We start from the raw sequence: 121,896 nt of genomic DNA, 5'->3' as shown, positions 1-121,896 counted from the left end.
CTGAAGAGAGAAGCTGCTGGAGAAAACTTACTACTTTCAATAGTTTAGGATTAATCTTCTAAGACAGTATCACACTAAACGTCTTATTTCTACAGGCACCTGGAGAGCCAAATCCAGCCCATCACTGATTTTTCCCCACTTTAAAAAAAGGCTGTTTGTGCCAAGCCCCATGAGATGGGGCAGCTTTGTCAGCACAGGCTGCAGGACTGACCGCTCCAGGAAGACACAGACATCTCTCCACCTCTTCAGATCCATCCAGTGGGCCATTTCACGTTCATGGGAGACCACCATACCTATCTCCTGGGGATCCCAATGGAATGGGCCACACGTTCCCATGTGAACTAAACCCCCTCCCTTCACCACCCGCTGCCCCAGAGGAGAGGGGAGCTCAGCCCGCAGGGAGCCCAGCCGGGCAGAGCCGCATCCTGACCGAGGAGGTGGTTTTGCACAGCAACCGTGGCCTCGAGTAAATAAATAAAACCCAACCTTTGCACTTATGACACTTCTGTCAGCAGGGCAGAGAGTTCATCAACTGCTCCTGATCAGGCTTATTTATAGCACACAGGACAAAGCCAGCAAAAAAAAAAAAAAAACCAAAAGACAAGACAGCGGTGTGTACTCTTGTTACACCAATGCAAAACAAACACCAAGCGCTGCCAGGTCGGAGGGGTCGGATTTACGCTCCCCATGAGCAGATGCAAAGGCACCGTGACCGCTCAGGGCAGGACGAGAGTAACCTCCAGGCTCAGCACTGGTGGCTCGATGGTACAAGACACGCAGATCCCTCAGTAATGCTCCATCCCCGAGCATTATTCACTTCTACACCCTCAAAAGGGTCTCATCCAGCTACAGACCCAACCTCACGGCAACGCTCAGCTTTCATGGGCACACACAATTTTCCATACGCGCTCACAACACCCACCTACAAACCAAGCCCACCCAGCGCCAAAAAACCCGACTCCAGCACTTGCGTGCTGGGAACCAGGTCTGCCCCGCAGCTCTCTGTGGGCTGGAGCTCGCTCTGCAGCTCTCTGACCGATGAAATATTCTGCTAAACTCATTAGCAGATCCACAGCCAATATGCATTTTTTCGTTAGTGCAGATGTGTGCAAACTACAAATTAGTAGATGTTTGTCGAAGGGAGTTCGCTTTTTTTTTTTACTCCGTTCATACTCTATGATATCTAATATTAAGGGTGTGCTAGAAAAGTCCACTGCTTTAAAAGGAAATAACTTCAAATCATGAGACCGTGAAAGAAAATGGTTTCTCCTCTCCCACAAAATTCAGATTTAAGAATGTTCTCACTTCTACATCAAAAAGAAACTAAAGCTTTTCAATGCATTATGCAGAAGCCAGGGAACATCCATACCACGAGTCAATAACCTGATGGAATAAGCTGGCGTGCAGGAGATCCAACATCAAATACTTGAAAACGGAGACGTTTGCCCCCGGTTCCCTGACATCCCCGGTGTGGGTACCCACCACCAAACCACTTGGCACACATGTACATATATACATTTGGTTTCAGATCAGTCACAGATAAAACTAAATTCCCACTTCCAGGAAGGACTGACTGGTTTTACTGGAAGATCACAATCTAGTTACGCTTCTCTCTTGCCAGTCCACTTGTGTTGTCCTTTGCAACGTGCTTTTTAAAGTGCTGCAGCTAACCCCTCTATCCATGCACTCACAGGCTTAGATGGGAGAGATTAATTTCCCAGCTTGCCTAAGGTAGAAAACCCCTTTCTGATCCCAGGTTTTGCCCAGGACTCCCATCCTAAACTGGAAAATTCACTCTGGGCAAGTACGGTCCAACGTGGGATATTCAGAACAGGGTTATTGCTCAAAACACTTGTAGACCTCCATAAATGGGTGTTTTGCAAGACATCCTCACCATCACTTCTGTATTCGAGAGCTCTCATGCTCCTCCTGAGACACCCAGCCACATGAAACCTTGGAGTTTATGAGTTCTTCCTCACCTGACAGGTCTTGAGGGGCTTCCTTGGCAGCTCAGCTCTTGGTCTAAACCCCACAGTTACTGTTTCTCTAAGAAACAGAGAAGAAACACTCCCAAATTCAAGGACAGTTCTTCTTTTTGCTTGTCAGGGCACCCCCCCTCCCAGCATTTAACCATTTCATCACCCCCAAAATCTTTTCCACAACCCAGATCCTGGCAGGTCTGAACAAAGCCTCAGCAACTGCAAGCACTTGGAGCACCCACCATCTCACCTACATCTGTCCCTTCCCCAAACGTTCAAGGAGCTCAAACCAGAGCTTGAACTGGGACCAAGCTCTGCTTCTCATCAAACTCTCTTGCTTTGGAGGGCAGCGTGGGACTTGCTGATTTTTCTTGAGAGGGATGGAATGATTAGGATTAATTTTAAATGTCAGCATCCGATTCAGGTTAGTGCTACTCACTATGTGGAAAGGACTAAGCTGACTATAAGAAATATTACTTTCAAGATGGCATTTAAAGGAATCCCAGGGTTAATGTGATTTTTGTCTCTTACTTTAAAAAAAAAACAAACAAACAAGAAACAGCCTTACTGTAAGACACCACCAAATCCAGCAAGAGGAGAGCAGGCAGTCTCAACAGACAATCTCTGGGGAAGAAGGCCAAATTGAAAAACATGATTTTAAAAGAACAAAAGGCTATCCATATCCTAAGCTCGATTCAATTCGGCTTCGACAAGGCACAGCAGTGAGACAGAGTTGAAGGGCCTTGTGAAATGCTGCAAGATGTAATTGCAGATGAACTAAACTCCAGGATAAATGGGGCAATATAATGATGAGAAACATTACATGTACTGAGAGCTGTTTTTAAGGAGAAATGAAAGAATCTCATGTAGAAGCACTTATGTTTCCTCCAGGCAATGGATGAAGTCTTCCCATATTCACCTTTGAATTAATTCTCCACATTTGGCCTCAGCTAGAAAAGGCAAGTGAAAAGGATTAAAAAAAAATCCCTGTCTTCATCCCCCAAAGCAAGGGCGAACACAACCTGAGTAGCCAGAGAAATATCGGTGCAATATAGAGGGAAGCACCTTCCTCCCGCTCTTCCTTGCTGCTTGAAATCCATCCTGAGCTCTGGCGTCTGTTTTCCGCATAGCCCAGGGGAGACGGTTAGCGAAGGGCCAGAGATGAGGAAAGGAGAGACGTGTTCATCGAGCCTGGGTACCAGGGTGAAAAAAGTTACTACAGGCAAGAGCACCGGGCTGCCAAAATCCCCAAACCACGATGTGGAAACCTTTCTTCTTAATTATTAATTTGCTACACCTTATCACTATTATTACACTAGAATAACTGTACCTACACAAGCGTTTTTAGAAGAAAAGAATTAGCATTCAAATCAAGCCCTAGACCCCTTCCAAGCAATTCTGCTGCGACAGAAGGAAATTTCGTGCGACACGGGAATTTTCACATGACACCCTTGGCCAAACCATTTCACCTCCAGATGCCCCATTCCCCTGGGGGCCACCAAAATGTGCCGTCACCCCGTTATCCCACCCGCAGCCGCTGCCTCTCCTCCACCGCCCTGGGGAGGCACGAGAGAAGGTTCCTCCGGTGCTTGCTCATGGGGCTTTTAACATTAAAAAAAAAAATAAATCCAGCAAAGGCTATATTCATCTCCCAGAGAATGCATGGGGCGGTTGGTGGGGTTTTTGTTGGTTTGGGGTTTTGTTGGTTTAGGGTTTTTTGGGGGGGGGGATTGGGGGGAGCATTGGGGGGGGGGGTGTTTGCCACTGGTGAGTGTTTAATCATTTAGCCCAATCAGAAGAGTAGAAAAATATTTGTTAGATGCCAGAAGCATTTCCTCAATACAAAGGGATGGCCTGTAGAGGTGCTCGCCTGCGTTACACCCATGGGTGCTGGGAGGATGGATCCCTCTGCGTCAAAACTGATCCCTCTAGAGCAGAGGGGAGCAGGGGTGACCTGCCTCCCCCCACGCTTAGGTATCAAATGTGCATGGGGATTGCTGTCAAGAGATGCTTCTATAACGTCATATTTTTCCAGATTCAGGTGCTTTCCCCCTCCAGTGCCACCTCTCTCTCCCCTCCCAGATTTCCCATGCAAAATATGTCCAAACTCAAACCCTTAACCCTGAGCGAATATAAAAATACTTAAGCTGCCGGAAGCAATACATCTTCCTTTCACGTGATGGCTTCAGCTTTTTTTCCACTCAACAATCTGGATGCCATGTTTATAAAACCAGAAGACTGTTTACACACTGTCCAAAAGTTGTTTAGCAAGAGGTTAAAGCTGCCAAATATTTTTCTGGAGTCATCTTGAAAACTACCCTTTGCTTTCCCTCCAGCAGGATTAAAAAGGCTTGGACAATTTTCTGCACTTTGGTCTGCAGGGAAAATTATTGCCTTGAGATGCTTTAGCAGTAAAAAACATCAATGAGCATTTTTATGGAGAATTATCCTTCCGTGCTGTTAGGGAAACAGCCAATTCAAATGTGGATTTGTGAGTCAAAACGCTGGGAGCGTGTTCTTGAATTTTTCCTGAAGATAGTTTCGTGCCGCAGAGTCGCATCCCCTCCGGGCTCCGGTACCCGATCTGTAAGGGGATGCGAACACCCAGCGGTGCTAGAGGGGTTAATCCATCACCAGCCAAGCGCCGTGCCGAGGTCGGTGGGTTAGCAGCGATGGAGGGGGCAAAGGGAATCACCGAGAATGGGGAAACCCCACCAGGACCAGCCCCGCGCTTGGGGAGTGCTTTGCCAGGATCGCACCCAGCCCTCCTGGAGGAGCCGGCCGCTCCGCACCATTTCTGCGGCGAGGGAGAAGCGAGCACAGCTCCCGGTCGGAGCCAAGAGCCACGAGTCAGTTTGACTCACGCTCCTGATGGTTTCCAAATGTTTCCCAGCACCCAGCCGTGACGTGAAGATGAATGTTTTGGAGGGGCTGACCCCATCCATCCCTGCCACAGCTCAGCTCCGAGTGCGTTTGGCCTTGGGAAGAGGGGTCATCAGTCATTACGGGAGTTTATCGAGTCCGTTTTGCACATGCCAGTGTCACTGGATTAAGCACTCTGGTTATTTGCCCTAATTTCTGCTCGGGATTAACGCCCGTTTGGTGGAGCTGGCCTGGGGCGATGGATGTGCTGCTGTGAGCACCAGGCTGAGGTGGCTTCTGGGGACAACGTGGGGCCACGAGGACACAAGCCGAGCTCGCTGGCCCATTTCACACTGCGGGCACTGCCTTTCCAGCCATTACTGCCCATTCCCGATTTGAATCGGTGGCTTCAAAAGGTGAAAGGTTTCACATATCACGAGCACCGACATCCCCAGCCGTGCGTGTCCCCGGGCTCCTCCATCCCGACCCTCCTGCTCCCTGCCTGCATCGTCTGCTGCTCCAGGACCCAGAGTTCAGCGCCCGAGATCAAGTTGCTGCTGTTTGGCAGCCTCAGCCCCGCCAAATCTCAGCGCCAGAAGCCGGGGAAGAGCAACGCCAGCCCGGTTACCTTTACAAACGTGCACAATAAACTGCCAGCCGAGCTCCTGGTGCCTTTGGTTTAAAGGAGGAACAAAATAACCTCTATCCACTCGAGCTATTTGGGCTGAGTAGGAGGAGCTGAACTCGGGGGTTGTTTATCAGAAACAAACTGGTGCAAATCCTATTTGTGCAAAGCTGCTTAAACCCTCTTGTTCGGAGTCTTTTCATTTTGCCTGGTGCAGGGGTTGGGCATGTTTGCTGATAAGGGTCAGGAAAAAGCAAGTTTACAGCCTGGGTTTGCCATCAGCCTCGGCACCCGAGGGTTGCATTTCAAGCAGGCTAGAAATTTGCAGCTCTCCAGGATTAAAATAATAAATAAATTGTAATTTCTAGGCTCTGTTACCTGCTGCTCAACAGAGCCTGAAAGGAAAATAAATGCAGATGGGAGAGGGAGGACAACAAATAAATCCTCATAATTTCATCTCCCTTTTGGATTGCGTACGTTCATTGACTGGATGTGTCCTCAGCGAGCTGTGCTGTCATCGCGGGCTTTATCTAGGATGAAGGAACTGGTTTCAGGGCATTCAAAAAGAGCAGAACATTTATGCTTAAACTCTCAGTTATGAGAGGCGAACCCCACCATGCGCAGCACAACAGCCTAGTCTTAGTTTAATTGCAAAATTTAAGTTTTACTTTCCTCATTTTAACTTTGTTAAAGCTGAAAAGAATTATATTCTATTTAGAGGAACGAGTGGTGTGTCATGTTTTTCCAAGCAGGAGTAAGACCCCCAGCATGGACTGCACCAAGATCTGGACCTTCCCAAAGTCCAAAGTGCTGCTATGATCCAGCTCGGGCAACTTCTCTATTCATAAAACTGAAAAGACCCTTCTTTTGAGAAGGAATAAGTAAAGTCTTTTGTGTTTGCAGTTCAAATCTCTCAAGCGTGGGGTAAAACTGACCTAAATCCAAGACTTCCTGGCCACAGAGAGGCTTAAACCACGGGTTTCTTTCCATCCTGGAGTAAAAAGTTGATATTTCAAAAATAATAATTATAAATCAAAGTTTTCATTCACTTGTGCAAGGAAAACTTTCTGATTTTGGAAACTCTAATTTTCTAATCGGTTTACTGTGACGAAGTGACCAGAAGCAAGGCAGCTGGCATCAACGTTACACCGTGTTTTTCTTTAATAATGCGTTTCCTCCTGCCTTCATCCTCTCTCTCGGGGAGGGTCCCTGGCGTGGCTGGGCTCCAGGGGTGAACCCAGGACGATGCCTCTTTCCAAGCTGACCTAACAAGGTACCTGCCTGGCAGTACAGGGGTACACCTTGCTGGGAAGCCTCGTCCGTGGGATAAAATAGACAATAAAAAAATAACTTGCATCATGCAATGCACCAGCAGCAAGATCCAATTTCATTTCATTGAAGTAATCAAATGTTTTGGGGTCATTTCAGCAAAACATGGTAATGCGAGTCAGGCTGACCTGATCTAGCATGATATACTCGCTCAGCGCTCCCCTGGCAGAAAACATGGTGATGTTTAACAGGGAATTTGCCGAGCAATCCCGAGTGCTCGCCGGGTCACGGCTCCCCATCCCCTCCCACCGCAGCGGGGGAGCAGAGCGGCCGAGGGCTTTGTGAAACCAAGCCTGATTTTAGATTATATCAAAAGGATTTATTCAGGCATTAAAGTCCCAACCTTCCCTCGGTCTGGTCCCTGAGCACATCCCCAGGTAAGCAGTCCTAATTCCCAGCCAAGTTGCCCAAGACCCCCCATCAGCACACCAGTGGGTACGGCTAACATTTTAACCTTGCTGGTGAACGCTCCCCTTCTTCCTCTGGTCACCCCCAAAGGGTCAGAAGAGTTGACGGAACTGAAGATTTTCCCTTTTCCAGCCTGGCAGAGAAGCCCAGACCTGGGTGCTCAGCTACCGGAGCTCGCTCAGCTCCGGCTCCTGGGCTCATCTGTATCCGACAGCCCCGCTCGCTGCGAGGCAATTAATTAACCAGCGCTATATGAGGGGCCGGTGCAGTCTTTTGCATAAAATACCTTTTTCCTGGGAAGAGGGGGAGGGGAGATGTAGCTTAAAACATGCCTTGGGATGCCTAAATAATCCAGCCCAGATGGAAAATGTGTTCATAAAAGGAAGATGTTAAGTACAAAACAACCGTGGGGGAATGCAGAAGGGCAGGAATGGAAGGGAAACAGCCGGGGCAGCACAAGTCACAGCCTTCACGCTGCAGGTGATACCCAGTCCTGTGAAATCCAAAATCTGCTCCTCTCTATTTTATTTATTTATTTTTTTTCAACAGCACAAACAGGATTATTTTTCTCGTCATGACAAGCGGAGGTACGACAAGAAAATAACAGCACAGACTGTTTGATGAAGGTAAATAGAAGGAAAGAAACTGCAGCTTTCTTAAGGAAAAAGAAAACTGGGGCTAGAGGAAGAGGATGCAGGTGGACAGCCCTCTCCCCTTCGCAGATGGGAGCATCAAAAGTTTAGGGCACTTTAGAAAGAAAAGACGAGCTGTGCAGATGAGCCACAAACCAAAATATAGACCTAAAATCTGGGGAAAATTTAGAAACAGTGTTGAGAAGTGTGGATCTACTTTCCCTTTACTGTAGGGCTCCTTTCGTGGCATTGCTCAGCATCTCAGCGATACCGCGTGCAAGAGGAAAGCAGACATGAAAGTACCGTAGGATTAGGAGAGCAACATTTTTAAATGCAATCACTGGACTTAATCTCAGAGCAATTAAAAGCAATAGCCACCATCACTTAGCAAAATTAACATTAAAAACTATCACAGAAATCAACCAGCGATGGATCAGACCTTCATCATGCCTCTGCAGAGACTCAACGCAGAGGTCATTCTCCAAACCCCTACCCAGTGCAGGAGCTCCGCAGCTCCTCTGCAGAGCCAACACGCTGCCATGCCCAGAGCAGCACTTTTAGTGCTCTCTATCATCAGGACAACAATAACTGTGATCACTTCAGAGCTCTTCAATGCCCCAGACCCTCTGCTATTATCAGCTGCCATCAGAGGGGCGAGAGCAGCTGGGATGCTGAGGAGCTCTTGCCCTGGGACAACCAGTTCAGACACTCAGTGATTTTTTTTTTTTTTTTTCCCCAGCATAACGAGCACAAATTAACCCCAAGCCACAAAAAGATTCAGCAAAGAATAGACAAAGCTCATCCAAGTGCCAGATGGTAGCGCTCCTGACCAAATTCAAAGGCCTCTTCCCTGCTTAGTCTTCTCAGCCCTAATCTAGATAAAAGCCCTCGCTTCTTGAGCAAAGAGCTTATTTTCTGCAGTAAGAAGATGAGGGTGTTAAATCTCAGGGAGTATTGCTATTTAGAGGAGGGGATGAGACATCCCGAGACCCAACTGCCTCAGATCTTGCACTAAATGCTCCCAATCTTGCCCTTCGTTGTGAGTGGGGGCAAATCAGTAGATGACCTGGGATAGCCTACACCCCCCTAGGAAAGAAGAGCCAAAGGTCTTCAAAATAACTTCACTTGGTTGTGACCATGGCTCAGACCCCTGAAATAATAATTTTGCCCATGTGTGTTCACATTTTCAGACATTTTAGGCCCAGGTTTGTAAGGCTATACAGATGCTAGAGTATAGCCAGATGCTAGAGCAAGCCCACCCGTAAGCAAATCCCCAGGGGAAAGCCAAGTACGCGTCTCTCTGGATCACTCTGAAGGCTATTTGCAGGGGATGGAGTCTGGATTTCCATATGACACCTTCAGAAGGAAACCTGTGCTTGGACACGTTACCCCAGCGGCACATCTGGCATTGGAAGGTCAACCCATGGACGGGCAACAGACACACCAAGTTTCCCCGTGCTGTCTTGTGGGAATACCCTGGCCATAAATAGGAGGAAAAACTCATAAAAGCACCGGGAGACCTCCACTCTTAGGCACCTTCTAGTCCTCGCTCTTGCTATCAAGACGGCTGTCAACACAACCAGCTGCATTTCTGCTGCTGAGGACGGGAGCGAAGCCGGCTGCCTGCCAGCTCCAGATAAGTGATGAGCAGATAGACGTGGCGGGGTGGATCCCGGGGGGTAGGAGGGAAAGTTATGGGCCTGAAAGTCTTAAAAGGCACAAGAAGAAAGAGAAATCAAATCAAAGTTAAATGCTGCAGCTCTCCCTCTCGCTACAACCTTCAGTGTTGAAATAATCCAGGAGTGCTTTGAATTCCTGCAGAGAGGGCTCTGAACATCTGATTTTGGATTCAAGCCGCAGCGCAGAGCAGCGAGAACCAGCAGCATTAACCCAGAGCGCGGCGGGAAGCACGGAGCCCTGCCTTTCTTCCTGGCTGTCCCAGGGAGGCTTACAGACCTTGCCACCCCCACGAAATCCTTCCAAAACACAACCTCTCATTTAACGAACATCCATACGGAGATGCGAGACTGCCACCTACGACTACAGCAGCCTCACACCGATGCTCTTCCCTGCTGGGAGCATTGATCCTGTCCCAATCCGGGCTCTTTCTATCTTCTTATCCATCGGGACAGAGAGGTTTTATCCCTGTTTTGCAGATGAGGACATGAAGCAAGAGGCAGACTGGAGCAGGAGCATGAGGCGGTCTCCAGAAACCTGGTGGTCTCCAGGCCAGGGTGTCTCTCAGATTCACTCAAGCTTGTATCTTTGCCAGAACAGGAGAGCTGATTATTTTTTTTTTTATGTAAAAACGTAAGCTGCAGAGGTACAGCTGTGCTTCTTATTCAAGCCTGCTTTCTCTTAACGCACCCCTAGCTCCGTAAAGCATTTCCCGACCAGAAACAGCAGTCTTCAATTCTTCATGAGCAGCGGTTAGTCTCGCCACAATTTTTATTGTGCATTATGAATTTTAATAGAAATGCACACAAGCCCCAATCCCTCAGCACCTAGGCATCGAGACGGGCAAGGTCTGTACAAGGTGAGAGGTGCCACTGTTTTTTTAACGCAGTCGCAGTAAATGGTTGTGGTGGGTGAGGGAGAGCCCAGCGGAGCTACTTCCATCCACAGAGAGTGTGGAGCTGCCTGTAACTTAGAAATCATCTTGCTCAGGTCCTACATCACAGCAGGGTATCCTGACTTGGGTGCCCCGTATCAGCATTTGTCAAAGCTATAACAGCCCCTCAAAACAGCCCAAAACCCCAAAAAGAAACCAGTGAGCCTGCCCACTCCCATCTGATACGCAGCACTTCCCACCCCATCTCTCCATCCATCCATGCACAGGAGATGACCCCACGCCCCAGCAGCCCTCCCCGCTGTTACCACCACCCCTGGATAAGCAAGGCAAAAAGCCCCAAACACAGACCCCAAACCAAGCCAGAGACATCAAAGAGATTTCTGGCTTAAATGATCTTTCTGGCTCTGCTGATGGGGGTTCTTCTCCCTTGTGGCTTTGGCAGTAAATAAATCAATCGCTTTGCTTTCTTTTTATGTCAGCCTCGAAAATACCTCTCCCCCCGCCCCGCCGTTTACAGCCGTCCGTGCTGGCATGACGCAGATCCCTGCCTCCCCAGATGGGATGGATTAGTGATTCACCCTCTGGTTTCAGCACCTCTGGAAGCCCAAGAAATTAAATTAAACTCCTCTAACACATCCTTGGCATCTTCTCCCGGAAGGTTAAAACAAACAAACAAACAAACCAACCCACCCAAACACTTGCATTTGCCAGAAGGAAAAGCAACCCCTACTAACACTCGGCATGGAGAAGCTTGGGTGATGAAATGGATGGACAGTCAGTTCAGTGGAGGGTTTCCCATTTCCAGGAATGGGCTCGCTCACAGGCATGCCGAAGGTTGCAGTCTTACTGGCAGCTTTCTGCAACAGCAGAAACGCCAGATGCTTGTGGCTGGAAGTGACTTATTTTGGGGAAACGAGCAGAACGACGCCCAGAGCACCCTCTCGCCGTGGAGAGGGCAGCGGGGAGGGATGTTTCCCAAAATCTCTTGGCAGCAAGGTACCGTCTGGTTTTGCAATCAATGGCATACTTATGGGCAAAGCCGTGTGTCACATGAAATAAGGCTGGGAGGAGGAGGCAGCAGCATTACTAAGAAGCCCCAGAAGAGACAGACCCCACCAGAGAGACCTCTCCAGCAGGCAGCTGATGGCTCTCCTGGGCTGTCCCGTACAGATACGGCAGCTCCTGGAGACATCGTGCTTCCAATGACATGAACATCTGCAAGCTGCTCTCAGGAAATTTAGCCAAAAATAGCAGACACGTTGTGCTATCCTCAAGAGTCACAAGCTTTTGGCCCTCCTGAGGTTACACCATGGGACTCACATGGAGAGCACCCGTAGCAGCTCCTACTCCATTTACCAGCCTCCTCCTCCACACCACAGCAGAGCTGTCTCAGTGCTAAAAGCTCCTACAGGCCACGCCTGTAGACAAAGAGAGATGCTCTTTGCTTTTGAAGATCCTCTGAGAGATGCTCTCGGTGGAAAACACGCTACCATCTTGCCCTAAGCATGGCAGCAAACAAGAGTCTGGAGGCACGAATGCACCCGACTCTCACCAGCACACAGGGGAAGCAGCAGCAGCTCTCAAGTTACTGAGGTTTCCAACACACACGCACCTACCGCTCCAAGTAGGTTATAAGCCACACATGGAAGGACTCAACACTACCAGAAATGTTGGCTTCAGCAAGCTTCTGCTGCCCATGATCTTAAACACCAACCCTGTTCATGTGCAGCAGCTCATGCCAGCAAACGAACCTTCGCCAGACCTGTTCCGATCCCCGTCAGCCCCCAAAGGCTGGGTAACGCTCCCCACGCCTGGGTAAGGACCACTCAGCTCTCATCTGATGGTTAAGATATTCATGCGGCAGCCAGATCAGCACAGCACCAGACAGCCTCAAGGGACTTAGGGCTTGCGAGAGTTTAGCAGAGATGCCAGCAGCAGATGGCAGGTAATGGGAGAAGCCCCTCGCCCTCGGCGGCAGGGCTGTGAGCACCCTCCCTGCACGGCGTGCTCCTTCTCCTGGGAAGCATCACCATGTCCTCTCCATCCCATCCAGGAATGGTAGCCTGGACTTCATTATTGGGCAGCTATGAACTTTAGCTCAAATTTAGCTCTATCTGCTGCTGTGATGCCACAAATGACTCAAGGGGAGATCTTGATGCTACAGTAGCTGGCACATTGACCCGAGGTTGCATTATTCAGCGAGTGCTCACACTTAGCCCTCCGGTTTTCAGATCTGCTCAGATCCCAGTTCTCAATGACGGGGAAGTGCTTCTCTAAGTATTTTGACTTTGTCGGGGTGACCGTTCCAGGGGGGCCATTATCTGCCCCAGAGTATTCAGCTACCCCAGCCAAGCAAAAGCAGGCAAGTGCCAGCAGCGCTGGGCTCCAACAAGCCCTGGACGCCGGGGGACTCCTTCCTCCAGCTAGTCAGCTCAAACACAGCAGCTTTCAAGCTGCTCCAATTGACACCAGGGTCCGTGCCGGCCTCCAGCTGCGCCCAGGCTTTGAGAAGATGACGGCCGCCTTGTGTGCCAGGGTACGGGCTTCCCCCCGCGCTACAGTCACTTGTTTGTTTTACGCATGTACAGTCATGCCTGGGCAACGGCTTGGTGGAGAGAGCTTTTCTGCTGAAAAACTGCTTTGTATCGGTCTACGTCCCTTCTGCACACAAAATGCTGGGGACACAGTAACCCCTGCAGAAGGGCTGCATTGACACCAGGCAGATCACTGTGCTTCGGTGATGGCAGAGCATCCTTGTGCTGGTCAAGAGATACTAATGCCTTGCTGCCAGAAGAGGTTTGAGCCATCTTCCTGGAAACACCACCTCTCTCCTCCTGATATTGCTGTTGATATTAATTCTGAATTAAGACAGACCCAGCGCTTGTTAGCCAGCACCAACGTCAGATCTGGGGGGCTGAGGTTTATGACTGTCACAACAGAGAAAGGCAAATCCTCCACAATACCTCCTCTAATCGATAGCAGGAACAGGCTTGTCTAATTGCTTTGACCTTTGCTCGGTAAGCCTTCCACTCGCCAGGCTGGGCTTCAATGGGGGAGATCCACAAGCCCAATTTATTCCTTACCAATTTCCTGCTGTTCCCTTTCCCTGCCTGGGAGCAAAACCCAGGAAAAATGAACTAATTCCCCAGACTTTCCCCAAGCAACTGCAGACGTGGAAGAACCTGTGGGATCAGAACCAAGCCGAGGTATCGGGCTGTCTCTGCTGCACCAAACGTGCAAAAAGGAGCTACTTCTCTCCAACACTCACCTGGAGCGAGCCCCAGTTTGTAGGATCAGCTTTGAGCCGGTCTAGAAGCCCTACAAAGCAGCCCTGGGAATGCTACAGGGCCCCTGTCGCAGGAAACATTTGTTTCTAATTAGAAGAGCGCATCCATGGCCTCGGATGCTACTCGGGGGATACTACATGCTTACTGCTGAGTGAGTGCTAAGGCTGGGTGCGTTGTTTATTGAAAATACAGATGGAGACAAAAGAGACAAGGCATTTTGTCAGGTAGGAGCTGTTTCGGCACAGTGTGGTCTCCTGCTGTGCTTCGTGGCAGCCGGGGGACGTGGTGGAGAGCAGGACTGCAGGAGGGGAGCAGCACAGGCACGCTCCTGGCTGGCACCCAGAGCCCCCCTAAACCCGGCAGGTCTCTGTACACTGGCTGGGAACACCTCTCCCACGGGGAGATCCCACAGCGCTCCCTTTCCCCATCGGCACCTCAGCTGGGTCCAGTGCAAGAGGAGATGCCAAGGGGCACAGCCTCAACTGGAAGCTATAGATAAAGTCAACCTCGCTGAAAAATCCCTGTCTTCACTCCTACACCTGAGCTCACCGCACAAAACCTGGGCGCTGACCAAGTCCAAAGGAGCATCTGAACTAAGAGACCACTTGGGAACATCAGGGGTGTCATGGTTTAACCCCAGCCAGCAACTAAGCACCAGGCAGCCGCTCGCTCACTCCTCCCCCCGCAGTGGGATGGGGAGGAGAATCGAAAACAAGTAAAACTCATGAGTTGAGATAAGAAGTTTAATAATTGAAATAAAAAATAAAATATAATAATAATTGTAATGAAAAGGAGTATAACAAAAAGAAGAGAAAAATAAAACCCAAGAAGAGAAAGTGATGCACAATGCAATTGCTCACCACCAGCTGACCAAAGCCCAAGCAGCGATCTGCCCCTCCCGGCCAACTCCCCCCAGTTTATATACTGGGCATGACATTCTATGGTATGGAATACCCCTTGGGCTAGTTCGGGTCAGCTGCCCTGGCCGTGCTCCCTCCCAGCTCCTTGCACACCTCCTTGCTGGCAGAGCATGGGAAGCTGAAAATCCTTAACTTAGGATAAGCGCTACTTAGTGACACCTAAAACATCAGAGTGTTATCAACATTGTTCTCATACTAAATCCAAAACACAGCACTGTACCAGCTATTAGGAAGAAAATTTACTCTATCCCAGCCAAAACCAGGACAAGGGGAAAGGGCTGGAAAATTGCTGCTGTTCAAACGATTTTTCGTCCCTTCCTAAGTGAATCCCCCCTATTTTAGGGGGTCCACAACATCTGACAAGGAAATATTTATCCGGGGAAGGACAGAAGCAGCCCACCTTTGTACTACTGCTCCTTTACGCTTGTTCAGGAGGCGCAGCCACAACACCCGACAGATGCAGACCCCGACTTCCCAGCAGTCCCAACAAGGGATGCTCCCACCTCCCTTTGGGGTCACAGACCCCCCAGGAGGGCTGTGGGGGCCCTGCGATGGAGCATTTCACCAAGGAAAGGGCCGTTGGAGCACCGGGCAGGGCCAGGAGCACCGGCTGCTGACCCGAGTCCCCGAAGGTCTCTGGCTGAGTCTGCTCCGAGTGGGTAGGGCAGCAGCAGGGACTGACAGACAGACACACAGCCTCTACAACAGGACTCAGGACACCTTACACCCTCTCACTGCTGCTGATTTGTTCCGTAGCTTTGCCAGAGTTGATTTTCCCCTTCCTACCCTTTCCCCGCAGGATCAGAGCCAGGAAGGGGTTCGCGTGACCCATACCCCACGCCCTCGCAGGACAAACACCCGCTCCCAGACCCGCACAGATGCCTGCTCTGCCCGGCTTCGGGGTAAGGCTGCTCCGCAAAGAGAGCGGACCCGTTCCCGGCCCAGCAAAGCCGGGCTCAAGGCTGAGCTCTTGCCACCATCTAGCGGTGCCCCACGGGGAGAGCCGAGCCACCCAAAACCAGCAGCTCCCCAACTCTGCCTGGGAGCCACCGACCCGGCGGAGCTGCAGCCTTGCTCTCGGCCTCCAGCTCCCCCTGCTAAAGCCCCCTCAGGGTGCAGCCCCCCTTCCCCAGCTGACGGGTTTCAGTCTCCGTGCTCCCAATTCCTTGCTTGCAGGAGTTTCAGACTGCTTTTCCTGACCCAGATCAGCTCCTGGTTTCTCCTTGTTTCTCAGCTCTCTCAGGTCACCTGCACTAGCTCCGATCTCACTGAGGATTGCCTTGGAAATTTTCATTTTCAAGCTGTTTGCTCCCTCCCTGAGCCATAATGAACGCAACCAGGTTTTCAGGAGGGTGAGGCTGAAAGGTTGGGGGCACGCTCAGCCACCCCCATTGCTCTGTGCCCTGTAGCAAGCCCTTAGCCCACTGACCACAGTCTCCTAAACCCCTTTGAGCTCACTCTGAAGCCCAGTTTTACCCCCCAACAGCAAAGGCACCGCTGGAGATGCCCCTGCAGCCCCCCACACCACAGCCCTCCCCGCAGGCAGGCAGGAACTCACCGGGGCCAGAGGAATCCAGTAGCTCCAGTACAGCCTGTTCACTTCCAAGCAGTTACTTCTACCGTGCTCAGCCATCACACCCAAAACGTCAATTTACTGCCTGAAATACCTCTCCAGGGATCCCTGGGGAGACAAGTCACCCCCCTGGGTGGGGAGCAGCAGGGAGTGCTGGGTGGCGACTGCCCCAGCTCGACCAGAGCCTCCCACCGCCCAGCTGAGGAGCAATCAGGGGTGATCAGCATCTCCTGTGGGGAACGGCCCACCACGGGCTCCATCTCACCGCCCGCTCCAGCTGTGCTGGGCCAGGGCTCCAAATGCCAGAGCAAAACCTGACCAGCTCTCCCTCGGTGGCATGTGTGGGATTGCTCGTCCTCATTACTCTGCAAAATGGTGAATCCATCCACCTGGGACCCTCCACAACGGAGCAGGCACTAACCCAGCCCCCGCTGCTCAGCAAACGCTGCTGCCAAAGGCAGGTGAGGGTAGGAGTCCAGGGGAAACAGAATTAAACTCCGGGGTGGAAATCCTGCCTGGGGTGTTGAGCCATGGTGAGTGGTGCTGGGAGGAGATGCACACAGCCACGGCCCCACCTACGGGCCACAAAATCATGTTTCTTAGCCATTTGTGCGTGCTAGAAGATGACAATTTTGTTCATACAGGGCTCTGGGGTGAAATGGGTACAAGGACGTAATGGGTTTACCCACATTTTTCAGTCACTCGCCTTACCTGAGTTGCTCCTGGGCTCTCACTCTTTCCCCACAGACAAAACAACTCCATGGCGTGATTTATACCGAGACCATAGAGAGGATGTTGCCGTCCTCCTCGCTGCAAAGCCCCCTCTTGCTAGAAGATAGAGGTCATTACCAGAAGGGATCTTTTCAAAGGATAAATAATAGTGTAGTGTACTGTGAAATGTTTTATTTGCAAACATTAATAAGGTCTATGAAAAAGCTGGTCTATGCATTGCCCTACTCTCTTTTTTGTAGCTACAGATTAAATCTTATGCTATTTATTTCATCAAGGTGCAAGAATCATGTTGCAGGGAGCTAACAATAGAGATAGCACAAGGAAATCTATGCGTAGGTCCCAACTGTTTAACATCCTGTAAAGAAACACCTTCAAAAGGTAAATAGGGAATATTGGTTCTGCTAGGAAGCCTTGCAGGTTAGGACATCCCTCCCCCTCCCTGTAGCAGCATGGTCAATCGGATGCATTTTCTAGCCAAGGATAAGTTACTCCTGTCAGTAAAGGTCATAGCACTTAGCAGAGCTGTAAAAGCCCTTTATAAAGGAGAAACTGAGACCTACAAACACAAAGCAAGCTGCCCAAGTCACCCGTCGAGGCACAGCAAGGAACCCAGATCTCGTGAGAGCTGGTGCAGTGCGCTGAGGGACAGGGACACTGCTTAGCATCAGTGCTGAAGGAAGATCCAAATCCAGCAAGCTCGCACCTTGCTTCTCAGCATTGCTGCTGTTTATTTAGCCGAGTGGTTTTCAGCCCGAGGTTAACAGACACCTCAAGGTCAGTCCCCAGGCTACACCTGAAAAGTTGGCAAAAGCAAACAGAAAGGATACCCAGTTAACCGGTGCCCCAAAGGAACCTTTGTGTGTGCAACTCCTCAGGGATCTTCCAGGGCAGTTGTGGGACTCGGAAATCAAAAGTTTGAAAGTCACCGAGTTAGCTGGTTAACAGCAGACAAACAAGTCACGAGAGTTTAACAGAAACGTGGGTTTCTACCGTTAGCTACAGATTTATTTTCTCACTCTGCCAGGCAATTCATCACTAGCAAAGTTTTGATTACTGCTGGAGGGAGCAGAAAAGGAGAATTTACAATCCAAATTTCAGCAGCTGCCAGCATACTCATTCATACGAACTTTTGAGAACAACATTTCATTGAAACTTTCTATTTTAAAAAGGCTAAAGCAATTTGCTTGCAGAAAGAAGGTGCTGCTGCGAGAAGACAGATGCTGTTCCTAGTTTTCAGCAATACTTTCACGTAATACCAAAATATTTGGCACAAAGCACCCAATTAAAGAAATGCCATCGCTGATGGCAGATGGTACTTCTCATCCCAATCTGTAGCAGCCTGCTAACATTAGATGTAATGATTGCAAACACAGCGCATGCATTTTTTCCAGATGAGCAAGCTTTACATAATTTTTCATTGCCCTTATTTTAGTTTGTTAACAAACATCATCGTTATGAGCAAACAGCCTGATTACAGTGTTATCAAATGAATCAATGAATCCTTTCTGCTCACCCCACCCTTCCAGCACCTGGAAATACCAGCAAAACAGCCTTCTCCCCTGCATTGTACCACCTGCTTCAAACACCTAGTTTGAAGCTGCTCATACTATCAAGAGCCAGGAGGGAGCCTTGTAACAACCTGACTTAAGGCTATGGCACTAAATTACAGCAAGACTTTCCCTACGTAAGAGACTTGGGAAATATTCCAGGCAGCAGGTTGCTCACCTTTACTTTAGAACAAAATGAATTCAATAACATTGATTTGCCAAGTACTTTCTCCCCAGTGGGAACTCACCGTAGATCCTCCTATAAGTTTACTCAAGTGTAACTCTATGCAGTAAGAGCTATAAAAACAGGATTTTCTTCAAGGAAGTTGCACTTCTATAAAACTCATTGAACAAAGCTGTGCACTTGCCAAATAGTGGCTGCTCGAGTTATGAAAGAGAGTTTGTTTAACAGAAAACAAGTGAATACGTGTCCGACTGCCTTTCTCTTCCTCTTTGCTGGCTGAGGGACAGAATTCAGTGGAGGCCAAAGACGACTGCTTTGCTAACTAAAGTAGTGACAGACTCACTCAAAGTTGAGACCACGCGAACACAGGGCACTAATGCTCATTCAGGGCAGGCATTTCAGAACTAGCCAGGTCTCCTAGAGCCATACCAACGGGATTTGCAAAAAAAAAAATTCTATTACAATCACTTTTTTCTACTATCTCAGTCCCTCTCCCCAGTAAAAATTATAAAAGTGTCACAGATTTGCTTTTAAACAATGCTCTCGTTCGCCACCGGATTTGAAGAGGCACCGTTTGGATGCTTTGAAGTGTTTTTCACAGAAGCAAGACAGGCTGGCCTTCTTGCACTTGTCAAATACACAGTGCCTAGCTTTTAACAAGCTTCCAAGAGCAAAATGAAGGATGTTGTTCCTACTCTCTCAAGCACCGAAAACATGCAGATGCAACTTGTTCCAGCTACACAGTCACTGGAGCTAGAATTGAACAAATTACATTATCTTGATTTCAACAGCCATCCGTACACGTCCTCCAGCCATCTCCAGCCACCTGCAAGCACTTTGAAACACTCAGCATCTGGTCTTGGTTCAGCTGAGTAAGTTACACAGCACTTGTAGCGAGGAGGCAGTGGAAGGCATGATCATCATCAAGGAACAGCAAGAGGGGAGATGGGTCTAGGTCACAAATTCTGCATTTCTCACGATGGGCACCAGCTACATTCCCTACACCATAATACATAAAGAAAAAAAGTCTACGTAAGGTGCTCACTGCACAATAGGTACACAAAGGGTCTGAAATTCCCATCTACTGCAGCCTTTCACTACTAATTTCCTCCGATGCTCCGTATAATATAGGTGATTTATGAAACCTCTACAGCACCTGGGCAGTAGAAATAAAGACACCAAAATAAACTTAATCGTTTTTATTCTGCAAAGCAATATGCACATCTTACAAACACAAAATTAATCTAGGAGAGAAATGTCATTTCCAAATCAGCTATTAACCATCATGCAACAAGACAAGTGAAATGTAAGAACAAAACAAAACAAAAAAGCCATCTTAACCCTACAATCACCTGCAGAGGGTTGAAAACCAAGGCTCAGATTTTCTATGTAATGCCAAAGAAAAATGCAAAAGAAAATGGCAGCTTTCTAAGAACAAGAAAACACGTACAAATAGAATCAAAACTGATTCAAGTCATAGTTAAAAAGAAAAAGAAAACAAAAAAGGAAAGATCAATATGATCTGAACTTTAATATTAAGTTTTTACTCTTCTGTTTGGCTGCATTTAACTTTTGTACATCGCGCCTAGGAGCAATCCAATATTCCTCAGTATTACAGCATTTCAACATGATGGACACCCTTACCTCTCCGCTGCAATACAGGGGTGCAAAGGGATAAACTAAAGGCCAAAAAACACAACTCTTTAACATTTCCCTTTTGCGTTTGTGGGTTGAATCTTAGTATTTCTGGGTACTTCAATACAGTGGGTGACAAATTGCAAAGCAGGCTCCTCTAATCACCAAATAGCAAAACCAGATTACAAAAAAAAAAAAATTGTTTTTCCCCAACAGATCAAATTCCAGTTAGAACATTTGGAGTTTAATTTTTAATTTGCTGAAACAGAAAGGACTTGGCTTTGCTTTTTTAAAGGAGTCACGTTATGCTGAGTGTTTTCTAGGTATTTCCGGAATTTGCACCACCACCCCAATCCATTTCCTATCCCTGCCTTTGGTCCCCAGATCCAGCCACCCTCGTAGGCAACTCTAGAAGTCAGTATTAATGCAGAAGGCTGGGTATGCGTGCATTAGGAACAGCTCGGACAGTTTTCATGAGAAGCCGTCTACCTGTTCTGACTTCACTGACTCATTTCAGTGAAGCAGTATTAGCCCATAGCAGCATCAGGAGAAGAACTGGAAGCTTCATTTTATCCCTAGACTTCAAACTAGGCCGTCTCTAAAGCTTTGCCTTAACATCCCCGGAGAAAAACGCATGTTAGTTAACACCACTTAAGTAACTGAAATCCTATAAAGGAAACACATTCTGAAGAAGTGTGTGACTATTTTGCTTCAAACGCTCTGAAGATTCGTGAACTTACTGAAGTCCCATACCTACAGACCAGCAGGGTACCATCCAATAGTGTCTATAGCGAATAAACTAAGAATCTTATGCCAGCATAATTGAGACTGTGAGATTTTGACTTGGGTTTCCTCTTTTGTGTAGTTTAGAGCGAAAGGAGGAAAAAAAAAAAAAAAGCTTATGTGTATGTATGCAGACCTACAGTTACACTACCTGACAAGAAAGCTGAAAGACAAGATGAAAGGTCAATTAAGGCAACCAGTGAGATTTTTAAAAGCAGTGGTGGAAATGTCTGCAGGAAAACCCTGACTCCTGAAAATTAAGGAGGCTACTCAGTAAGAAGCCAGAAAGAAACAGCAAAAGCCAGAATGGGAAAGGGAGAAATGCAGAGAATAAAACCTCTGATTTAAGAACGGACACAGAGAACAGTAGGTGTTTTACTGTGTGGTTTCTTTGACCTTAATCACCACAGCCCTAGTCCTCTCCTTGTCATCTTCCCCTGAGTGGACAGCCTTAAATGGAAATGGGACAAAGCTAATAAAAGTGTCATTTTCAGCTGCCCTTCAGAGATGGATGGAGAGTCCCAAAGTGAAGCTCTATACCAGACTACGGGATTTCTTTTCCTTTCAATTATTTGCACTTGCCCAAGGCTGTGCGGAGCCCCAACAGACTGTTAATACAATACATCTTTTTATTAAGTTTCACTTTCTAGAAAAAAAAGTTTAAAGAAAGCTGCTCTGCAGCAGAGACGCACAATCCTGGCTTGAGGGCTGCGGATGGGAGGCCAAGTGGAAAGCTTTCCAGATAGTCTCTGTGCTGACTGGTTCTCTGGCATTCAGCAAGCCAAATGGGGGGGGGGGAGGAGGAAAAATCAAAAAATCAAACTACTTATCACTTTTCAATAAGAAACATTTTAAAATGGGACTTCACTTCTTAATTTTTTTACTATGAATAAAAGCACAAGTTCGTCCTAAATACAGCACTATTAAAATGTGAATATGTATTTCTTTTTTCAAAAAAAATCTAAAATGTTGATATCTTTTCTTGCAAGCAAGGAGCAAATGGAAGAAAGTATTAGGCCACACAAATACACATTTAATTCATGTAGTAGATTGGTGGCTTTGGAAATGCAGTATTATATCAAAGGTGCATACTGTTTCAAACACACTGTACATATCATTGGGCAAAAAACAAAGATCTGTTGGTTTGTTTGAGACACTTGCAAAGGCATCTTAACCTGCCCAGATGCAGCTAGACAAAAATATCTTGCTCTGACTATATGTAGCCATATCACTAAACATATCTACACAAACATTCGGCTATGTCCACAGGTAAAGACTGAAAGTTTCCGGCCGCACTACAATGCGGAACAAGTGCATCATCTGACCTATTCTGAATATACTTTTATAAATATGTACAAATCAATTACAGGCACTTGAAATGTCTTTGGTTGGAATAAACCAACATTGCAAGATAATGTATTCACAGAGTGTTAAGACCCATTCTGGGTTCAGCAGGCAATGATTACGGTTCTCAGTCATTCTCAGTCAAAGGAGAGGATGGATTATGCTTCTGACAAAGCAACCTAAACAAAAGAAAAAGAAAACATTTAATTAAAGTCAAATTCTTAATCCCGTAACAGTGATATTACTTATCTCCATGCAGCTGGCATATCTGTCCTTGCCTTTTCAAAGAACCTTGAAGAGTCTAACTTGGAAAGGAAATCAAAGTAAGTCTGAAGGTGTTCTGTACTTAGCATTATCAATTAAAAAAAAACCCCAAACAAACCAAAACCAAAAAAACAAAACCAGCTTATACTACAAAATATCACTAAGATCAAAAGGTGCCAACATTAGCTTCCTACTTCACAACTGAATATATTCACATTTAATCCTTCAAGCAAAGTGCAGGTCTCCAATGCGGTATTGAATAATGACTGTTTCAATAGCTTTGTCGTTGTTTTAATTTAATTCTGATTAACAACCATTAGAATTATGTATCACGTTTTATTCAAAGTTTTCAGTCCGTTGCGATAAAAGATAAATAAAACTACTCAATGCCATCTATTCAATGCTTCATACAAAACAGTGCAAGTAACATCAGAATTATGGCAGAAGAGTTGCATTACAGCACTTACTGAAGTGCAATAATCCACTTCTGTAAGAGAGAAATCTAACTCTGAGGATCTACAAAGCACATATATGTATTTTGTAGCACCCGTCTGTACTGTCCACAATGAAACACCCATGTCTCTTTGAAAGGGAATTAAATCTACATCTCTGGAGATAAGAAAAACCAGTCTGTACTATGTAAAAAAGGAGGTTTTCTATTTTCTTATCGGAGTCAATATTTTGTTATTACACAGACTCACCTTTTCAGAGCAGAATTCTGTATTGCTTTGCCTCAGTTTGCTTGGTCTGCCTTTAATAACTGCATAGCAGAACATTGTAATCACCATCACAAAAAGAAAGTAACTGGTATGCATGAGATGCAGGTTTATTAGAGAGCGATCATCCTGCAGAGAAAATTAAAACCATTTACTGACAATGCACCAATAGTTGGCATTTTATATTAAAGCAATAATTATCACATCAGCACAGAAATTACTTCATGAATCAGCTTTCCCCCCCTTTACGCAGCTGGCATAGTAATGAAAGCGATTCCTAATTGTGGCACATAAAGAGCCAAAACGGTCCTCATGTTAAAAGTCCGTACTAGAGATCTCTTCCCATGTACTGGCAGTGTCTTTTGTCAAATGATTTCAAAATATAAATGTTAGTTATTAAAAGCTGCGAGGCACATGGAGATTACATGAAGACCATCAAGCCCACCAGGGGTAAAGCAATCCAACTCTGTCTCAGCCCTGGCACTACATAATAAGCCAGCACTGAATATGACTATTTTAGGACATGAACAGAACCACATTCAATTAAACCAGAGCTAAGCATTTATTCAACATATAAAAACACCACGGCACTTACATCTGGAACTATAACAGTTAGTTTGGGATTTAAAGCATGATACACTTTTCCGATTGCTCCTTTGTAACACCAGAAAGGGTTATAATCTTGTGCATATTTTGTATTAGAGTCTCTTGCTGTGGTAAAGATCTTGTACCAAAGCGTAGCATTGCTGTATGTTTCAGGAACACAATGTGGTGGCTGACTGCAGAAAAACACAAATAATTAGCACCCCAATTGCCATTCTCCATGTTCAGTAAGGCTAACTTTTAGAACTGAGTCAAGCCCAGTCTTCTCAACAGCAGCATAAAACACGGCTTTATTTTGGGCCTTCCAAAACAACAATAAAAACAAAGCTTAACCAAAAGGGTGTATAAAAACCGTATGATTCCTATACTAAGAGTAGAATTTAACTGCATGTTGTTCCAGTATGTCAATATCCCACAGCTTAATTAGAAAAACACTGTTTTCATAAGGCTTCACACAGTCATGTGAATCTATCTGGTGGTTCTCTAGGGTACACTGAATAGTGTCAGAGAGTCTAGAGAAGACAAAGGGAAACTATTTTGATGAAAGGTCTGTACCTGCTGGGGTACGGTAGCAAAGCAGCATTCGGCTTACGGTGATCTCTCAGCAGGGAAGAGGATAAGAACCTTAGTGTCAAGTCTTAGCTCTCACACAAGGTAGTGAAACTAAATTACAGGGTATCTTTCGTAAATATTCATGGATTCTTTTGTTCCTAGTGAAGTTTAAATCACAGGTAGCACGTTGAAAGGCAGGTAGGGGCTATAGCTCAAAACATCCACAGAAAAATCTAGTGTTGCTAAAAAGAGAGCTAGAGTCTCGAGACTCAAGACAGGGTTTTTACTGTGGGGGAAGGCAGGCAGGTACATAATTTCCACAGTCAACAATAACGTTCATCAGGAAGTAACAACCCCAGAGAATCAGCTGAGGAATTAAACACCCAGTAATCAGTCTATGAAGGAGTGTTTAAAATGCACTTACACTGTGACAGGAAATACATTGCTGGCTGCTGTCACAGTCATGCAGGTTGTGAACACAACCTGCTCGCAGTGGCCGTGAAGAACGCAGTCATCTGAATTCCAGGCAGCCGGCAGGGTGAATGTAATATTTATCTCCTCATGGGATTCTCTGCCTTTGAGAAAGAGAGAAGGAAAGCTGGTTTTCGTTCACAAAAGTATCTGAGCAACAATCACTAGGATAAGGACAACAACCAAAACGACTAAGGCAGCAACCATCACCCTGAATCTGTACCTTTGAAGTCATCCAGGATCTTTACTATCAACAGAGAGCAAAAAGAAAGTTAAAAAACAAAACAAACTACAAAAACCCCAGCTGCTGGTCTTTCTAATCTCTCCTGCCGCCAGAAGTGGGGTCATTAGGCTCCTTTCAGAAATGAAAAACTCACTATTTGTAAGTGCATTCATGCGTGTTCAGAGAACTTTATTAGAAAGTAAAATCACAGTTCTTTAGCCTTTCTCCTCCCAAAGACTTTGTTCCACAGTTGATTTTTCTGACGCTTACTTTTCAAATTGGAGATATTCGTGTCGACAAAAAGGTGCCAGCAGATATTGAACTGCAGATTAAGTAGTGTACGTTAACTCCATGTGGATATATTCATGCTGAAAATAAATCCAGGCTACTGGAAATGGAACTTGCATTTGATAGCTCTTAAAAGAGTAACTAACAACAACACAAAATACAGTAATACAGATTTACAGCTATGGCAAATGTCTCTTCACAGGTCTCTGAGGTTCAAGACACCTTCAGGCATTATTATAAAATGCAAACCTGGCTAAAAGCTAAAATTCAACGAGGTTCTATTATCCATTTCTACTAATTTTCTACAGTCTCCTGTCAAAACTTACTGGCAGGGCAGCCTCATAGCAGATCAGTCTCTTCAAACTACAGAAATTGTAACCATCTTATTTATTGCTGTTTGCAATATTAAAGCTTAGTCATGTATGCATTTTAGATAAACTCTATTTTTTTTTAGACAACGTGCTACTTGATCTCTAATGTATACACATTAATGCCTTTAAAATGTGAGTTGCGGACTTGAAGATGTATCAAGACAGAATTGAAGATAGTCACTGTAGAAGCTTTTGCTGCTTGGAATTTCGTTGGCTTAAAAATTACTTTCCATTGTCATTAGGTTAATCATTTAAAACTGCAAAGCCTGATCTTGCCAAACCTGCAGGTTCTTTTCCATCCTGAATGCAGGGAAAAGTTTTTCTAGCAAACAAGTGAAGGGCTCTATATAGGAATATACTCACAAGAAGTCTGGAAACACATATATGTTCTAAGCAAAAGATTTATCTCACCAATAATAAGCTGAACAATTTTTATTTGATTATATAGTTATCATTCAAATTTATAAAGGTCAAGCCTGGTATACCTGAGAGTCCAATTTGGTGTCCAAAAATTGTGGAACTTAGATGTGTGACATTGCGAGAATATCCGCCAAATGGTCTGAGTGGGTCCAGCGTCAACGTGATTGTCACAGAGATGTTTATTGGACCAGAGTCCTCCAGAGTCTGTGGAGACTGTGTAGAAGATCTCGCCTGCCCACTAGTCACGGTACTTTCTGGAGTTGTGGTATCATTGATGAGATGCTTTAAGGTTTCATTCTCAGATATACAGAAGTCCAAATCATTAAACCTCAGGAGGAAAGTATTCCAGTCCTTAAAACAAATGTCAAGATTTCAACCAGATTAGCAAGTCAACTGTTGGCTGCCACTTCTCTAGAGCAGTGCAGACCTTGATACGCACCATCCCGCCCGCAGTTCCAAGCCATTTAACAAAAATTACACGGCTCACAAAGCAAGCACAAATACCACCATGGCTATCTCAACAACGGAGCAAGTTGTTTACCAAAGTTAGATGTGTTCAATCCCAGCCACCGCCTGACCGCTGCTCAGCGCAGCGGCAGAATATCCTCCTTTAAACTACAAAAGGAATATACTAACTTGGTCTGTTCTCACCGCACTCCTGGTATGGGCGGTTTCCAGCAAGGTTTCCCTCATTACAGAACAGTACTACTAGATAAGAAGTTTCACAAACAAGCTAGCTGACACAACAGAGTAAGAAAAAGAAAGGCTTCTAGCCATAGCACGGACGATCCATGTCAGATGATTTGGCCTCATCCTCAAAATAAAACAAGACTATTCAAACATTCATACCAATAGCCTCTTTCCTTATGAAATTAGAGGCAAGTATAATGAAGACAATCTCCCATAAGACTCTGCGCACTCCCATGAGAGGGTTCTTGGGGGGAAAAAACCCAACTCATTAGCTTTGGGCACGTTTTTCAAATTAGTATGCCCGCTGTTTAGCTCAGGAACTTTTTGTACCTACCTCTGTCATTTCTGGTGACTTGATCTCCTTGATTTTGAAGAAATAACCCAGTGTCAGAAAAGCTATTGCCATAGCGCTTACACTGATCATAAAGACCACCAGCGGAGGTCGACTGCTGATGTAAACCTTCAGGTTCTCCAACAGGTTTATGTTGAACATTATTCTGATTGTTCACCTGAAAACAAAGAATATTACAACAGAGTGACTGGGCTGTGTGTGTTACAGGGTAGGGGTTGGTAGATCATATAAGACAAGTTTGACAACAAAAAATGAGATATACTAAAATGAGATTCAATTATATGACTCTCTACTGTTCATTGAACACAGAGTCAGTATGCCTTAAATAAAGTACAGATCAAAACATGCTCGACATCACCTTCTCAGCGCCTGAAACTGCCAGCTGGGAACAGATTTTAAGAAATGAGGACAACTTCTAGCTCAGCCATATATCGCTGATAAGCAATAAAACCAGTTCTTTTCTTTCCCCACACATCTAGGCAGGATATACACTGCTACACTTTAATTCCAGTAAGACTTGAATTCATCAAATAACACTGTGGATGGAGTTGTAATGCAGCCCACAGATCAAACTTTGTACATCCTTGCATATACTTTCAAAACTGAGGCTGAAGCCTTAAAGATCCCCCTTTACCCCATCCCTAGCCCCAGATGTCTCTACCTTCAAAATGGAATCTGAGAAGCAGCCTACGTCATTTTAGGCTTCTGCATCAAGAATCCTGTGGTCAGAAACACCTAACAACTGCATTAGGGTGGAGGCTGGAAGACTCCTTTCTTTATTTGATTCTTGCGGGACCTAGAGAACTTTTGCTAGAGTCTGTAAACAAAGAGAGGACCTTACACATGCTGTGGAAATGTACTGCATCATTAATTTTTGTTCAAAATATAATATTTTGTCTGATTCTCCTTCTGAATTTTCTTTCCATTTGCAGAGCAGAAAGACCCAAACCAAGTTTACTGTATCAGCTTCCCCATCTCCACGCACAACGGAAAGCACACAGTCCAGTGTTAAAGGGCAGCCTTGTGGTGTCTAACTTCAGAAGCTCCGCAAGGAAGGAACTTCAAGCACAGCTCTTATCTTTGTCTTACCTAAAATGCTAGCTGAAAAGGCTTTTAACCCCAACTAAACTAGAAAGGCAGTAACTGTTCCTAGCAATGTGTTACTTATCCCCAAAATTCATAGGAAAAGGCAAACTTCAGGACTAGCATCTAAAGAATTCAGCACTGCAATGGTTAATATTTGAACATTCATACAGATCTGCTAACATTTAATTAAGTCACGGACTCTGCTCCCTGCAGGTCTGGGTGATTCTCATTGACTCTTATTGGAAGCACACCTCATTTACAATCCAGATGTAGCACGGCTGAAGAGTGGTAAGTCTGAGGATGAGAGGGACAGGTTTTGAGAAAGAGGGCAACGGAGAGAGCAATCTTTGATCTGATCTATTGATTTAAAAGAAAGCAAGAGAAGGGAAAAGGACAAGCTTTCAGACAAAGTCTTTTTCAGATCCCACAACGTGCAATGATCACAACGTTCTTGTGCATACTCAAGATTTTACTGGCAGAAATGCTTCAGTTACTCTTAACAGAAGGAATATTGACAAAACCTGCAAAACTGCCCCAGAGAGGGGAAAATCCAACTCACTGAGAAAAGACCGGAGGTCCTGTGGCAATAACACAACACTGAGTTGTGCATGCTGACTTTCCCCATCTCCTCCCCACACACCTACTTGCTCTCCTCAGTGAAATCTGCTGAAACAGTGCTCGCTCCAGAGCACAACATCACGTCCTGGGTTTACTATTTTGCACCATCAACCAATTTTCATCCACTCTGCAAAGACCAGGAAAGCCAGCAGGTTTTTATTAGCAAGAATGACTGGGTACTGCAAACATCTCTTCACAAAAATACAGAGTATGTCTGAGAGTGAAAAGCACAGTGCAGAGAAAGGATGGGGAGGAGAGGAAAGAAAAGGTGATGATGAATGTGCACCTTACCAGAACTTCTATCCTTGTCCAAGACCAGCTGTGCTATGGCCAAACAGGCCAGTGAAGGTGTCAGAAGGCGGCAAGAGTGAGAGGGAAAGGGAGAGCTGGTGTTGGTAAGGATCATGCTGGGTACGATCCACGCTTCTGTACATTCTGCCTCCTATCTTGTCACTGGCAGCAAATTTCTGAAATGAGCCCTAGTTAAAAATCCCAAACGCTTCATCTAGAAACATTGGAGACACATGTTGAGATGGAAAAAGATCAAAAGATAAACCAAAAGCAGAGTTGTATTCAGTGTTCCCTTCTGAATTTCCTTTTGAAAATAACAACACAGATGCAGGCTTTATTACAGCATTTAATCAAAGCTGAATGTCACCCACAGCATATACAGTACTGTGATTCCTTTTTAAAGGGGCTTCCAACAGCTCCATTAGCATGCTTGTTTACCACAGGGTCTAAAATCAGCCATAAAACTGGATGCACTGAAAAGCATACATATAAAAATATTTGGGCTAATATTTTTATGTAAGAGATCACCAGCTTTTAAGTGCCGGTTGCTTAATATGCTCTCATAACTCAACGGCTTTGAAAGCAATTAGAAAATGCTATAAGCTGCAATTTCCGAAGTGCAATATGCCTTTTGAGCATTTGTGAGAGAAAAGGGAACAACTGTGGATTTCAATACTAGAGCTGACATGAAAATAGCAATTGGACACGGTTAGTGCAAACCAGAAGAAGAATGCTTCCACATTGCTGCCTCAATAACTACCAGTTTTTTATGAAAAAAAGTGCTTAAATAACACTAATTATCAAAGAACTTGTGAAACAGATCAGTGCATGTAAATCAAAATGTATATTCCCACTAGATTTTAGGGGTTCGGTTAATGGTCCACACACTTAAAACTCCTCCTCTCTGTTAGGACCTCTTAGAAACACAACACAAATGCTATTCTTCTACTAGCTCTAGTTATAACTAACAACTTCCTCTGTGTAAATGAATAACCTAAAGAATATCATTTAAACTTTTATTTCTTTTTCACACAGTTAAAAAAAGAAACTGAATGCTATTACCTCCTGGCAGGTCAGGAAAGCAAGATCAGATTTCACTTTTTAGCTAAATAAATAATTTAGAAAGCGGCTCTAATAACTGCTGCCTGCCTCTCTCCACTCCGGCTAAGCCTTTTAATACTTGTGCAATAAAAATCTCCACAGTCAGCCTAACAAGTAGCTCAAGCGCAACGGGAAGAATGAGAACTGCCAGCCTGGAACATTGGCCACCAACTCCAAAGTAATTGCTCGGTATTGAGGTGTATTACATCAAGACCAAATGCCACGTTCAGGCAGAGTTACAGCTGACGGTACTCCTCAGGAAACACTCGACAAGCACTGGAGAGATATTGTGCTCTTAAATCAGGCCCTACGAACCCCGGAAATTCTGTTATACAGTTAAAAAGATAAAAAATGGTAAAGGATGGAAATACACAACAGTTAACGTGTCAGTCCCAGGCAAACATAGAATTGGGTAGCCGTCTAAAAAGCGAAGAAACAGTCACTTGTTCTACAGTTTGGGGAGTCTTCCTCCAGTATAGCTCAAGACTATATACAGCAACCTCAAAGAAGTAACATTTTAAATTCCTCCTTATTTGTATATGAAAGAGTATAGAAAAGATAATGTCTGAAATAGACCTATGAGTTTTTGAAGAATAAATTACAAATAAGGAAAATCTTGAAGTCTATTGCAAAGACCAAAAAGTCAACGAAATAAGTCATAGCAGAAGTATTAAATTCCCATTTCGGGGCTTAATATCAAAGGAACTGAATTCGTAATAACAATTTAAAAAAACACCTACTGTACTAAAGCAACTATTAAAAGTAAAATTGCAGTTGCCAAAAAAACCCCAAACATAAATTTTAAAGAGATCAAAGTAAACGTCTGACGATTTTTACACGTATCTTGCCATAATGCCAACTACCATCTTTCCACTGGAAAGCTTAAAATCATGTCATTTCCTTACAAATATCTCCCCTTCTTGTTGTGCATGTAAGATAGCCAGTCTAGAGGAGAAAAACATTTGGAGGGGTTCAAATAATAAAAAAACACCACTGAAATATCTTAAGGAAGAAAACTGTGGGTGGAAGAGAAGGGCAGCAGGCCAGCGCTAATCCATCCCAACAGCACTCCGTTAAGACCTCACATGTTTTCTAAGCCTGAACATCTTATTGCACATAATAGCGTTTAATCTTAACTGTGCAGTTCAGTTTATTTATAAATCAATTATGTTTTCAAAGATGCCCCATTACTAGTGCTACAATGGCGGTTAGGAAATGGGTCACATCAGGGTTAACTACTTTGAATGAAAATAATGTTGCCTGCCAGAAAAACTGATAAACGCAAATCAACCAAACTGTGATTTTCCTAGCAAACCATCCATAAATAACATGCAAACAAAGAAACGGTGTCGATCGCAAACTAAAGTGCCTCTCGTTTAAGAACAGTAAACAGTAGCAGGTACCAAAAATACCTTTAATTTGGTTTTCTTCTCTTCAAACCGAGCTTGATGTCTAACACCTAAAACACTAAAACAGTAAAGCAAAATAGATCACACTTGTGTTAACTGTGAAGTTGCCTATTAAAGTTCAAAATATTCAAAATGCTCTGTTAAAGCTTTATAAAGACTAATTAATAAGAATATCTAACCTAATATCACCAGCCTATCGAACAGAACTAGCAAAAGTAACCTCAGCTGATCTTACAACTGAAAATAAAGCCTCTGCTGGTTCTCAGAGCAGCAGCAATTATTATCCCCCTCTCCTTTTCTTAAGGGAAAGAAAACAGGATAAAAATTAAAATTAAACAGAAGCTTCTAAACTCACCAGAAGGCTGCCCTTTTATGCCCTGAAATGAACTATTAATTTCTACTACATAAACTATCAAGAGCTTTTACAGTCAGTTTCTTTCAGAAATTGGGGAAGGCTAATCAAGATTTTTTTTTTTTTCTTAAGTCTTCGTTAGAATTTCACAACATAATATTCTTATCATAAAACAAGCAGTTGGGAGGAAAAGAGGGGTTTCCTACCAATTTTACAGGAAGACTTACTTTACCATACTGATATCTGGGGGAAAAAAGAGGTGCCAGTATCTGCAGCTGTTTCAGTTCATCTTTTTAGGAAGCATAGCAAGACCCTGCGGGATGAAATTGTACAGCCTAAAACCTCTGTCAGCAGCAGAAGGGCAGGCAGGGCTGACTCCTAGAGGAATGAAGGGAGGGGAATCCTCCAGAGCAGAGCACTTTTTCTGTCCAGCTGATCCTCTTCCCCTTCTCCTGTCCTTCAGCGTTAAAAAATTAAAACAAAGTCAACAGATTCATAGTAAATGCCATCAGTCTTCACAAAGTAGAGGAAGAGAAGTAATCAAGACTTGTGGAGGAAGAAAGTTGATGAAAACATCACCTAGGATCCTTCAATCCACTGCAACCAAATATAACCAAAAGATCAGCAGCCAGATGTGCAAAAACACATCATCTGCCCCAAGACTGCTCCAGGAGAAAGCACCCAAGCGGGAGATAACAGGGAATCGGCTCAAACCAGTCAGCGGCTCATCACAGCTTTCTGAGCTATTTTATCCTATAAATATGCTTACTGATAAAAAAACATTTTCCTAGAGCCTGGAAGCAGAAAGCGTGGCAGGAAAATGGCCTGGCCCTTTGCACATGCAGAGAGCACAGACAGAAGACACTGTCCAGCACAGAACGAGAGCAAGAACATCAGCTGTTGAAAAGGAGATTCTTTCCTCGCCTTATTCTGATAAGGGAGTCAGTCAGGAAGCAGATTATTAACGAAAGCCTGAGCGCCCGGGGACTTGCAAGAACAGACCGAAGCAAAATGCTTCATACTTGCATGAAATGTTTCTTTTCACCTTTCAAAACACTTTTCAAAGCATAATTAAGCATTTCAACATCCCCAGGAGCTACATAAACAGTAAACATTTCCGTTCTACCCATAAAACAAAGCCAAGCAAGGGAAGTAACTTGGTCAGAGTTATAGTAAATTTTAAGGATCAAATTGATGCTGAATTTCAAACACCCAAGTACCTGACTATAACTCTTGTTAAAGACAGAAAACTTATAATAAAAAATAGATGAGTTAAAAAATAAAAAGGAAAATATGTGGATCAAACGTTACTCAACCTGTGTATGCAACGTTTCCAGATACTTAACGGCCCTTCGCAACAAATGCGTGTTGTAGTTCAAAATGTCTGTGGTGGATTTAACACAAGCACTTGAACAGTGTGTCAGCTGATGCTCCTGGGACAGCAAAGTTGATTTTAATTTACCACTTAAAGAAAAATTTATGCAGAAACAGACAAATGCAAACAAGTTCCAAATACTTTTTTTAAATGCTAAGAGTTTTAAAAAAAATGAAGAACCAGAAAAGGGTAGAAAAGTTATAAGCCAGGAAATATAAATGACACGAGGAAAGCCTTTTTTCACTGGTTCAATGAACCCCAATTCTGACTTTTGTTAAAAGCGAAAAACACAATTTAAAATATATCCAGCTGTAAAATAAAAGTAAACCTAACCTCTTGTTGAAAATAGACATTTTGCTGCCAAACTGTAAAAAGGCAGCTCTGTTGGCCAAGTGAGCCTGTGCCATGGGAAAGAGTACAATTTCATATGCAAGAGTTCTGGCTTGGGCATTTTTAAAACCTTCCAACTTTTACAAGTCAAAGTCATGACTTACAACATGACTTATCATAATCTAAATCACACGGACTACAATAAAGCATACAACATTAGACTCAAGGACTTTGAAGTTGTATTAAAAAATGCTATTCTGGTTACTGCTGCTTAGCATGAGAACCTGGGAGAGGAAGGCAAAAATAAAATGATTCAGTTTTATAGGATCTGTCAAAGTTCCACGAGAAATCAAATTCTGCGTATACCGTACTGACAACGGCCAAACAAATGCAGTTCACAGAAAGGCTTTACTCAAGAAGTATGAGAAGTCTCAGTAACAGTTTAATAATCAGAAACTGGTTTAGTGACCAATTTAAGAAGGTTAATCGTTGACTTCATTCAGGCTTACCCATTAAGGAATGCGGTACAGAATTCAGCAGTGTAAGTACAGAAAAATGCCAGGAAAAAAGCTCTTCAGACCGTTTGTAACGAGAACTGTTGCTTGTAATGACAACTGTAAGGAGACAGAGACGCAGACAGATACACAGCTTGAATCACAAGCAGAAAATGACTGACAAGTTGAGGAAGCAGCAGCTTTGGTGGGAATGGCAAAATTAAGAGTTCTGGATCTAGAAAGAAGGTAACACTGGTTGTGTAAGTGAAGCAGGAAACCAGCCAGTGGCCACTAGTGAAGGAGAAAATACAAATAGCAAAACCAACTGAAATAAGGGACTTTGGCAACATCTGAAATATCAAGGGTAGGGCAGTAATATTACCATGTCTGTACACGTCACGTCCACTGGTCAAAAGAAATAGCACTTTAATTTCTTAGCCCAAACTCACGTAGGTAAGTACAGTCTCCATTCTACAGATAGATAATTAACAAAACCCAACATGCCAGGACACACGCAAGTTTTCTTCCAAAACAAAACCCAGGAGTTCTGAGTCCTGGGAACCAGCTTTATTCACAGGTCAGAACAGTCTTCTCTTAAAAAAAAAAAAAAAAAAAAAAAAAAAAAAAAAAAAAGAAACTCCCAACACAGACATGCTTTTGGCAAGGGGAGATTTGGGAAAAGCAACAAAATTCTGACACCAACAAGTTTCATTAATACTTAGTTTAGGGCTTATTTGACAAAACAGCTTCATTTCTATAAAAAATGTTATGCTATTTAATAAAAAAAATAAGGATGATGACAGCTAACAGACCTGCAGGCACTCTGTCAGGGAGTGTTTAAGGAGGGAGCTGCACTCCTGTGGTACGCCATCCGTCCAGGGGTGATGGACGTGCCAGTCTCCTGTCTCTAGCCGGATGCATCCGGCTCACACAAAGGACACCGAGGTCTGTTTGTTCGTGCCCTCAGATGCTCCCCTCCGCTGACAGAGCACAGTGTGTATTTTGTATTATCAGGCGGCATTTCAAGTTCTTGTCTTTCAAGTGGGAAAGAAGAATCACATTCCACCGGCCCTGAGCCACTCCTCAAATCAGAGAGGTAACAAAGCTACCAAGGTCTTAATCCTCTTTGATGGGACTAAATCTAGGGTCAAAGAACATTCAGTCTCACGGGCACAATTCAATATTATCTCTGCTCGGTCTGCCTACAAAAGTTATCCCCTGTCCTGCGGACACCTGCTGACCAGAAATTGGATTGCAGCCATCGGTTTACTCCCAGAGACCAGAGGAAAAGCAGGTAGATGGAAGTGGCAGTAGCTCACTAGATGAACCTAGAACCGTTTCGTATGTCCAACCTAGAAGCCAAAGGATTAGTATGTATTTTCCTATGACCGTTTATAAAAACGCAATCATCATTTACCCCAAAAGACAGGCCCAGCCACGACAGGCTTTCATTCCATGACATACTTCCAATTGCAAAACTTCTCAGAAGTTCGATGAGGATGTGGAGAGTAATCCTTAATGAATTCTTATCTAGACTCAAGGTTTGTCTAACAGGGCAAATTTACTCGTATAATTATACCGCTAGAGCTAATCATGCAAATAAATTTCCCCAGAGAAGACAAGCCCTTAAAAAGCAAACAAAGGGAAAGGGGGGGGGGGGGGGGAAAAAGCTGTGCTGTAATCTGTTCTTTCCATTGTCAGGCAGAAACGTTTCCCAGGGTGTCCATAACTGTGATTATGATACACGGTTCAAATTTAACGTTCGGTATCTAGCAGCCATGTTCTAGGCATGATGCACCAGAAATTTTATTATTAAAAACATCATGACATCTTTAGACAAGTTAAATCAAAAAAGTGAAAGAGCATAAAATATAGATATGCAGTGAACAGCAAAAAAACAATGAAGGAATCACTATTCCAAAACTATTTTGAAAAGGAAATATTTTTAGTGCTACTGGAATTACTCTTTCTTACTATTTTTTCCCGGTATGATGCCACACATACAAAGTTCAAGCTAACAACCTTTTAAAAAAATTTTTTTTAAAGTAAATAATAAGGTAAAACTCACGCTAAAATATGTCAGCCAAGCTCAATCACACCCGTTTATCACACTGCCATGCAGCTCTGAACACAAACTACCTGGAAACAAAGCTCTGCGGAGGTCGGCGGCAGAGGAGCGATGCGCCCAGCTCACCCGCTCCACCCCCGGCGACGGGGCCGAGGTTCCGGCAGCCGCTCCCGTCAGCGGCTCGCACGGCGTCTTCCACCGTTATACAACCGCCACCGGAGCAACCCAACGCCCCGCTCCTGCCCACCGACCCGCCAGCGGGATCTCCACGTCGAGGCCCGGAGGTGCCCCCGCCGCACACCGCCAGGACACCCCCCCCGCACCCCCGCCCCGGGGCGGAGGAGAACGAACGCCACCGCGCCCGGGCCCGCCAAGCTGACGAGGGCCGGTGATCCTCCGCGCCCGGCACGGGAGGCCCGCGGGCCCCGTCAGCCAGAGCCACCCCCGTCCCCATCTTACCGGCGCCCGAAGTGGGGAAGAGGCCCCCGGGCCGGGCGGGTCGAGGCCCGGAGGCAGCGGCGGGGCTCAGAGACGGCGGGGCTGCCGTGCGGGCGGGCTCTGCACCATCCTCTTGCCCTGACGGGGGCTACGGGGAGGGGGCCGGAGGGGGTGGGGGGGGAGGCCGCTGCCGGTGCCGCTGCCCGGACACCCGCCTCCTCCGCCGCCGCCGCCTCCCGCTGCTTCCGGGGACGCAGCTATGACCTCTCACCCCCGCCGGCCGCGCGGACGGTGGCGCGGATGGGACAAGATTGCTGCGGCGGCGGCGGCAATGCGCGGGGCGGAGCCGGGCGGCGGGCGGGGCCCCACCGCGCCCGGAGCCCCACCGGCGGCAGAGCGGGCCGCGGCGGCCGGTCGCGCCGGGAACGGGCTCGTAGGCGGCAGCTGAGGGTTTGGGAAGCGCTCACGGCTCATCTCGTACCGCCGCCCCGCCTCCCCCCCCGCTGCCTGCTCAGGCCGGAGCGCAGCGCTGGAGCGGGGGTCGGTGCGGCCCCAGCGGAGCCCCAGCACCCGCGTTCCAGCCACAAGAGAGAATATACACCAGAGAATTTGTAAACATTGATGATAACTGGGTAGAAGAATCAATTTAATTTCATAATTCAGTTACCAAAGACGTACAGTTTAATTCACCAGTACTTCCTGTAAAATATCTTCTTTACTACAGCAAAATAAATAGGGAGTACTCATGCAAAGAACTAGTTTACAACCTAAGTTCCGATTCCTAGTAATGAGCTGCGCAGTCTTCATTTTCAGTAATACTGAACAAGTAGTGGGCTGTTGAAAAAAACAGTAATTTGTGATACTGTGAGTGTCACCAAAGCACAGCAGCCTGTATTCCGATTCACTTTAAGGCAGTATTTCAATTAAACTCTCTGGTTCACAAGTGATTTGTTCATAGATACTATTTCATAACTTTTTGCATCGCTGAGGTCTCTCGCTGTATCTTATCCCAAACTTGTCTGTGGGACCAGAGCATGTCTGTAGTGGACCAGAGCATCTGGCACTGCTGGCTAGAGGGTTCACCAGCTCATGCTGAGCCCAGAACTGACCCAGCATCCTCCCAGCTCAGCGCCCTGGGCACGATGGCTTGCCCAGTCTGAATTTTTGAACACTGGAAAGATACTCTGCAGTTATTACTAGGGCAACTGAACTACCTTACTTTTAAGCAAGACAAAACTATTTACCTGCTTTACCTACAGACAGGTGATTTGCCTAATAACATATTGACAAGGTCTTAAAGCAGTCTAGTTACTCAAACACTAGAATGCAAGTTCCTGTGAGAGCTGCTCCCAGCGTTGTTACTACCCAGGCTATACTATGGCTAGGAGCAAACCGCTCCTGCTTGCTAACTTTTAGATGGGCTATGGAAATCCATCTTACCTGCCTTACAGGGGATTCGGAGGATTTGTTTGCCGAAAACACTCCCACTTTAGTGGCTTGATAACAAGATGGCATATGAATAACAGATACTTTAGTACAAAAGCACCAGCAAGTCTATCTTAAGTACCTAATCACTACACTGATCTTTCTGCAAAGAAAAGGACATTGTTACCTAGACTTGCACTTGAATGGCTAAGAATTGTGTCTCCCAAAACACAGAGAATGCAGAAGCAGTCACAATTATATTCACATTAATCATTAACAGCATAACAAAACCCAGCGACGAGATCTGTAGGAACTCACTAACAAGGCCATAAGGTACACACCTTTATTTAAACATGGCAATTTACACAATAGCTAAAAGTTTGCTTCCCCCCTCCCCCCCAGGAAAACCTGTGTACCTGGATATCAGAATTAGCACCTAGTGTCTACAAAGAAAATAAAGACTTTACAGTATTATTTACTGCAAGCACTGGTCAGATCCTAAGCAATTTGGGCTCAGTGACACATGGATACATTAAATAATCCAATTTCTTGTGATCAGCCGATTAGCTCCTTGCTTCACCTCAGGAGTTTTGGGTAACTGGTTATCTCTGAAACACTAGGAATGCATAGTTCATAAGGCTAAATACATTTGACAAAAAGGGACAAATCACAGTTGTGGTCTGGAATTATTGCAGTGCAAATTTAAGATAGCAGTGTTTTTAAAGCAGTGGAACATAATGAAGAGGTAGGTACTTTCCTCCTTGATGGTAAGAATTTAACATTGCTTAAAAGTAGTTCAAGCTCAGTAGCTTTATGTTAGATATCTCAGGTACACAAACAAGTCATGGCAGACTGGATTAACTGGAAGATATTTAAATGATATATAAAATGTTTCACTGGCATAAAAAAGTTACATTGCAAGAGGTTACTTTTTGCAGAGCGAGCCATTATTCTTTACTTGAAATACACCGATCTAAACTTTTGGCGACATAAAGCCATATTTCCCTTGATGTTCAATGCTTTAGCAAGGTAAGTCCCTTTGCTAAAGGGGGTCACTAAAGATCAGAAGACAGATCCTTTCGTGAGAATAAAGTGCACTTTTCTGCTCAGAGCAATGGCTCATGCTGCTTCTAAAAAGCAGCCTCTAATTATATGAACTTATTTACCTACCAGGATTGTCAAAGAAGCAACGAAGACCTAGCCCACCGATGGAAATTACTAGGCAATGCCAGAAAAGAAAGTCACTTTCAGTGCAACTCTTGCACTATCTCCTCCCCTCCCCCCTTTTGCTCCACATTATGCAATTTTTAATACAAATATTTCTTCCTATTTCTGAAGCCTGGCTCAACATTCTCTTCAAAAGTAGTAATATCAGCACTTACGTGCACCACTGAAGGCTATCAGGTGTACTGACAAAGCAGAGAGAACGTTTACATGAAGAAATGTCATACTTTAAATAGCACTTTTTTTTTTACAGAGATTTCAAGATGAGTGTCAAGTTTTCAAATCATTACAACATCCTCCTCTCTGACTGTAATTCATCAGTTATACCATCTAGCTTACTGAAACATGAACAGTGTACTTGCCTTTATACTGCAATGTGATTTAACTGAAAGGTGCTAAAATGAACACTTTTATACCATTTTCACTCATACACAAGATGTCATGCACAGTTGAGACATTAGATTTTAAATCTATTTACAATTTTACATATTTTACAATATATATTTCATCTTTACAGTTACAGAATAAATTCAGACTAACATTGGTACCTTTCGAGTTTCTGCTAGAACTCGAATTCAAGTTAAACTAATTATTAAAAACAAGTAAGTGCATGCCTAGAAGGAAGTTTTCAGGAAAGATGTCAATGGACTAGTGTTGCTTAAAAATTACACCAGTTTGTGTAGAAAATTTAAATTCAGTTCAAAAACCCACAAAAGCCTAATAGAAATCTACTTGACTAAAATAAATACAATTCATTACACTTAACAAAAAAAACGTACCTTTAAAAATGTACTGATTTAAGCTCATCTGATTTTTAGCCTTAAATTTACTTCCCTTCCCAAGTAGCAGATAGTACTAGGTGAGGATAATGATGCTTTTCAAAGTTAACACTGATAATTATCCTGCATAAACCTGAGGCTGCAGTGGTGGGGGCAGCTTGTCATTCTCCACATTTTCAGAGTCAATAGCTGCTAAGGCTTGGTTTTTTGGTTTTATTTCTAATGGGTATTTCTCAACAATATCTTGGACCTCCTTTGTAATTCCATCAGTCCAATCTATCAGGTCTTTCTCAAGCTTCTTGGCTTCATTGACAATTCTTTCCTGTCTCTCGTTCAACTGAGATAGGAGGTCTAAGTTTTTATACATTTGCTTAACACCCAGGCACACATCAGGTGAAAAACTGTCAGATTCTTGCTTCTTCGGGGATGTCTGACCAGTCATAAAACGATCAAAATCTTCTTGGCTTAGATTTAAAGACTGAGCATCCAGTTTTTCAATGAAGGCCACAGCACAGCACTACAAACAAAACAGAGTGAGTATCACTGCAAGCTACAGACTGGAATGTACGCGTTCTATTTTTTATCCTGCTGTTACACCAGTAACTGATTATTTTATTTAATGCCTCAGATTGCTCCTAAAGAGCTTTTCCAGAAGCTAACTATATCAGACAGTTCATATGCCTTTTTCCTCTCCCCAAAGTTTAAAGAAGTCAAAAACTCAGATACAGGAAAATACAGGAAGACACCACACTTCAGCTGAACAGTACTGACTCACTGGGTAATGCACATTGCAAACCGCAGGGTCACTGCATTTTGGAGGTGAGAGAACAGAAAGAACACGACAACTAGACAAGAGCACTATATTAATATTTAATAATCTGATCAGCAGAGATCTGCTATGCTCTCTATTCATTTTCTGAAGGAAGGAATGTCAAATGCCCATCTTACCTTGTGGATGCTCTCTTCCTACTGAAAGGAATTTTTAACATTCCAAGGATTTCATTCAACTACATATTTTCCCTCGAGAACTGCTTTATGATGAAATGCAAAGAAGCCAAGTTCATAATCATAATTCCATCTAATATAAACAAGCACACCAATAAATGCCTCCTGCAGAAGCTTTAAAAAGCCTGTTTACCTCCACACATTAATGGCCTAGTTCTGCAGTCCCTTCAAGAGATAAGCTCTCACGGGCTTAAATGGGGAACTTTGCATCCGTAACATCTGCACAGTCCAAACTCAGGATTTTAGGAATAGAAAGTACTTATCTCCTTACAGAATGAAAATATACCCAAGTCTTAGCATCAGACTGTTCAAATAAAGGGTTTAATATTATAAAGAAAGCAAAGCACTGTCTGGTTTGGAAAGCAGAGAAGGAAGAGAGAAGAGATACAAAGCCAAAGTGCTTGTTGTACTCTAAGTAACCTCAACCGCTATTTGAAGATTAGTTTTAATTTTCCTTCTATGTTATGCTGTGTTTGCCTTTACTGGAAATTCCTACATCCAAATAAAAGACAATCTTCTTGTATAAAACGTCAACACTATTCCTGCACTTACCAGATTGGTAAAATAGTAGCCGTCTTCTCCTGTCATTAACCTGCTTGGATTACAGAAGCGTGTTATATACTGGATGTTAGACTGCAGACGGGGTGGGTTTCCCTTCAAAACAATGTATATAAGTGTTGGAAGAAAGTCATCAGCAGAAGCTGGTTCATTTTTTGTGATTTTAATAGCATTAAATATATGCTTGCTGCACTTGGTGATGCACGCTAATTTATCACGAGGGACACGCTTTGAATCCATTTCGATAATATCTGTAAGATAAAGTTCTCAAATCATTAAAACCATATAAATCAGACACCTCAATGAGTAGGACACTTGCTGGACAATACTAATATAGCATCATTTTTATCTGTGGTACTTGCTGTTCCATAACAGTATCGGTTTATTCAACCTGCTCTTGGTTCAGTCCAAGTATTTCAAATAGATCAGGTAAGTCTAAACACTTCTGTGACAGAAAAATTATTCCTGCTTCACAGATGATACACTAGTCCAACACCACAAAGACTACTGCGAATCTAAAAGCCTGGACCCCCTTCTGATGACAGCAGAAAATAATCTCTATGAGCAAGAGATATGACATGTAAAGCTGTAAATGTAAACTTCATCATTCACAAACCTGTAATTGCTTTTACAACCATATCAGAGACTTCTGGAATTTCTTCATTGACAGGAACACACAGCATTTGTGGAGTTACCCAGTGCAAAGCCCTATGACAGGAAAAAAATGTTGAACTGTTCTGTACCAGTAACATTCAGGTGTTTGAAACCAGCTGCTTCTTGAATTCAAGGCACAAGGAGTGCTTTGTGTAAATGAGGCACTAGTCCAGTCATAAGCTAGTTTATTCCACTGAAGTAATTTATTTCCAGAAAAAATACTTTCTTTCTTTTGCTATAATTTAACAAAAGCAAACCAATTAGTTTTCCTAGTGTAGTAGCTTTCATTATTCATTCTATTCATTCCTTCTTTTTCTTAAATAAAGTGTTTTTAACCCTTCCTGGTTAAAAAGCTTGCCATTTTTGTGTGCACAGCAGAAGATTTTTAACATGCTTGATTCAGAGCTCATTTACAGGACTGTGGATTACTCAACTATTTTTCTTTTAAAGACTTACCTGATTCTCTTTTGGACAGCAAGATCTTTCTTCTCATCATCAGTTGTTTCAGGGCAAAAGACATATTTATACTGTCGAGTCATAATGTATTTTTCAATCTGATCCATTGCTTTCTCAACTTTTTCAGGGGGCACTGAAAGGCACAAATCCCACCCCCAATACAGTAAATAAAGTATACCATGGCTCTTCTGAAGATTTAATACAGTTTGGTCCTAGTATGACCAAATCAGTACTACTGACTTGAGCCAACCTGAGTTAATAAAGAATGGATATACTTGGAGTATTTTTACTCTCTACAGCAGAAGTAAAAATATAATGGTGAGACCACCATTGTGACATGCCAAAGTAAGTACATGCACAGGTTCACAATGAAGCACATTCATTTAGCACATTCAACACACAAATTGGGTTCAGCTGCTTGTAGCTTACAAGAATATTTCTTGAAAATACAGTCTTTGAGAATAAATCCAGTGAGGTCTTCCAAGTCTTCTGTTCCTGTTTATGTCTAAAAAAAATCCCTGGGTATGTTTACATTGTGCCACTTACATACCAGGCACATAAAAGCAGTCCCCAACAGAAACACCCTCCTCTCACTGGCTTCTTGCGCGTTACAGTGTAACGTAAGGCTCACGGCCTGTTAATTGGGTTGAGGCTACACATTCAACTTCAGTTTTAAACAAATAGTATTGAATTTAAAACAAGAAATGAAAACAACTGAACCACATTTAAATGAGCGTTTAAGAAAAACCTGTAAAAACTAGTAATTTAGACTGCAAAACTTTACACAACTGGTGCTGCTGGGAATAGTTCTAACTATGGTACTAGAATGTGTTAACAGCATTTCTGAAAGCTGGTTAGGAATGCTTCATTTTTACTTGAAAATGCAAGAGGCTTTACCCTCAAATTCTTACTTTTTCAGCAGTAACATATGAGGAAGAGGAACATGATACCTTTCCAACGTGTCTGTAATTTCTCTGCTACATTTTGATAGAAGTCCTGGGCACATTCAGATTGCTCCTCAATACTTAAGTCCTGTAACAGAAAACTGATTAACTGTGCATGTGTGGAAGAAATGACAGCAATGCCTCTCATGTTCTGTTTTTGTTTAAGGAAAGTGTCCAGCTGCAGTAACAGTCTGAGAATGCAAATGTATCATCAGAGGTGTTTATGTTGGCTAAATTATATTCAAAAATATGAGAAACCAATAAATACTGGCTCTTTAACATGTGAAAGATGTTTATTTGCTGAACAGATCTATATTAGCAATGGAATTGGACAGGTGCAATGCCATTTTCCCCAGACACATCCCTGAGTAACGGTGACAAAAATAATGTAGACTATTAAGCAGAATGCTTGCTCCCAAATTTGTCTCTAACTTTTTAGAAGAGGATATATAGTATAGCAAAAACCCAAGAACATAAATCATAATTTGAAAGAATATCTGTACAGTAAACACTTCTAATGATAAAGTTACTATGAAATATATTCACAATGTTGTTTGTGAAACAACATTGTCTTTTGGGCATTAACTAACTGAGCTACTGAAGAACATAATGGAGGTTTGAAAAGTTAAAATTAATTTTAACGATCAAGTCACTTTTCACCGTTAAATGGCAGCGTAAAACCATACATTTAAAAAAAATGGAGAGAGAACTAAGTTTCTGAATTCTCTAAGGCCAAAAACTAGACAGTTACCCTGAACACAAAGTCTCAGCTCTGATGGTAGTGCTGCATTTTAGGCCTGGTTTACATGTAGCAAATTGTATGTTTTGAGAAAGACTTCTTTTTGACTAGCACAAACTATTAAGGAACTAGGAAATGAGAGTACCTTCAGTGTTTATAACCAATAATAACAACACACTATTTTCACAAACTCTATGCTCAGAATGAATCAGTTCTAAAAGAAAAAAAAAAACCACCCAAAACTTCAAGACGTTTTCAAAGCGGAGGGCACGTAAGATTCCATCAGAACTCCCTTTAATTTCCAGTCCAATTTGAGGATATAACTTGAGTAACTACATATTAAATAGGAAAGGTAGGGGAAGGGGGGGTGAGGAGGGGAAGGTGTGCTGAATACTGACTCATTTCAACCATAGGTGGCACTATAGACGTATTAATATTTCAAGAACATTAAATTTTTTTTATGGAGAAGATGTAACTCTTATTCCATATTAAAAAAAAAAAAAAAGCACAGTCAACTTCCCCTTCCCCAAAGAAAAGGAGACGTGTGGGCTGATACTGTATTATCTTTAGAACTTTTTAGACTGAAGATATCTAAAAACTCATTATGTAATATATTATAATTTCCACAAGTCATATTTATCTAGAAAATCGTTTGTTCAACAGACTAATTTACATGGGATTTATTCAGAACTAATTTATTTGGGATGCAAAGGAAAGTTCTCTCAAGATAACTGCAATACTGGGGTTGGAGGGTTTCTTTGGTCACATACCATACCAAAAAGCAAGGCATTCAGAATTTAAGACTGCCACTAGATCTTCATTTGACTAAGCATATCAGCTGAAGGCTCCTGTATACAATATATAAAAACCAAACTGCTGGAAGAAGTGCAGCATTTTCTCCATCTCTCCCTAATTTCCCCATTTTATTTACATAAAAGGCATGCAAAACTTACCCTTTTATGATTCATTGTGTCCAAAAATAGTTTACATTGCTTATAGATATCTTGTCCAGGCTTATGATATGTCTTGAGAAATTCTATGAATTCCTTGGATACTCGATCTGTCTCAATGCTAGCCTGCCTGTTTATAGAAGGACTGGGAGCCTTGGCTTCTTGGATCTCTGCTGGGAAAATTCGGACACATCAGATTAGCTTTTTTACACTGATGGATGAATTCAGGAAGTGTTTAACATGTCTTAAAATTTCACGTTGTTTTTTTTCAAGTGTGCAAATGAATGAGCATTATTTCAAGCTTTACCAGTGAAATGCTGGATATTATTGAACAGAACTCTAGGAAACTGAGTATTCCACTGAAGTGAAACATTTATAGCCACATACCCATTTACACTAATGGCCTTTTTATATTAGCAAATTACTGTAACATGGGTTTGCTTTCAGGTTTCTTACATTTTCGTTCCTGGGTAAGATATCTCCATATAAGATCAAGGCTTCCAGATAGGATTCTGCAGCAGTTTAAGATAATGGAGTGGTCCCTTTTCCATTCTCCCTCACCTTTACATTCCTGCTCCTTTGCTTGCACCAACACAAGTATTCATTCAACTGGCTCATGAACTAGCTCAGGGAGTAATAGTACGGGGCAGTTCTAGTCAGAAATCAGTGTTTCTTATGGGGTTATTTTTCAGCTTGATCAGCTCCCCAGGCTGGCTTCCCACCAGGTCACAGGGGCAGCAGCAGCAGCACAGGACAAGGAATGGGAGCATGAGGTTGGTGCAAATGCAGCAGCCCTTCTTTGGCTAGGCAGCAGATGCCACAGAATCACACCTGCAGTGTAAATGAGAACTTGGCCATTTGTGTTTCAGCAAGAGCAGAAGCACCACGCCTGTTCAAGGAAGAATTGGCTTGACACTCAAGAAGGAGGTAGGAACACAGACTGCACACAGCACTGGATGCAAGTTTATATAGCTGCAACCGCCGGGTTTTTCCACACACACACATCTGATTTTCCAAGGTATGCGTTGCAAGTTAATTGTACTGATCCAATACCTTCACTACCCAAGTTTAGTTCACCCACCTTTCAACTTGCCAGCCAACACTGTTCAAAATGAAGGATTGAATAGAGATGATGTAAATGAACATGATGAAAAGCAAGCAGCAAAGAGACAGAAAACATGAAAATATTCATGGTCAACATGATACAAACATATCTTTCAATCTGAAAATACTAACATGCACAACAAAAAATCCTTGTTTAAATAAGCATGCATGCAGAACTCCAAAATAAAAGGAAATAAATGGGATTAGTATATTTGAGTTGGTATGTTTTAGACTTGAGGTAGCTTACCAGGGGTTTTTTTGGTTTGTTGTCATTTGCTTTTAAAAGAGATACAGCACTATAGTAAATTCAAAGCTGTATGATCCAGTGACTAACACCACTGATCATTTGACCAAAGCACAAGACTCTACACTTCAGCATAACCTTCTCTGGATAATAATTTGGTCAGGTACCATTAGAACATTTATTGTATTTAAGCGATAAGAATGGAAAACGTTTTGCAAATATTTAAATTCCAGCTGCAGCAATCAAGATAGAAAGTGCAAATCAATCTCCTTTCTAGTTACACAAGAACACTTTTTCCAGAGGGGATTTCCTCCAATCTTCTTTATACCTAAGATTCAAACTAGAATGCCTGTACAGTATTCAAGCTGAATGGCAACCATAACTATACGTTGATCTAAATTAGTCACATTTAATATTACATAACCAGTAAGTAGAGAGCATAGCTTTGCCATAATAAACAAAGAAAGCAGGTCCACTTTCGAAAGTGTAGAATTATGATATTTTTTCCACAATTAATTACTGACTTCATTTCAAAGAACAGCCAAAGATTTATTTACTTATTTCAACACTGAGTTCACTGTATTAGAAAAATCATGAACCTTATTCCACTATTTGACCTTAAGGAATATGAATATAATTTTTTTAGTCACAGATTTAAAATAGATAATTTGTTCAGTTACGAGAGATGTAGACCATTGAGGCAGATTACTGTTAATGTAGGCATTAAAAAAAAAATTGAATGTTAGAATGAACTGTCTTTTTAATGAGTCACACCAAGAACTACATGTAGTCACTCAGAAATGTTGCAGCTTCATTAGCCTCTGTGTTGAAATCCTGATTTAAGGAAGATGAACCTGTACAATATGCACTGATCACTAAGGACTGCAGGAGCAAATGTACTTTCAGCAACAAAACATTTTCAGCTTTGTCATGTACTGTAAAAGAATTAAGTCTAACTACAAAGAAGCTGATTACAGAAAAGAAATTCCATTTGAACAAGTTAAAGAGAACCTACTAGAGGAGATATGCCAAAATGAAAAGAAAAAGTATGGGAAGACTTAACAAAGGATCACCTTTACAAAGAATAAACACTATTAATATAAAATCTTTCTCAAGGCATTCTACAAAAATGCTAGTTGTCACAGCAGAACATTAGCACTCCAGTGATTCACTATGGTTGTGCCATGGTCATGGATCTGAGTCCAAGTAAAGAATATAAAAATAGAGTTGTCATTAGCTCTACTACACACATCCATTCATCATCTTCGTATAATTTGCAAAATAAAGAATGGTACACCTTCAAATTTCTTTAGTCAGCAGAACATGTCAGAATTGCAAACAAATAACATAGGACAAGATCCTAAAGCTGTTTGCATTGAGGGTTTTGACGTCCTTTTAGTTTAAATGAAACCAGTATGTCTTCTCTTGATATGAAATTGTCTTCTTGGTTAATATAACGAACATCTGGAGATGTTTTGAGAATGCAAAAGTTCTTGGAGTGTGAACTATTAAACTGAAGTAGTTTCAACTTATAATCAGATTTATAATGGCAACCTGGAATTATTTTTTTGATAAAAATATGAAGCAGCACAAGATCTAGCTACTTCTTACAAAATTCTTATTTTTTTGAAACTGCATAATCCTTCAGATGTCACACTAAGGTAGAGCTCAAAGAAGCTTCAGCTTTATTCCTATACTCTCCCTATCAAAAAGCAAAGAATTGGTTTAGAGATTCAAGTTCACTTCACGATGCTAGACTTGCTTTTTTTGTCATCTTCATGTTCAACAGCACAAGTTATAACTGGCACAACCCTAGTTTGTATTTTGCAAAGCCCAGCTAAGAAATAAGCTTACTAAAATCAAGCAGACAGCTTGCTCAAGCTGTACTGCATTACCTTCAGCAGGGGAAGCCAGTTCCCAGGAGGGAGTAAAAATCTCCTTCAAATCCCTGAGAATGTTATCAGCATTTCGCTCCCTCCCAAGCTGTCCTTGCTTAACGATTTTCTCTTGAGCCACTGAAATAAATGCAAAAGCAAGCAAGACACCAAGAGTGGGAGCATGTCAGGAGAGACAGTGAATGGGATAAAAAAAGAAAATATGGAAAGTGAGAAGAACAAACATAAAAAAAAGTTCTTAATACATAGCTGAATGCCTCATTTAGCCAGCTGCTGCCCATGCACCAAGACAAATTCTAAGATGAAATCCAGACATAGTTAGAACTTCTTATTAAGGAAATGCATTGTCTATAAGGCTAAGATACATTAATATTGCTTTTTCTTCTGGAATGCCTCCTCCACAGTCTAGCATTTTCCAGTTTTTGCCCATGTAAGCTATTGCTATGCAAAGACATCAGTGCCATTAATCATTCTTACTTGTAACACATGCTGTAGAATAAACGTTCAGCCAACCACAAACTTGATATTTGCAACCCACATACACATGAACACTGCAAGTTTCCTTTCACATTTATTTTCATGTAAAGGCACCCTGCTTACACATTCTATTTTTCTGTTAAAGCTGTTGAAGTGATCCATTATGGCAGCATCATCTGATATTTTATATCAGCATTTCTGTCACACTTAGACATATCAGTCTGTTTGAGGCGACTGACAGGCAGTACCTTTTCTCCTGCGTTCTTCAGGAAGAGTTCCCCTTCAAGTCCTAAACCACAGTATCACACTACGGTTGACTCATGAATCTAGCAAGAATGTGCGTCATACGAACAAGATACTTCCACTCAGCAGTGCAGTGGTAGACGACCACCACCACCAATACATTGATACTACACTTTAGCAGAAGAACTCCTGTATAACTAACACAAACACAGCCACAGGTTTAGAAGTGCACTGTTCTATTTAAAAGACTGTTTGGCATCACCCAAAAGCTCACGTTTTTCTGTGTTTTCAGTAAGACTTCACATATAGCAATCGCTCTCCAGAAGCATCATTATTCCAACTTTTTAAAGTCAAGTCACAGAGCACTACTCTGCCTTTCAGTACAATACATCTATCAAAAATACTTTTTAACTTAACATGTTGTACAGAACCATTAAAAGCAAAGGAGAAAGTTACCCTTCTTAGCTCCTGTTCTGGAAGAAGCAGTGAAGAACTTCTTCACAGTAGTGACCTTTCGCGTTTTCTCATTGGTTTTCTTTTCTTCAAATTTTGAAAAGGTCAGTGACTGCGCCCCTTGGGTACTCTGACTACTGGCATATGCTTCTTCCTCCTCACGCTGAAGCCTGGAATTAGAAAAATGTAGGTCTAGTTTAAATGCTTAAAACCGGCACAAATAAGCTAATTTCCTGTGCAAAAAATTAATTACTCACTTGACATGCTAATTCTCCTCTACGCCCATCTTCATTTCTTGCTTCCTACCACATCTCCTTTCACTACATTATGTCCACTCTTTCCATCTTGCAATGGTGAAAGTAAGGGAAAGCTTAAGATGGCCACGGAGGATTAAATAGTAAGGTCAAAAGGGAGAAGACTGAAGTATAATTATGGTCACCTTCCCCTCATGTCACAGCCCCGAATTCTACAAAGGCAGAGGTAAGGGGAAAGACTGTGGGAAGACTTCCAATAATCGATTCAGTTGCCCTCCTCCCTGCATCGTGTTCTGAGTTCCACAACCTATTGCCACAGATAATCCTTCACCATCTTACTAGAGATAAAAACTATGGCTCACAGCTGAGCAAGTGAAATACCCTGTCACAAACTCAGAAACATTCTGGGAAATAGATCATTGTTGTCATAATCTGTTTTCAAATTCTTGGTAATACATATGCTTGGTTGAATGAATGAGGCAAACCACTTCACTGCAACACTGATGGGTGCTTTGCAAAGACCAAGCCCTTCTTTTAATCTACATGTACAAAGTAGGGGAGGGCAAATATACTAATCCTTCAACAGCTACTTTTCTTCCTATGCAGGAGGATTAAAATAGGTTAAATTATATTGCCCTTCAAGATGCTAAAAGGTTGAGCAATTTTCTTTAAACATCCATCCAGCTCAGGATGGACCATAAATGGTCTTGCATTTGTAGTCTCTTGAGGCAGGAATTGTGCCTTATCTGTGCTGACAAGCCTGTCTGTTCACTACAGCAAACAAGCACAGCTTATCTGTTCCTTTAGCATCTCCCTACCGAACAGTTACTTATTAAAGAATTCCTTAAATGCACCACTTTATTGTACATAGGTAAGACTGACAGCATAACTATCTGCTCTAATGACACTTAAGTTTTTATTAACTGTTTAAGCCAAATTTATGGCAGAGGAAAAAAATTACATCCTCTGTACTGTACTCAACAGCTTACTTAGCACCTTCTGATTAGGCTAGAAAAGGTTTCAAGCACTTCTTTCTGCCTTTCTTTGCAGTTAAGCTGTTCCAGTGCCAGACAGTAAAGAGAACTTTAAAAACAAAGAAACATACTTCAAGGCCTAAGGTAAGAGGGTCTAGGGTAGGCAGATACCAGAAAACTTAGGGCTTCCAAACTATAACCATCAGTTTGGACCCAACTCAAGTTCAGAGAGCTTCCACAGATGTCACCTTCAGGCAGGCTGATGTGAACACTGCACTTAATGCCTTTTTTTTCCCCTTCTTTTTTTTTTTTCCCCAGTGACCTTGGTTAACGTATCACTAGGTAACTCAAGTTCACCAAAGGGTTCCAAACGCGAGTGCAGACATGCCTCTGGGGCACTGGTACTTTTTCCTAGAGTTCCAGCATATACCACTAATACATTAAGGTAAGCATATGTAGACAATCTGTGTCAATATGAACAAACATCTTGGCCAGCTCAAGTCACTGCGAATCAACTCTTAATACACAGCTAGATGCTCCTCCATCTCAAGAACTCACATAACCCTGAAACAGTTAATTCCGAGTGGATGTCATGTAACTCACACCTGGAAGTGACACAAAGGACAGCTGTAGTACAAAAGAGGATGCTTTGCAGTTTCTCAGGCAGTGGATAATGCTTTTGCTTTCTACCCAAACCCAACAAAAAGCAGTTGTAGCTGGTCTTACTTTCTCACTCAAGCATAGATTTCCTCCAACAGCCACTTTCAGGGTCAAGCATTTATCACACTAGGAAAACTAGACTGTTTTACAGAAAATATGTGCTTAGAAAAATTGCCTAAATAATTAAAGCTAAAGCTTCGATGTTTTGGGGCTTAACCCTGCAGTTTAACAGAATGACCACAGACAAGACTAAAACCAATTTTTTAATCAGTAGCTGAAATGTAAAACCATTGTGCTGCCTATATTCAAGACAATAACTGCGGTCTCCAGAGGCAGAGGTATCTTAATCAAAATTGTCACTTTCACCCTTCCAACTGCTAGTTAGAATTACAGATTTCAGTATGCAAATTAGGTCAAAGTATTTGTTGGGGGGGTGTTTACATTTGTTACTTCACAGACTTTCTTTTGAAACCTCTTAAATTAGAATGTCATAAATATTCATCTTTGCATCAAAAGGAAGATTTTAATTCCTGATGGAAAGGTCAAATTTGAGAACTTACGATGAAACTGAGCCAGAGCAAACAGGACTAGAAAATAGGAGACAGGAATAGTATTTAGTGAAGTCACCCTACTGTAAGAGAGGAAGGAATAAAGAGGGCTCTTTACCGCTCTGCCAGCTCCCAATCCTCTTGAATCTGTTTCTGCCTGGCCTTATGGTATTCCTCTCTCCAGCACTTGGAGCAAAATCCCTGCCAAGCAGGATTGCCATAGTAACCACATCCCTTCTTGCACAGTAGCTCTGACTGATCAACGTGAATTCCTCTGCGTTCAGATTTCAGGTTCATTTTCTTCCTGTTCAAAGAGAAAAGGATTAAAGACAGAAACATGGTAACAGCCTGCTAGAAATAATTTCTTTTGAAGGCTTGCCTTTTAGAAAGAAGTCACCTGTTTTAATTATTTAATAGTTCCATAGCAACAAGATAAAGGCCACAGGAGGAAGGGCACAGTTATATAACCATACAGCCCCAAAAGCCAACCGCAGCATTAGCAGATGTTTGCATAGCTTTGACCTGCAAACAGTACTAGACAGCTGGCCTGGAAAGCAGGCCAGCAGTACCAGTCATACAGCTACATACACATGTGGAAAAAGGCATGAGTCTCTGATCTCACCAGCACATTGTTCTAACAGTCGCAAAGGCACAAAGCAAAAAAGAAATATAGAAAGTTACAAGCACCAACGAAGGAAGCAAACTGAGTAAGAGACAAAATGCAAATAGGTTTGTATTCAGACTGAGACTGTCTCTGCAAAGAATCACACTGGTGAGACTTCAGGTAACATATCTTTGGCCTCAAAGAATATGCCTTCACAGTACAGTGAAGTATCACAGCTAACCCAGCAGGGTACATTAACATGGATGAGGTGCATCTCCATTTCATTCCGTACTCAAGTTACTTCAGAGTTAAGCTGGGCATCTGTATACAGCACAGCTCTATTGAATTTATATATAGTGACTGTAACAGAAAGATTTATTCTCATGCCTACACCACCACTGTGCAGAACCTGTCTTCCAACGATCCAGCCCTCCCCTTTCTTTTCTTGCTTGACAGAAACCAGCCCACATGCCAGCTTGCTCCCAAGGGCATTTCAACTACTTTGTTCTAATTGTAAATGCTGGATTCATTTTAGGAGAAAAGCAGCACAGCATCACCTGCATTAGCAAGTTTAAGGTCTGCGTATTAAAACACTGACATTTGGATTGCAAAATTCACATACACAGACGCTAGAAATATCACAGCAAGGCACTGGAAAGCAAGTCTTGGTCACCAAATCCAGCCCCTTTTTCTTCCTGCGATCCTCAGCAGAGCATGCTTCGCATAAGCTGAGCAAGCACCTTAGCAATTCGGTTTCTTGCTCTCACATTCGTAACCAAAGGCGCCCGTAGGACTTCCTTCCTCTAACAGGAAAACCAGAAGATTTTTAAACCAGCACTGCCTGGCAGTTTGAAGACCCCGCCCTCCCCTCCAGCACATTATTTAAGATCACACAAGGAAAACAGAACACACATTGAGATGCAATGTATGGAAAGTAAGACGAAAAGCAATTTTCTTCAATTTAAGAATGTCAGCAACTGTCAGAGTAATCTTGTTTTTCCCTGAGATTCATAATGACCCCTAAGTTTAGATGTTTGAGGAATCCAGATCTCTGGTTGTTCATGTTTCTGCCTAGCAAAGGTTACTCACCCCTGGAAGCTCTTGCACTCAACAGTCTCAGAAAGAGCCCCAAACTCTTCTCTGGGTCATCCAGTGAAACAGATGCGATATGCACAACTGTCATTACCAAAGATAGTTTTCTACTATAGGAAGTAACAGCTATTTTGTTCCAAGTTGAATTATGTAAGATGAACCATTTTAAAAGATTGATAATGTTTAACATTTCCCATTAATCTAAAGTTATTTTAAGTAACGGGAAACATATAATTTTCTCTGAGGGGGGAACAAATTAAATATTCCATCTTATCTATGTAAGTATTAAGGCTCCTTCCACTAACATCTTTTCTATCTTTGAAAGAAGTAACGAGTTTCTAAAAATAATCTAAAAATAGTTTCATTGTAGAGACCTGTATATTAAGGGAATGAGTTTCTTAATGGCATAATTTATGAAGACACATTTTCTCATTTATATAGACGGAGAGCAGCTGAATACTGCTGTTTCTTTCCCACAGAAACGTCTGGCAGTTAAACAGACATTAATAACGCTTCTGCAAAGCAAAATGAAAAAAGCAACTAGATTTTAAATATTTGAGAGCGCTTTACTTCATTCCCATAAGGACAAATTAACAGAGGAAAATAAGTACATTGCCTTCACAAAAATCACCTGGTTTCTGTACTATCTTCATTTTCTGATTCCTCAAGTAAGGTCTTTATGTTGACTATAACGGTACACATATCTGCTGACTAACAATCTATCTAGCAGACCAGAAATTAAACATCAAATGTTTCTCAACTGCACAGCCTGGGACGGAAATTGCATGTTGGCAGTATGTGGAAACACAGCCCATTCTCAGAGCATCGCACATGACCTTTATCACCAATTCTGAAAAGAATGGGGACGCAAAAGCTTGAAACTCTTCAGTTGCTCCTGATCCAGTTTAAAGACCACTTCCTAAAAACAGAAGCTGCAGCAGCATTTTCATTAGAGACTTCTATTGCAGGTGCCTGTACTAGAAAAAACCACCATGCATAATATTTTCAATATTGCCATTAACGGTAAAGCTAATCAGTCTGAATGTTTTCATTGTAAACTACAGGGAGCTATAAAGACGCAACAGATAAAAACATTTTCCTAACACAAACTTCAGAGACATTTTACACTGATCTCTATCACCCAAGGAAATAACATCCCTGATCATTACCCCACTACAATGGGGTAAGTTACAACAGTTTTGCAATTGCAGTCTGTAGGCCAATTTCATGAGTTCAGGTGTCCGTTGTTCTTATTCAAAAGCACTGTGCTTCAGACACTCGGATTTTTTGAAAACTGAAAGGAGGAGAATGAACCCTGCTTCTATCCCACATCAACATCTTGCTTTCTGAAAGCTTAACAGCATACTTGGTTTCTATGCCAAGCGTGCGCTTTCGCTATCTCTATACCGATGCACAAAAATTAGCTTTCTGTATCCACAGAGCTTTAACCACATACTAGTGCCACAATTACCTTTGGCATCCTGCTAGCCCTTTGTGTACATTAGAACTAAAAATAAGGTTCTGTTTAGTGTCAAAGTTCAGCAGCTTTCCCTGGAGTAAGCAAAGCAGGTCTCTTAGTAGCAAGATTCTTTTTTTTTTGCATTCTTTCGGGAGAGGTTTGTCAACAGCTGCAAAGCCAAGCTACTAGAAAGCAAGTTGTTCTGTTTCCTCCCCTTCAAGTATTTTCTACTGCAGTTACATCAGTTTCAGATCCAGGGACAAAAGAGGTCACCCTGAATCAATATGAAGAAATCACATGCTGCACTTAAAGCAGAGGCTTTCTGCTTCCTTTAAACACATAAGGCCATTACAAAGAAAGTTTCACAGCCAATTTTTGCAGGTCAGCATTTACATTTTAATGAACAGAACAGCTCAACAAGTTTTAGTAAACTGAATACAAAAAATCCATCTCAAGTCAACTTTCTGCAACTAAATCACTGTGTACTTTATGATCTTCCACTCCTAAAAATGTTTTGTTGGAACTCTGGAGTGTCCAAAATGCTTTTTTTCTTTCTCTATTCCCTTCTCTCGCTCCCACTCCAGCTAAAGGTGTATCATTCTTTACTCAAAGATCAACTCCTCAATGTACTTGCACAGTCACACCACTTATTTTGCATGGTCAGACCTCTTTCATTCATTCATGCCCTGAATGCATGACCTGTTCAAAGCTCACTTCTGAGTAACGTACTCCAAAAGAAAGAACAAATTTGTTGTTTTCCTGGAGTCAGAGAGATAGGCAACTCTGAACAGCTTTCATACTGCCTGACCACTGAGAAGTCAGGAAAACAATAGTAAGGAAGGTAACAAACTTCCACCTTAAAAAAAAAAAAAAAATCATCTAATCAAGGAGGACAATAAAGTACCAGAAGATCATAAATAAAATTAACCAGTACAATTTGGAGAGGTGCACTGCATCAAACATCCTTTTTACATCTCCTGTATCCCAATTAAAACACTACTCAACAACTTCAAGAAGCACCACGTCTCCCTCCCAGGAGCAAACGCCTGTAATTTAAAGTATACTCATACATTGCTTTGCTCAGTAAGTGCTTCAAATAGTTCTGCTGTGAATAGTCAAGGAAAGCAGAAATGACGATTCTTTACACATTTCCTCACAAATACCATGATACAGAATCTTCTTTTAAGCATTTCTGTACCAGACCTCATCAAAGGTTAATATTTATGTTAATTAGCAGCACCCCTTTGAAAAGTTTAGAAAAAGAACAGGCTCTTAGACTTGGTTATTAATTTATAAAATCCCTTTCGCCTTGTTACTTACTTGCAAGTAAAAGCTTCTTCCCTCCCATTTTCCTCTGAAATGGAAAAATGGAAAACACCCAACCCCTTTCTACGATAATGATCTTTAAACTCCACCTAACACACCGTGTGTGTGCTTCCTTAGAGGATCACTGCAAACATGCGCTGTTACATCATGGCTGCAAAAGTGAATTTATTCTGGACAATTACAACATGAAAAGCTGTCCCATTGCTGGCAATCAGCGTAGTTGTACCACAGCTAACAGAAGACTAGACTGTATGGACACCAAAGAGCTCCTTGTCTTACTGCCACATGCATTCCCAGGCTGGTACTCACCCTGCCTGACAGCATACTAACTCCGAGCTACAGCGTCAGCTGCCCGTGCCTACATCTTTCCATGCTGTTCTAGATGTCGAGGTTTATTTTTCCAAATTGTAGCGATATCAAAAGCAGATGAATACCTGTGCATCACTGGTAGATGAGGCATATGACACATAATATGTTAGATCTATTCGAAGGGTTGCACGTCAAAGGTCTCTAATGACAGATCAGATCTCCTTCTGTAGCTTTTTCACAAGCATCTTAGAATATTTAGTTTTGTTATGATGTCTAGCATGTGAAAAAAAAAACCCACTGTGGTTTAAGTCAAAATCAGCTTTTACTTGCTTTAATGCAATTCGTTCTGAAGCTCTTGAATACATCTTCCTATCAACACATTTTTCTTGCTGTACCTAGACTTATCTAAAATTTTTCTTTTTATTCAGTAGTACTTTGAGCACCCGTTTACTTAGAGCAAATACTTTTTTAAAAGTGCAATATCAACTCAGAGGTTTCTTGTCCCTTGCTCACACCTCTAGATTTTTCCTGTCAAGTTTGTCATCCAAGAAGAATATCCAATAAACCATAGCTCTTGGTTCAGAAAATGGAAATTCACATAATTTTTTTAGGAAGAAAAAAACAGCTGTCTGCCCAACAGTTCCTCTGTGACTCTGTCAAAGCTGCAACTGAAAACATATGTGCAAACAGTACAGGGTTTCGGCTACCACAGTCGTGGAAGCAGACATGTGAGCCAAAACCAGAGAAACCAACTCTTCTGCAAAATACTGCTGGCCGACAGCCACATCACTTTCCCCAAGTCACATACTTCAATCCGTCTTTGAAGATTTACTAAAGAAAACACAGAAAGAGTTAAGACACAGGAAACATGCATTTTGTCACAAGCAGTATCAAAGACAAAGAACCAAAGCATTAAGATCATCTGGCGGGCGGGGGAGAGCGGAGGAAAGAGGAAAGGGTTTTTTAAAGAAATGTTTTCCATTGACTTGAAGTGCAACAGTATTCATTGAATGCAGGTGCTTAATAAAACCTACATTCCAGTTTTCAAGGATTTTCAGTTTCAGGTCTCGGGAGCCCAAGTTTCTCATGGGAAGCAGTAAGGATACATCTAAATCTACAAAGAGATTCCATCAAAGCACTTAGTCTTCAGACAACATTTGCAGACTACAATCTACAATCTTAATTCCCTACACACCGCTGGGAAACAGCTACGGACACCGGAACACAATCTATAACAGTCACCAAAGCTCAGGCAGCAACACCTTGCTTACGTCCCACCTTAGATGCCTACATTCCTGTATGGGTCTAGTCCCGAGTACATCAGGCTGCATGTCCAACCTCTGGCATCTTGACTGCTCATATAAAAAGACAGTGAAGTTCACCAACATCAGTGCAGAACTAACCAGATTGCACTGACACAGAATTAAGCAACCAGCTACTACGGTACGTCTTTTTTCTCTGATGATCTTCCATTACATTCCCATGGGACTAAAGATAAAACCTTCATAATCAGTGCTATTTCACAATTAAAACTATGGGATAAGAAGAGAGCTCAAAAGTTTGCCAACACCTGATGATCACACGTGATATCCTGATATGCAGGCCAGTTATATAAAGCACAAAACTAGCTCTAAGTTTTCAAAAGGTGCTCTCTCCTTCAATTGTAAGTCCATAAATCCTTAGGCCTTTTTTGTCAGTATCCCATAACGAGGACTGAAGTAGCAGCAATTACTGCTCCAGGACATTGTACCTTTCATATCAGACTCAAAGCTCTCAACAACAGCAAAAGACTATCTTCTAATTTTCACAGAGACCAGATTACAAAATAGCTGGAAAAATTCATAGTAAACTTATTAAAGCAGGTGTCAGAGTCACAGCAAAGAGCAAGTGCATTCTTAGCTTTTATGTAACATGAAAAAGGGGCTCCTTTCATCAAAATAGGATCTGTCACTAAGGGCTGATTTAACGCACACATGAAAGAGACTACACTTATGTAACACGTTCTTTTCAGCGATAAACCTAAGATAATTTTCATAACACATTAGGGTTTCCAAAGACTGCAGACACAGCTTTGGCTTCAGGAAAAGCACTGTGTGTGAAATAAGGTTTAGAAGTAGTATAGATTTATCATCAGTTCAGACACCACCGGCTTGTTTTTCTTGTTCCTTTCTAACACGTACCTACCTTACTTCCCAGGGACTGAGTAGGCAGATACCTTCATTGTCAATGCAGATTGCATCACTGCCACAACGACAAGATATTGACTTTTTCATAAACTATTTATTAGTCCTGACTTGTTTAGGTCACCTTTGATGGAAGAGCTCGTTGAAAAAGCTCACATATCAAGGCTGAGTAGCAAGGGGTCTCATTTAACCAATCTATAGATGCCTTTAGTAAGAGATAATTGCAAGTCAATTTATAATTATTACAAGCTATGAAAAACAGTTTCTAAGTAACTCTGCATGCTAACTCTGGAAATGAAAGCAGTGGCTTTATAAGACTGTTCTGTAAATTAGTTTCAATATTGGTATCAAAGTTCATTAAACACATCTAAAAACAGGAAAAAGACTTCACATAACAGACTCAAAACAGGCAGGCTGAAACAAAGGTATGAAACTGCCTTTGACTTCAGGAAGCCTATTTCAGCCTTCTACACTTTTGATCATGAACAAAAAAAAAAAGTCTCCTGATGTCTGAATCCCTCCTTCTGCTTTTGGTTTGGGTTGGTTTTATTTTGTGGGGTTTTTCCCTCTCATCTCTTTACCTTACTCTACTTCCTGAAATCAACAGTCTTCTCAAAAAAATCTTGGTACAACTCTTAGCAACAACCTATGCCAGTCTTTTCACTGGACTGAAGCATACGTGATTTGGCTCTTCAAGTTTAAGTCTTCATAGCACTTGATGAACAACTTGCATTAATTCTTCTCATTAAAAAATATCAAAGTGCTCCAAAGATTGTTCACAATGTCTCATGCAGTATCACTCACTGCAACTGTCTAGTCATTAATGGCCATCCCCAGGCATGGGATTTTAGAGCAGGAAAAGACGAAAAACTGGGGAAGTCTCCAAACACACAATTCTTAGAGTAACAGTTTCTGTTGTACATTTTACTGGTGCCTGAATAGTACACCACACTTCACATCAGATCAAGAGAGTAACGAGTCCCACCTAAAACTGCATGCAACTTCAGTTACTGAAAATAAATTTACAAGGTCGACTAGAAAGTGCATCAGAACTGAGGGGGTGGAAGGATTGGATTGGGTTAAGGTCTCTAACAACTACAAATTTTGCCTATGGAAGAACGTCCTTGAAATAACACGTACGTATTGCAAAGAGCAACCACTGACCCAAACACCACAAAATTCTTCAGAACCATGTAAGTGTTGAAATAGTCATGATTCATGTGTAACCCTAAATATTCAGGCATGTAATTAGCAGAAAGGTAATTAAACATGAGTTAATTTCCTCTAAAGGAAAGGGTGGGGCAATATGATCTAAGAGACTCATGAACAGAAAATATGAAAGCCATTAGACAACTTACAAATTAGGAAAGAAACACGGTTGCTATCTTTGCAGAATAGATCATATGAATCTTCACAATTTCAATGTCCATCTTTCTTGCAATTAAGAAATTTCAGCTATAGCAGTTGTTTCCTAGTATAAACAGTGCAGGTTGCTAACTAATGATCCTGAGAAAAGAAGCAGTCGTTAACTGTGATGACAGACACAATCTGATCAGCCACCTGAAAATAACCGCACCGTTTGGTACTGTAATTTGGCAGGGGAAATTGCAGCCACTACTTAAAACCTCGGAAACCTAATGGCCATGAGGCTTCAACACTCTACCCGCAGAGCTCACAATTTACTTCAACTTGAAGATGCGTTTTCCCCCTCCAATGTCAGTACAGACCTTAAGCTACAGTTTTGTTTGTCCACATCAAATTAACTACTGCCTGTAGCAATGACCACTCAGCTAGGAGTAGCGTGTATTCATGAATTAACAGACTATGTCTCACCATCTACATGTGACTCATAATTGCACTTTTAAATGAAATCACAAGAAACATCTAAAAACTTCTTTGTAATGTTTGACTGGGAATTCAAGTAAGAATAAGAAGAGGATTAGCTAAAACTTCTAAAATCTCCTCAGAAACAGCAGCGATCAGCTTCTACATGCTCTGTGTTTTTTGCCAACATGTCAACCATGATCACCTGGATACAGATTAAAACTAAATTTGCTATAACCTCAGAGAAAAACTTCAAAACATTTTATGCACGTTGTACCTGACTCATTACTGATAGTATTTTAATAGGACTTCACAAGCACGATTTTTAGGTCTAGATTTAGGTCACAAGTAGTCCATCATCAAAAAAAAAAACCGCCATAATTGGGGATTATATAGCAAACATCAGGAGGGGAAGGAGGGAGCCGAGAAGGACTGTTCTAGACTGCAAAACAAAATTAAATACCAGAATCATGGACTAGCTTCAATCTTATAATCATAGTTTGGTGTGTAAAGCGATCCTATGAATTGGTATAATTGGCTTTATATCCTATTCTTCCCTCCTATTGTGTGTTGGTTTGTTTTTTTGTCAGAAAAGCATTCCATTGAATTACAATTCTCTTCCTAATTCTCCCCCCTGCAAAACACTTCTGTAACCATGTCCAGAAGGCCAACACATCCAATTCCCGAGTAAAGTACTGTTCCTGGAAAACACTACATCCTTCTACACGGATCGGTCATTAGTCTCAAGGCTGCTCGTCACTAGTCTCAAAGGCGTTTCAGGTAACTGGAAAACCAAGAGCTGCTCAGTACACATCCCAGAGTACCGGCATGAGAAACTGCCAATACAAAGCACCGCTTTGAAAGTAGTTTCGTGACTATGAGACCAAACAAGAAAAGTATGGCAAGTCGTGTCAATAATGGGATTTAAATCACAATCTCCATAACACCACCCTTTTTCCAAAACTGTGCAGTGCCACTAAGTCCCAGCACTGGGCCAGACCAGGGCCCCACTCAGCCCAAAAAAACGGATTTGAATTTTGCCTGTAACAACCCCCTCAGTTAATCCAGCACCTCATCACACAAGCGATCGTGCCCCTGCCACAGACCAAGGCAGCCCAGACCAGCAGGATTTATGACCACATCGAACCACCTCCTCAGAGAATTTTTTTGTTACTTCAAGTGCGTCATTCATCTTTCAATACCTCACACCCTCTCTGAAAATACAGCCACTCCCTACTTCAAGGGAACGACCTGAACACTACACCAGGTGCTCATACAGTGACAAACAGCCACAAAATCATCCAAAATGCACTGCTCAGCATCTTAAATATACTCCAAACTTCATTTGGCTTGAGTTTAAAGGACTTTGATCCCCAGTCTTACAATAAGAAGCCATGCAGTGGTACTACTTACAGGCAAAGAGTCGAAAACCCCTCGATCCACAAGGAACTTAGCAAGAAAACAGGCTGAGGGGCCAGATTTGCAAAGTTATCGGCGACACCTTCACCCCGATTAACTACTGAAACATACCCATGGACTTAAATAATAATAATAATAAAATTATATATTATAACAACAACTTAGTTTTAGGAACTGCACAGGGAGGAAACCGTTTTACTAAGTTTCTCTGTATCCCGGTGTGTTAAGCCCGATGACGGTCTACCTCCTGGAGCCCGGTGAGCCCTTCGCACAGCCGCCACCCCTGAGGAGAGGGGCTGGCGGGGCCGGCAGCGAGGGGCCGGGTATGGAACCCCCCCTCAGCGGGGCTGAAGCGGCGGCGCCCGCCCCGGCGCGGGTTCAGACGCCGTATCACCGAGACGGATAACGAATTATAACGACCGGCGGCGGAGACGACGGGGGGACGCTGAGAGGCACCGCACTGTCACTAACTGTCACCGTGCGGCTGCCAGGGGAGGGGGCTCCCTCAGCGGGGGAAACCCTTCCCGCAGCCGGGCCCAGCGGCACAGGCACCGGGCAGCCCCTAAGAGGGGCCGCCGACAGGGGCCCGGCAGGCCCATGGCCGCTCAGCGAGAAGCGAAGCGGGTCAGAGCTACGGCTCACCGGTTGCCCCGGGCGGCGGGGACGACCCGCCACTCCGCTCCGCGCTGCTCCGCGCTCCGCTCCTCCCGCGGCGGCGCTCCCCTCACGGCGGCCCGGCGCTTCCTCCCCTCCGCGGCGGCGGCGGAAGGGCGTGCCGTCATTTCCGGGGGCGGGGCCCTTTCCCGGCAGGAAGCGAGGGACTGGTTTAGCCAAGCAGAGCCCTGTCAGGACGGCTGAGGGCTCCCGGTTAGCGCCGGGGCCCTGGGGAGCAGCAGTCCTGCGGGAGGGCGTTCGTGCTAGCCACAACGGTGGAAGGCTGGGCAGACCTTGGGACAGAGGACACGGTCAAGGGAAGGATGGTTGCATGAGCTGTGCCGGGAGCGGCCTGGAGGGCGGCGGGAGTAACGAGCTGCCACACGTCTGACTGCGCACGGTATCGTCAGGGCTGTGTCACGCTCTCTGCGTTACATGTAACCTGGAAATAGGAACAGATCCAGTCTTTTGGGGTATCTACGTGTCTTTCTCTTCAGATTCTCATTTTCTGCCCTTCCAGCACGCCACACGGCCGCATCCCTTCTCTCCCTTCAGACATACTACACCAGCTCCCCACAGCTACTTTGTTTTTACCTCAAACCAAGCACTGTACACATCAGGCAGCTCACATGAGCACTCGGCACCGTCAGTTTAGGCTGACTGCAGCACAAAGAGAAATAGCTACTGCTATTTAAAACTTATTCCTCTTTCCCTTCTCATTTACACAGTGCTGTCGTGTGCTAGTTTCGGTGGTTTTTTTTTTTTCCCCCTCCCACAGCTCAACACAGACATCCAGTTGTGAAAGCAGGGATCACTTTAGCAAGACAAATGGACAGCAAGGAAAAGGTATTTTAGTTAGTTCAGAAACAAGGGGGAAATACTTCTGAACACAGCCAGCTAAGCAAACGCAGAAACTTAACTTTCTTTTCGAGCATTGTACAAGCAGGGACAGCTACAGACCTTCTCTGGGCTGTTTCACGTGAACGGGTGGGTACAGAAGGAAGGAAGTAGGACTGAAATGATCCGATAGCAGTCGGTCTCCCCGAGGAGACTGCAGACACTGCGTAAGTGCCATCTGTTAAGGAAGTGATGATGAACGAGTTAGTGGTTGGTGCCGTTAAACAAAGCCTGGGAAGGAGACGGGTGTCTTAATTTTTGGTTGCAGTCATGCAAAGCAAACTCAAATCACAGGGAATGTGAGGAGGGGGACTGCAGTGGCTGCAGACTAGATTAGCCAGATTCCAACCATTTTCAGCATAATATACTTTTATTGCACAACACAAACTTTATATCCACATTTGTCTTCTATGTATTTTAAATAAAAAACATAACTATTACCTGAACTGAAAAGCGAAACATAGTAAGAAATAATACACTACAGTACCCACAGTATTAAACATCACACATCAACTTACTTAAAACACATTTGGAGATAATTCCAAACCCTGATCGTTAGCATCCAGGCTGGATTTTCAAAGGCATTACAGGTTACAATGCATAGACACATACAATTTGTAATTCAGCAAAACAAATCCATTTATAAAAGTCACAGTGAAAGTGTAGGTAAACTTATACTAAGCTTCTGTAAGTAAAACGAGTAAGAACTGCTATTCTGGAAAGCAATTTCCAGTTAGAGGACTATATACAGAAGATAATAACAGAACGTAATTACCCTCTGAAATCTAGCTTATTTGCAGAAAGATAATGAAAGACTGGAGGTTTTTGCCTTTCTTTGTTAAATGGAATTATGTTTCCATAGCACAAAACTCAGAACTATCCTGGGTCCTCTCTGCTGTGCCTGAACAACCTGAAAACATTCACAATTGTTTACCTACAAATAACCAAAGAGATCAATACAACTCCAGGGTTCAGTAATACCAATCATTACTTAAAGCCAGCGGGGTCTATAAATCGTCCAGAGTAAAGCAGTTATTAAATGAAGAAAGTAAAAGAAATACCATGTCCCAGAGATTTATGATGAGTTAAGAGACCATCTTTCTACATTCTTTGCTCTGAAGTCTTCTCTTACCTGTTAGGCAGTTGCGTCCCAAACTTGGTTACTCTGCTTTGCCATGCAGAAAAGAAAAGTCCAGTGCAAAAGCTGTGGCATAAAGGTCCTCGGACCTCTCTTAACAACGATGCTGAAATTCAAGTAGCGTGACCCCACAGCCACCTCACCCGTCACTGCTGTATTTCCCAATGCAATCCACAGCCACTGGATATTCCCACCCACTTAACTCGATACATCACAATACAATGAACTTACACAGAAAATGGATGAACACAGTTGAGGTTAGCTGGGCTTCCAGACAGACTGGATCCTCTGCCTGACCTAACATAAATGGTGATGAATGTTCCTCTGCCTCACACAGCACAGGACTTGAAATAAAATGGAAAGAACACTCTGCAATGCAAACAATCAGCTCTGACATGAGACTTTCCCTGTTGGCACTTCCATCATCTTCCTCCTCATGTCACCTGTCCCAGGTCATCTATAAACAAGAATGAGCAGTGAGAATAAAGTTGGGAAGGAAGGTTCCCAGGGCTTGCAAATGCCAACTGAAGCTAGAAAATCATGACCTTTAATTATATCAGTAATTTTTTTTTTTTAAGAAAAAAGCAAACAGATGAGAGATCATGCACTTATCCTTCAGCTCACAGCAAGGAATAAACAAGGCCCTCGAACCCCAAAATACAGGTACTTAGCCTGAATACATATTACTATGAAACAGATGTAAGCCCTTAAAAGAAGTAAGAGTTTACATTTCTTAACAGTCTTTAGAAAAAAACAAAGCAGAAGCATGAAATTAAAGTGATTATGCTATAAATAAGGTTTTTTAATTCATTTATTTAGGTATTTTTGTCAATGGTAAGATTTTCACCGATTCTTTACAAACTGTCAGTCACCATCTTGTAATATTAAAATAATCCCTTTAGTTTAAAACAGACTAAGTATTCACCTTGAAAACAAATTTGAGGCTGCAGCAGAGAGAAGTAAAACATTTCCTGCACATAGAGTTGTACATCTTAAAGGTTAGAGAAAGGGGTGAGGACCAAGGGGGAATCCAGTCAGAGTCATTCTCTCATTGTGAATCTTCAGGCTAGACACCTCATCTCCTTATGCCTCTTACACTTCATCTAACAAATGGAGATGTGGGGGAGTGTGGATCAGGATCTCACCGAAGTCTTCCTTCAGAGCTAGTCAGGATTGTCCCTGGGGAAATACGCTGCAGAACTAATTCCCTCCCACTTTCATATTTGCAAAAACCAGCACATGCTCAATGCACAGGATACATTTGAAACAGGCTGTATTCACTTCTGGGGGGCAGTGATCAGCAACCTCACTCAGATTTCACTAGGAAAACACAGATATACCGAGAACCATAAACAAAAGAATTGGCCAACCTCTCTGTCTTTCACAATACATACATTGGAACAATCTGGCTCAAAGCAGATTAGGGTTTAACAAAGCTATCGTTCAGAACAGTTTAAAATATCAACATCCTTCGGAGTTTACTGGAATTTTAACAATCGCTTCAGTAAAGGCCAGATTATGTGTTTATGCAAATCAGTACATTTCTCATATGACAGAAGTCTTTGACTTTTGCCTTCAAGGACTTGTGTTAGCCAGCCCCAGCCCTGTGACTACTTTGTTTCACTGTTGAAGCGATAGGCGTCTAAGCGGAGGAGAAGAACGGAGACTGCAACTGGATTAACAAGTACTGATTCTCTTGCTGGACTCGTTGAGAATCAAGGACGAGTCTTGATTTTCCTGTAACTATTTTTTAGTTAGCCTTTACTTTTTCATACATTGAACACCTCTGGGATGAGTGACTTTACAAAATGAGGGCAGGGGATATCTAAGGCATAAGCAGGCTGATCAGAAAACCAATGTTCAACTCAACCCTTAACTCCCATGCTAGTTTCAGGAAAGAGTATTACACAACTGAACAACAACAACAAAACCTCAAAAATATCCACATTAACCAATTCAGGTATTTGCATATATTACATCACAAGGTGTCTCCCAGGCAGACTTCCTAAAACTTAAAAAAGAATCCATCAAAAGGGAGGTAGGCAGAACTTTCTGCTGCAGTAACTCACTGCTTTTGCTATTTGGATGACTAAGACTTGGAAACCCCCAAAACAAACCAAAGAACCCACACCCTCATCAATGCAGAAACTGATCCCTCATTACAGGTTTTGGTTACAAATCAGCTTTAAAAAGAAAAAAAAATCCAGCAGTCTCAGAAGAAAACATGCACCACGAGGACGAAAGAGAATCCGCTAATGGCTCAAAGCATTCCCAGATCAAAGATGCTAGCACCTTCACTCTCCTCCAAGGAGGATGGAAGTTCAGCAATGAGTATTTCAGATTACTACGTAGTATTGTGGTATTCAAGTTAAGAAGCCTGCACCAAGTTGAAAAGTTATTTTAAAATTTTTTTTTAAACTCTTGAAATCAATAGTCATTAAGTGGATGCTGCACATAATATCTTTTCATGTCATTTTTGAGTGCTTTATAAAGACGAGTAGGTATCCTTCCTATTTTACAAGTGTAAAACGGATGCAGAAACATTTAATGTGCTGTGAAATTGGCCAAGTCACTTAATATGAGACCTGACAGTAAGACCTCCCTTTGCTCCCTGTTAAAAACCACTAGACAATACATATATAGAGGGGATGTTAAAAAGATTAGTCTTAGGTTTTTGTTCAGACACACAGCAACCTAAAAAAAAATAGCTAACAATTCTACTTTTTAAATAACTATCCCTCAACTGTCCTACCATTACCCCCAGTATTCATAAAAAACAGACTAATCACTGCAATCCAGATATGCAGCCTGTGCTTTGAAAATATTTGAGACTTCTTATTGGGGGGGAGGGTGATTCTAACACACGTTCCTGTATATCAATTTGGAACCAAAAACGGCATGTGTCCTGTCTCAGAACACGAAATAAAAAGTGTCTTGCCTTCAGACTGAATGAGCTAAATGGACTGACATGCATTGTCCTTTTAATGATCACAGCAACATACTGATGACATGAGACCGTTTACTGCATGGCCAGTTTGGCTATGGTATCAGCTTGCAAACACAGGGTATTTGGGAGTGTGGGGCTGGAAAAGTAGCTATACAGATGATAAAGTGGCAAAAAAGCGAAGCAGGAGAAGCACAGAGAAATAGGTAAATATGTTCTAGCAAACCTCTGGCCTAGCCAGATACAAAGAAAAGTCCTAAAGAAAAAAAAGCAGTATTACATAGGCATTTAGTTTAATTAGACAATTATAAAGCATTCATGATATACAAAAACATTAATCATCTTAAACATGGATTTAGTAGATCAGCTACTCACATTTTTGTTGCAAACGCAGAATTTCAAAAATTACGCTATACACCAAGAAAAGATAAGTCAATAACGTTATATAAACCAGTTATTGTATTCCCCTGACATCCGCCTGCACAAACTCTTCTGTTTCTGTCAAAAAATGAATACATATTAGGCAATATCATCTAAATCATTGTAAACAAAGACTGCTTAGAACAAGCGTAGTCAATAACAATATTGTTAACTTGCACAAATCACAACACAGAACGTATGTGTTTAATGAAAGCATGTTGGTTCAAATCTGTGTTTTCTTTTTCAATATTGCACTTAATGTTTGCTGTCTTCTGGAGGATCTGAAGGATGAAAGCGTCAATTAAGATGCAACTGGTACAGACCAAGATTTTAATTTTCTCTTTTTAGTTAGGTAGTCTTCCTTACTTATTTAAGCAATAAACAGGAAAAAGTTATAAAATAACGGTGTGTGCATATTAAGAAATAGCAAACATGATCGAAACAGGAATTTTGTCATCATAGCTTCTCTAAAATAACAGCGGAAAAATTCTTCAAGCCAAACCAAAAAACATACTGTTAAATCAGACTGTGTTCCATTTCTGCAAGTAGTGCTGAAATTCAAACCAGAGTTATGTCCCATGTAAATATGTATATGGGAAGTGGGAAAAAACACCGAATAACCCAGTAAAATTGCAATTCTCATTGCAGTCTCTAAATAAACCGATGCTGAAAATCCTGAACTTCAATGTCTGAAGTGTACAAGCAGCCAAAACTTTGTAAGCCTCAGCTTTAAGATCTTACACCATTTTATCTGAAATTGTGGTTTGCAGTTTAAGATTCCCTGGGGGCAGGGGGAGGAAATTAAGCAAGCAGAGTAGCGAAGAAACCATGCAAGCTTCCTCTCATTTTAGGAAAACTTTACTAGTCTCGGTTTGACTTTTAATTTTGGGTTGTCAAACACAAGTACAACAACTTGTAACACAAAGGCCAATATTTAAGGAAACAATTTAAACAAACTTAAAATAAGATCCAAATGCACATAATTTCTTCCTTCCCTCCATTTCAAAATTTAAGCTCTGGACTTGAAACTCAGCACTTGACAATGATCCTCTGTAAGTAAACATTTGAAAAGAGATCATTAGAGCTATATGCCCCCACCTCAGAGAGACAATTTACTAAAAATTCCTAAATTAAATACATGAAAGTGTGACAATGCAAACAATTTGCCTCTTTTTTGCAAGACAATTTGATCATAAAGTTCTTAGAATTATTCTAAAAATTACCTCAGGTAACCGAGAATTTTGATCATCGTAATTAACACGTTTCTTAAGTGTTTTGGTCAAAAGATTAATTAAGCAATATTATTGGATTAACTAATCCAATGGAATGCAATATGCAAACATTTACTTTCCCTCTCTCTTTGAGATTATCCTGAAGCCACTTCAAGTGGGGTCTTTTAGAAAAATACTTGAGCTTTCTGTACCCCACAAAACACTAATATCTTCAGATGTTTAGATCTACCTTTCAGTTTTGGACATAAAGTAATTCAACTTCAGGATGTGGTTACTAATGTCAGAAGTGCAACAATTACCTTCTGAAAAGAATATGATTCTGCAATGGCTGCCTTTTTCAGTGAGGAAAGAAATTTACTACCCGGATATACTGGTTTATAATTGGAGAAATATTTGAATATGAAGGTTGAAATTTTTTCTCCCTGATACTACACCAGGAAGGGCCAACAAGAATGTTAAAAATGAGACTTAATTGTCTGAAGAAGGTGAGGTGAAGGAAGCACTTGTCTAATATCATCATTTCACTCTAACTCTAGAACAAAGTTTAATATCACAGAATGTAAAAAGAGTCAGTAATAAAATAAGATACATTAAATATTCCTCTTACTTCTGCTAATAGGAACATACATATAGAGTTTTCTCATTTACCAAACGCCTTTGTAAATGACCTGATTCTATAGAGCTTCTTTTTTTGTAGATACTGTAAACATTTAGAATTTCTAAGGCTAAAAACAGGCACAAGTCTTCCATGAACAGTTATTATTCCTAAAAGCATTAAGGAATATATTCCAGATCTGCTATTCCTTTTTATAACAATGGAAATAATTGAAATATTATAATTCACAATGCAGATTCTTAATTAAAAAAGAAATATAGCTTAATCGTGACAACAATTAATAATATATAGGGAATACTCCTTTTTCTTTTTAAATGATCTATTACATCAAAATTACATTTCCAGAATCTCTGTGCTGGGTGTTAACTCAATTTTATAAAGTGGTAAGTTTAAGTAGTGACTAAAACATTTCTAAGTGGGTAAAATTCAACCACGTTACGTCAGCATTATTAGCACCCCGGCTTTATAATAATGCAGGTGAGATCTGCAATATCCATTTTGCAGACTATGACACTAAAGCCACGTGGTAGGTGGCACCTTTTAAAAGATGTTAGACGCTCCTCTCCATAATTTCCATGAGGTGATTTTGTTTTGTGCCTCGTTAAGGTACCTGAGCCAACAGTCTTGTTTCAGGCTGGTTTTTCAAGATTTCAGAGGTTTTTCAACCTCTGTAGCAGGTTCCCTTTTGCTGAGTAGCTAAGCGTTAGCCAACATTTCAGCAGACTGATTCCAATATATGTTAGCAGCAATGCATTTCCAGAGACACGTTGCAAAAATATTAAAAGCAATTGTCATCTAGAAGTCCTTTTGTCCCCTGCACCGTTCTGGACAAAATAACTCACCACCAAGTAATCTTGAATTCATAGATAGGACGCTTGCAGTAATAGTGATTTATCAGGTGTTTATCACACACCCCAATACACTGATGATCCACAGTTATCCCTCTATCAGACAGGTCTGTCACAATACAGTGCAGAAGATCATATACATCAGCCACAGCCTCCCAGGGGCCAAAAGACACATCTACTTCGCAATGATGTTCAAATAGCTTTGTCTCACTTTCACTCCTTTCAAAACGTAAAGAATTGAAATGGGGGCATTCATAGGGAGTGATGGGCATCTCTTCTTTGAAGACACAGACCTTCAGTTTTGCAAATCTTGCTTTTCTTTGCATAGCTCTAAGCTTTGCTATTTCGATTATCCGTTCCAAATGATCTAAGAAAAAAAAGAAGTTGAAAATAACAATGAAGCACTTAGTAAGAGAAAACAAATGCAATTATTTCATGTGAAACATATTACTGCAGTGTTTAACAAGTTATTCTTAACGTAATATTAGCAGCAATGGGAAGCTGCATGCAGTTAGGTATATAGTAATTAAATCAATCTCAGTTATCTTGTGAACTTGGTGTCCTTACTATATGCCCAAGTTTATTCAGTTGCAGGTCCTAACAGAACAAAGGCAGAGGCAGAGAAACCTTCTCGTTTAGTAAGCCTTGCATGTTATGGCCTAGATCTTGCTCCCTTTTAAGACAGCATAAAAATCCACATCCTTGAATGCAGCAGGAACAAATCTGATGTGGAGACCTCAAAGATCTAAAGAGCCTGAAAAGTACATAATAAACTTCTCGAATACAATGGAATTAGTTTGAAAGCTGAAAGCAGACCTGAAAGCACCACGTCTACTAATTGAATCACGCTAGAAGAAACAGTCAATACTACTTTGTTTATTTACCTTTGTAATACGGCATTAGGCCCAGGAAAGCTTGTCTAACTTTTTCTCCTTTAAGAGGCTGAATATCCTCTAGATTGTCTAGCAATGGTCCTATGGAATAATACTGAGCTTCCTTGTAAACTGACCTCACTCGTTCTCTTGGTGGCAGGTCACCGGATCGTAGAAAGTTAAGTATGTCTCTAAAAAAAGGGCAAAAATATTATTAAGTAACATGTTTCTGCCAAAACTATTGCAGGTGGGAAAGGAGAGGAAACGCTGGATATTCACTGTTTATTCTATTGAGACAGAAATCCTTATGCTTAGACAGTAACTGAAATAAGCGTGAGTCATATTTTCAACATACATTTTTAAAAGCATTTGCTGTGTTCAAGTTTCCAAGTCATCATTTCACATTTTGCCTCTGTTAATGTCAAAACTCGCTCAAAAAAATACCATATTTTAAACAAAAAGTTGAACATGGAGTAACCACTTAAAATAGAAGAGGACACAGTATTTCATGGGAGAGATTGTAGTTACTGTATTTCAAATTTAGATCTGTGACAAAAGAATCTTTTCCATTTTCCTGGCGAATCATATGCATGGACATTTTATCGCACACAGAATCAGGATTCTAGGTGAATGGATGCTGCATTTGCAAAGGAGGTGTTCTCTTCACAGGATCAGGGCCATACACACTTGTAGTATATGTAATAATAATAAGAGAGAGAGAGAGAGAACATTTCCTTGTAGTTCTGAAACACTGTTAAGCTACAAGATTTTTAACAGGGAAAGAAATCACTTTGTAAGCATTAACCAACAAAACTATTACTGACCATATCAAATAAAATAAGCATTACTGCAATCTTCATTAGACTGTCAACAAATACAGCACGTGCTAACTTGGCTCTCTGTTCCAGCTATCTTTTGAATTCAGACTGATAACATCACAAATAAATTGATTTTCCAACAAAGCGGCAGGCACTTCCAAATTGCCAAATGTAAAGAAACAACTATTTTCCAATAAATATAGTGGCTTAATCTACTTCTGTCCCAGATTATGTTACAATACAAATGTGCTTTGAAAATAATTCAATCCTTCTCTGTTGAAGAGATTAAGGAAATGTCTACAAAGGAGAAACAAGAAATATAAATTAAATTGCAAAGTGTGCTTTGGGCAAAGACATTAACCCATGAACACTGCTTACCTTTTCTAGCAATCTCACGCCAATTCAATCAGAATATTAGTAACATCATGGTTAGTTTAATCAAAAATAAAACAAAAGCTAAACACATAAGAAGGAATCCTGAAGGTGAAGGAATATGGCACTACCAGCAAAAATAATTTAAAAAAAAAATTCTTTGAGGCTTGTGCTTTTTTACCAGTTATGTTATATCCTGTTAAACACTGAAAACATTGTACTTTCAACTGTTTAAGAAACCTAGATGCATTCCTGCCATTCCCTCTTTATCATAAATACTGTAATATCAATTAAAAAAGTGTTGTACAAAAAAGCTTCCTATTAAAAGCAATGCCAAATACATACTTTTTTAAAACATCAAATAACTTGATACCCTGAAAGCAGTTATTCTACACGAGACAATGCACAAATTCAAAACATTACTTGTTTTTCTTTCCCCAATTTAAAACTTAAGCCCTTAAGAATAAAACAAGTAGTTTTTTAATTGCAATATACTCTTCTCTTGGGATGTTTTGAAGGCGTGGATGCCAGCGAGTCACATTTACCTACTACACAAATATGATTTGACTAGAAGGGAAAAAAAAGTTAAAACTTATTTTTCTTTTAAAATAATTTTCTTCAGTAACAACTTTTAAAGTATACTACCGAGGACACTGTACGTACCCAAAGTAGGTTCCATCTCTGTCAATAAAGTATCTGCCTTCAGCATCTGTTGGAATATAGTGTCTTCCACTGAACATCGCTGCCAACATTGTGTCCTCATAACGTCTCAGTGTTGACAGTCTTGTTGTAAAATACATGCCTCCTACGTTCAGTGGAACAACTTCTGGAAACTGCAAAAACAATCACATCATCAGAAATGAGCCTCTAGTCCTTTGCAGACATGTTCAGGCCAAAAGGGTTACAACTTATAGAAGACAGGCATTTGCCACTGTGACATAATTTGGTCCGACAAATGCTTCTTTCCTGGCTTCTTTCCTGGCCTGTTGCCACAAAACAGTGAGGTTCAGGGGTTAACAACTTGAATACTTTGGCTGGCTTCTGGGTGTAATCAGTCAATGTTTTAATTTTAGTTGGAAATCTGAAACAGCAGTAATCACTCAGCTTTAATACAAGATATTCATTAAAAGCATGAATGCCTCCTCTTGGCTTATTTGGGGAAAGAAAAAGAAAAAACCCTCCCCATCCTTTTACACACACACACACACACACACACGGTAGGAAATCTCAGGCCAATCTCAGTTGCTACTCTACTGGGTCCTTTACACGACTATACTATACACTGAAAAAACCCAGTGATTCTGTATTTACATTAGGTTTACAGCAGGCCTAAAATCTTAATATCACACCTTAAGATGCCTTGGTACCAGAATAAACACTTAGTTGTATTTGTCAAGTCCAAACATGGATGGGAATTCTGAGTAATGCTGCCAAGCTACTGAAGTAAAATTCAAGAGACTTAATTTTATTCAACCATTTAGCTACTAATGGAAACTGAACTGGATATCCATAAATACTCCAACAAAGAAATCCTGAATTCTTTGGCACCTGAGCAGTACGTGCTGCAATAACCGGACCTTATCAGATGAACAGTACCAGAGAGCTCTTACCTGCTGAGGCAGCAGAGGTAGTGCTTGTCCTGCCTGGGTTGCAGTAGGAGTGGCTGGCTCTTGGAAATCATCCTCTGCATCTGAGCTCGACATGGCATCATCCGGGTTTCCACTCACTTTGTTCTGCCCCGTAACTACCACCATCCCTCTGGCTCTCGTAAGCAGGTCTGCTGGGTAGGCAGCCGTGGCAATGCTAAATGGGAAACAAGACCCAAATTACTTAGGCACTCTCCCCATCAGCTGCGGATCACGTGGCAGGCAAGGCACGTCACTCCCCGGCTTTACACCGATAATTTACAATGGCATTGCTATTACTGGGAAATGAATCACAGCAAAGACGGCTACTGTGTGGAGAAACAAACTCTGGAGAGGGCTGTCTCTGCAGGAATGCAGTTTGCAGAGCTGTACCAAGGTCCCACAGTCACAGAGCCCCTGCCAGTGGCTGGGTAAGAGACGGGCGTCCATTGGCTGTGCGGTGCAGTGCGTGATAGGCTCCGCCACGCTTTTGCAGCAAAATGTCATTTGCTGGGTGAATTTGGGTGGCCGCTGTTCCACCCCGTCCATCGCAATAGGCCATCTGCACAAGCACGTCCTGAAATGCACGCTCTCATTGGCCGCGCGCGCTGTGCAACACCCGGGCTCCCGCTCCCAGCCAAGCTCCCAGTCTATCACCTTCAGCTGCAAAAGCGGATCAGAGCCTGCTATGCACAACGACAGGCACTGTAAAGGCTCTCTGTTCGGTTCTAGCATTTCCTGTGAAAGGAGAACATGGAGTTTTCTAACCAGCCAGAGAAAACAGACGTTTTCCTGCCCACTGCATCACATCGTACTGTACACAAACGCACACATCTGATACGCATGTATTTAACTCCGCATATTATATTGTGCATTTACTGCTGATTATCAATTTCCTTTCCTGCACAGAAAAAATGCATAGCAGCAACAACTACAATGCTTTCACGGTCCATCTTCAACCAGAGGATGGGACGGACTAACAATAAGCTGCATTATAATAATAATAATTGAAAGAGCAGAGTAGGAAGGACTAGAAACCCTGCTGTTCTCTTTACACTGCATTATGTAAAAAGTACCTCTGTTTACAGGATTGCTGTGGTGTCTCCAGTGGCATCACAACATCCTAACAAAGACATTACACTACTGGAGGCTTTATCTAGTTCTCTAACCCTGCAAGCTCCTTCTCTCAAATCACTATAAAATATAAAAAGAGAAGGAATATTTGCACAAGCACATCTGGTACATTTATTTATTGACTAAATAAATGTTTCATAAAGGTTGCTTCCAATCAAAATCAACAAGCAGAAATGACATAAAATTGTAATAGCCATGATTAATTTTTCTGTCTTACTAATTCTGCTAATACAGTCATTATGCACATCATCAGGCTGTCTGTAGATCTTAGCTCTTAAAGGAAACGCTGCAAGTTCAAAATGAACGCAGACAGAACTGGGATGCTCCTGGTCAAAACAGATACTCCTTAGAGAGCTAATCAGATCAAAACCTCCACATTCTGTGGGAGTGTACATAGCCTTCTTTCACCAAAATTTGGAGGTGAATTCTAGATCCTGTTTAACACCCTAATAAACCTAGCTATTGAGCTACTGTGAAGTTTCAAAAATTTCTTTTTAAATCGCAGCTTGTTAAGATGTTTGTCTCAGCTGAAGATAGGTATTTATTTTCTCTTCCCTACAGTTCAAAAGATGGACTTTCACTTCATAATCAGTACAACACATAGGCAGATAAATAAGGATGGAAAGGCTTCTCAATGTCCACACTCTATTAACAATTTTAGTATTTGTCCTGAAACAACATTAATTCTGACATCATCAATTATCAAAACAAGTCAACTATGCCTCACAGATAAAGAACATATACAACATAAATGAAAGACTATTTTGGTAGTGACTCCTTTAAGGAGGTAAACAAATTATCATCAAGAAACAGCTTGCAGAAGCTTAATTTATAAGATGCAGAGTCAAAATTGAGTGTGAGCCTGTATTTACTGTGAATGTATTATTTATAATGCTGTTACTTGACACCAGTGCTTTGACTGCTATATTTCCAGTTCTCTTAAGACTATTCAAAAGAACTCAAGACTGACCAAAAATGGGATCTTTGTCTACATTTTTCAAGAATGTCCCATAGATTTCACGTAAATGGAGCGTACTCTGAATAAACAAAACTCAGCTCCATTAAGTATATCGGAATCATGGACCACAGAATGTGTTTTGGGTAAGTTCATCCGTTTAGCACGGTACCAAAAAGGCCCTCTTTCCCAACAGAAGTAGAGGTTTGAGAAAAAGGAATTCTTCTTCCTCTTTCATAATCCTCCTTCAACATGACACCAAGGTTTAGGAAAAAAACATGAGAGAGCATACGTTAATTACGTTACGCTCCTGAGTAATAACCTTCTTTGCCATCGGAACATTCACGCAAAACAATCTCCTAAATAGTGAGGTGTAGCATACAAGATCTCAGCCTGTAATTAGTCCAGCCTTTCAAGAATAAGATTAGTGGCAGTAAAATGAAGAGATTTATCATTGACAAGTTTAACCTGTTTTTTGACGTTCATTAAAAGGTAAGTGAAGTTCCTCTCTAGGTTTGCTTCACTTCCTGTTCATCCATGGACACGGAGTAGTCAAACAGCAGTATGCTGACTGGAACAGAGAGTCTTCCTAAAAGAAAAACATAAGCTAATCACTGGCCAGTTTTCTGACATACAATATTCTGCATTTTGGTTCTCTTCATTTCATGAGGAATATGCATCCATCTGAATATCCTCTTCTTGCCACTTAAAACGTGCAATAATTATTATTAACTACGCACAAAAATATTTCTTCGTTAAATCTCTCATTAAAGTTACAGGGTTTGTTTTGTTTATTTAAACTAAGTAAATGCATCCATTTCACTTTCAAATACGTCTAGGTCCAGACCAACAGATAATTAATGAGAAAACATCATTAATAAACAAAATTATTACTAAATCAAATATTTAACTGAACAATATGTCAGCACCATCCAACTCTACCAGAAATACCTCCTTCCAGTTTACAAGCTACCTGTCATTTAAATGGCAGAGATTACTTCCCAGACCTTTGTTATCGACAGCTCAGATACTGTCTCACATACACACACCAAAGCAAGCTTACTAAATGAACTGGACCTGCAAGTTTTGGTTCATTCCCTAGGGAATGATAGCAACCCTAGAGCTGCATTGAGTTTTACTTGATGCTAAGATTCAAAAAAGCTTTTCAAGGCTCTGCTGTTCCCTCAACTTTTCCGTATCAGTTCAAACAACTTTCTCTTAAATACCTTCTGAGGTTACACTGGTGTTGGCAAAGTTACATACCTACAAAAATGTGACATAATGATTACATGGTCAAAGTGTTTTTCATCAAGGTACTGATGTATGAATCCATCATAGGAGACCTACACAAACTGCTATTCAGAGCTAACTCATTGGAACATGCTTGTTTTGGGGAGATACCAACCAGATTGCTAGGAAGGCTCTCCCTTTTTCAAGAGAAACTGGGTCCCTGTGAGGATGCAGAAGGAGACATGACTTAGCAGTCTCTCCGTAGCATTCTTCAAGAGACTCAGATGATCAAAGGTTTGTGTGAACAAAGCAGGAAAAGAGACGACATCCAGTTAATTCTAATGAATCTGTGTCAGAATAGGGAAGAAACATCCTGACAAAGGGCATGGATCCCTGAGCTGCAGTAAACTGTATTATACATTTGACTGTAAAATTCTGGACATACTCAGCATCTCTAGCCACTAGGAAAAGACAACAGAGTACGATGAAGGGATACCGTAACTTAACTTCTGCATCAGAGAGCAAAGACACACTGTATGGGAGGATACGATGGGACGCTTCATCATCAGTGACCTTCTTAGGAAGAGGACAGCAGGGAGGCCTAACTGGAGGCTGCCGAATGACCAGTGGGTAAAGGCTACTCAGCCTGTTCTCACTGGTTGCAGCAACTGCCGCCTTAAACAGAATTTCACAGCGTGGACAAGCTTTTATGAGCTTGAAGCAGCTTTCCAGTTTCACCACTGTGAGTTGTGGAGGCATCATCCCATTTGTGGACTGGGCAGCACAGTCCCAAGCGAGCTCAGAAACCGAGCCAGACGTGTGGGTGAGCCAGGTGTCCAGCAAATTAACTATTAAGCACTTAAATATTAACTGTCGCTTAGCGCCTTGCTAGGTCCTTCTAAGCAGCCTAAGCGTTAAGGGAGTTCACCAGAAAGCGCCTGCAGATGCGGGAGCTGACTTTCCGTGGCGTGACCGGCCCAGGCCGAGGTCCTGCCGCCACCCCGCCCGGCGGTCAGGCGACGGCCCCAGGCCGGGCAGCAGCTCCCCGCTCCCTCAGCGGTCACTGGAAACCGCCGTTCTCCGAGCGCTTCACCGACACCCTCCCGTTCCCCGGGCTGGGCCCGGGCAGCGCCTCAGCCCGGCGCCGCAAGGTGTTTTCCCGCCCCTCACCTGACAGGCACCTCCCGCCGTGCCGCTGGTCGGTTAACGGTGCCGCCGCCGCCGCCGCGCCCCCGGCCGCGCTCATGCCCCCTGCCGGGCCGCGCGGGAACCACCTGCCGCCGCCGCCACGGCGTCTTCCGCGCCCAGCCCAGCCCGGCGCCGCGCCACCCGCCCGCCGCCACATCTGCCGAAGGAGGAAGAAGGGCCGTCACGGGGGCGGCACCGCCTCTCCCCCGCCCGCCCCGGCACCCGCTGCCCCGCCGCCCGAGGACAGGAGCGGGCCCGCCCGCCCTCACCGCCCGCCCTCACCTGCAGCCCGCCCGCGGCGGCGGCTCCAGAGCGGGGAACGAGAACGGCCGCCGCGCCCCCGCGTCACGTAGGGCCCATCCGGGTCCCGCGCGGGCGGGGCCGGGGACCGGGACTGTCCCCGCACGGGTGGGCGGCGGGAGTACCCCCCCCCCCCCCCTTCGCATCGCTCACACAGCCACGGCTGGGGCTTGTTTTGGTTTTTTCCTCATTTCTGCTCATCGCTGACTCATCAATTAATTACCCTTCCGTTAGCGGAACGCTTGTGCCGCCGCCTCGCTCTCCCTCCACCAAGAAAGGGAGCCACCGGGGGCGGGCAGGGGCCGCGGCCGGCCGGTCCCGGGGCAGCCGGCCGGTCCCTGCCGCCCCAGGCAGCCGCGGTTTCGGGGCGCTGAACTGCCTGTGTCATCGGCAGAGCTGCCAGCGTTTTCCAGGGAGAAAGCGAGGGGCAGCATTTCCCTGCGGTGGCACTAGGGGATGCTCCGGGTTTGGTTTTGCAAAAACAACTGTATTTGGTAAGGATTTGGTAAATCTGTACCAAACTGTGAAATCAACTTATTTCCTGAAGGCACTAAAACGTCCTTCATTCACTGTTGGTTGTACAAATACACGTTAATGATCTCAAAATGGAGTCGTAGCAGCAAAAAAACAGGAAAACCAAAACTGTTTCAAATCTTAAGAGGCAGAATTTGTGGAAACACAAGCATTTTGGAAAGAAGTCTTCTCTTAAAATCGGTGGAGAGGGCTGAGGCCACCTTCAGTATGCCAAGAACCACGGAGGTGAGTAGAAAATGAGAGACAAAAACCCTCCCAAAAAACCTTACTTGAAAAATCACATTCCACATTGCCTGACAGATGCTCAAAGCTTTAGGATACAAATTTCACCGCAGGGTTTTCAGAAGCAGCTTCCCCCCAGCAGCACCTGTCTGAACACAATTGCTTTTGAGGAACAAATTCAATAGGCTAAAAATGACCTACTTTGTCCTGCAGTAAACAAATCTCATTTACTCTTTTATACCTCTCAGTAGGATACTCTAATTTACTTTTTCCTCATCACCCAGCTATTAAAAGCAAACAAAATGCATTCAACTGCAAAGCTTAAAAAGAGATCCAAACCCAGGGCATTAGATCATATCTTCCATCCGAGTAATACATCAATATCTTGAATTATTTAAATCTTAACTCTGAGGCAAACACAGTAATAAAAAGAAGAATCACATTTAAAGCATTTATTTTGAAAAATAAAATACAAAAGATCATTGAATTGTAATTGTACATGTAATTTATCAACTTTTTTTTTTAAATAAAAGATATTTAACAATTTCCACATGTGAATAAAACAAACAACTGTTCCACCAAAAATCTTTTAGGACAAGCACAGACCACTCTTAAAAGCTTCATACATTTAAAACCAAACTGCTACAGGAAAAAAAAAAATCTTTGAAGACGACGTTTTGTAATTAAGACAGAATAGCAATTTTGGAGACAGGCATTGCTTTGCATTTTTTAAAACCTTAAAAGAAGAGTTGTGCGAATGTGATACAGTTGTACATTAACATCAGTGATTTTTTTTTTTTTTAACAGGTTTACATGCGCTCACAACAGCAAAATTTTGAACAAAAACAGTATGAAAGAAATGGGGGAGAAAATTCTGAAAAAAGCAGGCCATGAGCAGTACACCTCACTGATCTCAGTGGGACAGTCCTTATAAGATCATTTCCATCGAAAAGGCAGCAGTCTTTTTTCTAAAGAAAAAGAAAAATAAAGTTATTTTGAGCTTTCAATGTAATATTCTGTTTTTATCCTTGACAACATTTTGTAATTACAAATAATGCATAATTAAGAGTAATCACTTAGTAGGTGAAGAGTCACTGTCAAGACTAACCACAGCCACTAAAAAAACCCCAACCTTTCCTGTAAGCAATGTGGCTGCCTTTTCCATCGTTTATCATTAGAGTTACTTCTTGGAGCGTATTTAGATGTAAAAAAATATATCTGAATTTCCACAGATATTCAAAATACTCGTGAAAGAGGGCTGCATTTACACGCTGAAAGTGTCTCTTTCATTACAGCGTACCAGTGGGAGTTCCTGCTAGGAAGTTAGCAATTTGGTGTCTCAGAAACTGGACAGCAGCTTTAGATAGAAATATTGTCGTTTTAAATACATTTTTCAAAGAGGTAAGTGGCAAAATGAAGTAGATGTTTTAGTCATTTTAACATTGACTACATGAAAAGATTATGGTTTCTCTATCGATTTCAGAATGAAGGCCTGCAATTAATCTTTAGAAAACTTTTATATCCATTACTTCTAATTGGTATGATGCTTTTGGCTATATTTAGGGCTAGACAGTGCTATATTTATGGCCACATAATAAACACCTATGCTGGGTATATTTGTGTGGCATGTTGCTTTTGGCTATATTTAAACTGGATACATTTTGCCGTCTTTTGTTGTCAAGCCAGAACATTTGATAACGCAGCTGACAAGTAAAAATCATGGATTAATAGAGTAAATCTTGCACCATTCATTTGTTAACTCCTCTGGAATTTACCGAGTTCCTTGCACAATCTTGCCATTGTTAATTCAACAACTAAAATACAGTTTATTGAAAATACTGGCTATGGAACATATTAAAGGCAAATTATACAAATCAGCTCATCTTTAGCAGTTTCCTCTATCTAGAAAGGGCAATTGATTTAAAAACAAAAGACAAAGACAATTACAAGTCATCTTTCACTATTTTGTTAAAATGGGGACCTGAATCTATTGTGCAAGTATGCCATAGTACTGAAAGACACACGGATACTAAAATGAAAGAGAAACTCTGCTCCAGAATGCCTGGATGAGTAGCGGTATAGTTCTAAGTACTCCTTTCCATTTCAAGCTCTAAAATAGTGCTGACAATGCAATAGTGTAGCAAATACTGCAAATTGTGATGAGCCACCTGGGACTGCATTGTGACTCTTGAAGCACATGAACTATGCTTTTGTAGCTCTCGCCACTAGGACTTACCTCAATGTGATTTTTATGGATTCTGAATCAAGATCCTTATCTTGTTATTTTTCTTACCCAGAATCTTACATGGAGCTACACAAGTTTAAAAAAAAAATCACCTTAACTAAAATCAAGAAGAGCAAATGAGCAGGACTGCATACTCTTTTATTACCTTCTGTGCAAGAAATATCCATTGTATCTTCTATTCCATAGGTTCAGTCTGTCAAGCAAATAATTAAAATTAAATTAGCTATTTTACATTAGAGGAAGAAATATCAGCAGCAGCACCAATGTTTGTACTCAAAACCGTCTAGCTGTTTAGTTACATTATGTTAATTTTATCTTTAGCATAATACTAAAGGAGAACACTATGAGCATCAATTTCAACTCCAGCATCAGTTTTTATGGTTTAAACAATATTGTCTTACTATTTCACAAAGCTTATTTTTGCTTTTTAGATGATCTTTATTTTGGATAAATCTGCTCAGAGTTTGGTAAATACTGTAATCGTACCAAGCTAACTGTATAAATCCACTTCCTGAAATTTAGCAGAGTCCCATTTTGAAACCTCCCTATCATATGGACTGAAAGAGGACATTTACTAGTAATAGTGGACCAAGTTCTTCTGATGTATCACAAGACAATTGGAAAACACAAACAGCGTAATTTAACTAACGGATACTGCAGGCATATCAAGGATCGTTTATTTTGCTAGCACACTATCTACATAGCGTGCTAAATTTTAAAGATAGCTCATGTCCCTGCATTTTCCAGAAATCCTTATCAGCAATATTTAATCTCCTCCTGTTCTGACACACCCTATGCTTGCAGTCATATGCGCTGCAACTTCATCTGTGAGGTTGCAGATAATCTTGAAATAACCACAATAATCGCATTTGAAAGCATTAGAAATAACTACAGCACACTTTCTCAATACAATTTGCTGACAATAACTTTTAAGCAGCACACATTTAAATAGTTGTCTTGCCGTCAAGCTGCATAGACATTTTGGCCAGCAGTTGAGTGAACAATGCTGTGAGCAACAGCACATTTAGCTGCGTGGTGCCAGGTTCTTAATGGTTTTCTATTAGCTGAGCACAACTTGCAAAGCATGAGCACTAACTGTTCAAAGGGCAAGAGCAGGCAAACATCCAGTGAAAGAGCGAAGCCCACATTAGAAATCACACAAAGATTTATCAGAAAGATTTGGTGTCCACAGCAAAAAGTTATATTCTGAAAACACGAAACAGACGCTACAGCTATTCGACTTTACTGATCCATGTTCATTTTATCTTGCCACGAGACTTCCCTTCTACTGTCTTCTTTGGCTGGAACAAAAGAAACCAGTTTTCCTTTTTAATCAATTAAATTTCGTTTGAATAAATGGAATAAGTCAAAATGCTTTGTTTGCATGTGGTAGATTCTCCTGTGTATTCTTCAATCGCTACGTCTAACAAAAGTCATAATCAAGAGTCCTTTCCTAATACTGGGGATCCAAAAAGTTAAGAAAGCTTGTGCCCATTAGGTTTTTTTTCTTTTAAAAGTAAAGACATTGCAAATTATTTTACTTCTGATAGGCTACTTACACTTACATTCTAAATAAACTTCGGTACTGTATGTATCATTGAAGATGGGAAATCAAGTAGAAATACAAAGTAATGCAAGCAGAGATACACAATTCTGGAGGCAGTGTGTCCCTAAAAATGCTTTCTCTCCCAATTCTGCAACGCTATACTCCTGTATATGAAGGAGGAATTGAAAAAAAACAAGTATTTTTCTACTTCGCTTTACTTGAACACACCCTGAGACAGTAACAGTGATGAGCCACTCCCTGTTTTTTCTATCAAAGCACAATGTAGAGAGCACTTTAGATGGTATTTAGACATTTACCATCAATTATACAGCCTACAAAAATTGGTATTTTTATGAGCCTAGTTGAGCAGCTCTTACCCAAGAAAACAAAACTGACTGCTACATGTTCTACTTATTTCATATAAAATATTTCATTTAAGCAATACAATACAAATATTTTTGTTATTTCTCAGATAAAGATGAATTAAATTATTTGCTCCTTGTCTAGATCGTCTGCTCTGATTTTTCATGGCTAGATTGGCAGAGCTTGAATCTGCAAGGCTATGGGAGGGAGAATTAATCTCACTATACATTGGAGAGGAAAAAAAAAAAACCCACACACAGAGAAGCCCTTGAAGCTACTGAAACGGAGCACTCCAGCAGGCAGCTCCATGGAACAAGTCCATCTTGTCTGCTCTGTTACCTTCAAGAGACACAGTAGAGCTGCCCAGCAGCAAGGGATGCCATCTTCCAAACTGAACTCCTATGTCCGTAAACAGGCTAGTGGTTACAGCCCAAAGCCTTTCCATCATGTCTACGTGAGGGAAGGGCATGAGGTTGGAAGCATGCCTCCCACACATTTACATAGCTGGGGGGAAGGTATCAAGAGATCCTGCAGTTTAAGAGAGCTCCATGATAAGGATTTTGCTTTTTCAACCGCTGTTGCAAAGGTTAGGTCCCTTAGATAGCTGATGACAATTAATAGCATTTGAAGGGGACCAGATTATGACTTCTCATTAAAATCTGAAGTTCAACAGCTCACTTGATTATTAAATCAACACACCATCACTATCCGTGGCTGAACTGTTTGTGTTTGTTTTGTCTGATACAGTAGTATTTCTTTTCAAAAATCTCTCATTACTTATCACTGTACTATACTTGCTTTAAACCTTTCCATGCAAGGCAACAAACGATAAAACTTCTCTACAAATAACAAACTTCGCAGTTTGGTCTACACAAAAGAGAGTCAAACTTTCCTTGAGTTTCACAGCAATACTCAGTCAGCTCAGGTTTACAAGCACCATACTATTAACACTGGAGTTACACATGTACTCAGAAGAGGCTTGGGACTGCTGAGTGCAAGAGCACTGAAGATTCAATTTCATTGACAAGCTATTCTCTTATAATCTCTAGTCATCTATTCTCTTACAATCAAACAGAAAATCAAATTTATGAACAAGCAGTTTAGGTTGCATACTAACGTGCCACTACACCCGCAAAAAGGAAACTAATCCAATACTGTACCTGTGGCACTTCTTTAAGAAAGTCAGGAAGCTGAAATTCACCTTTATAGACCTGGAAAAACAAAAAACAATATACTACTCAATGCTAGCATTCACTGCTGTTTGGAATGCTAAAGAGCGGGGGGTGGGGTGGGGGGTGTGGAAGGATTCTTTTGGGTTATTAGCATCCAGTAATGCTAAAACTGATCTACCTAAACTGAGCACAATCTATTTGTAAAAGCAAGTTTTATTCACGAGGCTTGGTCGTCCGAAGTAGTTCTACAGCTGTACGCTCAGTTCCAGGCTTGCTCTGTACGCAACACTCTGACCTCGTTTGCATTAAAATGGCAAAACTATGTAACTCTATTACATTTCAAGCTTGCTCGAATTATTAATTAAGTCCTGTGTAATCCATTCACTATGCTTTTAAAAAAAGATTTTTAACAGGATGATTGAATACACTAGGAATGGGTTGCTACAATACATACTTTTTTGAGGTTTATATATAACAAATCTGTTGCTTCACATTTTAGCACCTTCAATAAATTAAGTTCCCTTTGGGCTTAATTACATTCACAATTAAAAGATTCTCCACTTGCAAGTTTTTTGAAAGAGCTACCTGTCGTGATCTCATGGACTGTGTCAGAACTGATATACCAGCCAGGCAACAAACAACATTAAGTTCTAAAACATTTATATTTTACAGTTAAGAAACTCAACAAATGTCACATAATACAACATTTTCTGATGTGTCACAGTATTCATTATGTACAAAATATGTATCATTCACACAAACAGAAGTATTACACTTGAACAACTGATCCCATCTTACTATACTGTCAAAGGAAAGTTGTTAGTTTTGGTATTCGTTGAGACAATGCGACTGCAATCAAAGTCTGAAAACACTAACAACTTAGGTTTCAATGCTGTTAAAATGGTCAACACTCGAGGAGTGTCAGCATCTCCTTCTACCCCATTTTACACATATCTATCCCTTTATTCTACATATCTAGCTGGTGTAATTTTCAGGTAACAGGAGAGTTTATAAATTTGCTTTAATCCTTAAAGATACACAGGTACCATTATAATAGGTACAGATACATTACTAGCAATTTTCCCCAAGTGCTCTGTGTCAGACCTTGAGTCACTTAGGAAACAGAGTGAGATCAGACACCTAACTCCTTCCCCCACAGCCTGTAACCACACACCTAAAATCCCCAGCTTCTGGAGGGAGAACACTGGGTTGGATAAGGCTTAAGTTCTCCTTTATTATTTTCATACCATTTAGTCATTAATTTGCTTTTCATCTACAGAAATGTAAAAAAAAAAAAAAATCAGTGGGATAATGCTTTCCTATTTGGACTAGATGATCACTGTAGGTCCCTTCCAACTGGAATAGTCTATTCTATAGTAATAGACATATAGATTTAATAGCTTCTTATATGAGTACAGAAGAGCTCCACTTACTAGTAGGGCTGTCACAAAGTTACAGTAAGCAACTCTTATGATTATGAATTTCTACAACAACTGTAGCCTCATTACCAGCCTGACTTCATGAGAGTTTGTCATTGCCACAATTCCCAATCTTTTAGAGCATAATATTAATTCTGGAACAACGCTGTTCGGAGAAAGAGCAAGCAATAAATATCCTCAAACATACTAACAGCCACACCAAACAAGTGTTTCCACTATCTGACCAATTAGGAAATAAACTGGCAACGTATTGTCTTCTCTCTAGAGGATACTTCTTAAAAGCTGTTTGCTTCTGAGATAAAACTGGAATACATTCCAAGGGGGGGAGTATTCTGGTTTTTTTTTTTTTCCTCCCAGAAAAGTATACTTGAAGAGTTTTACCATCCCTTCTACTGAACCAAAGACGGAACACCCTGATGTCATGAGTTCTTTGTAGTCTTGTGTGGCTGTAATCATATAAAAATCAAAAGCCACAAACCTACTTAGGAAAATTCTGTAAAGCCATAAAATGGAAATGGGGCTACTCTAAAGCCTCGCTCAGTGTTGCACTCCCTGGTTTGCAAATTGCGTCAAAGGAAGAAGATTCAGGAAGTCAAGGGATGCTTATTAACAATATCCATTTTCTCCACTTTCCTATGAATAGATGACCAGAATATAAAGACATACACATTTTGTCTATATACTGCAGTGGCCTAGGACTGCAGCTGAGTCAGCTCAGAATTTCCTGTCCGTAAGACACCTCACCCCACAACACGCCTGCAGCATTAAACCATGACTCATGTGGAGTGGACTTAGGAGCTGGCAGTTCTCATCACTCTCTATCGCTAGGCTAAACATATCCAAACAACAAGGCTTCACTAAGTCCCAACAGGAGAGTAGGAATTATTACACACATACATTGCAGAACTCTGTTCCTTCTGATATTCCATGTTTTGGATAAAATAGAAAGGCTGATTCAAAATGATAGGCAGAGCTCTCATTTATATTCAGCCAGGGGGTACTGTCATTCCCATGGAAATCTTAATGAAAGCCACACTGGTCAAAAATTCAGCATGTGGCTTACTGGAGCCTAGATATACTATAAATATTATAAATGAAGAAGAGTATTTCATATTTTAAGCTTTTAACCAGCCCATTAAAATGGAGGCTGCGTTCTAGAGAGCAGAAATGGAAGTTACAAATCAACAATATTATCACATCAAAAAAATGCTACAGAACAACCTAGGCAAGTGTCACAAGAAAAAACAGTGTATCTTTTATTAGACTAGTGCTGATGTTGGAAGAAACAGACAGGCTTCTTCACCTTTTCTGGTAAACTACTACAGTCATTATCTGGGAATTCTTAAAAACAGTTAATACTGATGATGATGGCACACTGTGACTGATTCAGAACCAGAGTGACCAAAACCATGTTTGTCTCTCTGGAAGCCTCCTCCTTTCCTTCTCCTGCAATTATGACTTGGTCTAATTTTTATATTATATATCTATATATGTATGTCTGCTCTAAACACTTTACCATTGTAATGCCCTTCATAGGAACAGCATTTACTCCTAATAAGCATCTAATAGTGGATAGTCAAGGGTATTCATCCATCAGCAATATTAAGAAAAATAATGACACTAATGTCATAGCCTGGAAAGATAAGAACATGTTTCAGGGGCATTTGATACTATATTCACACGAAATATCACAATTTACACACCACAATTTACAAAGGCAAATCTAACCAATGACAGGCCCAAGAAGATTAGGTTTCACACACAAGTCTGCCTAATTTTGGTTCAGAACTGACATTATCTAGAATGCTGGTTTTGTCAAGATTGAGACTGCATTGAAACTAGTTTAAAGTAGTTCCAAAAACAGTAAGTGGTCCCTTTTCAATCAAAACCCAGGGATCAACTGCAATCCAGAAATTCTAAAAACAATGACTCCATCCGCAGCCAAAGAAATTAAGAGGTTTCAGATTCAAAATTCTTTTCTGACCAATTTCTAAGTCAAACACATTATTGAGAGAGTGGCAGCAGAGAGGCAGAAGCAGGACACTGGAATGATTTCCAGTCTAAGCAAGAATTCAGTAAAATTGAGCAGAAATGGTGTTTACCATTTCTAAGGGAATTATTTTGCAAGGCCAAATGGATTTCCGGGGGGGGTGGGGGGTGCAAATCTGAAGTCTGTGTCAGTTTGTTGTTCAGTGTTGGCAGTATTCAAGCTGTTCTATTAAAAAAAAAACCAAACACATTCTTATAGCCAAACTAAATGCATATTATTCTCAAAAAGAGATCAGAAAACAAGTTTCACATTGTCCTGGTTTCGGCTGGGACAGAGTTAACTTTCTTTTTAGTAGCTGGTACAGTGCTGTGTTTTGGATTTAGTGTGAGAATGATGTTGATAACACTCTGATGTTTTAGTTGTTGCTAAGTAGCGCTTATCTTAAGCCAAGGACTTTCCAGTTTCCCATGCTCTGCCAGCAAGCAGGTGTGCAAGAAGCTGGGAGGGAGCAGAGCCGGAGCAGCTGACCTGAACTAGCCAAAGAGGTATTCCATACCATGGAACGTCGTGCCCAGTATATAAACTGGGGGGAGCTGGCCGGGAGGCGCGGATCGCGGTTCGGTAACTAACTGAGCATCGGTCAGCGGGTGGTGAGCAATTGCATTGTGCATCACTGGTTTTTTTTCTCCCCCCCCCCCCCCCCCTTCTTTTTGTTGCATTCCTTTTCATTACTATTATTATTATATTTCATTATTACTATTGTTAGTATTATATTTTAGTTTAGTTATTAAACTGTTCTTATCTCAACCCACAAGTTTTACTTTTTTTTCCTTTGCTTTCCTCCTCCTCACCCCACTGGGAGGGGGAGGGAGAAACGGCTGCGTGGTGCTGAGTCGCTGACTGGGGTTAAACCGCGACACACATCCAGTTGTCCGAGAAAACCCTTAAAAATACACAAAGAAAACTTAACAGAAGTGTAACTCAGAAGTGCAACCTATAATTCATCTTTATAGGAGATTAAAGCGCTCCTTTTCACCCACTTTCAAGCCTGGTTTAGAAAGAGTCACATTATATTTGGTCAGTTCCAGTACACAGAGATAATGAGTCTTTTTGTCTAAAAGTTAGCCTGCAACTAAGTGTACTTGGGCTTGGTAGATTTTCAAAACATCAAATCTGCAGAGTACAAGACTATCGATGTTTAATTGTCAAAAAAAAAAAAGGAATGCTGGCAAAAACAGAACAGAGCCCCTTTCTAGAAACAATCCTCTGCTGCACAGTACATGGAGGTGCCCTCATCTTGCTCTTTCAGACTTTCCTTAACTTTTAAGGCAGCTTACAAGGCTTACACAATTCTTCACCTCTGTTGGAACTGCCAAGAAAGGGGACATCCGAGATGTAAATATTTACCCAGTAGGAACAACACAGAGAGCAAGATTTTAGACAGACCTATGAATGTCTGCCAAAAGGCAGCTTGCAACCATACCTAATTTTGTATTTTGTTTGTTAATAACTCTGTACACCTTACTAATCATATACATGCATAGTTGGTTTAAAAAAAAAGATATCAGCACCTCTGGAGAAAAACAATGCCATTGGGAATCCACATGCTGGAAGAAACACCCACTAAAGAGGGCATTAAACAAATTTAAAGGACACTGAGAAAGTCTGTGCTGTTGGTGGTCACAAGACAGATAAAAAAACCCAATTTTTGTTTTAAATATCAGAGAAAATGCCCACAAAGCAAAATGCCTTTATGCTTAAGTTAACCAGCGTAGAGATGCACGGCTCTGAGCAGCCTGTCATTACAGCATACCTCCACAATTACATATCTTTGACAGCACAAGTAATTATTCTGATGCATTAGTATAAATATACTTTGCACCCTTTATCATAGATTGTTTCTGTCTTTAAAACCTCAAATACAAAGTCTTCAAATCATGATTGTCATGGACGTCTACAACTCTTAACAGCAGGAGACATTTCCTCAGAATTTAAAACAGGCACAAAACAGGAGTTAATAGAACTGTTTTTTCCTCTGGATGTTACTGCAGAAAATACCGTCAACAGAACATAAAACAGAGACAGATAACAGCTTTCGGATGCAATTAGAAGCAGCCACACGTATTTAAACAGTCATGATGAAAAACATAGTTTTTTCTATAGAGTTCTGTACACTTCGTCTCTCGATCTCTCCAGGGCAAGGAACACAACTTCATGAAGAAGTTAAAATAAATGACTGGAATATGTATTCCAAGCATACAAATTCATTTAGCAGGAAGTACGTGCCAAAGAAAATCTGATGTAATATGTTACAGATGTGAGAGGAACCACTTAGCCAATCATAACAAAACAAGAAGCCAGTTTCTACTGGGCATAACTCAGTCTTGCAGTTATGAGCTGTTCTCCACTTTTGGTATATTCTGTTAAACTGCTGACATACACTTCTACACAAACTCACAATATTGATAAGGACACATCAGACACTCTTCTAACATGGAGCGATTCTACTTTTGTAATTCATCATATAGTGATTGGGCTACCAGTTCAGATAGCTCAATTATTTGCATTTTCTGCATCATTCACAGATGAAAACTCCTTTTAGTTACAGGATGTTATTTTCCTTTATGTTTGGGATGTAGAATTTGTTAAAACTCGGGGGGGGAAGTAGTCAGTTATGTATTTATAAGGAAGGGACCCTTGCAATCATTATAATAAAATGAACAGACCAGCAACAGACTTACAAGAAAAACACAAGATAGCACAATTCTGCAGTCACTGAATAACTAAAGGTTGCCTCTTGAGGAGGTCACATGCAGAGATCTGCTGAATAGTGCAACACTATTCAGACCTTGTTCTCTCTGCTCCGCGTTCCTTAACCGAGACAAGATAAAGTGTTATAAAAGATAATATTGTCAGGCCTAACATAAAACAGATAAACAAAAAGTTAATGGCTTTGTTATTGAAAATATCAGAAAAATCTGTTATACTCGTGTTAGAGTTGTGCTCCACCAGTGCACAGAGATACTGTCAGAGATGTCTTATTTCATAACACCACATAGCACCTGGAGACCAACATTAAGAAGAGATGAAGTTAGCGTCACACTCTGTTACTTCCTAAAACAAAACCAGAACTAAGATGACAAAGTACAAACACTGGTTGCATCTTATTATTTTTGTTATATTTGTGCTGTGCTACACGAGCACAGAAAACCAGCCTAACCATTGGGGTGTCCCAGGCAGGTAACATTAAAGTGAAAAATCCAAATTTAGCAGAGAGCATTGTTTTCCTTGCATTACCTGCAAGCACATAGAAATTCTAATTCAAGCACTGTACTTTAGCTGGTGAGAATAATTTTTTTTTTTTTCAGACTGAAGAAAAAAAAATATTTAACCTGTACATATGCAAGTCACCGGCAGGGGGACAGAAAAGGAGAAAAGAGGAAAAAGGAAGACAAGAACAGGACTTAACTGCTTAGAAAGCTTAGGGGAAGCTAATCTTTTGCACTACACTAGCCATTCCTTTCCATTTTTCTCCATTAGGCACCCTTACACTGTTGGTTCTTACCTTCTGGACTAACAGCAGCAGCTTTGAAATTGCTGAACAGTATTTTCACTATTAAGTCTAATTTATAGTCTTTTCCAAGAAGTGACAGATTTCGCTCAGTGCAGTTAGTGCAGTGTAGTATAAATGCGGTTCTACAAGCAGCATTTAAGCACGTTTTAGAATAAAGACATCGCGCAGTTTAAAGTTTGGAATCTTTTAAATTATCTTCTACAACTGGGCAATACACAGACTTCTAGTCATAAAATACTGACCTGTCTGCATTCAAAAGAGGCTTTCCAGCTACAAGTGTTTTGCATCCTGACCAATTTTCATCTTTTCATTCCACTTCTCTTTATGATTTTGTATGTACAGCATAAAAATGCTTTTAATCATACAAAACAAGAACTCTCCATAACAACACGAACTGATTTGTTTGGTTTTTAACATATCTGCTAGCAATGAACTAGATGACACAGTGTTGTTCCATCTTTAGGTGGAGCCAGAACCTCCCTTGCCAGTAATCTCAGTGGTGTTGGACTTCCACCCTGTTGTTGCAACTTCCACAATCAATTTAAGCCAGCATTACATAACCCCCCCCAAAACTGAAATTCCCCCCCTCAAAACCACATCCAAAAAAAAAAAGTCAGTCCTTCCCCCTTACTGTTGCTTTCCGTTTGCCAGACTGGGGCAACTTCCTTCATCTGAAGTACTAGCTCATGCCATTTTAAGTGAACTAAGAAACTACAACGGTATAGGAGTAGCAAGTGTCAGATCATTCAACATTATTTCAAGCTAGTCACTCTAAGCGGTTACTGTACTAACACAAGACAGTTCAGCTTTAGACTTCTACAACTTTATCTGTTGTCAATGAATAAAATTCAAGTTTGTGTTCAGTTTAAAGTTCTCAGAGACCACAAATACAATAGAACAGCTTCCAAACACAAAGTGAAACAAATGGTTACATGCAAGATTTATATACATATTCTTATGTACTGAAGAGTAACTTTGGAAAGATTTTGTTTGGACAGCTTAATCTCCAACAATATACCCAGTACAACACTCTGTGAAGGACTACCCAGGTGAAGAAATTTGAAAAGAGAGCAAGAACAAAAGTAGTGCTACAGTAATTCACAAATTCACCAGCTAAGAGTGTGCCGTAACACACTTAACTTGCCAAGCGCCAGTTCCTAAAGGCTGGAAAAATCTAGATCAAGAAATTTATTTATTTATTTTAATAAATGCCCTCTTCTCCAATCTCCAGCAGCAAGAAATAAATTAGCATAGGTTCATGGAAGAGAAGGGGAAACCGACAGGGCAGCATATGCTATTCCCAATGGGCAAAACTAACACATCACAGTTCCCTCTCCCCCACCCTGCTTTCCCCAAACACCTTAAAGTGTTTTGAAATATCTGTCCCCCACCCCAAATAAAAACAAAATAAAGCTGTGGGGAAAACAAAGCATTTTTCAGAAGTGAGTCAGCTCCCACTGATCACCAACCAGAATATTAGTTATTTCAAAACTTACTTGGTTTAAGGCCAAGCTCAGTGGCCAGCATTTTGGCAATTTACTATGCCAGATGCACAATGGCCAGGAAGCCTGGCACTTCTAGAGGGTGATGAGCCTGATGCCCTGAGAATTAGGGTACGCTAAGCAGCAAACTGGTCTGGGAGTTGGGAAGCCTTAAATCTTGAAACCTTAGGAAGTCAGGATATTAACGTTTCCATAGTCACAGCGAAAGACAGAGGACCCAATAGTCTGAGCAGGGATCTGCTGGGAACCAGCTGGGAGGAAACAAAGCAAAGTGACTGGTGAGGAATTCAAGCCGTCCAAATGCAAACTCGAACACTGATTTGAGCCATCATTTTAAATGGCTCCTTGGGGTACATGACATTTTGAAAGCCTCATGTTTCTGCATTTTCAGAAGGAATACTGTAAGTGTTGAAGATTACCCCTCTTACTCCTTTTCCCTTTTTGGATTTTAGTCTTAATTCAGGACATCTCCCTCATTTTATCTATACAAATCATATATGCAAAAGTAATTTTGTAAAAGAACAAGTGACTAGCAAAATATATACTGGGCACTACAATAAATAACAAAATTAAAATGCTATCTTGGGCTGTAAGTAAAACTATTAAGTTAAAATAGCGGTCAAAACATTAACAAGTGTTCCGTATGCTTACAACATTTGGATCAGCTATTATAACAGTAACCTCCAGTTTTTCACATTAGTAAACAAATTATGCTTCAAAGCAAACTTGTGAAAAAGCCTCAATACACTTTAGCCTTTTCAATTAGGCTTTAATTTTTTTAAAGGTGTGCTTGTGGCTTTGTTTATTACCTGAATTTCTCTCTTGCATTTTGAACGGAAGTAGATTTCAAGAAGCCACCTAACAGTAAGCGACTGAAATCCATACAATTTTTACAACTCTGACTGAGCTTGCCATGCACAGGTAGAGGCCTCAGAAAGGCCACCATACTGTAAAAACTTATTTAAATTTTATCAGCAAGAGATAACCAACCTTAAATTATTGCGCTTCAATACAAATTTGGATTTGAGTCACTATTTTATAGTATGTATGGGTAGGTGCATGAGGATTTTGTTTTCAAGGCTCCATGAAGTAGTATTGAACACTTATTTTTTTTAAAGGGGTTGAATTGAGTGCAGAAAAGTTAGTTTGTTTGTGAGCCTTTTAAAGCAGTAACTACCAGGAAACCTATAAAATGCTAGCCACTACCCCTACCAGAAAAGGTGGGTTACCTTTTTCCATGCTGAGCTATCAACTATTAAAAGTCAGCCTGCCATCCTTTAATACATTGATCAATTGTTTAATGAAAGTTTCCCAGGGAGGGCTTCTAAAAAGAAATAATGCAAAAATGTTTAGAGACTTCACAAAAAGCGATTTTTTTTTCATTAGTATGTAGCCCATCAGCATACCAACCAGTTTGGTTTTTTTAATATCAGAAGGCTAGTGGAAGACAGCCCTTTTAAATTGTTTAATTCAATTTTTCCAGTAATTACTTTGCTGCAGCAGCAAAAGTCACCTTCTTTTAATAAAGTATACATTCTCAAAAGAACAGAAGTAAAGAGTTAATTATTCTTATTTCAAACAATAGTAATGAGCTTTTCAATGGATACCTCCAGGGATAAACAGCTGTATAGCCTAACTACTCAAATTCCAACAACATTAAATTCAGACTAAAATCCGTAAGTTTAGGTTAATCAGCACCAGACCTTCCTCCATCTTTTGTTTGTTCTACAAAAGACAGCAAAGAATTGGAAAATCTGACATTTTGATCATCTTGGGCCATTTTCCATGGGTCACTTTTCAAATTCTACCAAGTATTTGGGGTGTAATTTTGTGACAGATCTTCTGCCAACCCTCATGTATAAAAAGCTAAGCTCATCAATCCAGTCTGATGCCCAGGCAAGAAAGCTAGCTTTTTTCCCACTACTAACTAGTTCCCCAATTATCTGGACAATTCTCAAGAGATTCAGCTACATACACCAAAGAACACAGCTCAAGCCTGGGTTGGGGTAAAGGAAGACGAACCAAATTGAAGACAAACAGCAGGAGCCAGACTTTCAGTGCTCAAGGTCTCACAGAATCCTTCCTTCTTCCCCCCACAGCAAGGAAAACATATTGCTAAGTATCAAAAGGTATTAGAAACAGACTTAAAACCCAAACAAAACACAAGACTTCTGCTCTATAGCTCACATCCATTTGGTCAATAATTAAACACAGAAAAATGCCTTACCCTCCTTGTGTTTTCCACAACTTTTTGATCTGGCTTTCCATAATTTGGTGGATTGGCATATGGATCATAGCCCAGTTTTGCTAGCATGGGTGCAATCACGGGCATATCTTGCAGAACATCAGCAGGTATCTTCCCAACCCACTTTGACAGTGCTTCCACATTGACTGGCTTGATTACTTGGTCAGTAGATCTTTCAACCCTGTGGCGGGAGAAAGAAAGGTTATATTTTGCATTCCAACCAATACTTGCTTCTTCGCTAGCATTAAGACCTTTAGCTTGTTTTGTTTGGAGTTTTTGCCCCCTTCCTCTTCTTTCCCTCTCAAAATTTCATGTTTCTACAGAGCTGATGTGAAGTTTTACTACATAAGGCTAAAATAAGAATAACTAGCACAACATTCATGCATGCTTTCTGGTTTAGGCTTTCACACAGAACATACTGAAGCAAGTTCTTTACATAAAGACAGCAGTGAAAGCCAAAGAGCTGTTAAGTGAAAAGTGTGCACACACCTACATATAAAGCTGTTTTCCTGCTGGCATATTCCCAGATTTGCTGTTTCATTGTCTTAAATGCTCTTGAAAGTTGTATTCTAAATTAAAAAATCCATGTGCCATTTATTCCCACACACACACGTTGTGACTAAACTTTTCTTTTTTTCAATAAAAGAGACACCTATGGAAATGACAGAAAGCTATAGACTGCAATAATATTTTTCATAAACATTCCTCTTACTGATTTGAGTGTTTGGTCATTACACAGTTCTTAAAGGCAAGTGCATAGTCGTAGCAGTGTCATATGTACTGTATTTAGAAAATAGTTGATTTGTTGCTCATTTAATCAACAGTCCTAAAGTCATTTTCATTCTTGCAGCCTAGTTTTGTGTGGTTTTGTTGTTTGTTTTTTTCAAGGGAAGAAATCTGACATCACTTTGGTTTCCCACATTCCTTGCTTCTTTTAGATTAGAAGAGGTACAACTTCTTCACTCTGTTTATTTCTGAAACAGGCCAGCAGGACTCAGAACAGGCTTAGTAATTTAAAACTGAGTTTTTACTCTGAGTAATTTAAAACTTTTTTCTGAACTCAGAAACAGCGCACATGCATTCTGGATGTCAAGATTTATCTTTCTTTTAAGGCAGATTAAAAATCAGGTCTGTACATACAAGTTGCCTAAAGGAATATTTGCATCTGCATTGCAAGTGATACCATAAGGTATGCCACTGTATCAGTAGTTCCTGCTGGCTGGCTATACCTGCCTAAACGTGATGCTAAGCATACGGCTGTCACATCCACTTGCAGCTACCATCCTTCCCAGCCCTTATTTACATCACAAAGAATTTTGATCTCAAAAAGCTCTACCACCCAGAAAATGAAATTGTTATACTTGAAAGTAACAGTACAAAGTATAACACCAGTACCTCATCTACACAAGATAAAGAATGAGAACGCTGAGATTCAAATTAATTCTCAAGCAGCTAATTCTTCAGTTATACAGCAGGCAGAATATGAGAAAACCTCTTCTGAGAAAAATAAATGGAAATTTCCTGAAATACTCCTGATAGTTTCTGAGTCCAGAAGCCTGAACTAAAAGTCAAATTGCTCTCAAGACTGACATCAGTCAACTTACAAGAGGAACAAGTTTGATTACAGCTATCTAATTAACCTCATGAGTCCAAGAAGAGGCTGAAGAATTGCTGCACAGCAGACAAACATTAAATCAATAGCAAGAGGCATCCCATTCAGATGCACACTGTACTGTGCAATGAAAGTCTTAAATTACAAACTACGCATGCATGTCTGCCAGTCATTAACTCAATTTGATCTTAAAACCAGTCTTTACCTTGTTACTCTTTTTTACTTGTCATCATAGCTAAAATTCTTCCAGGACAGAGGAAGGAAGTTAGTCATACAATGCTGGAAGGTCAGTAACTTAAGTACTTTAAACACAATCAACAAAGAACAAACCAGACAGGGAAATGGTCACCCACGGGGAAACTGTCTTGGCAAGCAAGCCCTTCCCAGATTACTGCAAAAGGTGTTCAATGGAAGCTGATGAGTAAGCACCTGACAAACAAAAAACTGTAAGACAACCCTCAGAATTTTCAGCCTTACTCTCTTCAACCATTTTCAGTAGCTCAAACCAAAGGCAGGAACTCAGAATGGGATTTTGGGATCAGGGAGTTGCAACCAAATTTCAGCCTCCTGAAGGCTATTGGCCTGAGATCGCAAGTCTGGATAGCAAACTAAAAAGTCTGGGCATTGCCTTTTTGATCCTTCTAATTAGAAGATGAGCATCTGGCTTCACATCAAATTAGCAAGAAAATACCTGTTAAGAGTTGAGTTTCAGAAGTTCAAAGCGGCAAGGCAGAGCACAAAGAGCCACAACAGTCAGGAGTCTGTAGAACCATGCTGGCTGGGACCCTCAAGAAAAATTTATCACTAAGTGTTTGAAAAGTGTAAGATTTACGGTCCTCTCCCTCTCAGACAGAGCCAGCCAAGCCCAAAATCCCTTCACCAAAACTGCAGACTGATTCGACCATTTAAAATAAGGGTGATACTGTGAGAACGAGGTAATGAGCTTGGCCAATAGCTTATTGGAACCCCAAAATGACGGGTGCTATACATCAATTAGGACCTAAACTAGTACACATATGGATACCTCATCCTGAGGTAAAAGCACATTTAAAATGTGTATGTTTTGCCCTACTGTCATTTTAGTCTTTGGTAACAATAAGCTCAGCATGAAACATTTCCTGCTGATGAATAGCTGGCAAGAGATAAGCAGGGAACTACATTTAGCTGCTCCTAGGCACCAATTCAAAAATACACCATACCACATTTGGTCTTCTGTTTAAAACCTTTTCTGTCCTTTTTCAGTTAAGGTGGGAAGAAAAGTAAAACACAGTTCATGGGAAAGATTCTTCAGACCAAAGAACATCTGACAAGTATGGGGGAGGACAGATTGGGGACAGAAGGAAAGAAACACCCAAAAACCCAAACAGAGCAAAACAAGGAAACATACCAAGTCTTGGCAAATTTGATTATGAATGCATATGGCAAATGCTGCCTGGTCAGTGCTTCCAGGCTCCCCTGCAAAACTGCAGGAACAGTTTCAGCTTTGAAAGCAGCTGGTAGCATGGAACACAGGACTAACCCCAAATACTCCTACATCTATACTAGAATCAAATGAAAGGTATGTATTAAAAATAGTATATTCTGAAGTAATTTTGCCTAGACAGCTATTTTCATAATAAGCCTAATAAAAATTGCTATAAAAGGGTTGACATTTCTTTGCATCAGTGGTCACCACAGCTGTTTTCAGTTAGGAGGCAAATGCCAGAGCTATATTAACAATACTAGTTATAGCATGTAGTCCAGCCATAATACATTCCTTGAACAGCCACGCTGGCAATTACTTCAAACCACAGAAGGTTTCCCGCTACTACAAATGCTGCGGTGCACATCCTTAAAACCCTTGCAGTGTTTCTTCTTGCAGCTGGATAAAAACCAAAATAAGGGGCGAAAATACTAAGTAAAATAGAACAACGGTGAGGCTAGGGCTGCATGAGCAACAGAAAAAGCAGGGATTACTAAGCAAATGCAGAAGAGAGTAAGGCAGCCAACAGTTTCCTTAAATCAAGCAGCCAGGGGAACAGACAAAGTCAGAATCTTAAATACAGACTGTCTAGTATCTAATCTTGCTATTAACAGACTATTGCATAAGAGTTTCTGAGTCTGGAATAAGAGAAAAATGGAATCAGCTCGCTGCCTGAAGAATTCTGCAAGCCATTGGGTGGCTAGCTCACCTCTGGAAGAGAAATGGCCTGCACGCACAATTTAACTCTATGTACAACTGAAAATAAAACACCCTACACTGACCTACAGCCTCATTCACCTGACACAGATTTCATTTGACATAGTTAATTCTGATTTCAGATGAGTTAAAAATATATTCTTAAACATTCGCTTTCTGTTACTGGGTAATAACATCATTATAAAGATCTTCTAGCAATACTGCTCTCTCTTTCTCAAAGTGTTTTTAAATATTTCAAGACAACAAACTCGTCAGACTTCTTTTCAAAAACCGTCCAACAGTTAAAACACATCGAGGCATCTTATGTTGGACCTGACCTGAGCAGGCATCATGCCTCTGAAGTGGATGCTGAACCTGTCTGAAAGACCTGAAAGTCTTAACAGTGAGCGGAAGCTGACTGAGATAGGTTTCTCTGCGCATTTACTTAAGTCTTTACACAGTATCACAGCCTTTGCAGATTATACTAGTAGTTCATTCTTTGACTTCAGGTTTTCTACCCTACCTAATACCTTGCAGACAAATGGGGAGATAAAATTATCTAGATCTTCCTACTCTGCCTACTACACTACATAAGCTAGGCCTATGTGTTGGTAACTTTTAAATGCACGTCACATTTCAATACAAATTATTTGGTACTTGTGATCTCCTTTTCCTGCCAGTAAAAACTGTAATATAACTTGAGTGTTCTGATTTTAATATAGTATTATGAAACAGCCTGCAGCACTTGGTACCAGGCATATGGTAAATTAAAGCTCTGTGGGAAGGCAGAGTTGAGTAGACAGCAGCATTTTGAATTTCCTTAGATTATCTCTGAAGGGATCTTCAGCACCATCCTTTGGAAAGTCAGGTGGAGAAAGCTACTAATCAGAATATGGAGCTCCACTGCTCGACTTTGTTGTTTCAGCTGAAAGACGACAGTATTCACACTGTGAAGTAAAGAGCATTCTCCAGTAAGCCCAAAGAGAAATTCTAAGTCATAAGAGAACAACATCGGTTAGAACCTGACCCAGAACGTAACAGCCATGCACACCCAAGGCCATAAAGAATTTTGCTGCAGCTGAGAACAAGCCAAATGCACCTTGATAGAAGGAAAACTAAGTCTAATGCAAGGTGTATTTTGTTCAGCTCTCAAAATTTGATAAGCTGTAGCAGACTCTAAGGTTCTCAGTAAACCACCTAGCAAGCACCTTTTCAAAGAGTAATTTTTCTGGGCAGTTACCCCCTGCTCTGGGCAAGGACCCCCAAGACAGGCAGCTGTCCCTGTCCACAGCACTCTGCTGCACACGAGAGGGCAGTGAGGAGCTGGGGATGCCAAAAGCAGGAGGTTTTAACTGGTACAAGGAAATCAAATTGGGGAATCTCAAGCTCCCCCTGCACAATTTCAATTAGTATCATATAAATACACAAAACAGACATCTAAGGAAGAGAATTTCATAGTCACTGTTTCTTCTGCAGTCCTCGAAAGACTGAGTCACTGAAATCATTATCAAATTATAAAGGTCTCTTGCAACTGAAAAACTAATCTCACCACCTATTTCAAGGGTGTTTGATTAGATAAAAAACACTACAGACATAACACTAATAAGCCATTCTTTTTCCACTATTGCCAGAGCCTTCTGAAATAATAAATTACTTGCACAATAAATTACTATGTCACGAGAGGTAATAAAAGCATAAAGAATTCTGTGAACAGATTGAATTGAGGGTCACAAAAAACACTTTCATACTCATTTGTCTTAAATTTGAAAGTTTGATTCAAAAATAAACATGAAGCCACATTTTACTTTCAACAATCCATTTTCTTTAGAGGCATGAACAAGTATTTTCAACTCCTCACGTCCCATTCCACCACATTTAGCAAGACATATTACTTGAAACTGTATGAATTCAGTAAGGCTAGTGTAGAGGTCCATTAATTTTTAAAAACGCTAATCTGGAAGCTGTAAGGTCGTAATATTTTACTAGAAATGGCATTATGTATAGTTATTTTTACAGGACACTTAACAGAACTTGGCAACCACCTATTTATATCAGTAAAAGTAAGTTTACCCCCCCCTCAGCTGCCACTGTGAAGCAGTAACATGATACAGGTAACTAAAGAGAAGTTCACACGCAGATACAGCTTGCGGAGACATACAACAGTACACTGCTTCAGGTTAACATTATCAGAAGGCTTCAACCTGCTAACGAACAATACCGAACAATACTGTAAAAAAAAAAAAAAAAAGGGGTTGAGATGCCTTCTTGATAGCTCTGTGAACACAGTGGTGGTGGCTGTGTTTCTTCAGTGGGAATGGTGATGCGAAACTTCCAGATTGCAAATATATAACCATTACCTGAGTTTTAAGTTCTCTTTGTAGCCACTGACTAATAATTCTATGATTTGCTTTAGATCGTATTCCCCTACAATATATTACAAAAGCCACACAGTCACTTCTCTAGGCAGTAAATAAGCAAAATCTCCCAATTTTTATTTCTCAAAACTGTAGTTTTACAAAAATGAAATCACTCTGTATTCAGCAGTTTGACATGTCTCTACCCAGCCCACACTGCTTGCTGTGCAAGGTGCCTCTGTTACTCAGAAGCACTTGGCCAGTGATGAATATTCAAAAAACAGAATCCAAGGAATTTAACTGGGCATGCCTTGCTGCTGGAATAGGGCTTTTTAATCAATATTTTAGAAACTTAAAAAAGACAATCTGGCAGATGTATCTGCCATAGCAAAAATAGGAAGAGAGATTCAAAGATTCACACCTTTCCCCCTCAATGTAAAGACTAGCCAGCTTCCGTATTTCAGTTGTTCAGCTGTAAATAGTAGCAAAGAAACCAGAGTAGTTTAACTGGAGAATTAACGAGCTTTTTTTTTTTTTTCCTTTCACAACACCTATCTCGGTTTTCTAAGCAGAGATATATTTTGGTTTCTGAAAGTAGCTAAATCAGGTGCACAGATGGCATGACAGAATACTGAGATTTGCTTACAACAAGGTTAATTTTATTCAAAATGCTTGTCCTTTTAGGAGCACATGCCAACAGAAAACGAGGACACATGCCAATTCTGCTTTCTATTTTGTTGGAACAGTTTCTCAAGTTTCCTGGAAGAGTATGTTCTTGGCAGATCTAACTCGAAGGCCGTTCTTGCATTGACAACAATACTTAAGTTCCTGAATCAAACGGGTGATCTTGCTAGGATGAATAACACCAGTCTAGATAGAACAGTCTAGCTTTATTTTGTGGCACAGAGAAAAGCAAAGCTATATTGGAAGTAAGGCTGATACTAGACATCCAAATTCAAGTTAGACTGACCATTAATTAAAAATTCGTTCATATGCTCCATACACATATGTTAGTGGGACAATTGTTTAGCGGGAGATCTGAGACTGCAAATTGTTAGTTAACAATGATTCTTATTTTCCAGATAACATTAATCATAAATCAGCTTCCCAAGACATCATTAGCTACTTAAAAACTGAAACCAAGTTACGACTAGTCTTTTATACGCAAAATCTACTGTTTTACCTCTTAGAACAATACAAGATAAAGGAGGAATGCTCATACTCACTTTGAAAGAGAAACACCCCCTGCTTTTCCAATCATTTCTTCATGGTGCAGCACTGCTTGGTTCCACGGGATGCGAAGAAACTTTAAGAGAGTTCTCATCCATCTTTCAGGATGCAATACGAGTTGTTCGTAATGTACCAGCATACACCTTTCAAAACCAACCTCCATACACTGGTTATACATAGTTTCTATAGCACGATTCCACTTGGTCAAGCAGTCCCTGTAGCTGTTAAGGTCAAATCCAGCTATTGTGACTTTTCTAGATATCATGGAATGTACAGATGCACGACCATCCCGTACCATTAGAAGAAATTTGGCATTGGGGAAAATTCTAGCAAGATAAGTTAAGGATTTTAAAGCAAAAGGATCTTTGTTACACAAATATGGAGCAGGCTCCCCATGTTTCACAATGATTTCCAATAAAAATGCTTGCATGGCTGAGTCCAGAACCTCATCTGTGACTCCAGCTTCATCCAGTCGGATCTTCTCTTTGCTTGATCTAGCCCACATCTGCTTAACTGCCAGAATTCGCGGGATTACCCTTGTCTCTTCTCCGCATCGAATATCCGGATGGGCATCAAGCATGGCACGCATTAAGGTAGTGCCACTTCGAGGTACTCCTCCAATAAATATTAAAGGCATGTCTTTGTTGTAAGTAAAGGTTTTGTTTGCATTTACATTGGAAGCAGTTCTTACTGTGCTTCTCACATTTTCCATCCTCACAGGCTGGCTGCGTTCTTCTATTCGATGGTGACACTCCATAGCGTGTTGGCCCAAATAAAACACTGTCACTGAACTGATCACCAGACATGCCAATAGCAAGTTCTGTTTGAGTTTTCCAACCATTTTGATAAAGACTGTCACTTCAAAATAAAGAGACCTTCTATTTCAAATTATCTTCTAGTTCACATGCCATGGGAAACCTAATCCAAAATAAATTAAGGTCTGGCGAGGGGGAAAAAAAGAATTAAAAAAATTTAGAACTTTATTAAGAACTACTACGATAAATCAACAACAGAAATACCTGACAGCATGCAATAAAACTTTTATCTCCTGGTGTTGCGTTAAGACCAGTAAATGCAAAGTCTAAACACAATCATGCCATAATAAAACCCCTTTTTGTTTACCCATAGAAGCAACACAAAACATAACAAGGTTCATGATTACAATTACTATTTACATAGAAGTCCTCCGGTACATTTTAACAACATATTTGAAAGAATTCTACCACTGGATAGCTACTGTTAAACTTTACAGTCAAGAAGAGACATCATTTATATGGGACTCTACACATTAAAAAAGTAATTAAGAAACCACTCTTCTTTACTTGAGGTTTTACAACAAAAAAAGACCAAAAAAACGACCTCTCTGAGCCAGAGTCACCTAGATAAAACAATGAACAAGACACCCCACACAAATCACATTAGAAATCACAGAAGAATGTAAGTATTAGAATAACTCTGGCTTGCTGAAGCAGTATCCTGCTCATTGTCACATTTTCACATAACTACATTATCTCCTGTTTTGCCTGAAATGCTTTATTTCCTTCATAGGATACAAGATGATAGTAAGAGACATTTCACAGTTACATATCAACACTGACAGTGTCCAATTTTTGATCAAGACCTTTAAGCAATGAAGAAAAATAGTTTGCAGCAAGTAAGGGAAACTTCAATTTTTACTTCAAGGGAAGCTTTGATTAAAGAAGTGTATAGTCATTAAAAACTACAAACACAGTCCGGGATTAAAGTTGACTAAGATCAAAACTACGATCAGTCTTGATTTAAATAAGAACAACAACAACAGAATCAACCCATGCTGACTTAAAAATTTTCATCCATCCCAGTATCCAGATAATACAAAGGAGGATATACACAAAAGAAAACTAATGATCTCATCCTAACTTCCTTCTTTACGGTTTTCTTTACCTAAAATTTGGCCCACCCAAACCCAACGTAACCATAATCATTCATTATGCCACTGATTAAAAACCACAAGAACCCCACCAACCCTTCCCCCACGTCTTATGCAGTGTTTTGAACTCCAGAGAAATGTTACCTGAAATACTGAAAAACTGAATAAATTATGAAGAAAGAAAAATAGTTCCTGATCTCAATCAGCACCCCGGGGCGGGGGAAGAGTTGAACCCTTGCATGATTTTAAGTCGTGTAATAAAGCACTGCCAGAATAAAGTATACACTGCGTTCTACCTTCAAATAAGAAGGTTTGGATTCCTTTTGAGCGGTGCTGGTAAGCTTGCTCAGTCTTTTAGTCTCTTCTGCTTCATCTAGATAACTCTCTATTTTTGCTGGTATGACAGCAAGAGTCTTCTCCCTCCAAGATAAAACATAACACTTCAAGAGTTAACAATTTGAATATACGGTTCCTACACAGAAAGGTTTATGGCAAGAACCCACATAGCAAATCAAAAGTCAACTGACAATAACAGCAAGACAACTATGCTTTATAAAGCATCATGGCAGCCCACATTAATGAAGTTTATCGTTATAGTAATTTCATATTTACAGCATGGAACAGAAAAATATACTGTAAAAAAATTTAACTTATGTCATAGTATAACCTTCCTTCTGGTTCTACAATATCACATTTAAATTAATCAGTACATTTTAAACCCTTACAACTATTACGAAAAGAGGCAAATCAAGGACGACCACTCATCTGTTTCGTCAGGTATCAATAACATGGCTTTCATTCTGCTTTGTAATCTACAATTTAAGCAGCGATGAATATTCTGTGACAGAACAATTTTTCAATATGACTATTATTTGAATAAAGTGAATTCTACCACACCAAAAGCCACCACTTTTCTCCTGTAAGTTTTTTTCAAATAGGTATGGTACTATTTTCTACAATGATAGTATAACTCAGTATTTGAAAAAAAATTAGACGTGTATTAGAATTAAGGTTTTGCACTGCTAGCACATCTATTACTAAATATTGTCTATACCTCCTTTTTTTAAATTGTAAAAGTTATTTCTCCAAGCTGTAATGAGAGGAGATTAAGTCTGAAACCCCAAGATACACAAAACCAAGGTTTTTTTTTTTTCATTTAGGATTCTTAAAATTGCATTATTTAAAAGTAATTTTTGTTTTTACAGATGAGAAGAAAAGCAAAGACTATATTAGATGATTTCAGTTGTTTTACCTGTATTCTGTAGTTCAACAGCTTTGGATTTTCAGACAGGGTAGGCTGAAAACTGACTCTTCCTCTCAAAATTCAAATGAAATTAGTACTCTAATTGAAATTTTAAATAAGAGCTTGCTTTTCAGGGCTGAAATAACTCACTGAACAGTATGAATCACAGATGCTTTTAATTGTGAGGAGCTCCAAGTACTGAGGTACCGCCAACATTTTAAATGACTGGCTTCCTCAAAGCTTTTCCATCTCTGTCAGCAATACATGACACATCCCTGAATGAAGAACATGCTTATGCCTACTCTCTGCCCTTCCTCCAAAACATTATCCACTTAACCTTTTCCTCCACACAAATCCAGTCATTAAATCAGAAATTTGCCAGCCACCATCCGAGCAAGACTCTCCAGACCTGTCCCTCACCAGACCACTGGCCTTCACAAACTGGTCAGCAGTAGCAGGCAGGCTGCCTTGCAGATTCTGCTCCAACTCTTAGCAGGCAAGTGCCTTGCACTTCGCCGCCCCTGTTTTATGAAGCTGTGCAATCAGAGAGCAGCAGACAGGCAGAAGACGGAATTCCCCCTTCGCGCCATAGAGGTGCAGGGGCAGAAGAAGGGAGGAAGGGAATTCCTCAGGCAGGCATCTGTCACAGCAGTATTTTCCTCTTGCAGTGCATCCAAGACAGCCAGTCCCCACGCTGTGAAAGAATGTCTTGCCCCTTCACACTAACAAAGCTTATTCCAATCAACAGTTGTCACAATACTACACTCAAAGTTCAGCCTTTAGTCTTTGTTACCAGAATTAAACTGGAATCATAACTTAAGGATTAATTCACTTCTTTTTATATGAAATGGCCAAGGAGCTCTCCCACACTCTCTTGCCAGAACACCACTCTTATAATCAATTCATCCTCTGTAACAAGTTTCATTCTACTTACATACCTCTCCTTGCTGAAGAGCTGGCTTTAACTGTACCTTAAATATCTGGACATTAAAAGAAACAAAGTCCCAGAAATTTAAGTGAAGGTCATCTGAACAGTGCTCAAAAAGAAAGAAGAAAAAAACCATACAGTCAATACTTCCACAGCACCAAAAATCAGAAAGTCTCTCTCCTGGACAGATTCAGCATACAGACCTAACTTTCAATTAGGTTAAACTGTTCTGCTTAAAACTAGCAAATAGTACATAGAATCTCTTTAAGTGCTTTAGATACAGTAAAGATTTAGTTAAAAGTCAGTACTCATTCAAGAGAAGAGTTAACACAACAGAAACAGTATTTTGCCAGAGAGCACACAAGACCTGCAAATATTTACACTTCATATAATCCCTAACACTATTCAGTTTGAGTAAATTCCACAAAACTCATTTCCTCAAAGAAAAAAAGAAAACAAACCCTCCACAAAAATCTTCATCTTCCAAACTAAAAACTACTCCTTGAAGACACTAACGTTCCCCAAATGCAAAAGTTAGGTGGCTGATCACTAAAGAAAAACACATCAAGGCCGAGTGCATCAACTGTTTTACTCTGATAATTTATATTAGAATATCACTAAAAAAAAAACCAAAACAAAACACCCCCAACAAAACAGCACCAGCTTTCAGAACCAAGCTAAAGAACAAGCAGTATCGGAGGAAAGCCTGTTGACTGAAGGCTGAAATCCTCAATTCACAGGTTGGGTAAAGCAGAACGATGACTCACTCTCAGCACGATACCAGCTGTGAATGCAAATAAGCACTGCAGCTGGTGAGTAGGTTTCCTAAACTGCTTTAAGTATTGACCACTCACCTACAAAAACCCATCCGTGTGACAAAAAACCCCACACCAATCAACCACAAATACTTCCATTTGATGCAGTAACTGGTTTTGGTAAGTTCAAAGCTGCCAAAGGTTGCAAGACTGTAAAGAGCTAGTATTAAGCTCTCCTACTACCTTCTGTACTAACTGGTTTTTTGCCTGGAAGCAATACCTGGAGCATGGAACTGGCACAAACTGTGGCAAGACCAGGGCTTTGTATGTCAGGAAACCAACAGAGGAGCAGTCAGAAACAGCACCTCTCAGCAAACTAATCTATTCTACAAGCCAGTACACTCCCTTCTGTGCCTGAAGTTACATATAAAGCTCTTTGGGACAAGTATGACATATGGAAGTTACTGCCGTTCTAGCAGCTTGCAAACAAACCCCACCTTCTCCCTCCTCTACAGGAGGAAGCGCTCTGGATCACATCTGTCAACCTGAAGGATTATTACAAGTCATTAATGTTCTGCTGTTAACAGTAACTAAATTGACAGCATTTAAAAATCACAACGAGGCAATCAAGCAATCCCTTGTCAGCACTTAAGTAGAGCTTTGAAAAATTGTGGCATTTTTACCCACTATGACCTGAGAAGAGGAAAGTGCCACTCCACCTAAAAGCACAGACAACTCTTAATAAAAATACCCCAAAACAAAAACAAACAAACAAACACACCCCAAGCAAACACAACCCCCTCACACACACACCACAGCTGGAAGCTGAAGATGACTACAACGTTAGAGAAGGCCTTTAGCAGGAATAGTTTAAAAGGACAGACCGCAACAAATTCCTAGAAAAATTTAAGTGTAACTCAAAAAAAAAAAAAGTCAGAGTTAGGATCTACAAGTTTCAGTATGCGAAAGTGCAGCTAAGCAGAAATGTATGTAACTGAATTTTACTCCAAGAAAAGTCAGGCCTATGAGTCAGCCACAAGATGATGTTAGGAAAGCAAAAATGACTGCTTTGTTTCCTTCTTCTGCACATGCTAATTCTCTCTCCCTCCTTCCCACCCCACTACATGCAGCAGGTCAAGACCTTTTTCCTCAAGTTCATCCAAAAAATGTTGAAGATTTTTAGCTTAGTCAAGAGGCAAGTCATTCATTTATATTTTATGTTAGAACAGTTTGGGTTTTGTTGTTCTTTAAAGCATTCCCTGCCAGGGGAAAAAAGATGATCCACTACCACTCAGTAATAAGGAATCCTCATAAGCTCTAGAGCTCAGACTTTCACCTTGGAGGTTGGAAAGAGTGATGACCACCTCCCTTCTCACGTTCAGCCGGGCAGCTTTTTCCAAGGCTAAACTGACAGGACAGCAACACTGGCGTTATCCATCTCAAAAAAACCCAAAACAACAAACCCACATATACATATTAAGCATTTTTCAGTGATGAGCTTTTCCTCTGCTTCCATATCTTGAACTTCTGGCTCAGATTCTGACAGCCGAATCTCCTTCTAGGAAGAGCAAGTATAGTAGTACTGCTTAGATTTTTGTGGAGTATATCTTGTTCCTGCATCTGCCCAAGTGTTCATCACAGTGTTTGACCTCAACCCTTCTGGAGAACTTTGCTGGGAGGAAAGATCACACTCAGCTCTGTGTCAACAGACCATCAGGCTTCACAGGCATCCTTCTCAAAACGCTGTGCTGGAAAGCAGGAGCAAGATAGAGGTGAGGGGAAGAATGCTACAGTTCATACTATTGGGAACTTGTCTTTCCCCTCACACTCTTTTTACAGTTTACCCTCATGTCCTCCTACCATGTTCCTAGATTTTCTTCTCCTACTTAGGTGGTCTACTCAATCCCTTAGTCTCTGGGGCTATGACCCCCCCTAAGGCTTTATGCAGTAGACTCCAAAATACAGACTCCAGACAGAAGATTCTCACAGTCCAGAGATGCTTTCAGGTGCATGACGACAGTCTGACTACTCCACCCAAAGTGGTATAAATCTGCAGAGGAAATTCATTTTACAGTGGCAAGGTAGCTAAGCTGAATGGAAAAAAAATCCTAAACTGTTGTTATCCATTGTCACTCTCTTCTCTGCTCTTGACTGTAGAACGAGAAATTAAAATGCTGCTAGGACCTAAAGAAGCAAATGTCAACCATGTCATTATCTTCCTTGCCTTTTCTTGCACCTTCACTTTTCCTCTGTAAAAATAAATACTGGAAAGGCAGCAGATACTGAGAATTCTCAAGAATCATCTTCAAAACAATATACATTTAGAAAACTGGAGACAATATATTTCTTAGAGGAAGTTTCATATTAAGCTCATCAAATAGTCCAAGTAAGAAGGCCTTGCATACAACATTAGTCTTTCAGCATTCCTAAATGAAAGTTAAAGAAAGGAATTCCGTAAGACCTTTCCTTCAGTGAACTGGTTTGTTTCTGGTCATTCGTGTTTGTTCACCACAAAGAAGATTGCATAGGAAAGCCGACAGTTACATGATAATGGTATAGCACAACACGAAGGAACATGACTGAAATATTCACAGTATACCACTTCAAGAAGCTATCCAAACTGTCGTAGGCTCATTTAGAAGATTGTTCCAAAAATCATTTAAGTATTCAGGAAGCATCTTTATGTCTTCAGAGCAGCGTTTGCACAATCACCTTAACGATTTCCCCAAAGACCGGATATCGTGTATTACTACTAGTCACGTAACAGAGAGAGAAATGTCGAAGTACAGCACAAGCAAGCAAACCCTGAGCAAAATACTCAAAGCTAGAAATAAAAATCAAGAAGCCTTGATACCAAGTCAATTTTTAGCTTTTTAAGTCATCATGGCTCTCAAGCCCTGCAGCTGTTTTCTCTAGATTTCTCCCCCCCTTAGTTATACAGTAAAAAAGGATGATAAAATAGAATGAGCAATTTTTATTCACCTCCACAAAGAAATAAGCAGTAAGTCACCTGGTGGAAAGCATCTTGGATGCAAGACAGACAACTAGACCTACTGAAGCCTGTCTTCATGCAGAGCAGTTTGACAAGCAGAACGATAGGACAAAGTTGGACAAAATTAGTATAAGGGAATGCAGATGTGTGACCAACATTCCTATAGTTCCTACAGCATGAACTATAAGGGAATGTTGTTGACACATTTGCATTCCCTTGAACCTACACTTTTTGGGTGGTTGGTTTTTTTTTTTAACCTAAAGCTGTGAAAAACTGTAAAGGCCAAATTAACCTTCACAGCCATAGACCACTGCTGAATCCAAAGTTTCCATATTGAGGAAGACTGCACACAACTATTTAATAATTCCACAATTTGTAGTACAATCACATTACAAGGAGTAAAAAAAAAAGATGTGCTCATATTTATGCATTCCCCTCATATAATCAATAGGTAAAAGATGAAGCGAGCTCTACCCTTTCCTTTTACCAGTTAACCCCCTCCACCCCAAAAAACAGCTTTCTTCATAATCCTCCATTAGACAGATATATAGATACACACATGAATATATATATATAAGTGTGTGTAAAGAAAAATTCAGAAGCATTTGTCCTTTCTCTGGATCTACTAACACTTGCAAGCTTTCTTAACAAGCAAGAGAAAAAACATACCAGATCCAAAACAGCTAATAAGGTTACCAAAACACTCGGTTCAACAGTTTTAGGTTTTTCAACATTTCAGACCTCTAAAATGAATTTGAAGTACAGCTAATTAAAATGTTTTGCTTCAAATGAAAGCAAAGAATTCTATACATTCTGCTCTACCTACATATATAATACATACAGCAAAATATCTGGATTTGCATATTGTATGGTCAAAGAGTTACCAACATGCTCAGTTACGCAAGAATACACAGTATTTGTTAAGTACTACAGTTACTGCTAGAGAACAATTCAGCAAAAGGAATTTTTTTGGCAACACACATAGGCTGCTAGTTATTTAAATTTATGTTTAAAAAAAAAAAAGAGGGGAAAAAAAGTCAGTAGCACACTAACAGCAGATGAGCTACTGTTCTGTGCACTTTTAAGTGTACTGTGCCTCCTAAGAGGGGTTTCAGCACTCCATTATAAAATAAGGTATTTCAAAGAATCAAACTGCTTAATAATATTAAAAAGATATAGACCTACAAAAATTTGCACAACACGTTCACAATAAGATATGCAAATGGCTTCTTCCAGCAACACCACCAGCAAAACCACTTCCACCTAAGAGACATATTAGGTCTACTGCTATAAAACTATTGCTAAAATGCTTACACATACTATGACTATTACACGTTGCGTTCGCAGACATAAATGCAGCGCTATAAAACTATTTCTGTGTGCCTCCCCTACTCTACCGCGGGTATTTACAGCGGCGTAGCGCCCGCGGCCAGCCTCCCCCGACCCCTCTCAGCTGCTGAACAAAGACACCAGCAGCGCTGGGAGCTCCTTAAGCGACTCAGCCCGCCCGTACGGAAACTTTCCGATTTACCCGGCTCGGATCCGCCTCGCACCCCGCCACGACACCGGCGGGAAGCAGCGAGCCGGCCCCGCCGCGCATCCTCAGGCGCTCCCGGCTGCAGCTACGGGACCCGTGGCGATGCCCGCACAGCCCAGTGCCCCGGCCAGCACGGTACGGCCCGGCCCGGCTCCCCCGGCCGGCAGCGGCGCCTGAGGGGCGCGGGGACCGCGCGGCCGCAGCACCGACCCCGCTCCCAGCCGCCGCCTCAGGCCGCGGCCGCCCCCCAGCCCGGCCGACAAAGGCAACAGCTCTGGCAGCACCGGAGCCGCCCCAGCGCCGGGCGGGGCAGGGCGGAGCACGGCGGCTGCCGTCGGGACTGCGCGGGCGGTGCGGAGGGGAACGGCCGCTCCCGGGGCCCGCTCCGCCCCGCCGCAGCCTCCCGCCTCAGGTGCGCGGCGGGAAGCGGCTCCTCACCTGCGCTGCCACCGCCCCCGCGCCGCAGCGGCCGCTGCCAGGACCGGGCTGGAGCCGCGCAGCAGCAGCACTGCTGCCCCTCCTCCGCCGCGGCTCCCCTCAGGCACCATCGCACTGGGTAGGGACCGGGACCGGGACCGGGACCGGGACCGGGACCGGCTGCGCCGCCGCCGCCACCTCCCCTCAGCCGCGCGGTTGCGGCTGCCATGGAAATCACAACCACGCCCTGATTGGTCGCGGGCCTCGATGTGTCGGGGGACGCGGTTGGGCCGGCGCTGAAGATTGACAGCTGAGGAGGCGGGGCCGGGCGGCGGGGGAGGCGGGGCCGTTAACCCCTGCGGGCGCGGCGGGAAACATCTGGAGCGCACAGCTGGAGCGGGCGGGGCGCGCGGGCGCACATCTGGGCGGTGGCGCCACGTGAGCGTCTGGAAAAGCCCATGTGCACCAACGTCTGGACAGCTGTGCCAGACAGATGTTGATAGCTGGGAACAGCTGGATGTTGTCACAGCTCACTCCACAAAAACACGCCACCATTGCTAAAGAAGAAGGGCAAAGGCTTGAACTATTTTAACACGAAAATTCTTTCCCGAAAGCTACCCCCTGGCTTAGGTTTCAGCGGTCGGTCTTGCAGGTGAAACCATCCAAAACACACGGTCCCGTTGGCCTGGGCAAACAGGTTTTAAGCACAGCGCTGCAACTGTCCGATAAATTGCGAAAAGCTACAGTTTTAACATTTTAATAGGCATGAGGGACTGCCAGCGCAGAACAGCAGGGAGTACCGCCGGGCTCAGAGCTCAGGTGTCCTCTGGCGTCACACACCTGTTCTGCAGCAGTGGGGAAGCACAAGCCACGTGCCCACCACGTGTGCAACTGTGGAAACATCTGGAACAGCATCAGGCTGGAGCAAGCTCGAGCCCGAGCTGGCTGCTGGCACATCTCACAACTCCTCTGACCCACAGCTGGGTGAAGCGGCCGGGCAAGGAGTGAGGATGATTCACACCAGCACTTTGTCCCTGGAGGTGCAGCTATACGAGGAGACTCACATCTATAGATTAACTCACCTCTAACAAAGACTGGCCTTAGGCCATCCTAACCGCTTCCTTCTCAGTGCTCTATGCAGAAAGACAGCTTTTATCCCTAAAGAGTGGGAAAATGGATTGAATTTGACTTGTTAACATTAACATAGCGATATGCAAAGGCTGAATCAAACTGAAAATGTATTTCCTCTTTACATACAGGAGCTCTGGCCCAGCTGCCATCACCGTACACAGACAAACACCCCGCAGAAAAGTCAGTGCTGCTACAGGGTCATATCAAAGAGAACAATCCCATGGGACATTCCCCAAATTTGTGTTGCTTGCCAAACGGGGGGGGGCGGGGTGGAAATCAGCTAAAGGGATTTAACACGATGCCAGCCCAAAATTCAATCTGGGAAAAGCCACCTCTGCAATGAGCAGTGGTGATCAACACTCATCCCTGCTCCTGCCTGACAGATGTTCGTGCCCTTTGCCCTCTGCCTCCCAAACCCTCCTGCGGCTGGGGCATCCCCTCTGCCGTCACTGCAGCCGGGCAGCGCAGCACGGGGGCTGGCAGCTAACGAGAGCCACCACTGATTCGGTGCCACTGGACTCGGTGAAGCCTCGGCTGGCTGGGAACACCGGGACTGGGAGACAGCACCAGCAGCAAGACCTTGGTATAAAAAGGATGGAAACCACTGCGTAGAAGAACATCCCCTTTTAATCCCGAAAGCCCTAAAATCAGGTCTGACTCACTGTCCCGTCTCCCGGAGAGACGGTACAAATCCTGCGCGGCTGGGGAGATAACCAGCTGGGCTTTGTCGTCATCCCAGCCTCACGAGATGCAGAGCGATGGTGCCTGAGCTGACAGTGATACCGTCAGGACGAAAGAATTAATCACAGCCCATTACCTCATGTCTCATAGCCCTTGCAAAGCGCCTATCATAAAACTTTTATGAGCTTGTCAGGACGTGGTTTCCAGCGATATCAATGAGCCAACGCTCGCTGCCAGCGCTGCCCGGAGAGCCGATACGGATGAGCACTTCTTCTGCCTCCTGCTTCGCCGAGGTGACGGAGAAGCATCACCATCGAGAGGCATGAACGCGGTGCGGCTCACGCATGTTTTATTTGCTAAGAAAATTAAGTGAAGGCAGCCACGGAGCAGATACCTATGTTCAGGACAGTGACAAGTATTTTCATGGTGGGAAAAGCTCTGCCCTGTAAGGACTGAGTTTCAAGAATACCTAACGCCCGTAAGGCTTTCAGTTGAGCTCAGGGAGCTGCTGGGAGTGCAGAGAAACCAGCAACTCCTTTCAGGTGGTAAAATTCCTTTCAAATTTCTTTTCTCTGACAGCTATTGATGAGGGATAAATGTCATTTGCTCCTAAATGCAGCTGGATTTGAACTAACGATTTAAAGATGAAACAGTCTGTATCCTGTTTCCAGTAAGTTTGCCTCAATCCATTAAACAGCACTTTTCAGATCGCTTTATTGGTTTTTCTTTTATGGCTTTAACTGTGACTCATACAGATAGTCCCTTTTAAAGGCTTCCAATCCGTGGCAATCAAATAGTGCCTCCTGGGGGGAAAAAAAATGCCGCTCTCCAAGGGAAAGGGGAAAAGCACAACGCTGCTGTACGAAGCAGACGGAGCTACTGTATGTAGCCGGTGCCCCACACTGCGCCCTTCTTTAATCAGCGCTCGTCCAGGAGCCACGGATCAAATAACCCATCAAATAGTGCATCACGCAAAGTCTTGCTACAGACAGACCTTAACTCTCGGCCGTGAAGTTGCCGTTGCTGGTGGATAAACAGTACGAGAAGCGATAGCACTTAATTGCTCATCCTTCGACAGCTGCATTGGCTGTTCCTTGTTGGCTCGTTCCTGTTTTGTTCCTTGAAGCTCAGAAATAATTCCTCCTCGCCGGGGGCTCAGCTGCACGCACGGGATGAAGGATGAGCCCAGGGCCGAAGCTGTAGCTCGGGGGGGAGCGGGGCTGGTGCTGCGGGGCCACAGCTCAGGGTTTGCTGAGCTCCAAGAGAAACAGAAGCGGGTCCTGGTGGCTGCCCCTGCCTTGTGCCCGGTTTTCCCTCGGCAGTGGCACAGTTTACGGTTGTTCCCATGCTTTAAGTTCCAGCAGTGCCACATGGCGCATCTGGGACCGCTGGTGGGAGGAGGAGGAGGGAAGAGCAGCCCTGAGTCCTGAAAGCTGGTGCTATTTAGGAGCCTACATTAAGCTTTTTTTTTCCTGTTATTTCCGAATGTGAGCCACAACATAACCCAAACTTTTCCTCCAAATCACTGCTATGACAGAGACCAGCTGCACATCATTGCCCGCAGGGACCCAGCCTGGTGGCTGCAGGGCACATCAGGGGTCCAGGGAGCCGTCCTGCACAGCCTCAGGCAACGCAGACTGTCACAGCTCCAGCAGCAGTGACGGATTTTGCTGCCTTACACTTGTACCAAGGCCTGCCTGGTGAGCGGCGTCTTTCCTACCACATCGTGCAAGGTGCTGGGCCAGCGCACAAGCGAGCGAAGTCCCCAGCCACGCCGCCCTGACCTCTGCTAGCTGGAGGTCTGGCACATTCAGAGACAAAAATGTTTTTTTTTTTTTCCCCTCCCTGGACTTCCAACACAACGCTTTTCCTGACACCAACTCCACTCTAAAAGTATTCCTGAATTCAGTTCCAGTGTGATGTTTAAAAGCAAGAGAAAGCTTGCTAGTCCAGATACACTGGCCCTCATCCAGGAGTATTTTACCTTAATTCCACCTTCCCAATCCTAAGAATGCAAAGAATTTCCCTCTGGCTCTGCCCAGCTCGCCCGGAGCAAGGAGAGCTGCACTTGCTGGCTTCGGCACGTTCTTGCCAGAACTGTTAAATATTATTCTTTTTCCTCGAATGCCTGAGCAGCAATTGCACAACCTGGCTTTTCGCTGGCTGTCTCGCACGGGGAGGATCTCTCCTTCGCTGAGAGGCAGATGGAGGCGGGTTGGTGCTTGTGGCTTTCAGCCCCACGCTCACTAAAGGCTGTTTTGAAAGCCAGGGGGGTGAGAGGCTCAGCTGTCGCTTCTGCCTCAAAAAATCTCCCTGTTACCTCCGTTACAGAAGGTTATATACAGACAGATCCATTATAGAAGGAACGGAGGGAACAGAGGAATTTGGAGGAGGATACCGATATGATAAAGCACAAAGAAACTCGGTTGGATTTCAGCTTGTCCTGTGCGTCTGGGAAATTCATTTGGCCTTTAGGTAGAAGTAATTCAGAAATCCCAAGCCCCGCGTGTGCCTGCGCTGTCTCGCAGCCCAGAGCGTGCTCCTCCCCTGAGCAACCCCGCTTAAGTGCTTAGTTGGCTCGGTGTCAAAGAAGCGCTTAAGTCAATCCTGTTATCTCTGCCCTTATGAATATGAAGAAACTGCCCTCTGACTAGGGGAAAAGGATGGACTTAACACCTTACTGACAAAGTAAACTGCTGGCAGTTAAACCAGCACAGACTTCAAGCCCTCGGCGGGTGCCTTGGCCAAGGGAGGACCATGGGGCAGCATCCCCCTCCGCATCCCGGCCTCTGAGATGCCCTCAATTTATTTTGGGCTGAGGGTTATTCCAGACCCCAGAAGCAGGGGCAGGGGACAGGAATACCCCGCTCCTGGCTGCACATCGTGGCAGGATGGGGAGCAACGGGGGCAGCTGGCACCCAGCACCGCAGATGGATCCCAGCGGTGTCTGTAAGTGCAGACTGGGCCAAAAACACCCAGCCTGGGCATTCAGGGAAGACTTACGATCCCCGAGGAGGAGAACATCCAAGGACAATGTTCATGAGCCTCTGAGTTTAGGGAAAACAGGCCCCACAAGACATTAAGCTGATGACATTCCTCTGCATCCCCTCACAGCAGGAGAATAAGATGTTTCTGCCGAATAGATGTTTCTGCACCCAGAATCACGCCTTGCACTTAACGCAGTCTGTCTTACGAGCAGAGCAAACCTGTCAGCTGCAAACCCAGCGAGGACGCTGTTTAACTTGGAAGGATGCTAATGTGTCTCTCTGCGTTTCCCAGAGGCACGCTCATTTTTATTGCTTTTCTCTGCTACCGATGTTATTTTTCTGGCCCGGCTGCCTGGCGTATCGATCATGTTGGCAGTGCAAAGTTTGCCCCAGGCGATGCTGGAGCAGATGTGGTGCGTGCACCGATGGGCTGGGGCACTGCTGGGCATTTTCGATAGCCGTACAATTTGTGTTTCACAGCCAAAGCCAGCAAAACCAAGCCCTGGAAATCGCTGCGGGACCAGAAAGGTGCCGTTCTCAGTATTTGCTTGCAAAAAGCCTGAGCTGCCAGCACAGGGATCCACTTAACCTGCGCACACAGCACCATCCTTGCGCGTAACCTGAAAGCATCGCTCCTCCACCTCCAGCTTTGCCCTAGGTTCACAGGCAGCGATCCCCCCGGGTCTCGCAGGGCACGGGCACGGGCTCATCCTGCTCTTCAGACCCGCTCTCACCCATCCCGTGTTGCAGCTGCATCTACCTGCCGGGAAAGTTAGCAGCCTGAAAAAATAAAAGCTCAGCTCGCTCCCCGCAGCCCGGCGTCCCGCGGGAGGGCAAAGCGTGACACGTAGGATCTGGTTACACGTCAAACATGCTTTGCACTGGCTCAGACCACTGCTGGAGGTCCAGGCTGGGGGTCTGGGCACGTTTGCTGAGCCAGACCCTCCTGGCTCAAACCACCCGGGTGCTGCAGCCCCAAGAAACCCACCTCCCCCCCAGCTCCAGCCCCAGCTTTGATCCTTTATTTCCCTAATCCCAGCAGGGCCATGCTCCATCACCAAGCAGGGCTGGCTTTTCTGCTGCAAGCACCATTTCAGGAGGATTTAAACTGAGATTATCGAAGTCAGGCGAACATGGACTTTTCTTTAGGTAACTGCAACCTGACCTTAACCCGCTTGCGGCTCAGAGAGGAACGAGGCGGTTTCTGCTCCGACCCCGTAAAGCAGCTCTTTGTGATAAATAGCTCCATATTCCCCCGTCTCTGTCTGATCTCGTGTCTGCTGCTTTATAAATGTGACAACTGAGAATTGATCTTTCCACGTGCCTGGAGAAATAATTACGGGGCTAGGAATATCTCCGTGCAGTCCTTGTCCCTGTTCTCAAAGGCAAGGCGTTTTAGGCATCAGATGTATTTATTTCATGGGGAAATTTTTTCCCCAGCTGTAGGAACCTCTGGAGGTGCAGAGTCCTCGGGTTTTTCCAGCTGGTAGGCAGTCCTAGCCATCCAATAAATATAGAAGTAGCTGTTTTTCCAGTCAGTGCAGGAGTGAATACTCTCCTCTTTTACATTTATAGGCATCTTCCCGTGTTCTTGGCTTGCAGACAGCTGCCTATGTGGCACGACGGACGTGTGCAGGCGGAGCGCTCATCTCCAGCACGGGAACATCCGAGAACAAGCCATTGCCTAATTTCTTCCCCTTACTTTAGGTTTCCTTTAAAAAAAAAAAAAATTAAAGAAATCCAATCTCACAGAGACTGGCTAAGCTGGAGCTCTTTATAATGTCTCATATGACCACTACCGACGCTGCTGAAGGTGTTTGCTTCGAGTGAAGTGCGATGCTCTCGGCTGCTTTTGCTGAGCTGCCCTGCATGGCTGATCACGGAGGCAGGGAGCAAAGCGCTGGGCTTTCATCCACCAGCGAGGAGCGATGCTCCTCAGAGCCCTGTTGCACCCACACAGCCTGTCCTCAGCACATTTGTTCATCGCACCCATGGGTGTCTGCCTGGGAAAGCACCGGCGGCAGCACGCCAACCCTTAACAGAAGAGGGATAAGCTATTTCTTGCGAGACTTGTCCCGTGAAGTTTAAATGGCTGAAAATGCCCAGCGGTTTGCAGGATGAAGTCCTGAGTTTGTAAAGCAGTAGTACGTGTGGTGGCCGCTTAATGAGCTAAATATCCGTTAGCTTATTTATAACGCCGGTGATACAAGAAATGATCTCATCTGTGTCTGGAAAGCAGCGCAAGGAGGTGAAAGAGCAGCTCACAAAACTCCAGCATCTAAAAAAAACCCAAAAAAACCCAAAACCCACTGCCAAAGACACAGAGCTCTGCTTGCGTCGGATCGAGGGCTTTCAGACCCTCTGGTTGTGATGGTGGCAGTGGGACATCAGTGAAATCGCCTCGGCCGCACATACTGTGCCCGGGCAGTTGGCTCCGGTCCGTGCGATGAGTTTCTCCGGAGCAGGACAGCCAGCTTGGCTGGTATTGCGGGACTTGGCTCTTGCAACCACAGCCGTTCTGAAAACACAAATACCCCGTCGTCTAAACACGTTGGCAGCTCTTATCACACACAAAGCGCGGGCGTTTTGAAAGCAGTGACTGTACAAGTGCCCAGCAGGTCCATCACTCGTCCCTTCATTAGCTGGCCAGCTTGCAAGGAGCTATAGAAGTGTAAACAATTTTAAAATTACATAAAGCTCTGAAGGAACACCATTAGTGCTGCTAATGAAATCCTACATGGTGCAGCTCTTTTCTTTGAGTTTCTTACAAATGATGTTAAAATTCACACTATTAAAAATGAGACAAGACAGAATTTAAATCCCATCCCCACCATGGTTTCTTGTTCCAGACTTGCAGTATTTTCATCATCCCCTGCCTCTTTTATGGTTGAGCTTGATTTGTCAGCTAAAAGAAACTCAATTAAACCCTAATTCTCCCTCCACGGGGGCTGCCGCGCGGCCCTGCTGCCCTCAGGCTCATCACCAGCAAGCGTCGGTTCAGCGATTAGAGTTTGGCACCTTTCCTGAGGGGAGATGAGGAGGGTAATGCGATGCCCTAGAAAAAAAATAAATAAAATCCCACTGCTTTTGGGGACAGGCTCACTGGCTGGATCCAGCACCCTAACCTGGCAGTGGTTTTCCCTGTTTGCAGTGGCTGAACA

The 121,896-nt window shown here is 42.1% G+C and overlaps 4 protein-coding genes across 12 annotated transcripts; all 4 read right to left on the bottom strand.

Moving 5' to 3' along the window:
* Positions 1 to 19,834: 19,834 nt before the first annotated feature.
* Positions 19,835 to 37,091, bottom strand: TMEM248 (transmembrane protein 248). Of its 2 annotated transcripts, none has more exons than XM_050909105.1 (7): positions 36,946 to 37,091; positions 27,345 to 27,519; positions 26,386 to 26,671; positions 24,972 to 25,122; positions 23,988 to 24,171; positions 23,378 to 23,521; positions 19,835 to 22,591 (listed from the first exon to the last, which is right to left on the bottom strand). In XM_050909105.1, exons 2-7 carry the CDS (start codon positions 27,501 to 27,503, stop codon positions 22,571 to 22,573), a joined length of 945 nt encoding a protein of 314 aa, XP_050765062.1. In that variant the 5' UTR covers positions 27,504 to 27,519; positions 36,946 to 37,091; the 3' UTR covers positions 19,835 to 22,570. The 2 variants fall into 2 exon arrangements, with proteins under 2 accessions (XP_050765062.1, XP_050765063.1); XM_050909106.1 differs by lacking the exon at positions 36,946 to 37,091 and adding an exon at positions 36,558 to 36,580.
* A 1,039-nt stretch (positions 37,092 to 38,130) lies between these two features.
* RABGEF1 (RAB guanine nucleotide exchange factor 1) lies at positions 38,131 to 63,413 on the bottom strand. Of its 4 annotated transcripts, XM_050908743.1 has the most exons (11): positions 63,369 to 63,413; positions 52,629 to 52,814; positions 50,078 to 50,244; positions 48,902 to 49,021; positions 46,740 to 46,760; positions 45,662 to 45,831; positions 43,976 to 44,057; positions 43,026 to 43,158; positions 42,532 to 42,623; positions 41,910 to 42,166; positions 38,131 to 40,869 (listed from the first exon to the last, which is right to left on the bottom strand). In XM_050908743.1, exons 2-11 carry the CDS (start codon positions 52,805 to 52,807, stop codon positions 40,471 to 40,473), a joined length of 1,620 nt encoding a protein of 539 aa, XP_050764700.1. In that variant the 5' UTR covers positions 52,808 to 52,814; positions 63,369 to 63,413; the 3' UTR covers positions 38,131 to 40,470. The 4 variants fall into 4 exon arrangements, with proteins under 4 accessions (XP_050764700.1, XP_050764701.1, XP_050764702.1 ...); XM_050908744.1 differs by lacking the exons at positions 46,740 to 46,760; positions 48,902 to 49,021; XM_050908745.1 differs by lacking the exons at positions 46,740 to 46,760; positions 48,902 to 49,021 and having other exon boundaries at positions 45,662 to 45,828.
* Positions 63,414 to 71,313: 7,900 nt separating this feature from the next.
* KCTD7 (potassium channel tetramerization domain containing 7) lies at positions 71,314 to 77,772 on the bottom strand. The gene is made up of 5 exons (XM_050908746.1): positions 77,720 to 77,772; positions 75,148 to 75,340; positions 74,201 to 74,370; positions 72,360 to 72,538; positions 71,314 to 71,842 (listed from the first exon to the last, which is right to left on the bottom strand). The coding sequence occupies exons 2-5, from the start codon at positions 75,289 to 75,291 to the stop codon at positions 71,466 to 71,468; spliced, it is 870 nt and encodes a 289-aa protein (XP_050764703.1). The 5' UTR covers positions 75,292 to 75,340; positions 77,720 to 77,772; the 3' UTR covers positions 71,314 to 71,465.
* A 5,343-nt stretch (positions 77,773 to 83,115) lies between these two features.
* TPST1 (tyrosylprotein sulfotransferase 1) lies at positions 83,116 to 114,009 on the bottom strand. 5 transcript variants are annotated; one of them, XM_050909073.1, is made up of 7 exons: positions 113,514 to 113,684; positions 107,317 to 107,406; positions 104,152 to 105,095; positions 96,784 to 96,982; positions 86,040 to 86,090; positions 84,201 to 84,271; positions 83,116 to 83,163 (listed from the first exon to the last, which is right to left on the bottom strand). In XM_050909073.1, the coding sequence occupies exons 3-6, from the start codon at positions 104,994 to 104,996 to the stop codon at positions 84,227 to 84,229; spliced, it is 1,140 nt and encodes a 379-aa protein (XP_050765030.1). In that variant the 5' UTR covers positions 104,997 to 105,095; positions 107,317 to 107,406; positions 113,514 to 113,684; the 3' UTR covers positions 83,116 to 83,163; positions 84,201 to 84,226. The 5 variants fall into 5 exon arrangements, with proteins under 5 accessions (XP_050765030.1, XP_050765028.1, XP_050765029.1 ...); XM_050909071.1 differs by lacking the exons at positions 107,317 to 107,406; positions 113,514 to 113,684 and adding an exon at positions 113,958 to 114,009; XM_050909072.1 differs by lacking the exon at positions 107,317 to 107,406 and having other exon boundaries at positions 84,196 to 84,271.
* Positions 114,010 to 121,896: the final 7,887 nt, after the last annotated feature.

Source organism: Gymnogyps californianus, chromosome 20 (genome assembly GCF_018139145.2).
Source record: "Gymnogyps californianus isolate 813 chromosome 20, ASM1813914v2, whole genome shotgun sequence".
Lineage (NCBI taxonomy): Eukaryota > Metazoa > Chordata > Aves > Accipitriformes > Cathartidae > Gymnogyps > Gymnogyps californianus.
Note: the sequence above shows the minus strand (reverse complement) of the source record. Positions and strands in the feature narration are given on the sequence as shown.

Coding starts and splice junctions, on each gene's coding strand:
- TPST1 (XM_050909071.1), bottom strand. CDS start 104,996: ATGGTTGGAAAACTCAAACAGAACTTGCTATTGGCATGTCTGGTGATC. Junction 86,091..96,783: donor TTGTGGAAAACACAAGGAGG/GTAAGGCATTTT, acceptor TTGTTTTTCCAG/GTCTATAAAGGTGAATTTCA. Junction 84,272..86,039: donor TTCTTAAAGAAGTGCCACAG/GTACAGTATTGG, acceptor CTTTTGTTCCAG/CCAAAGAAGACAGTAGAAGG.
- KCTD7 (XM_050908746.1), bottom strand. CDS start 75,291: ATGGTGGTAGTTACGGGGCAGAACAAAGTGAGTGGAAACCCGGATGAT. Junction 74,371..75,147: donor TACCTCTGCTGCCTCAGCAG/GTAAGAGCTCTC, acceptor TTGTTTTTGCAG/TTTCCAGAAGTTGTTCCACT. Junction 71,843..72,359: donor CCTAATGCCGTATTACAAAG/GTAAATAAACAA, acceptor TTTTTTTCTTAG/ATCATTTGGAACGGATAATC.
- RABGEF1 (XM_050908743.1), bottom strand. CDS start 52,807: ATGAACCTGAAATCTGAACGCAGAGGAATTCACGTTGATCAGTCAGAG. Junction 42,624..43,025: donor GCTGTCCAAAAGAGAATCAG/GTAAGTCTTTAA, acceptor TTCCTGTCATAG/GGCTTTGCACTGGGTAACTC. Junction 42,167..42,531: donor GGTTGTAAAAGCAATTACAG/GTTTGTGAATGA, acceptor TTTATCTTACAG/ATATTATCGAAATGGATTCA.
- TMEM248 (XM_050909105.1), bottom strand. CDS start 27,503: ATGTTCAACATAAACCTGTTGGAGAACCTGAAGGTTTACATCAGCAGT. Junction 26,672..27,344: donor AGTCACCAGAAATGACAGAG/GTAGGTACAAAA, acceptor ATTTGTTTTAAG/GACTGGAATACTTTCCTCCT. Junction 23,522..23,987: donor TAACTGTTATAGTTCCAGAT/GTAAGTGCCGTG, acceptor TTTTCTCTGCAG/GATGATCGCTCTCTAATAAA.